At 34.9% G+C, this 142,300-nt stretch overlaps 13 protein-coding genes and 1 long non-coding RNA gene across 25 annotated transcripts; 6 read left to right on the top strand and 8 right to left on the bottom strand.

Moving 5' to 3' along the window:
• Window positions 1–1,182: 1,182 nt before the first annotated feature.
• Window positions 1,183–7,426, bottom strand: LOC147385173 (Late embryogenesis abundant (LEA) hydroxyproline-rich glycoprotein family). 2 transcript variants are annotated; one of them, XM_086425663.1, is made up of 3 exons: window positions 6,754–7,426; window positions 2,345–2,402; window positions 1,183–1,968 (listed from the first exon to the last, which is right to left on the bottom strand). In XM_086425663.1, the coding sequence occupies exons 1-3, from the start codon at window positions 7,208–7,210 to the stop codon at window positions 1,965–1,967; spliced, it is 519 nt and encodes a 172-aa protein (XP_086281789.1). In that variant the 5' UTR covers window positions 7,211–7,426; the 3' UTR covers window positions 1,183–1,964. The 2 variants fall into 2 exon arrangements, with proteins under 2 accessions (XP_086281789.1, XP_086281790.1); XM_086425664.1 differs by lacking the exon at window positions 2,345–2,402 and having other exon boundaries at window positions 6,754–7,418.
• LOC147385174 (Late embryogenesis abundant (LEA) hydroxyproline-rich glycoprotein family) lies at window positions 1,348–1,906 on the bottom strand. Its single transcript, XM_086425006.1, has 2 exons — window positions 1,851–1,906; window positions 1,348–1,645 (listed from the first exon to the last, which is right to left on the bottom strand). The coding sequence occupies exons 1-2, from the start codon at window positions 1,904–1,906 to the stop codon at window positions 1,348–1,350; spliced, it is 354 nt and encodes a 117-aa protein (XP_086281132.1).
• A 6,525-nt stretch (window positions 7,427–13,951) lies between the features above and the next one.
• LOC147385172 (uncharacterized) lies at window positions 13,952–19,626 on the top strand. The gene is made up of 8 exons (XM_086425991.1): window positions 13,952–14,541; window positions 15,019–15,166; window positions 15,304–15,454; window positions 15,559–15,684; window positions 15,777–15,857; window positions 18,032–18,224; window positions 18,318–18,585; window positions 18,962–19,626. The coding sequence occupies exons 1-8, from the start codon at window positions 14,350–14,352 to the stop codon at window positions 19,210–19,212; spliced, it is 1,410 nt and encodes a 469-aa protein (XP_086282117.1). The 5' UTR covers window positions 13,952–14,349; the 3' UTR covers window positions 19,213–19,626.
• A 6,285-nt stretch (window positions 19,627–25,911) lies between these two features.
• Window positions 25,912–33,427, top strand: LOC147385171 (uncharacterized). Of its 2 annotated transcripts, none has more exons than XM_086425632.1 (11): window positions 25,912–26,135; window positions 27,252–27,359; window positions 28,084–28,254; window positions 28,343–28,454; window positions 28,533–28,566; window positions 29,403–29,440; window positions 29,551–29,585; window positions 29,670–29,822; window positions 30,015–32,557; window positions 32,794–32,880; window positions 33,035–33,427. In XM_086425632.1, exons 2-11 carry the CDS (start codon window positions 27,289–27,291, stop codon window positions 33,100–33,102), a joined length of 3,312 nt encoding a protein of 1,103 aa, XP_086281758.1. In that variant the 5' UTR covers window positions 25,912–26,135; window positions 27,252–27,288; the 3' UTR covers window positions 33,103–33,427. The 2 variants fall into 2 exon arrangements, with proteins under 2 accessions (XP_086281758.1, XP_086281757.1); XM_086425631.1 differs by having other exon boundaries at window positions 27,161–27,359.
• A 135-nt stretch (window positions 33,428–33,562) lies between these two features.
• On the bottom strand, window positions 33,563–36,083 carry LOC147385170 (serine/threonine-protein phosphatase PP1 isozyme 1-like). Its single transcript, XM_086425635.1, has 4 exons — window positions 35,906–36,083; window positions 35,534–35,723; window positions 34,194–34,753; window positions 33,563–33,949 (listed from the first exon to the last, which is right to left on the bottom strand). Exons 1-4 carry the CDS (start codon window positions 35,921–35,923, stop codon window positions 33,773–33,775), a joined length of 945 nt encoding a protein of 314 aa, XP_086281761.1. The 5' UTR covers window positions 35,924–36,083; the 3' UTR covers window positions 33,563–33,772.
• Window positions 36,084–37,673: 1,590 nt separating this feature from the next.
• Window positions 37,674–41,927, bottom strand: LOC147385169 (cyclin-dependent kinase B1-1). The gene is made up of 8 exons (XM_086425005.1): window positions 41,904–41,927; window positions 40,583–40,948; window positions 40,423–40,484; window positions 40,231–40,342; window positions 40,034–40,127; window positions 38,822–38,891; window positions 38,144–38,282; window positions 37,674–37,993 (listed from the first exon to the last, which is right to left on the bottom strand). Exons 1-8 carry the CDS (start codon window positions 41,925–41,927, stop codon window positions 37,901–37,903), a joined length of 960 nt encoding a protein of 319 aa, XP_086281131.1. The 3' UTR covers window positions 37,674–37,900.
• A 179-nt stretch (window positions 41,928–42,106) lies between these two features.
• LOC147385168 (2,3-bisphosphoglycerate-independent phosphoglycerate mutase-like) lies at window positions 42,107–47,232 on the bottom strand. The gene is given in 10 exon segments (XM_086425634.1): window positions 42,107–42,524; window positions 43,087–43,242; window positions 43,339–43,434; window positions 43,530–43,722; window positions 43,979–44,403; window positions 44,600–44,803; window positions 45,057–45,207; window positions 46,269–46,396; window positions 46,875–46,978; window positions 46,981–47,232. Coding segments are annotated over 10 exon segments (1,677 nt in total). The 5' UTR covers window positions 47,036–47,232; the 3' UTR covers window positions 42,107–42,359.
• A 3,389-nt stretch (window positions 47,233–50,621) lies between these two features.
• Window positions 50,622–51,687, bottom strand: LOC147385167 (LURP-one-like protein (DUF567)). The gene is made up of 2 exons (XM_086426610.1): window positions 51,340–51,687; window positions 50,622–51,205 (listed from the first exon to the last, which is right to left on the bottom strand). The coding sequence occupies exons 1-2, from the start codon at window positions 51,574–51,576 to the stop codon at window positions 50,828–50,830; spliced, it is 615 nt and encodes a 204-aa protein (XP_086282736.1). The 5' UTR covers window positions 51,577–51,687; the 3' UTR covers window positions 50,622–50,827.
• A 17,096-nt stretch (window positions 51,688–68,783) lies between these two features.
• Window positions 68,784–81,936, top strand: LOC147385166 (Tetratricopeptide repeat (TPR)-like superfamily protein). The gene is made up of 13 exons (XM_086425364.1): window positions 68,784–69,117; window positions 69,267–69,418; window positions 69,508–69,649; window positions 69,882–69,998; window positions 72,998–73,493; window positions 74,183–74,221; window positions 74,478–74,599; window positions 75,710–75,856; window positions 78,493–78,582; window positions 78,686–78,810; window positions 79,634–79,839; window positions 80,741–80,865; window positions 81,473–81,936. Exons 1-13 carry the CDS (start codon window positions 68,905–68,907, stop codon window positions 81,662–81,664), a joined length of 2,166 nt encoding a protein of 721 aa, XP_086281490.1. The 5' UTR covers window positions 68,784–68,904; the 3' UTR covers window positions 81,665–81,936.
• A 10,835-nt stretch (window positions 81,937–92,771) lies between these two features.
• Window positions 92,772–101,794, top strand: LOC147385164 (Auxin efflux carrier family protein). 3 transcript variants are annotated; one of them, XM_086425606.1, is made up of 11 exons: window positions 92,772–92,908; window positions 93,681–94,179; window positions 94,737–94,816; window positions 95,689–95,813; window positions 96,459–96,580; window positions 96,737–96,925; window positions 98,952–99,026; window positions 99,674–99,774; window positions 100,444–100,496; window positions 100,955–101,143; window positions 101,526–101,794. In XM_086425606.1, exons 2-11 carry the CDS (start codon window positions 93,955–93,957, stop codon window positions 101,645–101,647), a joined length of 1,281 nt encoding a protein of 426 aa, XP_086281732.1. In that variant the 5' UTR covers window positions 92,772–92,908; window positions 93,681–93,954; the 3' UTR covers window positions 101,648–101,794. The 3 variants fall into 3 exon arrangements, with proteins under 3 accessions (XP_086281732.1, XP_086281730.1, XP_086281731.1); XM_086425604.1 differs by having other exon boundaries at window positions 92,812–92,969; XM_086425605.1 differs by having other exon boundaries at window positions 92,825–93,075.
• Window positions 99,690–100,226, bottom strand: LOC147385165 (uncharacterized). Its single transcript, XR_015172639.1, has 2 exons — window positions 99,974–100,226; window positions 99,690–99,899 (listed from the first exon to the last, which is right to left on the bottom strand). It is a non-coding gene; the product is annotated as an uncharacterized LOC147385165 (long non-coding RNA).
• A 1,527-nt stretch (window positions 101,795–103,321) lies between the features above and the next one.
• Window positions 103,322–118,127, top strand: ABCB25 (ABC transporter of the mitochondrion 3). The gene is made up of 20 exons (XM_086425603.1): window positions 103,322–103,970; window positions 104,090–104,299; window positions 104,391–104,577; window positions 105,536–105,597; window positions 106,631–106,674; window positions 107,364–107,466; window positions 107,640–107,747; window positions 107,968–108,051; window positions 108,192–108,252; window positions 108,555–108,700; window positions 108,791–108,907; window positions 109,636–109,721; window positions 111,751–111,839; window positions 112,584–112,639; window positions 115,608–115,688; window positions 115,825–115,890; window positions 115,981–116,073; window positions 116,680–116,744; window positions 117,296–117,431; window positions 117,688–118,127. Exons 1-20 carry the CDS (start codon window positions 103,647–103,649, stop codon window positions 117,823–117,825), a joined length of 2,256 nt encoding a protein of 751 aa, XP_086281729.1. The 5' UTR covers window positions 103,322–103,646; the 3' UTR covers window positions 117,826–118,127.
• Window positions 118,128–120,642: 2,515 nt separating this feature from the next.
• LOC147385162 (RING/U-box superfamily protein) lies at window positions 120,643–125,753 on the bottom strand. Of its 7 annotated transcripts, none has more exons than XM_086425567.1 (4): window positions 125,200–125,753; window positions 124,077–124,210; window positions 122,751–122,843; window positions 120,643–122,637 (listed from the first exon to the last, which is right to left on the bottom strand). In XM_086425567.1, the coding sequence occupies exon 4, from the start codon at window positions 122,450–122,452 to the stop codon at window positions 120,953–120,955; it is 1,500 nt and encodes a 499-aa protein (XP_086281693.1). In that variant the 5' UTR covers window positions 122,453–122,637; window positions 122,751–122,843; window positions 124,077–124,210; window positions 125,200–125,753; the 3' UTR covers window positions 120,643–120,952. The 7 variants fall into 7 exon arrangements, with proteins under 7 accessions (XP_086281693.1, XP_086281695.1, XP_086281697.1 ...); XM_086425569.1 differs by having other exon boundaries at window positions 124,077–124,171; XM_086425571.1 differs by having other exon boundaries at window positions 122,751–122,800; window positions 124,077–124,171.
• Window positions 125,754–132,412: 6,659 nt separating this feature from the next.
• Window positions 132,413–139,438, top strand: LOC147385161 (uncharacterized). 2 transcript variants are annotated; one of them, XM_086426130.1, is made up of 10 exons: window positions 132,413–132,684; window positions 133,882–134,149; window positions 135,441–135,483; window positions 135,564–135,624; window positions 135,812–135,857; window positions 135,951–136,049; window positions 136,143–136,211; window positions 136,338–136,587; window positions 137,038–137,168; window positions 137,667–139,438. In XM_086426130.1, the coding sequence occupies exons 2-10, from the start codon at window positions 133,901–133,903 to the stop codon at window positions 139,203–139,205; spliced, it is 2,487 nt and encodes an 828-aa protein (XP_086282256.1). In that variant the 5' UTR covers window positions 132,413–132,684; window positions 133,882–133,900; the 3' UTR covers window positions 139,206–139,438. The 2 variants fall into 2 exon arrangements, with proteins under 2 accessions (XP_086282256.1, XP_086282257.1); XM_086426131.1 differs by having other exon boundaries at window positions 133,864–134,149.
• The last annotated feature ends 2,862 nt before the right edge of the window (window positions 139,439–142,300 follow it).

The following is a 142,300-nucleotide window of genomic DNA, read 5'->3' as shown; positions in this document are numbered from 1 at the left end:
TTGAAACAGGCAGCCTGCTTCAAATTTTGAAGGAACCATCTCCAATGGATTATTCCAAGGAGGTGTTTCAAGTTTTGGTGGAAATGTAGGGGTGTGAAATAAATTCAAAACACCACGTGTCTTGTTTCCTTCAAAATTTGGAGTTGGCTACCCGCTTCAAAGTCAGACTTCAAGGAAGGAACTGCTCGTACAACATGAAGTTGAAGGATATCCCAAGATGAAATCATACATATCGAAAGCAGAGAGCATAATATAGTTCAGTATGTCGTGGTGTTGCGTTAAAGATGTGGGGGGTTTTCCAATAATATCTTCCTCATGTGTACCGCAAGCCCAATTTTGTTATTTGTTGCCAAATATTGACATGGATTCTATTAAAGAAGATCAGGTTCTTGTGCCAAATTCATACCACTTGTTTGGTTTCATGATCTGAATTGGATATAGCAAGCATTGCTCTCTCGGAGGCCCATTTTGATTGTTGAGTGATCAATGGAGTTTTGCACTTAAAGAGAGATGGTTTCGTCTTTCTCATTTTAAATTTAAAGAAAAAGATATTTTGGTTATATATCTTGATTTTGTTTCTTTGTTATAGATTGCAAGGTGACACATGTACGTCTCAAATTATTTCCTATGTTTCTTTGTTATAGATATTTTTGTTTATATATCTCGATTAGTTGCCCCCACAAATAAAATTTATACTCCTTGTTGCACCCACATGGGCAACAAACTTTCACCACTTATCAGTTATAAATTGCTATTGAGCCAACCCGTCGGGGTTATGAAGATGCTTTCTTAAACAGATTTTCCATAGAATTTGTATATGTAAATACCCTGAGATCTGTTGTGTATATAAACATGAACATGAAATCATCCTTTGTCCTTTGCAATTAGCATTAAGTTTCTTTCTCTGCTATGGAAACAGCTAAATAAAACCAATGAAATTTTCAGTCATAGGGCACTTTCTTCCATGGATTGTGTCTTCTTCGGTAACTGAAACCCCTTTTGGCACACAAATTTGAATCATATATATATATAAATAAGATTTGAAGGAATACATCGTAGTTTATTTAAACCAATCTATCTTCATATTTAGCAAACATCATTCATATACATCCTACTAACACATCTCTCTCTCTCATCTTATCCCTGTTTTAAAATAGTATTATTTATAAATAATAAAAAAAATGAAGAAAAAGAATAAACGGCCTAATAAAATAGAATTCCAAGTAATTTACAAACATATGGACGGACGTGTATCCGTAAATACCGTACAAAAAGCTTCACAAATCCCACATGTGTATCTCACGAACGAGCGTAAATCTCCGGGAAAAATAAAATATCTGACGTCAGTTACAACTTGGTCTTGTGATTGCAGTCTTGGCGACGGATCTTCAGATCTGGAAATCCGAACGCTATGTGACACACAGACAACGCTACAGCGTGTCTCTTGATCCCAAAAAAGGACACCTTTCCAGGGATCCTTGACCTCGTGTCGATCACCATTTCTCCACCCAACACGTCGCGAATCAAATGCTTCAGATCCGATGCAAACTCATCAGCCTCCAAAGTAAGTCTGCATTTCAACGTTTCAGATCCTCTCGCAGGAATCTTTCCAGGAGACAACTCCACCTCTCCCACCTGCTTTTCTCTGTACAGAACCAGACTCTTTCCAGGATAGTGCTTGAAGCTTGCGTGGTTTGGGTTGTGGACGAGTATCTCCAGGTTTACGGAAATATTAATATCTATTTTCACTACTGGTAATGAGACACGTGGAGAGATTCCATCTACTGTGGCTGAGACGATTTTTGTTTGGGGGTCTTTGGGCTTGAAGACGGTGAACGCCAGGATGATACAGATGATAAACAAGATCAGGACGAGGAACAGCACCACCGTTGTCACGATGCACCATCGCCGTTTCCGTACGTATCGCTGCTGTTTTCGACGTTCTTCTTCTTCTTCAGTTTCCGTCATCTTTTTGTACATGGTTTCGCAGAGATAAACAGAGAGAGCAAAAAATAAGGATTTGTGCTTCGGTTGAAGAGATTGGTTAGATTTATAAAGAGAGAGAGGGTGGGCTTAAATGCTTTGAACTGCCCAACCTACTATATTTATTATTCGAGTTTAGCAGGACTGACTTTAATAATTTCATCCGATTCACATTTTGCTAACGTGGAGTATACATTGAATCAGATTCTTCCACTCGTATCTGGATGAAAAGATCTATGTTTCGTACACATCTCCACGTCAGCTAAGTGTGAATATATGTCACTGTTAAAGTCACTCTAGCAATAATCTTATTGTTTATTACTTATATCATATATAAATTAAAAGGAAAGATTTGAAATACCGAAGTCGGTCAGCGCGTTTTATGCCGTGTGAGCCCAAAATTTTTAATGTCATTATTCCTAATACCAGAAAGAAAGAAAGAAAGAAAAACTTTTTAGGTTCAATATCATTTCATGGGTCTTGTTAATATGTGACCTAAGGGCCCAATGTTAAAGTTACAATAAATCCAAAAATAGACATAATAGACATTTGAGGGTATTTTGGTAAGAGTCGTTATCCAAAACGGTTTCTATGTGGTCCCATTGGACTGTTCTATATTGAAGAACGCCTTACTTAGGAATCAAATTTATCTTAAAACTCCTTCCAAAACACACTATCTAGACTCAAAAAAAATAAAAATAAAAATTATATATTTATTATTAAACGAGAAAAATCAATTTTTAAGATATATTTAATGCACTTTAACCATGTTAATAAAATCCATCGTTAATTTGAGTCCGACTTTGAACTGGGCAACACGCTTCTGTTTTAAAATTTCGATAGAACCCTTTTCACACATGTATTTATTTCTCATCTATATTTTTTTCATCAATATTTAGGATACCCAATTGGAAATACCACGTGTAGTTCAATCAATCTATTTGTATTGAATGGTACGCCTAATTTACAAAACTATCCTTATTAGTTACAAATCTAACTTTATTAGATGTGGCATGCACGGGTGAGTTTTTGAGCAAAAAAATCACACGAAATACTTGTTTGACACGTCACTTCCATGTAAAAAATTAGTTAAATCTACTAATTTACTATTCTTATTCTTACTTGATTAAATTAGAATGGCGGCAGCAACTTGTCCCAATCCAAAAAAAAAGATGATTTCAGACTTCCCCAACAATCAAGAGTATTAAACAATTACATCCAGAAACCTGATTCCTGACTCATCAAAGGGATGGTTGTTGCGTGTGTACTCAATAAGTCGAGTTCATGAGGGAACAAGCCACTCTTCCTACCCCTATCACACGCATCAGTTAGTTTCTTAGTTATTACATAGAGAACCATAGGATGCTTCCTATCCACTTTCATGTCAAGATTTGCGATAGTAGGTCCAATCTTGAAGTCGCCCCAGCGTTTTTCTATCACATATAATTCTCCTCCTTTCAACTTCAAAAAGAAAAAATTGTCTCTCCACACCAATGACACAACTCTTACGTTCTACAACTTTTATTTCTTTGGAAAAAGTCACAATGCCCCTCATTTATGACTAAAAAATGACAGTTAAAAATAACCCACACCGTCAAAATCCAACCTCCACCCACTACCAAATAACCAAAAAATACCAAGACTAAATCAATGGCACTTACGACCTTTACAAACCAAACCAGGAAAGGGAACTGCATCTTTAAGGTATAACTTGTGAGAGCTGTTTTTCCTTTTTCTTCTTCTTCTTTTGAGAGGAAAAGGTGGGGGGGGGGTGGTTCTATTCATGTAGGACTTTCTAAAGAGTGAATTTTCAGAAAAGCCGAAAGGGAGGAAAGCTAAACATGGTGAAGAGCTTTGACAAGTGTACAAAAAAAATGATTAATTTCTAATATGTGTAATTGTGTTTCTTTTCAAAATAGATTCAAAGGTTAAGTCAAAACCTAGGTGGGATTTCAAGTTTTGTTGTGTTAAACTGCAAATGTTTCCCGTCCACGCCTGTTTTTAAGGAGAGCAACCAAACAGAACTCTAATCAACGGTTCATAACCTCCTAAATGAACCCAAATAAGGGCGTGTTTTAAAAAAAAATAAAAAAGGACCCAAAGCTCAGCCCCAACAAGCCCAACCCAAACTCCACAGTATGGCCAAGTTCAGGTTTGGAAAAATAATATTGAGCCGGCCCAATAGAGCTAATATCATGATAGTTTGCATAAGACGTTAATTTGAATTCAAGATTCAAATCCTTAAATCATACAATGAAGAATTCAAACTCAGGGTGTCATATTTTGATTCTAAAAAGGTACCTTCCAGTTCATTAGGAAAAAAAAAAAGTAAACCATCCCTAAAACAATCCTTGCTTTATCCTCCCAAAAGTGCCAAGCACGAATTACATTTTCTCAAATTTCAACTAGATTGGAAAGATCTCTCCACTTTGCATGGCCTTCGACTGTTTTTGCTTAAACTAAAAAGTCATTTCCTTTGAGAGCTTCCTCAACTAAATTGGATGCTTGTTTGCCCTTGGCCAACCTCATGCCCTTGCAAACCTTCTTAAGAAAAATCCCAACGGCACGAGAAAATTTTTGTCACCCTAAAACTCAATGTCCATGACTGCAAAATTTTGTGAATTTGCACGAGCAAAGAATGGTGTTCTAATACAAAATCACATAAAGGAAGCAGAGCACATTTCGCCCAACCATTTCATCCACTGATTATTTAAAGTGCTTTAGAACTCCTTCGATCACATTAACCTAAATATTAACCTAATAAATTGAGATCTTCTAGGTGTTAGGTTTATAAACTCCGCCCATGTAGTGTTCCTTTTACACTACATTGCCAGTCCCGAGCACAGATAAAGGAGGAGGGTTGTGTCAAGTCGGCAGCCAGTGTAAAAGTCTCCCACCCCCTAATATGATTACATGAATCCGGATCGAAAATTTCATTCCATTCATGATTGACTTCGAAAAACAGACAACCATGTTGATGAGATCATAACCTGCAAATTCTCCTTCTCAAAAGCTAACTAATATAACCCTCCATATAAGTAAAGAAAAGAACATCTATCAGGTATACATGATGGGCATAAGTTGACACAAATTATGGAATCACAAATAACCTTAACTGGCTTCCAAGCTAACGAGATGCCCAAGAATATTCTGCTTCATAACAACTGGAAAACCCTATACTATGCTTGCATCAAGGCAACACTCTTGTTTTAGTGCCCCAAGAATTGGGTTGGTCCAGTCCAAAAACTAACTCTACCCAAACTGCCACTCATGCTATCCTTCAGCCAATTATAGAAATCGAACTCCAAACTTGACTTTTAGTATCTGGGTCTAAAGAAAAATTTTAAAAAGACAATTCCAAGTTTTGATTGAATTAATGAAATGTCACCAAAAGATCATCAATTATAGAAATCAAGCTCCAAACTTGACTTTTAGTATCTGGGTCTAAAGAAAAATTTTAAAAAGACAATTCCAAGTTTTGATTGAATTAATGAAATGTCACCAAAAGATTATCTAGCTCTTTAGTAGATTAATGTTGAGTAGAACTTCCAGTGAAATTTTCAAAGACACTTCCCTCTTATTCGTGTTCAAATGGGACTCTCTATATGGCTCTTAGTGTTGTTTGTTTGTTTTGTTGTTTTGTTGCTTTTTTGGTCTTTTTGTTTTTCTCGGGGGCCATTTCAGTCTCCTCCTTTTGTATTTCCTTTCTCTAATAAATTTTTTGCATTTATCAAAAAAAAAAATTTATTCCAAATATCAGCCAAAGAAATACATATGTAAATCCTCATGTATCTATTCATTAAATGGAACAAACACACCCAACATTGGAATTTATTAAAATAGTGTTAGTTGAATGTAAACTAGCAACATTGGCATAAAAATGGACAAATTCAAATGGAAATAATATATATTATATATTTTTTTTTTGATATATTATATTTCAATTATCTACATATATCTTCCAGGCGTCTAAGAGAACATCAAAATTTTTTTCGATGTAAGCCCAAGTCATAGTTCATAACATGCATAGCCAATCACAAATCCTCAAGAACAAACCCAATGATAATATAGCATTGTTTGCGTGAGACAATTCACAAACAATATGAGACAATAGATTTAAAAGGCACAAATTGCAATCAACTTTAAATTACAAAGTTATAAATACTGATTACCAAATTGAAAATATGCAACAATGAACACCGTTCTAGAACCTAACAATTCACACACTGAATGAAACACCGTGAATAATCTAAAAATCATAATTTACAACTTGGTCTCATATCTACAGTAGGAATTCCCAACCATTCAATCCAAAATATTGATAGAAAAACCACACAAAGTATAAAACACTAAATGATGATCAAAGATTTGTAGATTCAAAAAACAAGTGCAAACATGCCAGAAATCACATCGGAACAAACATCCGAATTCACCAAACAAGACCGCACTAAATGGATTGAAAAAACAACATTAAAATATTATTTTACAAATAACAATATCAAATTGATAGAAGTTACAAACATCTATGTCTAATTCTAGAACCTAATTATTCACAAACCAAACCAAACCTCACGAAAACTCTTCAAACCCTACAAATTCAAACTCTCATTTACAACTTTGTCTTATATTTACACCCCAAATTCTCAACAGTTTGATTCAAAGCATTTATTGACAGATCACATGAAGTATATGAGACCACATGATGCTTAAATATTTTTAGAAAAATAACTCTTCCAGACATCTTAGTATAAGTATTGAGTGGCAAATTACCAGAAATCACATCTGAATAAGCATCCGAATTAGAAAGCAATCGATCAGCCAATACCGTAACCGTCGTGTTCAAATGGATTTTCTCTCCAGCAGAGATCTTCCCAGCTGGAATTGCTGCTTCACCAACAACATCTCCTCTGTAATACAATATAGAGGAACCATTACCGTACTTGAATCCAGCTTTGTTAGGGTTTTTAACAGAGAGATTGATGTTAACTGTGACATTGAGATCGACTCTCACCCTTGGAACATCGAGTGATAGTTGGAATGACTTTAGGTCTACGGAATTAACCGTGGTAACGGCGTGTTTGGGTTTGAAGACAGTAAACCCTAGAATCACTAGGACTATAACAAAACAGAGTAATCCAATTACCACAGCCAAACAGATGTTTCTTCTCTTACGAAAAGGAGAAGATTTGGTAGAAGTTTTTCTATCCTTTGGAGAGACTAGATCCATCGAAATATAGATAAAATTAGGGTTTTAAAAACGCTAATAAAAGACCATTTTTTTTGTTGCAGAAGAAGAGTTGGAGGTTGTTGAATCTTAAATTGAGAAGAAGAAGAAGCTCTCAACCACCGATTTTGGTAATAAGAGAGGGTTTCGGATATATACATGACTTGCGATTTACGATTAGTGATAGATTGAGACTTGTGTGTGATTTCGTGTGGAGTTTCATCTTTTTGATCTTTCCCGCTCTCTACACTTTGCAACTCGTTACAGTTTTCGTTTCAAACGGCCGAGTCAAGTAAATTGAGTGACCGACGGCTTAGATGGGAAGATTTCCCATTAGATTACAATGATCACCTCGAGATACGTATTCACAATCTCACCCAATTGGAAGATGGTAGAGAATGTTAGGAGAGGCAAAACGTGAACCCATAGGGTTGAACCCGACCCTGACCTTGGGTCGTGTCTGGGCATAAGTTTAACTTGGGTCTGGCCTCAAGTTAAAGAAATAAAATAAAAAAAATTGCCCAACTCAAATCGGGTTGGATGCGGGCATAAGTATCGACCAACCCGATTTGTCCGAATCCAAACTTAATATGATTATAATTTAAAAATATTTCTTAACTTTTTTCTTTCACACTCATAATTCATATTTCAATATGTATGCTTTTGTTTATCAATCTCAAAAACTAACATGTAATTATTTTCATTAGATAAATAATTAATCTTTGTTATTAATATTTTGTTTTAAGGGACAAACAACCCTAAAGTTTGCCAAGTTTGGTGCCAAACATTTTTCAAAATATGGGTTAGAAGATTTGGAATGAGCTGATTTTTAGTGAGGATGATCTCTATGATGAGGAGATCATCCTCACCAAAAATCAGCCTATTCCAAAACTTCTAACCCCATCAAAAGTGATTTACAAAAATTGGGCGGTCCACAATTCTTCAACTTGTAAACTAGGGTTAAAATTTTCAAAATGAGCTGATTTTTTGTGAGGATGATCTTTTTACCGTAGAGATCATCCTCACAAAAAATCAGCCTATTCCAAAACTTCTAACCCCATCAAAAGTGATTTACAAAAAATGTTTGACACCAAACTTTAGGGCTACTGAACCGCTCCCTTTGTTTTAAGTGTAATTCTATATTGTTATACAATGATTATATTATAATTGTAAATATTTTTCTTTTCTTGAAAATTATGATTATTAGTATATAAAAAAAAAAAAGTGATTATTCGAGTCAATCTTATTATTTTCCTTCTTTCTTTAAATTTGCTTATAATTTTATATATATAAATTTTTGAAATATAATTGTAAATTTTAAGTTTTTTTTAACACGCTACTTATCTGTGCATAAATCCTTATTAATACTAAATTGACTAGTATTAATGAGGAATATATTAACTCAAACAACCTAACTTGGGTAGGGTTTGGGTTGAGCCTTTTATGCCCGAGGTTGGGTTGGGCAAAGGCGTGAGTTGTTGTTTGTCATATTTGGGTTGAGCACGGGTTGATCCCCAACCCATCCATGTTGCAATCTTAGAGAATGTTATCAAAGTTGAAGAAACCCTCTCCATTGGATTACACATGGCATTCTAAGGAGGTATTCCAAATTTTGATAGAAATGCAAGGGTGTGAAACAAATTCAAAACTCCACATGTCTTGTAACAAGGAGGGTTTTCAAAATTCAAATTTGTGCTCAAAGTTGAGATATAATCCACTTCAATGCAAAGTTTTCCAAGACAAACATTGTAAAAGATATAGATTATACTATAAGATGCATATTAAATTGTACACCTAACACAATGATCCTTTGAAGAAAGAAGGGTACACTTTACCTAATATACACAATAAAATGCTGACCAAACATCATGTTGCTTACACTTGCCAAACTACCAACGTAAACTTTCTCTTAGACACATTAAATATACACCTAATTATTAAATTCAATATGTTACTTCGGACTAATACGTGTAACAACCTATATGCATTTAAATGCAAAACTATTCAGGAGATTGCGTCCAAAGGTGAACAATCAAACATATCATAATCCAAATGAAAGAGATAGCATCCAAACAAAAAAGATAAATTTAGGAACCCTTACTTAATAAAAGGCAACTCATTTGAAAGTAAAAGTAGATAATTTTTAAGGCTAATGATTTTCTGACTCGATTTTTTTTATTTGATCTACACTCGGCTAACGTGGCAAGGGCACAAAACCATAGGTCTTTTTTCCTTGTGTATCCCAAAGAAAACGATCTATAATTCTATGCCCTTACTACATTAGCAAGTGAAAAAAAATCAAGCTAGAAAATCACGACTCAATTTTTAATGAGAAGACATACATTTTGTCAATATATATATATTGATTTGATCATGGTCGAACTTAAGGATTATAGTCCAAATTGAGTAGAGGTCAGATTAAAAGGAAGGTCACCCATAAATACTAATACTTAGAAAACTAATAATTATTTCAGTGATTGAGGACTTGGAAGGGAAGATATTGCCTTAAGATTACCTTGGGATGAAATAAAATTGATCTCATCTAAATCGTCCAAGTAACACCTTGAGATACATTTTATCAATATGATCTAATCGAAAAATAGTCGAGAATGTTCTCTAAACTAGAGATTAAATAGGATATAGAGTAAAGACCAAAATTGATGCACCCTTCTCTAATCCAAAATCAATGTACAGTCAAGGTGCAATCAATTTTTGTGCAAGGTTTCAAAAATAAATAAAAATTAACGATAGAAAGGTATGGATTGTAGTAGAAGATGCATGTTAAGTGCAACCTAACAACAAGATCTTTTGAAGAAAGATCAATGCACGTTGCGGAGGATATTTTTTACAGACACTAACACACGACAATTATGAGATGATTCTATCGAATTACATGTATAAGAGGCAAAGAAGATGTAACCAATCGGTAAGATCGAAATAAGGGAGACCAGGTGTTATGAGAAGAGAATCTTAAACCAAGATTCTGAAGATCGAGGATATAGCTTGATCACATCGTATCCTTGGAAATCAAGAATTTAACCATATTTGCGAGAATCAAAAGACGTCCCTAAAAGGGTGGGAACGGTTAAAATGGAAAGAATGGAAACTAAAGAGAAAATCAAGGATGAAGCCCTATAAATATATGGGCACAGGACACTATAAGGTATGTAATTTTCTTTGGAAAAAAATTATATTCTATTTTCTTGTACTAATATTCTGTCTTGGACGTTGGAGAGGTGTTGTTGCAGACACACCTAAGAGTACAAGAATGAAGGAATCTTAACTCAGTGGGAATCTCAATATAGTGGAAGTTTTTGTATCTACGGACGTTATATAATAGTATACACTTTAAAATGCCCATCAAATATCATGCAACTTAAAATTCAACTACTAACAAAGATTTCTCGCACAAGCATTAAATGTGCATCAACCTATTCAATTTCATTCTCATTACTACTAAAACATGCAACAACCTATGTGCATTAAAATGCAAACAATCAAACATATTATGGCCCAATGGAAAAGATGACAACATAACTAAATGTGATAAATCTAAAGATCATTGTCCTTATCTTATAAAAGACAAATCATTTAGATGTAAGAGATACATAATTTTTAATGAAAAAGCATAAATTTTGTTAAAATATATATTGACTTGATTAACATGGAATCTTCATAGGTACCACTTGAACGGTCAAACTTGAGGATTCTCATTCAATGTTAAAATTATTAAAGAATAAGGTGCATTGTATTAAGGTACATGAGACACTGTATCATTGCTGGTGTATCTCATCATAAATGGAAGATGATATATTTAGAATATATCAATGAGATATTCTAGTCAAATATAAATATTCTAAAATATTCAAATTGATATATTTTAAACATAAATAAATACTCTATAATATCTTAATTAATATATTCTAAATATATCATTTTCCATCACAACCTTTTGTTTGTGATGAAATGTGGTCGCAATGATCCAATGTATCTCATATGTAGACACTCGAATTTGGACGGACCCCCCATGCAAAATGCGGAATTCAAAAAAATTAGAATGGACCCTAATGCCCAAACCCTCAAAAAATTACTTATCTTTCTAATAAGTGGTCTAGAGGTTTTGTTTGCTTGGCTCATGGGCTAGAAACCCGAGTTTATTAAATTTAAAACTCAATCTTATACACACACAACCCACCACCAAGCCTATTAGATTCAAAGTCCAACCATTATTTCAAGTTCAAGTCTTAACCTAATAATCACAACTAATCACCAAGATCATAAAAATGGGACACATGTCACCACCACAACCTCCCTCCCTAATTCATCTACCAACCCCATCACCTTTCTCTAAAAAATTAATATACTCACATCTCACGCATACCTATGTCATAACTTACCCCTTTCAATCTCTTCAAATCCCTCATTACTAGCCACCCTCACACCATTTATTCCTAATCAACTCACTTAACATACACCCCAACACTTTTTGGACACGTCACCATATCCTCCACCTTCCCAAAAAAATCAACACCCACTTTCTTACAAATTCCTTCTTCTAATCAAATCAACTCCATTCAACTCACCTAACACTCAACTTAAATGAGTTGAAAGATACAATCTATTTGAATTATAAACAACCCATTTACATCCCCTTCCACCACCCTCTATTTACGCACACACTCTCTCACAAATCTCATATCATTCCACCTCTTTTCACCATTTCATCCCATTTTACCCCTAAAAGTTACTTCCAAAATCCAATAAAACTCATCTATTTCTCAACACAATCTCTTAAGACCTGAACTCCCTAACTAAGTTCAATTCCCTCAACTCTCAACTATTTTCCCTCTCACACAATCATCATACTCACATCTACCAACCATTAAAAAATTTACACCTCTAACACATCAAAACTAAAATCAAGACTCATCAAGTGGAAATTAAGAAAAAAAGTTAAATAATAAGAAGAATAAAGTAGGATGTGGACAAAGAGAAAGAAAAATTATTTTCCCTTTTTCTCTCCTTCAACATCCCTTCTTCTAATTCTACCATTTCTTTCTTTTACTTTTATTTTATCTTTTTTTACTATAACTACCTTAAGATGTAATGGATACTCTCCCCTACCTCTAGTAGATTGGGCTCCGACTCAATCAAAAGGGTAGGGGTTGAAAAACCATTTTCAAAATATTTATATAAAAAAATCCCTACATTAGTACATACTGAAAAAGATTTTGAAACTAAAACTTTGGGGCCTTTCCCTATGGAAATGGGCTCTTAACCAAAAAATCTATATTTTTCAAGATTTGTCAAAGATATGGACCATAGAAGGACCCATTCCTCAATAAGAAAGCCTTTAATGGTTCAAATCGAAATCAAAGTCCCTCGCACTGGAGGATACAAATCAGATTTTTTCTACTTATTATTTATTTCTAAAATTAACTAAATATGAGATTTTCACTAATGGTGGAGGGAGTAGAGTGCCTAACACATTCCCTATTCTTTAATATAGAACCTCTTACCTAGATCTAGAGTAAACCAATAGACTTTATCTGTACGAGAGTCACTACTAAATGATTTTTTATAAAATCACTTTCTGGATCCCCATTCACACCCTTTAAAAAAAAAATAGTGGCAACTTCAAATCCAAATATCAGAGATCTTCAGACTCGAAAATCTCATGTCTACATCATACACCCTAATATAATGCATTTTATCATTTTCTAATTATACTTTAAAAAGATAGAAAGAAAATTTTGAGTGCATAGAACAAAATAGAGAGCAAAGAAGACAAAAAAAGAAAAAAAAAAGGATTTAGATACATAGTAAAAGAGATTAAAATGAAAGGGTGTTAGATGGATGTTATGATACAAAGGGAGTGGTAGAGAGAGTGAAAGAAAATAATCTCTTGTGCGAACCCTCACTAAATTAACGGTAAGTTAAAACTCGAATATGAAAAGTGTCGAAGAGTGCTATGGGAGGAAAAAAAATAAAGATATATTGAAATTAAATCAATGTGGCATCAAATGCAATATTTTAATACGTAACTCAAACATACTTGATTAAGTACTTGTGAGTTTGACCTAAATGTTTAAATTTATTTGGCAAGCACCACACCAATGTTTTAGAAACCTGAGGTATCAGATTTCCCCTCACATCAAGGGGGCCTTTTTGGTCATTATATGTTAATCTCTCATGGAAAAGGAAGACGATAATTAAGGGGGACATGTGATCAGTTTGAAATCACAAGGACGTCTTAAGTACTTCAAAACATAGAGAGACTTGCCCCGTTGACCTCGGTTTTTTCTTATAAACTAACCAAAAATGATCTAAATGCTTTCATCTTCAGTCTCTAGCCCACTCCCCCTCCCTCTCACCCCACAAAAAAAAAAAAGTTTAATTTTTCCTTCCTAAATCAATCATCTTTAAGCTTTTCAATCTTTGTGGTAAATTTATTTTAATCAATTAAAATTCCATCATTTTCTACTTTCTCAAAAAACTTATTTTGCATTGGTTTAAAGGTTGAAGTCGATAAAATCTTAAGATTGAAGATGAAAAGCAAAGAGTTTAAAATGAATGTACTTGATAAGAAAAATCAAAGTTTTATGGCTAAAGATTGAAAACAACTGGTTTCAAAGGGGGTATCATTAGTTTGAAAACATACGAGGGTTTCTCAAATATTATCGAAAACGTGGAGGTCTAAGTTTAAAGAAATCACCCAATTTAAAACCATTCACTCAAACAACAGACAAACTAGTTTTAAATAATCTGCCCTTTCTGTTTTAGATTTTTTGATCGTAACTCTCCGACACCATTTCAGTGCGCGCGAGAGAGACTCCCTCTCTCACACAAACACTCTTCGCCTTCTGTTTTTTTTAGGGTTTCTTCGATTTCGTTCTTGGGTTGCTTTAAAATCGTTCTCGCCAAAAGAAAGCCCTAGACTTTTTATTTCCCCCCTTTTCTTCTTAGGGTTCTAGGGTTTATCTTTCAAACATCTGTTGTTGGTCTCGATTTTAAGGTTTATAAGCGGGATCTGAGCTTCAGATTGTGATTCTCTGGAGAAACACAGGATGGTTCATATCTCTTGTTTTGGTTTATGAGGTGCAATTTTACTGTTTTCGGGTATAAATTTTGGGATTTCTGAGATGGATGGAAAGAGAATTTGCGTCAGCCCTCGCCCCTGTTGCGGTCGTCGAATTTTGGCGAAGAAACGACCACGCATCGATGGATTTGTTAACAGTGTCAAGAAGCTTCAGAGACGAGAGATATGTTCAAGACGTGATCGTGCTTTTAGTATGAGCAATGCCCAGGAACGCTTCAGGAATATAGGGTTGCAGGTTAGTTTTTCTAATTTTTTGGATTCTTGATGTTCTGTTACGATAGAGTTTCAGTTTAGATTTTAGAATGATAACAGTAGCACTCGTTATATTTGATTGAAGACTACTTGTTTCACAATTGGCGATTCAAATTAAAAATAAAACAGAATCTTTTCTATATAAAGTTATTGTAGTTTGTCTATGAAAGATTGAATCTTTATCATAAAATTCACAATATTCATGAAACTGAAATAGTTTGTTTGTTTGTTGGCATGCAAGTACTTGATTTTTCTAAGAATAATAATTTTCTGACCCCTCCTTCACAGAACCGTAGATCATTTCCTTGAGATACCCACAACCAAAAATCATTTTCTTGTGTATCCCGAGCCAAATGATCTGTGGTTATGTGACAGGGGCATCAGATTATCACGACTTTTTTTCTAATTAGCCTAATTTCCAAGAATTCAATTACTTATCTGATTTTTTTTTTCTCATCAGGAGGAATATGATACCCATGATCCGAAGGGTCATTGTCCTCTGGTACTGCCATTTCTGAAGAAGAGATCAAAAATTATTGAGATAGTGGCAGCACGTGACATTGTATTTGCTCTTGCACAATCTGGTGTTTGTGCCGCATTTAGCAGAGGTGAGCACACATGATTTTAAGTCACCCACATTTGGAATACTATTTTGCGAAAGAATCTTATGTCATTGAGATGAACCACTAATTCCAAAGTTGATGTCAATGACATGCCTTCTATATTTGAATTTTTTTAAATTCAGAGACAAACCAGAGAATATGCTTTTTGAATGTGAGTCCTGATGAAGTCATTCGGAGTTTGTTCTATAATAAGAACAACGATTCACTTATCACAGTTTCAGTTTATGCTTCGGACAATTTCAGCTCTTTGAAATGCAGAACCACAAGAATCGAGTGTGTGAACCCTTTCTCGCCTTTTTTTCTTCTTTTAATATTATCTATATTCTATTTTATGTGTTTGCAACTTCTTAGTGGAAAAAATTCTATAACTGTGATAGGTACATACGAAGAGGAAAGCCAGATGCTGGTTTTGCCCTTTTTGAATCTGAGTCACTGAAGTGGCCCGGTTTTGTTGAGTTTGATGATGTAAATGGGAAGGTTCTCACTTATTCTGCACAAGATAGGTATCATGTTTACTTATATCAGTATGTTCTAGTTCATCCAATGCATGTTTTGGTTTTTGAATCTAAACTTCCTTTTGTTTTTCTTTTAATAGTATATACAAGGTGTTCGATCTCAAAAACTATGCGATGCTGTACTCTATATCTGATAAAAATGTACAAGAGATTAAGATTAGGTAAGTCATTATCTCTTACTCTCTCTCACCTTTGATTGTCGGGATCGGTATTATTTTTGTCCTTTTAATTCTTCTCTCTCTGTCCCCATTTAAGCATTTTCTGTATGTTTGACAACTTTCAGTGGTATATTTTCTTCTCATGAAATCGAGAACTACTTTCGTGATGCTTTAATTTTTTAATACATTCCAATTTGTTGATATGATGGACCAGGCCCTATTTAGTTCGTCATACTCTTCCATCTTTTATGATACTATTTTGTGGCATGTTCTCATTCATTGACATAATGGGCACTCTCGGCTTAATAAACTTTGATGCTATGCATTACAAATGTCTGGTTCCTGGCATAAAGCTAGTTTGCAATTAGTGTTAAATTTTACTAATGCCCCTCAGAAATACCAAGAGAGATGAGAGTTCCCTGTATGTCTCTTTTGGTCTTTTCTTTTGTTCTACTGTAACAACTCTAATAAAATCACCTTGAATTGGGAGTGCCGGGGGGATGGGGGGGATTCGTTTTCTTATTGAGTTATTTGTAAAGAGAATAATATATTCATATTAAAGGATAAGTCTTATTTCAAAGCGGTCTCTTTGAGTTAGAAGTAGCATCATTTGGACCACTTTTGTCATATAAGAGTTATGAGTTTGAAGATTTGGTGGTCTTTCAAGTTGTTGGAAGAAGGTAGTTCATGGTGGGCATTGGGAATATTTCGGTAGGGGAAAACTTTGGAAAGATTTGGCGAAGTGTTGAAAACATAGGAAAAAATTTAAAGTAAATATCACTATAGAAACATATAACAAGATTTATTTCATATATTTGATATAATAAATATAACATAATGAATTTTTTTTGTCAAAGTTCACGATTAGCTTATTTATCCATGATTTTAACAAAAAAGGTCCATTAAGAAAACCATGAATCTTTTTTTTTTTTTTTCCCTTAAAAAATTTGCTGATATTGTCACTTGGATGGTGGGGATAGCTATAAGTGCTTCATATTAAGGTTCCTTAAATGTTAACTTCAGTGTTAGGGTGGGGGACATGGGAGGTTATGCCATTTTGGTGGTCAGACTCTTACAAGTGAAGGTCTCGCAATTTGTTGAAGCAGACACTTCTAGCTCTACTATTGAGCCTAAAAGGAACTCAGCTATATATACTTCGGTGGTTGTAATGTTTTCCTGGATTCATCTTGGACTTGGAGATCTCCATGATCCTTACCACTGCAAGCGTGAAATGATGCAAATGGCTCGTTGGCTAATGGCAGTGTTAGGTATGCAATTGTGTATCAGGGATGTCATGATCTAGCTGCGTTTTGCCTTTTCTGCATAGCTATTTTTTGTAATATATGGTACAAAAGAAAAAAAAGGGGGAAATAAATGAAGACAGAAAAAAAAAAAGTGAAGGGATTTGCACAATGGATTCATTACAAAAGATATCATGGGTGTAGTCACTGAAAATATTGAGTTATTTTGTCTTCCTTTTCATACTTCTTCATTTAAGGAGTAATCAAAGTCGACTCTTCTTTGTTGGAAACCAGTTTTTTTGCTTGAGTTTCTTCAATATTCTTCATGGATATCTATTACTTTGTGGACATCAAAAGCAGATCAAACATCAAGACTGGCTAGATTTGATATCATTTCTTATTAAATTGTTATTTATTCTTCTTTATGTTTATAAATCAATACTCACAGAAAGTGATTATAGGAAAATGAAAATTAATTTATAAGGTTGGTTTTCTTAACTGCCTGATATTGTGGATTGATTAATTCCATGTAGCACCTTTGCATGAGTTTCGATTACTGCCTTTGTACATGTTTCATATGGTAGTTTGTTTGATGTTGTGCGATTCATCTACTTTTACTTGAGTTATTATTTTTGCATGCAGTGCTTTTTATTTTCAAGTATGTGCCATCTGTCTTAATGAGGGAATTCAAATGATTTTCTCTTTGATGTTATGCGATCCCTCTACTTTTGCTTGAGTTATTATTTTGTTATTGTTGTTGTTATTATTATGATCATTTTTTTTTTTTCATAAAGTAAATGCCATCTATTTTAATGAGGTGATTTGAATGATTTTCCTGTCTTGAGTTTGATCCAGGTTGATATTCTGTAAGTGGTGTTTGCGTATTATAGCATGCATGTTTATCCTCCCACATCTAATTTTCTTTTTTTACAACAGTCCAGGCATTATGTTGTTGATATTTACGAGAATGGGTAGCCATGTTCCGCTTAAGATTCTATCTATAGAGGATGGCACTGTTCTCAAAGCTTTCAATCATCTCCTTCATCGAAATAAGAAGGTGGATTTCATAGAACAGTTCAATGAGAAGCTACTGGTAAAGCAAGAAAATGAGAATCTTCAGATTCTTGATGTAAGGTTTTGCTATTTCCACATTAAAATAACACTTCAATTACTGGGTTTTTGTGTTTTTGCACCTATGGAGTTTGACTGACATTTCTTGTAGGTCCGAAATTCTGAGCTAACAGAAGTTAGTAGAACTGAATTCATGACTCCATCAGCATTTATATTTCTATATGAGAATCAGTTGTTCTTGACTTTTCGAGATCGAACAGTTGCTGTTTGGAATTTCCGGGGAGAGCTTGTAACTTCATTCGAGGATCACCTGTTATGGCATCCAGACTGCAACACAAACAACATTTATATTACGAGTGATCAAGATCTTATAATTTCTTACTGCAAGGCTGATTCAGAAGATCCATTAGAAGGAACTGGTATTTTTTTTAAATCTTAGTTTTAGGGCTGAAAATGTAAGCCAGGACTAGGACCCTAATCATTGAACTACTTCATGCACTCAACCATTTTATTGGTTTCTTCATGTACATGTTCGCACTTCCATGTATTGTCATAGAGGGTTTCCGTAGTTGGTTGTGTACGGTTCATAGCAGTCTATATTTTGGGCAATTAGTGCTGGAAACACCTTGGATTGGGAAGACCAATGTCTCTGCATGTTCTTGTTATTCAATTAATCTATGTAATGTGCATGGACACCGATGCTCTTGCATACTATTTGGGGCCCAATGGCTTCTTCATGTGTAAGCTGAGTATATATATCAAGCTTCTAATTGTATTTATGCATCTCATGCACAGCTGGGTCTATCAATATCAGCAATATCTTGACTGGAAAATGCCTGGCCAAAATACGTGCAAGCAACGGCAACCCAAGGGATGACGAGTGCAGCAGCAGTGGTGGCAAATGGAAGAAGCGGTCTTACGCTTCTCGGATCAGAAACTCAGTTGTGGAAGCCTTGGAAGACATCACGGCACTCTTCTATGACGAAGACCGCAATGAGATCTACACCGGTAATAGGCAGGGATTGGTACATGTATGGTCCAACTGAAGGTTATCTTGCCTTTCTGTTAAAGACCCCGATACCATTGCACCCAAAAATGGTTGAATCCATTGCAGACTGAGGTTTGCAGCTGTGTATCATCCTCAAGTGCTCTTGTGGTGCCATTTCTCTGTTGTTGCCTTTTTTTTTTTTTCCATCCATTGTTGGGAACTCCAAACTGGGCGCAATACAGTCAATGAGCTGGTACGTGCCTCTCGGATGGAGGAGATGAGGGGGGACAAGAAGATAATTAGAATGAACTGATGGCTGGTTGAGCTGCGTGTCACTTTGTGCTATATAAGCCCACCATGTTTCTGTTTACCTGTATACTGCATTGAACTTTTGCAATTACTTATAGATACAAGTATTGAGTGTGAATCTTATTAACTTGAGTTGGCTATATTGGTTGGTTTTCCTTTTCAATGCTACGAGTTGTTACCAAATTGTTGCCTTTCTTAGTTAAATTCTTTTAAAAGAGAGGAATACAAGACTGCTAGGAAGGAAAGAGATGGTTGATATAAAAGCTTTGTTATTTTGATAGTTAAACTAACAAAATTGCACTTTTATTTAAAATATCAGAAGGCTTGGATTTGGTGACTCATGAAAAACGACTGGTTGAAAAACATGTGATCTCAACAGTTAAAACATGAAATCCAAGAGTGGGGGTTTATTTGATTGTATTGGCTAGTGGAAACTTGGTCCTCTGAGTTGATTCCAATGCACCCGTGTTATGAAACATGTGTCCGATCCCATTTGAATGGATTAATGAATATGTGAATTGAATCTAATTCGTTTCATTTAATCCTAAATCTATCCGAACATGTCTATTTTTTTTTAATATATAAATAAAAAAATCATATAAAATATATTTTTCAACTACAAATATAGAGGGAAATCAAAAAAGAAAAAAATTAAAATGTTTTATCTATATGTATTTAAATGAAATTAAGAATGCTAAAAGAAAATATTAAAATATGTTCGGATTAAATTTTTTTAGAGTGAATTGGGGTAAATCCAAATGCAATTCGAAATTATTTCGAATCTAAGAATCTGATCTGAAAATCCAATTTTTCATATTTTCTTGGATCTGTCCGGTTCGTACATTGGGTATATTACGGATCATTGCCATACCTAAATGAAACCTTGAAGCATGGAAGCAACGAGATCCATGTAGTTGATGTGTCCCACTCGCACATGAGGAATATTTAGACAAAGTTGCAATGCAAGACAACATATGTGTTTATAGCTCTCTTGCGTGAGCGTGTAATGTGGATTGATAGATAGATAGATAATTAATGAAACCGTACCCACGGAAAGATAGGAGGTGATGTGGTTGGCTGTTATTAATATTTCGTAACATCACCATCGAATTTGAGGATCTACCCACAGCTTTACTTTACATAAGAATTTTAATTATTTATTACATAATACATAAGCACATGGGGTTGGCCAAAATGTACGAAGCCGAAAGTTGACACGTGTTACTTGAATGCTTATGTTACTATCAGTCATGCGACCCAACCCATAGTTTTTTTTCAATAGCCTTCTTTTAAAATGCTATATTGTGCGTTAACTCCGTTGTATAATGCCAACTTTAAGGTCTTCTCCCTCATTAAACATCTTCAAATAAAACAAAAAAATCGCCCATTTCCTTTTCATTCCACCTTAACTCTACCACCGAATTACAAAGCTAACTTAGATAACAATACTAACTTAACCCAAGTGGTGCCTTAATATTGGTACAACAAACCCTAGTCCACGTTGGCACCGTCAATTGATAGGTCCAAGTGGTGCCTTAATATTAGTACAACTCTTGTTTCGTTAGTCGTCACCTCAATCTTTCCACGTGCCGCTTGTTAATATGTTCTCTCTTAACCGTTGTTCATTGTGCTCGCATGTGTTAGTCATTCCTTTTGTTGTATCATCAATGACCTGAGAGTACTCTTGTAATGGTTTCACATGATTTGGGATGTAATCTTGGCGCTCAAGCCTTTGCCACCTCATTGTGCCACATTATGGTCCCTTGTATGCACTGCGTCGTGATCCCTTGTGTATTCCTTTCATCGACTAGCCACTTTGCGACGCTTCATATTGACTAGTCAACCAAGATTCCTCCACTAACAAGGTGTCATGTGGCTCTTGGTTAATTAGAAGTGGGTCAACTCTTTTTGGGTCTCCCACATTTTCAATGTCAAACATGGATTAATTTCTAATAGAGAACATTTTAGGAGAGGTGATGATGCTTGTTTATGTAGTTGTACTCTCCATTAGGGTATAAAATGGGTCATATTTATGTCAGATCTAATTATATTTATATTCATATTTGGATGTATTTTATTCGACCCGGTCCAAATCTTGCTAACTAAGACCATATTTTAACCATTTTGTATTCACCAATAAATCAAACAAGTCAATCCAAATTAGGATCGGACCAACTCATATTTTAGTGAGTCGTTTGAACTCTCTCTCTCTCTCTCTATTTTACCATGATAACCATTTCATTTTATAGGGATTTGTGATCTAGAAAACATATTTTGAAAAACTTAAAAATATAATTTTTTAAAAAATAATATATCATTCATATCGAGGCAGATCAAGGATGGATCATATTCGACCTGACTTTAAGTCAAGGGACATTAAATTGTGTTCAACTTTTTTTTATTCAGATCTATTCACCCAATGATCGAAACCAACTAAATTTGGTTTTTGGATCACTCCGTGTTGAGTTTAGTCCCACATCGAACACTCATTGCCTTGTCTCTCTCTTTGTAAGTTCCTGGGCTTCTCCACTCATTGTCAATTGATTTTGAGTTATCATGGTATCAGAACGGGCCTTTCTCTCCTCCACGTCACCTAGTTCATATCTCCACATGCTTTGTCCCAATCCGGCCTACTCGTACAAGGGTGTGTTGAGTTTAGTCCCACATTAGACACTCATTGCCTTGTCTCTCTCCTTATAAGCTCCTGACCTCTTCACTCATTGCCAATTGGTTTCAAGACTAACCCATTTTCTACCTTACCCTCAGTTACAAGAACAATTTTTATTGGATATCGATACCCATTGAGTTCAATTTAACTTGATTGATCCAATCAGACTCAAACTTCCCAAAACTAGTTTGCACTAATTTCTATAGTTATGAAAAAAATAGATGTATAAATTTAAAATATATATATTTTTTCTTTTTTCATAAGATGTATTAATCACAAAATCTAATATATTTATCACACTAATATTTCAAATTTAATCATGTAAAACTCAAGAAGAAGAAAAAAAAAAAAACATGATTCTTACCATGTAAACACAAAACGTAATAGTTGGCAGGATTAACATAAATAAAGTATATATTATTGGGATATCTATAAATCTTTGCGTGTAATATGTCTTGCATTCTTATTGGGTTTGGACTCCAAGAGGAAAGACAGTATCAAAAGGGACATTTCCCTCATGCTCTAGACCATGCTACTTGACTGGATCCATATAGGGTTTCAATAGTAGTGCTCCCAAGCCGAATTTTTTTTAAAGATATATATTGTATTTTCGAGTAGGGTTTTTTTATGTTTTTGCTCTATGAGGTTCTTTGCAGCTATGGATATAGATTGTAATATTTATTTGACGATAATGGATTTTCTCTCTCTCTCTCTCTCTCTCTCCTATGGATGTAGGCAATTTATCGAACTATATAAATCTTGTGTGTTTGTTTTATTTTTATCTTTACTCTTGTTACACTTCCATACAACAATCTCAATTGTTGAATTTTATGTTTATATAATTGGGATCACATACTTTCTTATGAGTCACCCATCACGACCCTTCGATTATTTCTATACACAAGCAAAAAAAAAAAATACTTAGCAAAAAACTATTTAATAAATCAAACTAATCGATCTTAATTTAAGACTAGTCAATGAGTGACTGATAAATAATGGATCGAAAACTTGTTTGATATCATCTGAATCCGTTTCGAGAAGAACTCTTCCAAACTTTTTAAATCATATGCTGTGGATAATTCCTTATAATTTCAATTCTTGATGGGAAGTCTCTGATGTTGATTACATGGTGGGCTCTATTTACACATACCATTAATAAATGAGTTTAGATCCCCAAAAATACTAATCGAATATAAATCCTCCAATGATGGTGGTGATGATTTTTTGATAAAGAGATGTTCTAAGTTCTAAAGTTCAAACAAACAAAATAAGAGTCACATAATAGGGAATGAGATTTGTTGACTTTTTTATGTGGACCCTTTTTTTTAGCTTAAGTGATGGATGAAATGATGGGTTTTTAAGTGATTTGGAAGACAAAGAAGTGGTATTTTTGGAATTAAACTTTAGTAACAGAAGAAGAAGGTTTCCTTGAAAGAAAAGCATGTTACAGTACAAACTTGTTGTAAGGGTAGGAAGAAAAGGAGTAACAGCCTTAGCTTTGACAACACTACTCCGTTTGCCAAACCATAAAGCTCGCACTCACATACTATTGTTATTATTATGCCGTTTCTAACGACCGTTAAAAATGTTGTTGAAGGACAAAATATAAAATAGAAAAGCAATATAGTGTTTTTGGGTCCATTTCTTTCTTCTTCCGTATGAGAATTGCTATCGAGGTCGGTCCCATAATATTAGTTAAGAGTGGTCCTCAATCCCAATTTCACCCCTCTTAGTGCGCATTGACACCTGTTGTTGTAAGTAAAGCTGCCATTCACCATGTGACCTTTACTCCTCACATTTGAGAAAATTGCAACAACTTGGGGTGGGTGTGTATCTAACACAACCTGGCCTGTCTGGATCAAATGTTGTATTGGACTTAAATCACTTTATTTTTATATATATGTTATGAGATTTTTGAATTAAACTTAAAATTTGAATTGGGTTTGGGCTATCTAATCAAATCCTGACTTCACCTTTATATTTTTAAGAAAATGCTTGATTGTTTGCGTTGGACAATGGATTCGTCACTAGACAGTGCATAGAGAATCGTTGATTTTCTAATTTTGATCTAATAAAAATAAATTTATGATTATCTGTGCATTATTATTAGGTCAACTCGGTGTCCAACGCAGATTGCGTAGCACGATTTTTATTTTTATTGATTAGTCAAATTGATTAATTATTATCTTTTCGTTATTATATAGATTTGAACTACTAACTAGAATACATCTTTATTTATAGAGGAAAAAAAAAAAAACAAGATGGAATGTCTTCTTAGCTACATGAAATCTTTAATTATGAGTTCAAATCTTATAGGTTATAAAGTTTTTGTTTAAATTTAATACTTAATTTAGACAAGTCTATCAAATTTGACTAAATTCTTTTAATTATAAACAAATTCAGTAAATTATATTTTACAACTGAACTCCTAGGATTAGAATATTATAGATAATTTAATCCTTAAAGGCCTTTATAAAATTAATTGTATTACTATCCATATGCCATGCCATGAGAGCCATCCACAGACAAGACAAACTCGTTATTCGTGGCCGAATTTCAACGAATCAACCAACTGATCCGACTCAACTGGGAGATCCATCTGTACATCAATTACTGATGCACCCGTGATAGACCTGCGTCTTCTGACACGTGTCTGAATCATCAGGCACATAAGTTGTATCGCTTCAAAATTTATTGCACCGAGTTTGTGCCCTCTAAAACACTGGCTCCAATTTCCATTGACCCATTTATTTCACCTCAAAAATTAACACATTTCTTCCCTATTATGTCCTCAAGTTTTATCAAAAATTACTAAAACAGTAATTATATTAAAAATGGCTCGTGTTAACGTGTACCCTAAGAGTACTCCTTAAAGTGCAATAAATACACTTTGAAAATTTGAAGACACGATAACAAAACCCATAAAAAGTTACTAAGCAAGCTCATTTAAATTAATTTTGATCTCTCTTGAGGAAACTCTCTAAGGAACAAGAATCATTGGAAAACTTGTTAACTCAGCTTGGTAAATGTCAGGAGATGCTGGTCCCCGCAAATAGACTCTACAATACTAAAGTCAAAAAGCAATTCTTATGAGAGACCTTAATAATGAAAAATCAAATGTACCTCTTGAATTCAATGCCGGGTAATTTATATTTTGTGTAGATGGTGATCGTGGGTTCTTTTCATGATTGTTGAAAATCAAATGTATCTTTAAAAATGGGATGGATTTTATTCGAAATTCAAGTAATTCGAATCTAAATTTAGTGGATTTGATTCTTTCAAGTATATCTAAATTAAAATATGGGTCGGATTTGGTTTGATGTCCTTTGACCTGAGTTAGATTCGGATAGGATATGAGTCCATTCTTATATTCATCAAGATCTAAATGATATTTTATTTTTTAAGTTATCTTTCATCAATTAACAACGATTGGATATAGTGATTATGACCTCTCTTCATGACAGTTTGTCATGTATTGAATTAGTCTTTGTCAATTTAATCCTCGTGATTCGATTTTTGATCAATGAGACTTGATTTTATGGATTGATATTTTTACCTAATGTGAACAGTAAGGCCCATGAGGCTTGACTATATCCCACAAATGGATCATAACGAGGTTTGGTCTAAAATTTTGGTGGAGTTAACTTAAATATTTGCACAAAGTGACAAACCATACTTCCATAGACATCCCAGGGGCATGTAAATAATTACTTTTGAAATCAAGGGTATTTTCGTACTCCAGTTATTCTAAATGCTACAGCCTACAGATCACTAGGAGGAGCAATTGCCCTGTGTGTCTCTCTCAGACTCTGTCTCTGTTGCGCTCTCAGCTTTCACTTGCTTTTATTTGTTTCTTTTTCTTTCACAGACAATAAATCTAAGTCTCTCTCTCTCTCTCTCTAGAGGACGCTTGTGAGACAGAGAGCTCTGATCTGGTAAATCTAGCTCAAACTTGTATTCGGGTGGAAGATTTGGTCTCATTTTCTGTATTTCGATTTGCATTGGTGAGTTCTGTTTGAAATCAAGCAATGCATGTTGGATTTCTGGTTCTTTCATCTTAGGGTTTTCCGTTTCAGTCCGTTTTTCCAAGCTGATTTGATAAAGATTTGAGCTCTGAGCTGTAGCTTTTGTGTCGGTGACCTCACTTTAATGGTTGATTTGTATAAAGTCTGACTTTTTTTGCTAGATTTAAATCTGATTTGATGTATTTAAGCTAGAATTTCGTTCTTATACTACATTTTTAGTTAAGATCCTTTTAAATGAAGTAAAATCAAGGTTTTATGTTTGATTTGATTTCTCATGTCGTTAGGGGCACTGGTTTCTGTAAGTTAGAGTTCGTAATTGTAGAAAACTGACCATAAAATCGTCAGAATCGAAATGCTATGCAACGAGGAAGACTTGAGATCTTTTGGGTCTTCATCTAAGCTGTTAAAAATGGTGATCTTGGTCTCGTGGAATATATTTTTTTTTTAATTCCTATTTTTGTGGCTAGATTTTCTCTTGAATCTTTGAATATAATTGAGAAAGTTCCCATCTTTTGGAGTTTTTTTAGGGTCTGTCTGGATTACAAGTTCGTTCCAAAAATTTAAAACTAAGAACTTTTTTAAGGGGAAAAAAGCTGAAACTGTAATGCAAAGTGCAAACAACCCTGTAATTTCTTACGGTCATTATGGTCAACATTCTTTCGAGTGAGACGGGTCTTGTGCTCTTGATTTTATTTATTTATTTATTATTTTTTTAAGGAAGTTTGAATCTCTAGAATTTTTTAGGTAGCTTGATAGACAGTTCTGGGTTTCGTTGTTTTCAAAAGTAATTCTATATTTTTATGCTTCAACCCAACTCCATTTATTATTTTATTTATGGAAGTACATGAGGATGTTGGTTGGTTTTGGATGATATATATTTACTGAACTTAATTCTCCTCAATGGTTGATTTAGTTTAATTTGAGGTCTTGAAAAGCTGATTTAGTTTTAAGAGACAACAATGCAGATTTGGCTTTGTTTGTTTAATGCCTGCTATTCATGACAGACTTGGAAAATTGAAAGCTTTGGAGTCATCTGTTTTGTCTTTCGAATTCACGCTTGCATTTACATGTGAGTTAATATCTCGAGTGTTGAAGGAAGTCGGAGCTTTTGCATAATCTGAGGCAAACCAATATGGAAGGAGGAATAAATGCTGATGCACCATTAGATTATACTGCATTTCAGATTTTGCCGTCTCAAAACAGGTTACAATTTTTTCCCTTAGTTTTGTTTTTTTTTTTTTAAATCTATCAATACTATTTTAATACCGTTCAAAGCAGATTGTATCAAAGCCTATAATATATGTACTCTGAAATCTGATGAAAATCTTGTCCACCATGTTCATTGCCACATACGAAAACAATAACCTCGAAAATTCCGTAATTGTTTTCAAAATATCGATAAACCCCTATTGTCTTTTCAAAGGGAGATGATGGATTGTAAGGGAGTTTGGAGATGTTTGAAGAACGAAAGGAGAGGAGAAAAAAAAATGCCAAAATGTCCCTAACCATTTAAATCAATCGCCACTTGAAGCCAATATACTCGTCCACCAATACTGTTTGAGAGATGTTCCTGTATTTTATATTTTAGATAACTTACCGAATAAAGTTAGTGATTCAGAGTTCCATTAAAATGATAAAACAGTTGCACCCCCTATTTTAGTTCTGGTGTACAATCACAACCATCAAATCTTGTGGCACTAAAAGAATAAAATCCAAAAACTATAAAATGATGATTCATATTATTATCCTATCCCTGCTTATGTTACTCAAACGAAATAATTTGTTTCATTACAACAATGCCCTTTCTCTACTTCTATAAGCATCCTTTACAGATTTTTTTATATCCTCTTGTATTTGTCTGGCCATTGTGAATAATTTCTCTCTGTTGTTATCACTAATCGGTTTTTTTATGTTTATTTTGATGCAGATACGAGGCATTTGTATGCTGTGATGGAAACATGGAGAAACTAGCTTCTGGTTTTCTGGAAAACCTCGTGTTACATTTACCAGAAGTGAAGGAATCGCATGATAACTTCAAACTCCAATTACCAGAAAATCTGAGAAGCTCAGAATGGTTCACCAAATCCACTCTTGCCAGGTTGGTGTTTTGAAATATTCGTTTTAGATGTTTTTGTTTGGCTTGGATTGGTGCTCTCTCCAAACACACATTCCATCTTTCTTCACAGATTCTTGCATATTATTGGTGCATCTGAATTGTTAAATATGGCAAATTCTATTGGAGATGAGATGTCTCAGCTGGAGGAAGCCAGAAGGTTTCATCTTTCTTTGTATACCCAGGTAAGAAATGATGCTTTTATTTGATAACCCAATCTTTGGATCTATCTATCAGAAATAAGATGTATTTTCCTTTCTCAGGGTCATCAGGATCATCCTGGAAGTGTGGAAACAGGTATGTTTATGTGAATTCTAACCTTTTTAAAAAATTTAGAATTCTAACCTTTTTACATTATCAACATCTTTGGAATGGTTATGCATTGAGTCACTGGGTGCTTTGCTGAAAATGTTTAAAAATTATATTTCAATCACAAAATATTTGACTGTAGAATTTTACTTTCTCACAAGTCAAAATCATATTCGTACAGTATCCACATCTTTGGAATGGTTATGTGATGAGTCACTGGGTGCTTTGCTGAAAATGTTTAAAAATTGTATTTCAAACACTAAATTTTCTTTTCTTTAATTTTCTTCTGAATGTTTTAATTCTAGAAATGCACAGAAATTACACACATGAATCTTACATGAGATGATCTAAGGAACAAGAAAAAATAGTCAAAGAATCCTTCAGGGCTTGTGTTCCTTCTCCATTTCAAATCTTGGGACCAATTCATTTGAAATACATTTTGGAGAAAAACTTTTAATTTTTTTGAAATCACACCAGCAATAAGTTCTTTGGTGGGGAAGGTGCCAACTTAGCTAAGTTGGTATGGTGTGTGGAGTGTTGATCCCATAATCTGTTGCTTGCATAGCCACAAAAAAAAAAAAAAAAAATCTCAGGTGGGTAATCAAAATTGATACACTGGAAGGTGCTTTGTTTGCATGTCCTATTGCTCTTGAGGTTAAAATATATTTTCAAGCCTGTTCCTGTGCATTATATTTTTTATCAGATGAGCAATGCAAGAGTCAGATTTGCTTTTGTCAACGTGTTCTCAAAGTGTGTTTCATTCTAGTAGTGTAAGATTACTTCTGAGCAGAAACTTACAATTCTATTTTCCCGTTTTTTAACAGAGAGCTGCAACTTGAAAGATACAGAACCAACACGGAATGTAAATGCTTTCCCCCTGCCATTCTAATGTGTTGTGTCCTTTGTACCATAGTTCATCAGTGTAACTTAGCATACATTAATGACCAAACATGATTTCATGTGTATTGACAGGCTGATCTCCAGACTGTGTCATCAGATGCTACAAAGTATGACCCATTGGCTGTTGTTTTTTTATACTAGTAAATTTTTCTTGGTACCGTCTTTCTGAATTACAAAATGAATACTGCCAGAAATGAATTGCTGCGAGCATTGGACTTGAGACTCACGGCATTGGAAGAGGAGTTTGCTGCTGCTTTCAAACGTGCTGCAGATGCCACGTGGTCCACTAAACAGATTTCTGATTTGGTAGCATTTTCTCAGCATTTCGGGGCAATAGATTTAAGGTATCTTATCTATCTAAAAGAGTTGGCGGGTTAGATTGAAATTTGAGTGTTAACTTTCTAGTTCCTTCATAAAAAATGCAAATGCAACTGTGGATATTTATGTTTTTGTTTTTCCACGATTAAAATCTTTGGTGAACTTCTGTTCTGGGGACTAGAAATACTAAGATGACTTTCTGTAATTGCTATTTCCAGCAATTCTTTGGTCAAGTATCTAACACTGTGCCGAAAGAATCAAGCTGCTGATCACCAAAATGAACTGACAAACTATTCACATGAGTCGAGAAATGACAATGGAAAAATGACATTGCCAGAAAGTAAAGTTTTGCCCATAAAGTATGGTGCCTCCCCTGCTAAGGCTGCACAAGTTGAGCGTCAGAGCTCGACGGAAAGTGAGGAATCTTCAAACTCAAGTGATGAAGATCAATCATTTAATGAAAGAAGCCGGCCTATGATAAGATCTGCGTCACCTAGAAGATCAGCATCTCCAATGCGAAGGGTCCAAATAGGAAGATCTGGATCACGCAGGGCTACTGCGCTAACCATTAAGAGCCTTAGTTTTATTCCTGCTAGAGAAAAGGTATCTTCCAACAGAGATTTTGTCGGTAGTGGGAGTGAGAATGAAGAATCTGATAAGCCACCAAAGAAAAGTGAGAGTAATATAAGAAGGATGAGTGTTCAAGATGCGATCAATCTCTTTGAGAGCAAACAGAGAGATCAAAATTTGGATATTAAGAAAAAGACATCTTCAGTGGATAGCTCTGTTGCCACTAATAAAACTGTCTTGAGAAGATGGAGTGCAGGTATGGGGGATTCTTCCATCCAGTCTCCATCGGAAAATGATTTTGAAGGTGCTGTTCAGATTGCTCCAAACAATCTAGACATCGGAGAACTTCAGAAGAATTCTGAGGAAGTGAAGCAAGAGTCTGATTTCATTGCTGGTAGTCCAAATCCTGTTAAAACTACTGAAGTAAGCATGTCATTCGTAGGAGAGGAGAAAAGAACATATTCTTCAATAAATAATCCCACAGATATTGTTGTAGCACAAGCAGAAGAAACTCAAGATAGAGTAACAACTTCTGTTGAATGGACCCGGCAAAAGGAAGCTGAGTTGAATCAAATGATGATGAAAATGATGGAGAGTAAGCCTGTCAGGTACCGGAACATGGCAACTGGAAATAACAAAATCCAAGAGTTTCCCAGTGAACAGAGAGGTGGTTTCTATGATCACTACAAGCAGAAAAGAGATGAGGAACTTCGAGGAGAGAAATCTGGGAAGCGAGCAGAGAAGGGAGAGCAGTTTAAAGCATTGCAGGAAATCCTTGATCAGAGGAAGGTTGAGATGGCTTCTAAAATTGCTGGTATTGCAGGAAAACAGGATTCTCTTGTTAAGACTCGAAAATCTCAAAAGAAATCATCTCCTGTTCAACCCAAAAAAGAATCCTCAAAACCTGTTGTTTCAAGGAAGGCTTCGCCTAAGGCATCTTCCCTACCTGCAACACGTAAGTCATGGCCAACCGCACCATCCCTGAAGACCACAAGTCCTTCACCAATTAGAACTCCTAATGTGATCTCTTCTGCTGGTACTACTCCGACTCGTCGGAAATCCCAGCCTACACCATTACCAACTCGATCTAGCCCAAAAACAGAAAGATCCCAACAGCAACAGAAAGGTGCGAAGGTTACCCAGGTTGAAACTAAACGGAACTTGAAAGGTCAGGAAGAGAAGAAACAACAAGCCGTGAAGAAAAGTGGTAATGTTACAAAAAGAAATGCACTGCCTGCTACTGGGGACAGTTCTGGTGTAGTTCCAGCCAAGCCCAGTTTTTACAACAAAGTTACCAAAAAGGGCAGTGTGGTGCCATTGGAGTCAAAGCCCTTTCTACGGAAGGGTTCCGGAATTGGGCCGGGTGTTGGCCCTGTAGTTGTCAAGATGAAGGCTTCTCAGTCGGATGAATCTTCAAAAAACTGTGGGAATCTGATCCAAGCTCAAGAAGAAGAGGTGGTTACTGAAACTTCCGAGGCAGTGATTATTCAGCAGCAAGAAGGGGATTTAGTGCCACTGGTAACTGATGTTACTGATTTAGAAGCGGAATCTTCATTAAATAACCAACAGGAAAAATGTGAAAATACGGAGAATTATGGTCAAGTTGTTTCTGAAGGTGATGATAGCTTTGAAAAGACGGAAGAATTTCCCGTAGAAATTCAGTCAGATGAGGTATCAGCCATCTCACCAAGCGCCTGGGTGGAAATAGAAGAGCATCAGGAACTGCCTGAGTCTTATGAGATTGACCCACCTCAGACTGCAAATCCAGCCAATATTGCACCAGTAATGTTATCATCAAGTCCACGTGTTCGCCATTCTTTGTCACAAATGCTACAAGAAGACAGTTGTGAACCTGAGATTATTGAGTGGGGAAATGCTGAAAATCCTCCGTCTATGGTCTATCAAAAGGATGCGCCCAAGGGATTGAAGAGGCTCTTGAAGTTTGCTCGGAAGAGTAAGGGGGAGGCTAACGTAACTGGTTGGTCTAGCCCTTCGGTCTTCTCTGAAGGAGAGGAGGATTCTGAGGAACCTAAGGCTGCTAGTAAGAGGAATGCAGATGTTCTACTGAGGAAGGCTGCCCTTCAAGCCAAGGGCTTTGGACAGCAGAAGACTTCATTTGGTGAAAGCTTCGATGGTGGAAATTCAAGCAAGAAGGCCTTAGACTACTCAGCGGCTCATGCTCTATCAGAAGGTATATTTGTTGATATTGCATGCTCATTCCTTTTTTCGCTGGTCAGCTATTTTATGTTGAACAGTATCTTTTATCCATTTCCTGGTATATTCTTTTAGAAAAACATGTGCACATGAATTGGGTTACCAGTAAATTGTCACATTATACCATTCTATTATGTAGTTGTAATATTACCATCAGAGAACATATTCAGTTTTCGAGCCTCGTTCTATTAATTATCCATGATATGTCTGCAGCTCAATCAAATACAAGCAAATTTGCTGGACAGAGTTCTCATAAGTTGCAGGAGGGACGTATCTCTGCTGCATCCACCTCAACTAAAGGTTAGTTTCTCTCTTTTGCATTTCAAGTTCGATTTTTCAGATTGTAGGTTTAATAGTAATATGACTTGCTTTATTTTCAAGATTTTCTTAGAATCCATCTTTACTTTATATTCCCCATATGTGGATTCCAATTTTTCTGTACAATGTGTTTCAGCAACGCGATCATTCTTCTCTCTTTCAACATTTAGGAGCAGCAAATCAACCGAGGCGAAGCTTCGATAATGCAGGAAAGCTTAGTACAGAGATGTATGCATTTGCCTCGTCTCCCTCTCACCACATGCAGTTGTGTTTCGGCTCAAGGCAAATGGTTTCCTTTTTCCCTTTTCTATTGTTTCATTGTTATGTTTGTCTTCTTCTAGTATGATTCTGCATATTGTGTCAGTGAGTAATTCTGTAAATGCAATGTGATTACAACAATAGAAATTACCTCCTGCCAAACATTTGGACTTTTCTCTGTTGCTGAGATGCTAGAAACAGATAAATGTGTGTAGAATGTAAAATGTTCTAAAAATGCTGAGCTTCTCTAGTCTATTAATTTTTAATTCAATTGGCCCTTCTTTATTTAATTTGGGTACATGGCATCTGCACAAAATTTCTTCCAATTTCAATTATTTTAGCTTCCCTTACCGTTAAGGATTTATGTACACTGCTTGGTGATACTTACATTACTACATGGATGATCTGCAGCAAAGAAAACAAAAAGGGCTCTTAATGCTTGTAGGTGACATACATTTTTGCCTCCAAATACATCAAGCTGCCTCTAAACGCAGCAATTAACATAAACTTTGATCATGGCAGAGAAGAAGAATGTGTTCTACCATGTTGGTTTTTGTTTTTCAATTGGTTTTCATTTCTTTTTTCTTTTCCTTTCTTTTTCCCGTTTGGTTGGAATTTACTCAAGCTGAACCATTTTTCCCCTCCATGGCTTGAGGATCTGAAATGAGCAGAGCAGACTCGCATCTACACTCATAAGTGCACCTGCATTGTTGAATTCTCCACAATAGTTGGGAGCCGAAAATATGGTAACCAGCTGCCTCTCTGCAAAGAACTCGTATCCATCTTCAACAACCTGATCACCATTTTTGTTAGAAATAGAGATTACAATATGATGTTCTACTACTCTTTAGACACAAAATAAGTTGCAGGTTTCGTTAATCGAGATCACAGGGACTAGGGTCAATTCTTTGTTTTCTTATCACCAGGAAGTTTTTTCTTATTGTAGTACTGTTGTCATCACATAGTGGTATGTTTGCCTTATTGTAGTAACGTCCCTAAACCCCAAAGTTAGAAAACAACATTTCAAAAAGAAATACCTGGTGAGCACGACATATGAGATCGAGGTCATGTTTTTTCAAGAACTCGCCCACCTTGTCAGGACCAAAAGTATAGGAGACACCCCTATCATTCTCCCCCCATCCTTTAATGTCCTTGTCAGGATCTGCCCAAAGGAGATCACACAAGAGACCTTGATCTGGCACGTCAACTGGCCTCTCAATAGCTCTTATTTGATCCAAGCTCTCCATCTCTGGTGAAAGCCCACCGTGCATGCATAATATCTTATCATCAATGATTGCTGCCACTGGCAAGCAGTTGAAGCAGTCAGTGAAGATCTTCCATAGACGGACAGTGAACCGACGCTTACACTCATCATAGAAACCATAGATTCTGTTTATAGAGGCACATTCATGGTTTCCTCGGAGGAGAAAGAAGTTATCTGGGAACTTAATCTTGTAGGCTAGTAGAAGGCATATGGTCTCTATGCTTTGCTTTCCTCTGTCCACATAGTCTCCGAGGAACAAGTAGTTGGAGTCTGGTGGGAAACCACCATACTCGAAGAGTCGCAGGAGGTCAGAGAATTGACCATGGATATCACCTGCTCACCAAGAAGTCCAGATGACCACACACAATGAAATATGATAGAGATAAGTAGGAAAGAAAACAATAGGAGGGAAAGCTGCGCTACTTTCAGATTTGTTTTTAATAGGTAAACCAACGAAGCCCAGGTTTGTGGTATTATTACGTAGAGACTATCAATTTATAGGTTGGCACCTTCACTATCATAATTTTGTGCACAACCACCATCTTAAATTGCACGGCTCATTGATCAGAAAACTTTGCATTTTAAGAGTTTTATTTAGATCTGGATAGGTTCACTGTTATATGTATTGTTCTGTATCATTTGGATAGGTTTATATTTTTGTTTATTTTTCTGATCATCTATCTATAAATGAATCAAATATCTCCACCGTTAATGGGTTAGATTTAGGTAATTCACACGTTTTTCCAGTTCCAGGAAAATTTATTCGTTACGATTTCTCTAGGAAATACAGATTTTTTTTGGGACCTTTTTTTTCCCCCATATTATTCTTTACCATTTGAATGGCTCTAAATTTCTAAGATATTCCTGAGATGTATTGATCTCATCGCTGTTCTTATAAACATTTGCGTTCAGGATCAATTTCTCTACCGTAAGTTGATACTTTTATGAAATTATGTTGAAATTAGTGCCCAAACATTCGATAATTAACAGACCCATTTCATTTCTCAAACAGATGCATTCGACAATCTTAAATAGAGCTTATTAGAGAGGGATACATAATAGATCTAATGTAGAATAAATCACAATTGACTGAAGAGAGGTTAAGAAACATACCACAAACATTGATGGGTGCTTCTAATTCCAAGAGATTAGGTTGTCGAAGGAAAATTTCCTTGGAAACGATGCAAACTTGACGAATCTCGGCCTCTGTCAGCTGTATTCTTTTGCCTTTGTTCTTCCTCCCTTCCAAGAGCCTCTCAATCAGATTATCCAACACGCTTCCTTCCATCACCTCCTGACAATTCTAGAGATGTTTTGTGTGTCAGATGGGCATAAACAAAACAAAAATACAGGTCGATCAGATCTCCAAAGTGAAGAAAAAACAGAAACTCCTTCCTGGTGTAGAAGATGAATTGATGGATGTTTTGGATTATTTGTTTTTTTTTTCTCTAACTAATGGAGGGGAATAATGGGAGAATCCCAAACCTTTCGTTTCATCCGCATTATTCGGGTTTACCATGTTTTTTGAACGCACGTCCTCCCTATAGTTGAGGACAAGCAACCCCATCTTGTTCTTCTTCTTGTTTTTGTATTTGATGAATAATTAAAAGAAGAGAAAAATATAAATGAAAAATTGAATGATACTGTCAGCCACGGTGGACTAAAGTCCTGGAGCCCATATCATTTACTGATCCTCAAATTGGTTGTTGTGGATCTAAATGACTGGCTGACTGCAACGATACCCTAATATAAGAAGAAAACTTTGGTTTGACTTTTGATTTTCACACCAAATATGTGATTTGTATGGATGATACTTAATTCCTAACCATAATTTGAGTAATTTTGAACTACCCCTCTGGATTTTGGTGAAAATTAGATATAACCCCTGGTTCTCAAAATGATAACATACCCATTGACCATATGGTCTTCTATGAGAGACTTAACGAAAAATGATCATCTATATCCACAAAGAACCCAAGCTTGACGCCTTGACCTGACTGATCCTAATATCTAACTGATCGACCAAGTCACTAAGTTGACCTAGTCAACCAAACACATTGAAATTCGTCCAATTCCCCTAAAACATGCTGCAAGGTTTTCCACTTTCTATTGACATTAATGATCCCCCTTGTGATCCTCCAGAGAAATTCGTCAATTTCTATTAACAAATGTATCCATGTTAAGTCCATTAAATACTATTTACTTCCAACTTTCCTGATTTGAGTAGTCCGTGCTTTGGGTGCAACTTTTTTGCACCAATAAATAATTGTTAGGTAATTATTTTCATAATTTGTGTTGGCAGAGTTTTGTTACCAAAAACTTAGTTAAATCTAGTCATCTATTGGTTCAAGAATCTTGCGTAAGCTCAAAGTTCAAGTCGAGGGAAGATTGAAGACCATTTGATTCCCATTAGGATGATAACTAATTTAGATATTATTGTCTGATTAGATTCCAAGGAGATTAGAAGGTTTTCAATAGATCGTGATAATCTAACTACCCCACATGGCACACTGAATTGACTCTCCCAACATGACAAGTTTGAAAACTGTAGATCTATATGCCTCAGGATACAAGGTTCCCTTGGGATACACATTTTTATGGGGAAGTGCAGTTTTTGTATTCACAGGTGTACAGATCTACAATTCCCGAATTTGTCGTGTCAGTTGAGTATGCAACATGGGGTAGTCAGATTATCACGATTCTTTTGAATAACAAAAGTTCATTGGTTTTATTTTTGCATGAAAAAAACAAAATTTCAGCTTTACTTACTACATACGGATTGATCAGTTGATCAACAAAACCAATCGATTGACTAAAATTTTCAATCAATCTGTTTGAGCAAAAAAAATCAATAGATCAGCCTGAATTTCTGATTAATTGGATGTAATGTTTTTGAGTAGTGCTGCATGATTGGACCTCATATCCCACATCTTGGCATGAAAGTAGATAGGAACCATAGATCATTATTCACTCATTTCTCAAGGAAAAGCATGTATATGATTCCCATAAACTTTCACGTCAAGGTGTGCAATGTGAGGTTTAATCTTGAAGTCATTTCGGCATTTTTCAATTTTCTATTTTTAAGGAACCCAATCGTGTCACAAATTCATGCTCCCTCCAATATGTGGGATGTACAAAACAAGCCTATATATACCCCACTCACAAGAGGATCCTAATAATATGTGAAGAAAATCAGAGAAATCTTAACACAGATTATGTGAATGAGTTTGAGAGGGTTGTTTAGTAAAGGCTTCTTCATACAATTGGTTCTGATATGATGGAAGAAGATTCAAATTTCTGGTTCCAACTCCCTTCGAATCAATATTCTAAAACCTTACAATAAGATCCAAAAACATAAAAGATAAAGAAAAAAAAAAAAGAGGATACCAAGTTCAAATCAACAAGATGATGAATTAACATCGAAACGGACGGTAACCAGAGTTACCAACAGCAAGCAAACTGAAACATTCAAGAAAATGGTTAGAATTGAGACTTGTCAAGGCTGTTGAAGTAAGGGTGATCAAGAGCCGCCTTTGCTGAGATCCTGTTTGCTGGGTCGTATTGGAGCATTTTCTGTTTGATTTACATATAGAAAATCAAATGTTAGCTCTGTCGAATTTCAGTGATTTGAAGGGCACATTCCCCAACTTGAGTTCCGATTGTTTGAACATTGTGTATAAATACAAATGTGTGGAAGTGAAATTTGAAATAACGTGTAGTTACCGATAAGAGATCGACACCCTCGGGTTCCAATGATGGAACCGCTCGTCCCAAGTTCTGAGGCTTCCACTGTGGATATTCATGCCAGTCCCTCAGAGAACTGACTCCTGGCCATTGCTCCTCAGATGGTGTTCCCAGCAACCTTTCATTGAAGAAAAACAAAATAGAATTACATGTTAAAAAAAAAAAATTGTCTAAATATGACATGTATACTTCACATCTTAAACATTTTGTTTTTTTGGAACCAAGGTATCCAGGCCATCTCACAAACCTCAGGGGTTAAACCTCTTAAACATTATTACAGTTTCAGTCATCTTTCAATGAGTTGCAGATTCAAATGTTCCTCTCTGATTCTTAAAAGCATGTACCATTCAACTTAAGTTGGGAAATTTTCATCCTTTTTTTTTCCTTTCTTTCTTTCTTTCAGACAATGTACACAGTTTAGCATAATCAAACACTTGGGATTAAATAATCACTACTTGACCTTTCCAAAACAAGGCCAGAACGATTGTAGTTGTGGCCTTGTCTCGGAGCTCCCGCTTGTCTCTTGCAAGGGAAAACTTAAGTTTATACCAAGTTCCAAAAAAAAAAAAAATTTGAATAATTATGTCAAGTCATTGAACATATGTTTCTTCTATTTAAAGAGTAACCATCATCAAGTGTAAAACAAAAGGAAAAAACCTGAAAATATGAAGCAGTTGCTGCAACTCCGAGTCACCAGGAAATAAAGCTTGCTTCCTTACCATTTCAGCTGAAAAAAGAAAAAAAAAAAAAATTTGAAAGTAAATCATATAGAAAAATGAAGAATACCTCTATTCCTCTAAACACTAAACTGGATGTGCCATTCTTAGCATAGAGAATCCACAAATCATCATCATCAAACACTTATCCAAAACTTTAGGGTTGGCTAACCAAATCTTGTCCCTCATCCCATTATGTTATATATAAACCAATACCTTCTGTTAATTTAAGTGCGTTCACATTTACCCTCAATACCACAATCCACATTCTTTTTGGTCTTTTTCTCACCCTTTTAGAACCTTCAACTTGCACATTCCTTTTAATTGAGCATGCAATTGGCCTTCATTGCACATCCCCAAACCAACTCAATTGACTTCAACTTGGTTTATCACACATTGGAGCTATTCTTACATTTTCACAAAATCCTTCACCCATGTCAGCATCTTTCTCTCTCCAACATTCAACTTCATAAAGCATTGTTGGTCTTACTTTCATCTCTTATAAAATTTTCCTTTTAGTTTGATTGGGATGTACGAGTCACATAGCACTCCAAAAGCATACCTCCACTTTAACCATCCAGCTCTAATTATATGGACTACATCCTATCACTCAACCTCTCCATCTTTATGGTTCTACTAACTTTAAATTCCTAGGAATCCATACAACTCTCAAGAATTCTAGTTTTGCACCGACTCCTTCCCTAGGGACTCTAAAGGAAACTAAAAACTATACCATCTACAAATAATATACACCAAGGAACTTGCTCTTATATTTGATGAGTAGTAGCAATTATTTAATCTATAACTAGAACAAACAAACATGGACACACCACAAAAATAAAAATTATCCAACATCGTCCACAAAATCACACTTGAAAAATGTCTTAGACACCATAATACAGAGGAAGTAATCATGACTAACGGGAAATTGCTAAGGACCCATTTGAGAGAATGCCCATAAAAAAGGGGGAAAACACATACTAGAAATCACTTACCATCCCACATCAACTAAAATTGAAAATTTCCAAACATGCAGGCTGATCTAGTTTTAAACCAGTTTTAGGAGGTAAAATGAGAAACTTTAAAATGGCAAAAAAAGCTTAAAATTGAAGAATAGGTAGACCAAAAAAAAAAAAAGATTCAACAGATATACCAAATATACATCCGACAGACCACATATCAACTCCAATTGAGTAATGTGTCGATCCTAGCAATACCTCGGGAGCTCTGTACCAGAGTGTAACAATCTGCAATCAAAGATTCAATAAATTGGATCATCCAAGTTGATCAAAATGATCTGCTATTGCAATTTCTCTAAATAAATATATATTTCTCATTAGTAAGACAAACCTCATGGGTGTAGCTCTTCAGAGGAACAGTGAACGCCCTTCCAAGCCCAAGATCTGCGATTTTCAATATACCCTTATCTTTGTCCACCAAAAGATTTTGTGGTTTCAGATCTCTGTCAAACAGAAGAACAATTCAGAGAACAAAACATCAGAATCAATAAGAAATGGGAGAGGGGAAGAAGAAATAATATACCTGTGGAGCACTCCATGGCTATGACAATGAGCAACCCCTTTGCACAACTGATACAGAAAGCTCTGCAATGTTGAAATTTAAAGAAATAAAATTAGGGCTTTTATCTCAGTTGTTCTTTAAAAATCAAGATTAGGTTTATTTTAGGAGAGGGGCGGAGGACCTGAATAACAGAGGAAGGAAGGGGCCTGGGATTGGGTCCTCTGCGATGAGAATCTATGAATTTCTTAAGATCTGTATCGAGATACTCGAAGACTAAGTATAGAAGAGGTTTGCCATTCTTGTCGACGTGCTCGACACATAGCAAGCGAACGATGTAGAGGGACTGAGAGAGCATTTGAAGGAGAGAGACCTCACGAAGGGCTGTGGGAGGAACACCTTCTTCGTCCATCTCAAGACGGGTCTTCTTCAGTGCCACCAATTGTCCAGTCGTCTTATCCCGAGCTTTGTAAACCTTCCCATACGTCCCTTCCCCTACTTTCTCTAGTTTCTCGTACTTTCCATCGATCAATCGATGATCTCTCAAACCCTAATTCCAACTAATTGGTTTTTCTTCTTCTTCTTCACTCTCTCTCTCTCTCTCTCTGGTTTTTGATTTCTTCTTTCTTTGTTTTAGTCAATTATGATTTAAAAATACAGAAAGAGAGGGAAAAGAGGCCAACGATCATCTCGTCCGTTTGAAATTTGAAACTCTCACTTGGATTACGTGGCACGCTCTCTATGGCCCATTGTACACCTAACTTTGATGCAATATCCACATTATAAAAGGAAAATAGATCTCAAACGAGGTTTGAGACTCCTTCAAACCAGTATTTACGATCTAGAAAAGTTATATATAGATCACTAGAAAATCTTTATTTATTTTTTGAAAAAATTATTAAAAGAGGGTTAAATATTTTAACATATTTATAAAAAAGAATCTATATTTTTTTAAATTACCAAAAAAGAATAAATCCTTGGACAATGAAGGCTAAATTGGTAGGGTGTTAAAACATTGGACGGTCTAAGGTTTTAAGCATTCAGATGGCATTTTTAAACACATTAAAATGCCAGAGATAGTCCAACGAGTTACTAAAATGTTAGATAGCCAATTACTTAATTCGTTATTGATATTTTTTGAAAAATTCGATTTTATTTTTTAAATATTAAAATATTGAACTCTTTTTTTTTTTTTTTTCTAGAAAAGTCTCGCTCACACAGGTTCAAAGCTCAAATCTAAAGATTTAAAAAGCATTTTACTGTGTAAATAAATTCCACTTAATTGGTCGGTGGAGCCACCAAATTTGTGCCATGTGCCGCCTTTTAAAAGTGGGTCCAACGATTTCATTTTAAATTTTACTTCGTCTCTCTTTTCCAATTAGGGCCGGACTTCACTTTTTTTAAATTCTTAATGGGCTTCGCCTGCTCCATACAGGACCCATTTACTATGACAAGGACGAACTCCTTCGTTAGGGCTTGAATAGTTAACCTTTTCAAAATATTACGTTAGGTATGGGTCCATTAGCCATCTTTAAACAGAATTTCTACTTAAAAGTATATTAATTAAGGGTTGGGATCCATCCTCTAATGAAGAATGAATCGTGGAAAAAAAAAGAACACGACCTCAACCGTTTAAATACAAAAATCCAACGATTGAGATAAATATCTACAAGATGTGTGCCATGGAGACATGCATAAATCTTGACCGTTGGATTTTGTGCTTATACAGTCAGGATCACGTCTTCTCTCACAAGTCGACGGATCCCAAACCATTAATTAATAGAAAAAGTTGAGAGCTAAATACCTACCATACTTACAAAAAAAAAAAAAACATAAACCATTCTTTTCTAATAAAATCTTATGATCACACCTATAACCTTATATATTTTCTCTGTACAATGGATACTCTCTCTTCATTCATCCAAACAGCATGATTAGATTAACTAGACCTAGAATCGATCCTAGTTCTCCACAACCTCGATGAGAGTTGGCTCATAGTCACTAGGAGCCTCAAATCCATGCAGATTCATCACGGTTGCAGCAACATTGGCAAGCCCACCATTTGGGACATCTATCCGAAACCTTACACCTGGAACCAGCCCAGGACCTCCGATTGCAATAGGAACCTGAACGAGAAAGACAATATATATATATGAAAGCGGATTCAGGAAACATTTCATGTTTCATGGCAACCCACACAAATGTATACTTAATCTCCTCAACTTTCAATCTAATTAGTGACCTCTCACCCCTCTCTGAGCCTATCTAATAAATTGATAGGCTCATTCCACGACACAACTCAAGAATCACAATCTATACAATATGTTTTACCTTAATAAATTGGTAGGCTCATTGATGGTCAAAAACTCTAAAACTCTTTCCTAAGAAACTTTTCTTTTAGAATAATTATTTTTGGACGCCCCGTCTAACACCGCTCCCTGACATGGCATGTTTCAGAAGCATAGATTCTTTTCTTCGGGATACAAAACTGCACATATTTATGGGGATGTACAATTGTGTATCCCGAGGGTAAAAGTGTTAACAAATCACAACTCTTTCTTTTAACCAACCAAAAGAAGTTGATTAGGGAAATATTAGGGCTGTTGCTGATCCAAGATAATTGAGCCATATATAATAATAGTGTCTGGATCCCCCTTATTAGAACTATAATACTTGGGGTTCACTTACCGGTTGAAGAGTGTGAGACGTGAGGACTTGAATGTTTCCATCCTTATCTAAAAGAGGTTCTCCTTTCTTGTTCCTCTTCACCATGTCCTCGGCATTGCCGTGATCTGCAGTAATGACATAAATTCCACCCACTTGTTCTACAGCATCAAGGATCATCTGCAGCATTGCAAGCAATGAAAAATTTGTATTTCTTGAAAACTAAATATTGATAAAATAAAATAAAGAATTTAAATTTAAATCTTGAAATATTACCTTGACAGCTTTGTCAGCCGCATTGCAAGCCACAATGGTAGCATCAATGTCACCCGTATGTCCTACCATGTCACCATTAGCCAAGTTGACACGTACCTACAAAACATAGAATAGAAAAAGAGAATTGAATTCCCATTCAAACTGTTTGAAGCTTATTCAAGATGATAGCATGTATTGAATTCATATACTACCTGATCAAACTTGCAACTGAGAATAGCGTCCCTTGCTTTCTCACCTATCTCCAAAGCCTTCATCTTTGGTTGGACATTGAATGGAATTCCATTATCACTTGGGATCTCCACATATTCTTCCAATTCTGGGTTAAAATATCCGGAACGATTTCCGTTCCAGAAAAAAGTGACGTGTCCAAACTTGACGGTCTCACTGTTGAACAAACCAGAAATGTGCATTAGATGCTGAATACCGAAAGTGACAGCTCTATTGAACAAATCCTAACCAAGTAATTGCACACATTTTTACAGCTCAATTTGACTAGAAATTGGGCCTCGTCAAGTCGAAGTTCAGATATATATCTTCAAACCACGGTTTCACACCTGAGAAAATAGAAGTTGGATCCTGGGAACCAAGAGACAATTTGCCTCAAGCAATACGATTCAATATACATGGGTTGCCACCTCACCTGCAGGCAAAAGTACGGATGCCATTGTGCACTAAATATTCACCAGACGTTCTATCCATCTCTGGAGGAGAAACGAGGTAATACTTTGGAAGTTTCAACTCGCCATCATATTGGAGCATTCCTGCATAGTGGATCTTTGGGAATCGAACACGATCAAATTTATCAAAGTCTTCATATTCAAGTGCCTTTGCAAGCATAACCATACGATCTGCTCGAAAGTTGAATGTTACAACAGCATCACCGTCCTCTATGGGACCGACTGGCTTCTCATTCTCGTCAACTGTAACAAATGGAGGCAAATACTGGTCATTGACGTTGAGTTCCTCCCTTAGCTTCTTTACAGCTTCCAAAGCACTCCTAAACTTGTATGGTGCTTCACCACGAACGTGAGCCTCCCATCCTCGTTTCACGACACTCCAGTCGTTCTACAAAAGAGAATTGGTCAAAATTGATTAAATCTATAACCAGATTAATTATGAGGGAGCCATTCAAGGGGCATATATAAAATCAAGTTCATGGAATGGAAACATAACTTCACAACAATTTCACGAGAAAAGGGAATTAAATAATGAAGAAACAGCTACGTAGTGAAAACAAATTAATAAATAAATAATCATGTACCTCGTAACGATCCATGGTGACATACATTCGACCCCCTCCAGATGCAATTTGTGCATCAACACCTTTCTCCCGTAACTTTGCAAGTTCATTCTCAAGCATCTCTACAAATTTTATGCTTGTACCATCCAAGACATCACGCCCATCAGTAAGGATATGAACACGAATTCTTTTGGCACCACGCTCACTAGCACCCTTTAGCAACAACTGCACATTAAATAAAGAAGAATTAGATGTTAATGCCCTTAGAAACAATGGACAAGCCAAGAAATAATGACATATTGATATTTTAATTACAAGGCCCGCCTATCTCTAAAGGGGAGTAAGCAGCCCACTCGTTGGTTTGCATTTGATCATAACTCATGACATAGTCTGTATTTTCAGGACCACCATCCACAGCGTGGAGTCTTTTTGCCTCCTACGTTGTGATTGAGTTCTAACATTCTATAAGAAAGCATACCAGTAATTGATCAATCCGGGCATGGACACCCCCATCACTCAGTAACCCAATTAGGTGCAAGGTGCCGGTATCAAAACATTCTTTAATGTACTTAAAACCTTCTCCTTCATATATGTTTCCGGAGGTAAGCGCAAGGTCCACAAGCTTGGCACTGTATTAAGAAACAAATAGAGATCATGACAACATGAACAGACTTGACATATGACATAGCAATCTAAAATTTGGAAGGAAAAGAGGATCAAAGATAAACAGCAATAGAAACTTATGGGCAAATAACAACAAAAGACTATGTCATCCTTAATCAATTTTCTCTCTTACAAGACTCTTAGGCGCTCAGGATAGCATTAAAATGATGAAACTGAAAAAAGGAAAACTTCATTGAAAGGGTGAGAACAATCGCAAATCCTAACTACTGAAGTGGGGTTTGAAGTATGAAGATGTGCACAGAGACCTGGGTAAGTTGCATTAGACATCTACGTTAGATCACCCTTGGAACAAGGGTGATTGAGCAAAGCAAAGGCTCTTGAGAGAGAGTCTGGATGTTAGAAGATTAATAAGTGGTAAGTCTATGGCATAAAATTATATTGAAAGAGAGAAAGAAAAAAACAATGGAACGAATGGGAGGCCAAGGTAGCAACCCAACAAGAAACTGTAAAAGGCAAAAAAGAAAAGTGGAGAAAAACAATGCTCCTCTCTGTCAAAACAAATTAAAGATTTTCCTCCATCAAAGAGACTACAGGGATCTTAGAAATACACTCGATCAAACTAGCAACCTCTTGAATCTCCCAATCATTAACTAATTTAGTTAATATTTGTTCTCGTGAACAAAAATAGGTACTTTTGAAAAGTTCAATTTTCTTAAACAAGGGGTATAATCATAAAACCTCTATATTGGAGATTTGAATAAAATTTATGTATACAAAAACTATGGAGCACTCTTTTCATCAATTAAAGTACAATAAATACAATTTGGAACTTGAATTTTGTATCAAAAATGCCCTTCAAAACTTCTTTTTACCGAGATACCCTCATATTCCAATTTCCAAAGTGTTAAAAAAATCCATAATTTATAATTAAATGTCAGTGACCAAAAACAGAAAGCGATGAGTACTCATCGAGTAATAGATTACATTTTCCCAATTATTTATTCATTTAACCTTAATGGACGAGTTTCCAAATATCTGATCATGTAAATTACAAAGAAAAATTTACCCTTGAGCAAAAATCCTTCCGGCACCAAGTGCATTATGGCCAACTTCACTATTACCCATATCATCGTCACTAGGAAGCCCAACTGCCATACCATGCGCCTTTAACAACCTCCATTTCTCTGGTGCACCCTTCAAATTATAGAGATCATATCACCATACATTACAAGAAAAATTCGAAATTCACGATTCCTGATGGATTTAGCATATAAAAAGATAAAAAACATTAATCTTTAACCGAAGTAGATATCAAAGTTGTTAGACCAACTTCTATATCAGGAAATCATGAGTACCATAATAACAAGACTTATAGGCATCTAATCCAATTGATTGCAAATATGCACACCCATTTGGCCAATTAAAAAATGAAACACAGATGAACATCTTAAGTAAATCAAGAATACAATTTTTTATTTATACATAAAAATCCAATAATAAAGATAAATCCTTCAACAATGTCAATATTATAACACTAATAACTATACCAAACTCCATGATCAAATATTCAAATTGAATAACATACGAATGTTAACTTAATCAAGTGAAATCAAACAGAATCATAAACTCGAAAACAAAAAAATTGGTGATTTATTTATTTTATATTTTTTACCTCCTTAAGGGAATCCATAGTGGGTGTTTCGGCAACATAGATGCAATTATACTTATCAGGCTTGGCTTCGCCCCATCCATCAAGAACCACCAAACCTATGGTTTACCTTTGGGAAGCTTCGAGTGATCCACCAATTTCCATGAAAATTCAGAGCTACCCATCTTCACTGAAGTAAAAAACTCAAACCAGCTAAAAAAGAAAGATTAGAGAGACGAGGCAGAAATAAGAAAACAGAGCACTATAGGAGCAGAGAGAACTGTGAGGATTTTAAGTTAGATTATGGCAGATTTCAGAATCACTCACTCATGCGTGATTCGTGATGCTTCGTTTAGACTTTAGAGAGTGAGAGAGAGAGAGAGAGAGAGAGAGCACGCGAAGTTTCGAGACGGATTACGTTTGTAGGTTAGGAACTATACCAAATACCAGCCTACTTTAGTAACTGCCCATAGAGATTTTAATGGAAAGCGATGTTGTCAGTTTTGTTGGCGTACACTGAACCATTGGATGGTTGTCAATCTTTGTTTATTGTGAATGTTTTTTTTTTTTTTGATAAGTAGCAATATATTCATAAGTAAAAAAAATAAAACTAGGACAGTCGAGATGACCAACCTAGCAAGACCTTACAAACAGACGCTACTCCCCAGAAATACAAAACATCCCATCCCAATTATATATAAAATCCTCGAAGAAGATCCCCCTAAATTTTCTAAAAACTTTAGACCAACAAAACAAAAGGCCCATAATGAAAATAATCGTTTCTGTGCCATCTTTTTTTTTTCCCTCAAAGATACGGCTATTTCTCTCTCGCCACACCCCCCAACATATTGCAAATGGTGTAATACTCCAAAGCAACCTCTTCATGCCACGAAACGAAAATCCACTCGATGACCAACACGTGAAAAGGCCCTTTATTGTTTTGGGCAGGCAAGTTAATAAACCAAATAACTTAAAGAAATGTGCCCAAATTCCATACATGAATTTGCAATGAAGGAGGAGGTGATCCGAAAATTCCCCATGGTCCATACATAGAATGCAACAGCTTGCCCCATACCACCCCTGCCGAGAACCATCCATTGATTTATATAATATAATAAACAAAATAAATAAGAGGTCTTGAGTTCAAGTCCCCTCGTTGACCATGCACAATGATTTATCTCTACTTACTTGATTTGTAGGGTTGGGGAAAGGGGGGCGGGGGGGTGGGGGCTGAGAGATTTGGTAGAGATACGGTGCTCTAAGAGACTAGTTACCTCACACCAATTGGTTCGAAACACCCTATTGGTCTTTATAATAGATGTGTGTTTGCACATGCCACCTACTAGTTATATTTAACATAATTAAAAAAAAAAATTTCTAATGTTTAAATATTAATAATATATTTATTTAAATAATCCAAATCTCTCGGGCATTACATGTACCTGAGAGATTTGGTAGAGATACAGTGCTTTAAGAGACCAGTTACCTCACACTAGCTGGTTGGGCCAACGGGTTCAAAACACCCTATTGGTCTTTATAATAGACGTGTGTTTGCACATGCCACCTAATAGTTATATTTAACATAATTTTTTGATTTTTTGTTTCTAATGTTTAAATATTAATAATATATTTATTTAAACAATCCAAATCTCTCAAGGATTGCTTGTACCTGAGAGATACGGTGCTCTAAGAGACTAGTTACCTCACACCAACTGGATGGGCCAACAGGTTCGAAACACCCAATTGGTCTTTATAATAGATGTGTGTTTACACATGCCACCTACTATTATATTTAGCATAATTTTTTAGAATTTTTTTTTTTTTAATTTTAAATATTAATAATATATTTATTTAAACAATCCAAATTGGTCTATGTAAATGGGCCACCTAAACATTAAAATTATCTTCGGATATGTGAAAATATATTTATTTAGGTAGTCCAAATTGGCAATGTAAATGGGCCATCATTTACCATTTCAGAATCGACCATTTTCTGTTATCACATACATCTATGGTTGTAAATAGGTCGGGCCGGATTAAATTAACTAAAAGCTAAGCCCGACCCTAAATATGAATTGGGTCTTCCTTAGCCCAACACGACTAGATAACTACATGGGCTACTTATACGTATCTTATCGGGCTATACATTTACAGCCAAAACCCGGATTCCCCACGTAGTTTTATGGCTCAAAAGATAGATTATGATTTTGAATAAGTATGGACCTAGGCCATGGTTTAGGAATCAAGTTACATGGAACTAGAAGGGATTATGCGTCTGCTTCGATCCAACTGAAGTTGGTTTCTATTATTGCTCATAAATCATATATAATAAAATTAGCCTATCATAAGAACAAATTTGATCATAAAAAAAGTATAATTAATGATTAAAAAATGCTTCTCCAGACATATATAATCTTGATATAAGAATAAAGTTAGACGAAAACATGCCCAAGTTATGTTGGAAAATGAAAGTTTTTCTATCAATGATTGAGCCGATTGGGAGGTTATGTGACGACAAATCGGTGGTGCAGTGTAGTTCCTCCGATCGGTGGGATGAGCAACTGGACACGGTCGTATCTCTTTGCCCGTCCATCCAATCGATTCATATCGTATATCCACTCGTCCATCTGAATGATAACTACATCCCGAGGAAAAAAGATCCATGGTTCCATGTTTGTGCTACATCAATCGAGTATTGGCCAAGTGAAGACTTTCTAATTAGAAAATCAACACTCAATATAGTACGATAAGAAGTTCTTTTGTCAATAAGCATCATAATTTGCATCCCTTCTTAGGAATCCACGGAATAAAACAATTTTGATGTATCGATAATCATTATCGCAGTGTCACGATAGTCTAAGTTTTAAAGAAAGACTTGTGAACTTGATCTTCTCTAGAATTGAGAATCTAAACTTAAGTTTAAGTATTGTTGATGGAGACCTTTGTAACAAATTTAGAGATTTTAGGGATTGTTTGGTATGCCGAACACATCATCTTAATTGTAAACCCAAAATAAAGCTATATGCTCATTTGATCAAAATCCATTTTTGTGGATGTTTGGTCTAAATCATTTGGAGCCATGGTTTTAAATCTCATTTGAGACCGAGATGATTTGTCCAAGTTGTCTCAGTATCATCCACCAACGAGACGCGTGAACAAATCATCTCAAAGACATGATTTATTCTAATTCTAATGCATTTTTTAAATCTAGTTCAAAACTACTTAATCTCATTCATGAACAAGACAACTCGATCTTGCTCATGAACAAGATGAGATGTCAAAACTTGTTTCAAAACCATGTTTGGGCCTATTTGAACTGACAATTTGTGCAATTTGTTCAATTTTTTATTTATTGTGTAATGATTTTATGATGCCGCATCATGGAACCGTAGATCATTTGCCTCGTGATATACATAATTATAAATTTTTTTCTTATGTAACTCAAGGCAACTGATCTACGGTTATGTGTGATGGGGTTCATTTTTATCAGGATTATTTTTTATTTTATAATAAAGGGTATTTCTTTAGTAAATAATTAATATTCGAAAACCAACCATAAAACAAAAAAAATTATAATACTAAAAAATAAAAAAGAGAATAAAAAGAGAACAAATTATCTGTGATAATCACAATTTATTCTGATTCTATTACACCTTTTTTTTTTTTTTAATATATATATATAACAAAAATATCTACACTCCTAAATAAACCTGGTTTTAATTAAAAGGGAAAAACCAAGTTCAACACAGAAGGATATAAATAAAAATAAAAGGGGAAAAAAAGAAGAAAATTATATGATATATATCAAAAATCCCACAAGAAGGTGGTACTGTTCCTTCCGTACGTGGCAATTCCAGGAGACATCAGAACCGTTCATCTGGCAAAGAAATGCTGATCTAGCTTTCTGGTTCACGATCTGGTGATCCACTAACCATGAACGGTTAGATTTCAACCGAGCAACAGAAGTTGGTCAAGCCCTAAGCGTATGACCATCTTGACCCAAACATCTGCTCAAGTAGGATCACTAGCGCCATCGCTACCGTTGGATCGAGTTCGGGCTGTACGATCAAACGGAATACATCAAGTCCAAAAGAAACGCCTCCAACGCTTTCCTTCCGCTTGATCTCCGCCACGCGTCTCTTCTTATCATCGAATACAGAGCAGCACCGTTGCGCGTACGACCCTTCGATCTCGTACATCACCTTCTTGTTGGACCCACTACCATTGCCGCTTCCTTGGATCACGTGAGCAAGTGACTTAGAATTCAAGAAGTTAACCTGCTTCTTAACGGAGAATCTAGGGCTAACGGCCGTCTCTCCATCAAACACCATCCAGTTATCGCCGAAGCTCAATTTCTGTTATTCAAGAAACGGCGTTAATAACAAAATTGACCGATTTACCCCTACTATGTTAACGTGAAAAAAAAAAAAAAAAAAATTCAAAGACGGGTATATATGTCTTTTAATGGTTATTGAAAAAAAAAAATTACCTTGCGACGAATGGTGAGAAGCGATTTTCCAGTGGCGTCCATAAGAACGATCTCACCCTTAGTACCAGAAGCATAGTTATCAACGCGAAAGACAAGATTACCCTTGGCATCGAAAACTGTGAAACCGTTACAGTTGAAGAGAAGCGATTTCTTCCAAACTGTTAATACTTCCACCTGTCGGTCGGATTCTTTTTTCAGTCCCTCTAAAGCGGTTGCGTTTGGGTACACCTTAGTCATCGTAAACTGTTACAGTCGGTGGCTACTTTCGTTTCAGTCTTGCGAGAGAGAGAGAGGATTTTGGCTTTTCGTTGTTTAGATCTATTGAGCTATGGTGGGTGAGCATACTCTCGTCCAAGACCTAATATATATATACACTGGGATGCCGAAAATGCCCATCGAATAAGGATGAAAAGTCTTGCACGTGCGAGCTTTAGAGGATGACGTGATGGCAACTGATGGGGGGCGGATAGTGAGACGTAAAGGGCATAGGGAGGTCATAATAAATAAATATAATATAATAAAAACTGGTGGCTGAGGACCGTTTCTTGGTAGAAAGCAGTGACACGTAACATGTAACACGCCCAAATATTTTTAAATATAATAATAGAGATAATTATCCGATTGGCTGTGGGCAGTGTACACAGCTCTCGCTGTTGCATTGAGCAGATGGTTTTCTATTTAAAACTCGACTCGGATGCCAAACGTGTCGAATTAACTCTATGACTCGTTATGCAGAGCGATTCAAAAAATTAAATTTCTCATAAATAACTTACTATTTCTTATCTTTTCTGATTTTCATTTTCAAAAGTTATAAGTAAAGTAGTTTAACTAAGGAAGTACGTTAAACGAGTTTTAGTTAAGAGACAACTCGAAATTCGGATGAGTTGAATAGATCTGCCGACTTTTTGAGTTAGACTCTACGAGTTTCAAACCTTGGGTTGCTATCCCTCGACATAAAAAGAAGATTCCCATTTTGTTGTTCTCTCCTTTCCGTTTTGTCGCTAGTTTGGTTGGGACGTTAGGTGAAGAGGGGATAGAATTCCTTGTTTTAAATTTTTCTATAAGACCACTTTGCCCTTTAATGTTTTGCAAATTACAAGAAGAATAAAACCACTTTATTTGATGTTGTCCCATGGAGTTGCCTTACATAATGGAAGAAATTTTTTATAATGCATTATATAATGGTTATTGTTGATGATGAGAGTTGTAAATTTTAACTAAGAAAGGAGTTAGGCAAGACTCTACAAACATGGTATCCAGATTAACCATGCAGCCTAGTTCTACTCAACTGCAGGACAAGACATGATTAGGTTTTTGCTCTAATATCATAACAGGGAAGAATAAGAAAGATTAGCGGATCTAATATCTGAATATCAAAAAGAAAACTCAATAATCAGGAAATTAGCAAAAATAATGATTCTACTTCGATTACGATTTTAGATATCATAAGATCTTCCATGATCTGATCCTGAATCAGGAGGAATGAGATTTGGATCTCAGATTCTAGGGAAAATCCCATAACAAAGAGAGAGAGAGATCGAGAAAGGAGGGGTTCTTCTCTTTTTGATCAATATGGAGCAATGAATACTCTTTTCTTCTTCTATAAAATCTAACTTGATCGTTGGAGAAGTTTTGACAAATACCACACCAGTGCTAACAAACGACAGGAGGAGTAATGAGCATTCTATCAAAACTGCAGGGCAGAACTGACAGAGACAACTCAAAATCACCTCTACAATTATAATAATAAAAATTCATCTTTTACTTGTTATTTATATATATAACATAATAAAAGATGAATTTTAGCAATCTTACGACAATCAACTTTTCAATGAAACTATATATGGGAACATCACATCCTTCAACTTAAAATCTCATACGATGTTATTTATCTTAATGTAATAATTAAATCATATTTTCCTTGTCATGTAAGAACCTCTCGTACCGATATTGATTGGAAAGAGATAAAACCAATCATGCCGCAATATCATGGCATAAGTGTATTTTCACATAATTATGATTTGAGTTGATCCTATGATCTTCCTCGAGTTTGGGAAATTCAACTTGTACATAATGAATAATTAAAATAATGGGAGACGATGATATCTAGATCTTCATGGTCATTGGATAGAATACATAAGACTTTCCAATTGAGGATTTTTTTTTTTTTGTTTTTTGTTTTTTCTTAACTTTGAATGGTTATACGAGAAGAGACTCTAAAACTGTGTATTATAAGAATTCCAAAGTCATCGATGTCAGCATAAGATATATTTTAATTAAGAAGAAAATTATATCCAATAGGTAGATGCCACCACATACAAACACCTTCCTTATCATGCAAAACTTATAAATAAAAAATCTTTCTCATGATATGATTTTAAAGTTAATATCATAGTCAGGGTAATATTGTAATAAAATAATAGGGACGGTTTTAGTTAGGAATATAATAAAGATTGTGGATAATTAATTTTATTTAGTAGTTATCCTATGATCTTCCATCCCTTCGTGGATCCTTGGTCTTAATTTTTTAGTTTTGTCGTTCATGTGATTACATTCTGACGATCAAATTAGTAAAATAAAAATAAAAAAAAACTTAGTCATTCTAGAGTGATTGCACAAAACACTGCGTTAGACACTGAGTTGACGTGAAATTGTGCACAAAATTGTTGATGCTTTTCACTTATATCTTGAGGAAAATCATTTATGATTTTGTGCACACCGCATGTCAGCTCAGTGTTGAATGCAGTGTCATCCGCAGTCAGCACTTTCCAAAATGAAGTGAATTGGAAGAAGAAAATAATTGAAAACACAAGAAAAGTATAGAATATATTGAATTCTGATGAAATATAATTCATGCAAACAACCATAATATTTAGTATAAAACACGATGATGTTGATTATGATGGGAATTTTTTTGTTTGTTAGCATCTCGTGAAATGTTCTATGAACTAGTGAGATCCCATCCACCATCGTAGTCTACTTGATCTCCACGGAAGTGGGTTCTTAATTATCAATACTTAAACTTGAATTGGTATACAAGTCTTCTTCACTTTCCAATGAAACTGAAATGTAGACTTCATGGAATTATTTTTCGTTATTAATGTTTTTAGATTATTGTAATGAATTTGAGCAATTTGAAAAAGAAAAAGAAACTTTCAACAATTTCATGCCATAATTTATCCATTTCTTTTATTTTTTTATTAATTCGAATTTACTATAGTTAGGTTTCAACCACATATTGAATCTTAATATTGTTAGGAAATTATGGCGAATCTCACTAGACTTTGAAGTTTAGGTAATATTTATCACGTTTTCCCCTATAATGACCAAATTTACAAGCAAAATCTACATAGATAAACAGCTTGGCCCCACATCTTTGATTAGCTTCTTCTTCTTTTTTATTTTAATGTCGTGCTTTAATTAGGTGGTAACCTTTACTCACGCAACAAATAATTTTGATGTAAGCACAAAGCAATCTTGTTCATACATCATTACATTTTGTGTAGTAATTAATAGAAGGCAATCTCATTAATTCATCAACTTAAATTCTATTAAGAGTCGTGATAATCTAACTTCCCCCTCTAACATACTCCCCCGTACTCTCATAATGTGGTATGTGCATAGAACCATGGATTTTTCATCGGGATACACAAGTGCATATCCCCATAAATATTTGCACTTGTGTATCCCGAAGAAACAAATCTATGGTGTTATGCACATGCCACGTCAGGAGAGTATGTCAGAGGAGGGAATCAGGAAATCATTATTCTTCTATTAATCTCTAAGCATTATAGCAATGGTTAAGGGAGAAGAATAAGCAAACTATCTTGTCTATTTTTCTTATTTAATCCAAAATTTGGTGGTAATTATAGAATCTTCAAGGTTTTGAAGTTGATGACGTACACCTTGAGTTGGTTTTCATAACTAAATAAATAAATAAAATATCAAAATTATATTCAACATTTCAACCACTTGCTAAAAATCTTCAATTGTTTTCAAATATTCATTATTTTCAACCTCTTCAACTCCTAGAATAATTTGTTAGAAAAGCTATAGCCTCACAATGTTAGAGAGATTAGCCCTACTTATTATTTTGACCTATTCAACCTCATCTTAAATTCATTACCTTGATCCTTGTATCAAAATCTATTATTAATTTTTCTTCTCTAAAATCCATGGTCTATATGAATCTCCTCAAATACATTATGTTGGAGTCGTGATAATCTGACTCCCCCTTTTGATATATGTCCTCATCATAGAACCGTAGATCATCTGTCTCAGAATACACAAATTTTTTGTATGGTATGTATCCCGAGGAGAAATAATCTACGGATTCTGTGATAGGGACGTATGTTAAAAGAGAGGAGGGAGGGAGGGAGGGAGGGCCGTTAGAAAATCATTATTCTTAAATCTCGAAAGATGACTATAATCTCAATCAGAAAAAATATATATATATATTTAAATTGAAGATCTTAAAAGAATAGGAGAATGATTCGAAAGATCATAAATAGAGACAATGTGAGAAAGAATATATGATTTCAAGCTCACAAAGAAAAAGACTTGGCTCTGGGGTTGAGTTGTAAAGAGGAATAAGATCTATATAGCTAACACATAATACCTTGTTGTTGTCAAGCTTGACATCCAAAGGTAAAGTTTTTATGGTAACTAGAGACTTTAGATAAAAGATTTTTTTTTGCAAAAGGTTGAAAATGGAGGCATTTTGGTCATTTTAGTTAGTCTCCTTAAAGAGACCGCAATCAAGAGGGAACCGCAAAATCTAAATGGTATCTCAGAGTACCAAAAAAATTACGCTATAAGACATGAAAAACTTAAAGTACGGATGGTAATCAAGTGGGACAAGAAAATAGAAAAAAAAAAATTGCTCATAGAAATCTATGATCCACCAGTCACATGTACCCACGTGTGTATTAAATGCCATTCCTAATTTACAAAAATACCCTTGCATGTTTGACGTGGGAAGCACTGTGAGCACAAAAAAAAAAAAAGACGATTCCAAGAAAGTACAAATATACTTCTTTATTCTCATGTTTAGGTTAACAACCAGGCTGGAATAACTTTAACATAACCAACTATATTAACTTTCTAAACAGCCGTACATAGAGATTCCCACCAATTTATCAAGGTCGTTAGTAAGATAAGTAGGGAAAATGGGGTGTAGGATATCAATAGGCGGTCTAATAGAAAGAAATTGATAAGGTTAAGATTTAAAATGATAATCTAAAAAAATCACTAAACAATCTCTTAATGCTTCCATCATCTCTATTAATAACATATCTGACTTCCTATGGGTTCTAGAAAATTTAAAATTTAAAATTTAAACTTAGAGAGGAGGAAACTCAAGTTGTTAATCATAAATACAGATCTTGTGTGTTTATTATGGTAAATATTATTATTTTTTTAAATAAGAATATTTACGAATAAGTGATCAACTTTTGACGAATTCACGATTACGACTCACTGTTCATTTTAATTATTAAAACATGAACAATAACAAAGTCAGAGGTTTTTAAAGTGACTATTTCGCAGGTTTAAAGTAACTAATTAGATTAAAATCCTAGTATTTGTTATTATTCTAAATTTTTATTTTTATTTACGAAAATGTAATCAATCATGTTTTGATAATTAAAATGAACAGTTAGCAAAAATCATAAATAATTCATTTTCAACTCACAAAATGGTAATTCACCCAAAAAAAATTAACATTCAGCACATAACTCTTTTGTCGACTTTAGGATGATCTAATCAACTCTGCCGAGTTTTGAGTCGACTCAAGGAGTTTATAATATAACATAGTTTCATCCCTTTCACTAATTAAGACACATTAGGTAATAAATGATCTAGTTGGCCGATGAACACTACTTCATATTATTAGTAAAAAAATTAAAAAGTCAATATATTTTAATAATTAAAAATATTATAATTTGGAATCTGTTTACAAGGAGCATTTGCAGCCTCAAGTTTAATTATATTCCAATCTTTGTTGCAGTTGGATTGTATTGGAATAAAAGAATCCATAAATGTTGGATCAGAATATTAGATAAGTTCGATTCCTAATGCAGGGTGAGCCACGAATGTATGACAAAGTTACAATAGTCCACATGGCATGATCCCATTGGTTAAAAGATAGTGGTATTAGTCGACATGGCACTTAGTCATTGGAGACAGAAACATAGGCGTAGGCATCATAAGCAGAAAGAATAATAGAAAAGCTTTGAAATTAAGTGGTTAGTGGTGGTGGTGGTGGCGGTGGTCACGTGACAGTGACACGCACAAGGACATAACGCATCAAATAAAAATAAAATAAAATAAAAAATCGAATTGATTCCCATTAAAAATCTTTTTGTTTTATCTAAAACAAAAATATTCCACATGGAAGGCCTACACTTCTCAATGATGGATAGATGGAAAAAGCATGCAGTGTCTACGTGGGCTACCAATTCATGCATCTATACCATTCTCGAAGAAAGTAGTAAGGCACTAAGGTCCAGAGAATGATAGAAATCCTCCAGAGGATTCAATCCCAAATTTAACTAATAAAACCTTATCTTAATTTTTTATAGTATAATTTAAATAAGTCAAAAATCTAAATGCAACTAACTAATCTTGGAATTTTGATAATATGATGCCGTTTTTGTTGCACCCCCGGACACCCTTTTTCTCTCAGAGTGAAAAAAAGAAGAAAAAAAATTATTCGATCACCTTATGATATTTAAAAACATGATCTAATGCAATGGACTTGTAGATGACAAAATTACATGAACTTTAAAAAGAAAATTAAAAATATAGTTATTTTTCACCGTTAAATTTTATTTTTAAATTTGAGTGTTCAGTGGCCATCCATTTTCAGCACCTTAGATCAAGCTCGAAAAATAATTTCTTTTTTTTTTAAATATAAATATTTTCATGAAATCTAAAAGGTTGTGTTGTTAGATTGTCAATGTGATAATCAATGTGAGTCCAACGACCCTTTTTAAGATTTGAAATCTTAAAAAATAAATGTGGGTACCGGACAAGAGAAAGAAACTCTCTCTATTATTGATGTCATTTGCACCACACATCAAACATTTGTTGGACTGTGAGCAAACATGTCAAGGGGTGTCAAGGGCATGCATAAAAAAATGGCGTCATATTATCAACACTCTTAATCTTTATCCTATTTTTTTTTATATATTATAATCTAATTATGTCAAGAAAATTGTTTGGGTTAATGAAATTTATTTAATAATTGTAGGCACAAATAAATTATCTCACCTCCAAACTCATATCTTGAAACTGATCTCCTTTTCGTTCCTACAAAAAGTCACAAATTCGGGAGGATTTCCCAGATTAAGACCTTCCAATGATCAAATTAGTTGAAAAATAAAAAGGACTGAATTAAGACATAAGAAAAAAGTCCTTTACTTGTGTATTGATGATAGTATGTATATATAGTTCCTCTCATATTGGTAACTTTCTTCTTTGAAGATCTTGCGTGTATCTCCCAAATTTCCTTAAATTTCATATTTTTCTTTTTAATTATATGATGAATCGTAATTCTTCATTTTGTTAATCTCCTTCAAAATTAATATAACCATCTCATTCTAATTAAGATCATGTAGGCCAAAGGAAACCTTCCACTTTAGGTCCACTCTTATTTACTTTATAATTCTGTGGTCTTACCTCCACATCTCGGTTCTTGACCATGTTAAGTCGAGATCTTCAAGTACTTACACATGTCGTTCTGGCTGAATCCTCTTAATGTGTTCGTTAAAGTGAATAATGGATGTCTCGACTAGACCTATCTCACGTTGAATAATCCCCCTTGCTCCAAGGATGAGACGCATGTCCTTCCCATTCAACTTTGTCTTAGAGGCCATGTAGAGGAGTCTTATTGATCCATGTTACTAATCAAAATTAACCTCCACAATGATAAAATATCATTTAATTTTAACATAAAACATAATCAACAGGCAATACACCAAAGTTTTAAAAAAAAAATCAATCGACAAATATTGGATCAAATATTTGTTAAATTAGTCAGATCATGGGAACCTTGATTTGATTCGTCAATGCATGTTTATTAAAAAAAAAAATTAATTAAGATACATGTTTCTTTAATATCTTTACTCATATTCATAAAATGACAATACTTACAAAAATCGACGATTCATTGGTAGGGTCAATTTAATTACAAAGCTAATTGAACCCAATCAAGCCTTTTGGTTCAATGGAGGTTGTAAACAATCTAAATTGAAAAATATGTATTCACATTGGAGATCCTAAAAGTGCAAGAAAAAGATCGAGAAGAATATGGATGGAGACAATGAAAATGAATACAAATTCCCTCTTGACGAGGGAAGGTGAGATATAAAAAGAATGGAATGGTGAAACATAAGACTTTGTTAATGTTGTTGTCTTTGAATACAAAGGATCTTGGTTACATTATGTATTTATTTTTTTCCATATCTAAGTGGTTAACCTAAAAATTGCTTAGCAAAATTGAAAATTACCAATTAAAAAATAAAAAAAAGTGGTTAATAAAAAAAAATTAGTAGTGAGTTGTGGGTCAAAAATGTCATTCCCAAAATTCATAAACACCCCTAATTATCCTTATTTTTTATTTTTAGATTATTTAGACATACCCTCCACACTTTTATAAATACCAGTGACACCCTTTGTATTTTTGATAAAACACAGAAACGTCAAACTAGTAGGCAAGAAAATCTTCCTTGCAAATCTTCCAATTTAGATATTTTCTGTATTTAGGTTTCTAGAATTTCTAAGGTAGGTTTGAATCTTGAGTGAGAACATTCCAAGAAAGGAACGTTATACAATAGAAGATGGAGAACTTTTGCTTAATCTTAAAGGTCAAATAAAAGAAACCATGGTTGAATCATAGTTAGCTCTGATCCCTAACGTCAACCTTCCCATTCTACCATTGGCCCATTTGAGTCAACCATAGTTGCCCACGCGTCAAGTTTTTATATGTAGAGTTGGCTCATTGGAGCACTACGGTGGGACCATTGGATGGGGGTGGGAGAGACATCAACGTCATTAAAGTTTGACATATTATTTCCTTCTTTTTATTTTATTTTAAAATTTTATCAATTGAGATGCTATTTATGGGGATGTACAGTTGTCTATCATGAGAAAAAATCTATGATTTTAGCTCATGCCACGTCAGAGAGCGTATGTTAGAGGAAGTGTCAGAAAATCACAACTCTTTTCTTAAACAATGCTAAAGTGACCACACACACACAAGACTGCGTTAGACACCGAATCGATATGTGGTATGCATAGAATCATATATACTTTTCACTCGTATCTCGAGGGAAAGTATTTATTATTCTGAGCAAACCTTCACGTCAATGCAATGTTGAACGCAGTATCATAGGAAGTCACTTTAACATTATTCTATTTTCTTACTATCATCACGAGGAGGATGTGAATAACAAAATTCTAGAGTAAAAGTCACCCTCACCACTTCTCGAATCATCTAAATATTTCCACCCACCCACCTTCCTCTTTTACGATCCTATTTTTCATTCTTACCATTTTGTCCCAATAAGCAAACGCCCTCAAAAAGGGATTGAAGCAAGTCAAGTTGTTTTGTTACTAGAGGGATTACTCTTCTTAATTAGATCGTCATGTGCGTCAACAAAAATCGTCACATGACTTAATATTTCATGACATAAGTGAAAACATCTTTATTGTGTGTCGAGTCAGGTTTGGATCGACTAAGTCATTTCAATCTTGACATTCATCAATCAAAACTTCAAAATCAATATAAATCATGATCTAATTTTACATATTAAAAAGGAGATACCATCGAAAATTGGATGTTACTATACGAGTTTTTAATGAATATCTTAAAAAATACAAGATTATAATAGAAGAAAAATATTTTTGACTAAATTTTTTCAAAGTTTAAAACATACTAATGGATATGAATCATGTTGGAGTGACTTTAGCGAGGACATCTTGATGTGGTGGCGCATCCATATCCGTAAATGCATTTTACTTGTATCTCAGAAATCGCATTTACAAGTATACGCTTGCCACCATGTCAAGATATCCCTTGTGTGTCTTTCACTGAGGTCACTCTTTCACTAATTAATCGATATTACTAAATTCCATTCTTAGTATCAATTACCTCCCAAAATTATGAATCTCAATGAGTTTGATAATACCTATAATGATCAAAATTAATTGTCTCCGAATTATAAGAAAACGTTGCGTTTGAAAAGCTGCTTGTGATCCATTAATTTATAGTTTTTGGGATAAAAATAAAACCACTTTTTATGTTAAATGTCATGATGTGACAGAAGCAAATGAAAAAGTTAAGAAGAAGACGTAAAGGAAAAGCAAAAGCTCACCTTAAGAGGTAGGAAAACTAGTCCCAACTGAAACAACGGTGATCTTTAAAAATGATATAGGCCTCGTCGGGTAGTTCCGACCATCATCAATTTAGACAAAAATCAAAGAATCGTGATAATTTGACATTCCTTTCAAAAAATCGTTCAAAATCATAAATATATGTTCTTGTGTATTCCAAAACAATGGATTTACGATAATGTGAAGGGAACATATAAAAATAGTGTCAGATTATTACGATTTAAAATAAAAAAAATTAATCTTCTTAAAACAAATCATGATAAATTGACGTTTTTTTGTACGTTTCTTGATGTGACAGTGCAATAAATCATAAATCTCTTTCTTTGAGATACGCAAGAAAAAGATTTATGATTCTATGCATTACCACGTCAGAAAACATACAAAGAGTATCAGGTTTTAGAACGCAAGTTTATCATTAGTCTTCTTAAAATCCAAATTATGATTTTAAATTAAGGAGGATATTATCGATCAAAATAGAATTATCTAATCTAAATTAATTAGACTTTAACCAATTAGGACCTAACTTTATTTTAATTCATGGAGATGAAAAGTGAGATATTGAAATAAAGGAGGGCCTCAAGCAACCATGTTGATGATAAATAATACGTGGGTTTTATATATAGAGTCGTGATAATCTGACACCCCCCTACACCCCTATCATATATTCGTAGATCATTTGCTTTCGGATACACAAAAAAAGATTTATGATTTTATGTATCCGAGGTAAGTTATCTACTATTCTGTGATGGGGGCGTTAGAACATCATTGATCTTTTATATACGATGTAACCGACACGGAAAGCAAAACACGTGTTTTAGGTGGTGACAACCGACCCATGATATTACGGGGCAGGCTTACAATCATGGGATAGACATGTTACATTTTCAATCCTGGATGATGTGACCCTTGATTAACTTGTAATACCGTCCATTTATCTTCACTGTAGCAATATAATGCCTACCTTGTTTGGTGGGATGGAATCACTTTGATTAGAATTGTGATTGTGTAATTAAGAAATTACCTTTCTTAAATAACTTTTGCAAGAAATATTAGGAAATAAAAATAAATTTTGTATATTAACATTTATACATATAATAAAATATTAGAATCGTGATTATCTGACACCCCTGGTTAGAATCATAGATTTTCTTTTTGGGATTCACAATTGTACATCTCCATAAATATGTGCAGTTATATATCTCGAGGAAAGAATTTATGATTCTAGTACATGCCATGTCAGGGGGCATATGGGGTGTGTGTTAGAGGGGGGGCATCAAAAAATCATTATTCATAATATTAATGCCCCTTTATGAGGGGAACCAAATTGCTAATTTGACATAAAACCCATTAAAGAGGGAGACATGATATATTTTAGTGAGAGAGAAATTGTTGTAGAGAGATGGGTGAGGATAAGCAAGGATGAGGGGGGAGTAGTTTTGTTATCTTCATATATTTTTTTTCTTTCAAAAAAAAAAAAAAAAAAAAAGAAATCAGTTACTTACTTGACTCGACGAACATAAGTGCTTCCTACAAACATGAAAATTGAAATTAGGTGTGTATGTTGCTTCTCAGTTCTACCCGCTTTTAGCTTCTAACTTCTCTATAGAGTGGGAATCGTAAAAGTTACCAAATAGTGACTTTAGTGTCATAATGCATATATATTATTTAGGGAAATTTACTAAAAAGTGATCAACTTTAGACAAATTTACAATTTCGGCTCACTGTTCATTTTAATTATCAAAACATGAACAAGAACAAATTCAGAGGTTTTTAAAAGTGACTATTTCGCAGGTTGAAAATGATTAATTGGAAATAGTCACTTTAAACCTGCAAAATTTTCCCTTCTTTAAAATTGCCGAATTTGTTATCATTTTGAATTTTTTTTTAACAAAAACATGATCATTCACGTTTTAATAATTAAAATTAACAGTTAGTCGGAATCGTAAATAACTCATTTTCAACTCACGAAATGGTATTTCACCCTATTATTTATTTGCCGAGACAACTACATATGAGAATATCATCGCAATAGATTGGTTGTAATTGATCATTTCACCTTTTTTAGTATCTTATATTCAAACTTAATTGTTGTTGCTTGTAAGTTGTAACCTCATATGCCATACATGATGTGTAGGGCAGCGTTCCACATGTTATATATGCTTTTAAAGTAGCCCAAATATTGATTTAACGAATATCATCATAGCAATAGTACATATGATTACGCTATTATAGCGGTTCCTACACTATTGATATCATGCCAACTTTGAAATCAATCAAGGCCTAACTTTTGATTTGCACGTTCCTTCGACTATTATTATATATTCTTTTGGAATAGCTTGCAAAAGAGACAAGTTAAATCATTAATAGTAGGGACCGATGTGTACTTGTAGCAATTGCTACAAATGTTGTAGTTATGACAATGTCTCAAACACTATTATAATGGGCTCAACTATAATAATTTGAAAACGACGTTGGACTCATTGTGCTAATCTTGCACTAGACCATTATCGATCTAGGCAAAAAAACGAAACTTCTAAGTCTAAAATACTTGACCAATAGGATTCCGATGTTCTTATAACTAAACAATGGATTTGATGAAAAAGAACAATTGGGGCTCATATGATGCAGCAAATTGGGGTACAACGCTCTTTTTTTTAGGTTAGTGTCAACCGACACATAAATTACGGTGCACGCGCTTACAATCATATGTCACATTTTCAATGCTGGATGATGTGATGCTTCCTTAATTTGTAAACTCTAGGTGGGGCATGGGTGCACAAAACAAATTTCATAAGAATTGTGATTGTTTTGTGAGGAAGTCCTTTTTAAGATTTATGTGTCAAAATGATCGTTACGTATTAAAAAAAATCAATTTTGTTCATTCAAATTCTAAATATAAAAAAATATTAACTCCCCTTAGGAAGGAAAAAAGGCAAGATTGCTGTCATAGAGAAAGAAGGACCACCGACAAATAATAACGAGGGAGATAGGAGATATTTTTGTCACAAATGCATGGAAAAAGAAAAAAGATGTCGATGATACATATAAGAGAGAGAGAGAGAGAGAGAGAGAGAGAGAGGAGCAAGAAGAAGAAGAATGATTTTCTGACTCCCCCTATACTCTCTTGACGTGGCATGTGCATAAAATCATAGATTTTTTTTTCTCAAGAAACACTAATATTTATGGGGATGTGCACTTGTGTATCCCAAGAAAAAAAATTATGGTTCTATGCACATACCACGTCAGGAGAGTATGTCAGGGTGGGGGGTTTAAAGAAGGGACAAAAGAAGAAATCTACCATTCACCTTATAAAGAAATTAAAAGAATTTACTAAAGATGTAGAAAATGATTCTCTGGTAATTAGAAGTGTTTCCTACAAACAAACATGGAACCTAGGAAAATATAAAGTTGTTTGGATTTAAGAAAATATCAGAAGGAGAGTTGATTTTGAAGATAGTTTTAATATTCGTGGAGTCGTTTTAAAACTTGGCCAAGTTACTTAATTCCACTCGGTCGGATTTTCAGGTGGCTCGGCCCCGATACTCAATGGGGGCCAATTCATTGAATTAACTTGGTGAAATCAACTAAAGCATGCACCGAGTCAGATAAAAAGTTCATCCAAGTCATTTGGAGATATAACATTTTGTGGATAAAAATGTAAATTTTTTTTATTTTATTTTAAATATTTATAAATTTAATATATTTTTATTTGACTTGATCAAGTTGATTCAGTACAAGTTGTCAACTTGATTCAACTCGATTGGCATCCGAGTTGAGTCAAGCTTTGAATTTTAAAATAATGATTTTTGGTTTGAGTCGTGATCCTGAACAGAGTCCTGTTTGAGTAAATCGCTTGTTATAAATCGTACATATCATCATTGAGATAAAATACAAAAATTAAAAGCAAATAACTCGGAATGGATGATGATTAAGAGCTACACATTCCATTCCAATTTCCTCAAAACGTATTTGTTATATATAAAAAAAATATTAGTGTAAGACTGAAAATTGCAGTGATGCAATGAAGGAAACCAAAGTTTTGAGTGATATTATTTTGCTAAATATTGAAGATGATGCTTTTAATGGTGTGGATTGAGGGGGGGTTGGCAATGAGTGTTGACTGACCGACCCATGAAATTGCGGAGCACACCACGCGCTTACAATTATGAAATGGTCACATGGTGCTTTCTCGATTCATATTTCGATGTTGGATGATGTGATGTTTGCCTAACTTGTACACTCTTGATGGGGCATCGGATCTTGAAATCACTTTTTATAAGAATTGTGATTGTGCAATTGAGGGAAAGCGCTTTTTGAAGTCTAGACTTATCATTAGTAAAAAAAAGGTGAATTTTGTACATTAAAATTAGGCAAATTTATCAAAACAGTAAGAATAATAATTTTCATATTTTTGCTATCAAAAATACTCTTTTTATTAGAAGAATCCTCCTTATATTGTATAAAATACATTATAATCTCATGTCAAAAGACTCCTTCTAACATTGTATAAAATATATTCTAATCTCATATTAGAAGGATTCTTCTGATAAAAAGGATATTTTCGATCGTAAAAATATGAAAATTATTGTTTTTACCACTTTGATAAAATAAAATATTTACCAAAACGATAAATTACCATTTTGATAATTAAGATGTATGGTGCTCCATTTTGATAAATAAGTTTGAAAAGTTGTCCATTTTGATAAATTTCTCTTAAAATTAATTATATATAAATTAAATGATATTAGTGTCCCTTACAAAATGGACTTGGGCTGCAGTCACATATAGGAAGGACCACCAACACATAAATGAGAGAGAGAGAATAATCAACAAGCCAAAATTAAATTTGTTGTCTTCTCTACTCCCTACATGCCACACATGATGTGTGGGTGGTATCTGGAAGAGCAAGACTAAAGCAACAAGTTCACATGCAGGTGGGGCTACCACCACTCAGCTATCCAACTTTTGGTGGCATTTTCTACAGACCACAAACTCTTAAATCATTCATTGAAAGCTAGAAGAGATCCTCAAATAACCATCTCTTAACATTAATGGAGAAAGACTTTAAAAATAAGAAGAAGAATAAGACTGGTTTATGTTATCAAACTTCTTTGTAACTCTCCAAACAATAAATTTGAAGAGCTTCTATTAACACACACACACACCTACACACCCACACCACAATATTGAGTGGGCCACGTAGACGTGCATCTAGTGAAATTTTCTTGACGTTGTTCGTGCCCCTATATATATATATTTATGATAAAAAAAAACACTTGTATTGTATATAAAGAAAATAGAATGCTACCACCACTCGATATTTTTTTGTCTTATATATTTATTAAGAATCGAAACCGATGGGCATCCTTGTTTTTGGTGGTTCTAATTTCACTAATTTGAGAACCATAACTGCGAATAACCATAATCGACAAGATATCATGGTTTTGGTTCTAGAAACCTTAGGATCCGAATGAGAACTAACCCATTGACACCCTAAAGTGCAATGACTTGCAAAGCAAAGTATAGCATAAAGTGACTTAGAACCTCATTTTCAATCTCTAGTCCAGTCAAAGAATCTTGATTTTTCTCACAAAAATCCTTCTCCAGCTTCTATATTGATTGTAGAGATCTTTTTCTATCCAAAATTCCATCGTCTTCTACTTTCCCAAAAATTCTGGTGGTGGCAATAAGGCGGGTTGAGTTCAGAAAATGGTGTTTTGAAAATTTACCCAACCTGAACCCAACTCATTTAGTAATCATGTCAAAACCTTAGACCAAAATCCGACTTGTTTATTAAACAGGTAAGGTGGCACAATACAACCTATGTAATAATCATGTTGGGTTGTGTTGTGTTCAGGTTGACACGCATAACTCCTAGACACGACATGATTATAACCTGAATAATTTGTTTGTAAACCTCTTAACATGGTTGGGTTGGTTGTCCTTTGTGTCAATACAATTATAACGTGTTTAACCCTATGTTTTATGATTTGCATTGGTTATACACGGGTTGGTTTGTATGCAGGTCAACATGATAATTAAAGGATCAAAATGGGTTGATATCCCTAACTTGGACAACACTCATTTAATAAGCAAGTTAGATGGATGAAAGATCAACACGATAACTACCCAAATGCATTTAGGCCCAACCCAAATCTGTTAATTTCGTATCATTTTCGAATCATGTTACAAATTGCCACACCTAGATTTGCCAATTTTTATTTTTTAGCAAAATTTTGCTTTAGAAAAAGTTTGAGAAATTAGACAGGAAAGTTTCGAGAATACTTGTTATGAGAATTCAAGATGAGCTACTAAAAATTTAAGATGATTTATGACATTGAATTTGAGGAACTACGGGTGTCAATGGACAGGTTGGACTGGACTTTTTTGAGCTTAAACTTAACCCTAAAAAGATGGACTCTACCTAGACTAGCCCCATACCTGCTCATCAACAGTCGGACAAGTTGGTAATGTTGGGGTGAACCAGAAAAGTTTGGGTAGTACCGGATCTAAGTGTGGGCTAGGTAAGCGCCCTATAGTAAGAGTAGTAGTTATGAACCCTGTAGACCATCCTCATGGGGGTGGTGAAGGGAGGGCCTCAATTGATAGAAAAAAAAAACCCCACAACCTCTCGAGCCAAAACAAAATGACTAAAACTAAATATTTTTAATGAAAAATGTATTTTTCAAATATTTTTTGTGTGTCTGAATATTATCCAACTGAAATTGAAATTAATATCTTATTAACCTATTAGACTATAGATGAGAGTTAAATTATAATTATACAGTATATTTTACTTTTATTAGAAAAATATTCATATATTAAATGTATTATGAACATTTCAATAAGATTTAGTAGCTATTTGGTCTGGGTTGGGCACCACTAGGCCGCTTTGCAGGCTCAATATGAAGGCTCTAACCCTTGTTTTATTGGGCGGGCCAGGATGGGCTAGCAGGCCCGTTGGATCGATTGGTAACCCCCAACGAAAATTTGCGGGCTTGTGGCAATTGTTTCCCATGGGCGGCTTTATGCTCTCTCCATCACACCATGGGTTACTGTATCAAATGAAAGCTCGCTTGAAGATTGAGATTTGAGAGAGAAACATACCAAAACTGTAAAACCCTAGTTTTGAGAAGTAAATGATGGAATGATTGCTAGTTCGAAATCCTAATGGAAGCCTTGGCGGAGGGATTATGGGGACTTGCAGATTTACACGAGAAGAAAGGAGAGATTGGGAAGGCTGTGAAGTGTTTGGAAGCAATCTGTCAAAGCCAAGTCTCCTTTTTACCGATCGTAGAAATCAAGACTCGCCTTCGAATTGCAACTCTTCTTTTGAAGCACACTCACAACATCAATCACGCCAAATCTCATCTCGAGAGATCTGTCAGTAAAAATCTCTTCTTTTCCTTCAATTTCTAGTGTTTTTGACCAAAAATTTCATTCTAAAATAAAAGTTAGATTGATTGCTTCAATTTCTACGGTTTTCAACTAGAATTTTGTACTAAAAAACAGATCTTTTGTAATTTCTACAGCAATTGCTACTGAAATCGATTCCTTCATGCTTTGAGCTCAAGTGCAGAGCTTATAGTTTACTTGGCCAGTGTTACCATATCGTGGGTGCAATTCCTCCTGAAAAACAGATCATCAACAAAGGTTTAGAGCTTACATCATCTTCAGGAGATGGGTACTGATCTTCACAATTGCTCAGTTATTTATTTATTTATCACAAACTCATTGTTGTTGTTGTTTTTTTCGGGTTTCTTCGAATCAAAGATTTTCAGTTAAATTATGGTCATGTAACTTCCATTCGCAACTTGCGCATGCTTTGGCGGTTGAAGGAGATTATCAGAGTTCGATTTCTGCTTTAGAACGCGGGTTTATTTGTGCCTCTGAGATATACTACCCAGAACTTCAGGTTTGTTGAGCTAATCATTTTCTCTAAAATTCATTTGCTGACATTTGATTTCACTTGGGAATTGATCGAAAATTGTCTCTAAGAATCATTTCCTAGCAATCCAATACACCGTAAGAGGTTTTTTGGAAAATAAAATACCTTTTATTGGCTCCAAAATGACAACCCAAACAGACCCTAAGAGTTACTCTTTATATCCCATCTCGTGACATCAATATGTTTCTAATGTGACCAGATGTTTTTTGCAACTTCAATTCTCCATGTGCACCTCATGCAATGGGATGATGTAAATTTGGTTGAGAGAGTGATTCAAAAATGCAATGAGGTCTGGGAGTTTATCCAACCAGATAAAGTAAGGTCTACTTTTCCTTTATTATCACATTTTACTAATTCTTAAGCTTTTTCATGGATGCCTGCCTGAACTAGTAACCTAGTTCTGTATTGGAATTGAAAGTGAAGTCCAGACAAATTTTACTAGCAAATTTCATGTAGAATTTCACTTATCATGATAAACTTTAACTTCCAAGTTGCCTACTTTTAAAGTTGGTGGCTTAGGTTAATTGTTCCACCGCCTTTTATTTTATACAAATGTGTGATATTATGAGTACAGAAATTAGTGAAGAAGTGAGAGAGTACATATTACATTATCTTCTTTCTCATCAAACTATCTCTTGTCATGGGTTCTTCAAATTGAATTAAAAAAAAAAAAAGTATTAGAGGTTATTTCATTAAGAGGGAGGTTGAGTTGACCAACCGAAGCCGAGAAAGCAAATACAGAGGAATAGAAGCCATGGAAGAGAAAAACAAAGAAACAACACAAACCCACCCACAACACCCAGAAATAAGAGATACTACAAACCCAATCTCATCTCCCCATCAGTTCCTAAAAAAACCTCCTAAATGCTTTGAAAATTTTGTACCGAAAGAAAATAAATTCTTTGAAAATGAGTTATCTTTATCTTTGAAGACACTCACATTCCTCTTTTTCTGAATGCCCCAACATATTGCAAATGATGCATTGTTTCAATGCAGAAAGCGCATTCACGAGTGTCTACCAACCCTTGAGCAAAACCTGGTGGACTTGGAGAAGCAACCAAATACCTCAACTAGAGATAAAAAATAAAAAAACCAAGACCAAACTGTGGATACTAGCTTATGGTGGATTAGTCTGTGCTCCACCAATTCTCCATCCTCCTTATACATAGAACAGAAATTTGGGGCACAAGACCCCTCCGAATGACAGTTTCCAAGGTAGGAATCTTGCTCAAAACAGCTAAGCAAATTAAAAAAAATGATATTTTAGATGGAACTATTGTGCCACACTGCAACTTATAGAAATGACGTGTGTGATAATACTTGATAGAATGACCTGACTGAAGATTCTTTGGCCATACAAACCTCCATACCCGACGATCCTCCTCCAGGAGATTGTGAGTCGAGGAGATGCAATCCACCAGACTAGCAAGACAATCCACATTCTACTCATTGAAAGCTGAAAGCTCTTCTAAAATTGAAATCCCAGGCCACATCCAATTTCAAAGATACTCTAAAAATCTGAAAATAGAATTGCTTTCTTCGTGGATATCACAAGTTCATGAATTGCTCCTTGAAAGGAGTTGAGCTATACAAATGATCTTCCCAGAAGCAAACTCTTGTTTCCCCTCCTACCTACCTAAAATTTCAAGCTCTTCTGGAAGGGTAGTTGAAATCCAAGAATTCTTTTCCACACCCCACACCCATATAAAAGTGAATGGATTTGCCTCCACTCTATCAAGTGGAACTTCTTCTTCCACTCCTTATTGTGTCAAAGGAAGTCTCTGTAAAGCTTGTCCAATTTTATTTTCACACATATAGGGATTGAGAACAATGACAAAAGGTAAACAAGGATGCTTGCCAAGGTTCTTTTGATGAGAGTCATCTGACCTCTTTTCGAGAGGTAGTGCTTATTCCATGCACTTAATCTCCTAACCATCCTTTCAATCATAGTGTGGCTTTACTGTTATATGGAACCCCTAATGGAAAACCAAGATACAATGATGGAAGAGTCGACATCAGATACCCTACTCTTATAGAGATTTGCCAGGATTCCTGATACTGCCTTAAGAAAACAAAGAAGGCCTGCTTAGGAGCCTCATCTGATCCATTGATGCATCAAGGAAAACAAGCATATCATCCACGAGAATCTGATAACATGGTTAAGTTCGTGGGTGTTGATGCCACTGACCTGGGTTTAAAACTGTTTTCAACTGCTGACAACTAATCACTATATGTACTTGTCTATCAGGGAAAAGGTAAAAAAGAAGAAGATTTATGTCTATGGTGAAGTATACAAATTCGAATTATTAGTCTGAAGCATCCTTGAGGTAGTTGCTAACATGGCATCTGTGCAAAAATCTTGCTTCATGTAGTGTTCGTGAACTACGCTGAAACCCAGATATTTGGTGTGGATGCACTATGCGTGCACCCACCTTAGTATGCTTCTGGCACGCACGTAGCTAATGTTCACTCAAGGTGGATGCACTATGTGTGCGCCCACCTTGGGTGTTTGATGACCCGGAAGTTGTACATCAAACAATTTTAGACTCTTAACCATAAAAAATATTGACTTGATTTTTTGTTTCATACAGGCAAGCTACTTATTTATTTATTTTTAAATTTTGATAATAGGAGAGCAAGGTCGGCCGAGGTGGCCAGCCAAGCAGACAGCAAATACGCAAAGTTAATCTCTCACACTGCTACACACACTCCTCCCAACTCCCTACAAAGTCCTGAAATAAAACCCCTTTGAACTCCTTATAAGTTTTAGACCACAAAAACAACAAACGTAGTACTGACAAAATAAAATCGACCCCAAAAACGATCTCAATTACATCGACCCTTGTTAGGTGCTTGCCACTCCTCGGCCAATGATTTAATTATCATTTAGAATAACCAATGGATAAGATTCTATGCTGTGTGTTGCCAATTGAATGGTCCTGTTTGATGACGCGGCAGACTCAAAATTGTGCCCAACACAAATAGTCAACCCTAAACTTTAATACAGCGAAAGTTTTTTAAACCTAACTATCTCGGTATTTTTGCAAGCTTCAGACAATAATGACATAGGTCTGATTTCTCACTGTACTGTACGGTTAGTCCATGTTCTTATATAAAATGTTGAAAAGTTGTGGTATTCAATCCAGATTATGCAACTGATGTACTGTATAATGCTGATTGGTTTTGCCTAACTTTCTAGTTTCAAATATTTCTACTGAGCTTTTATGTTTATACTATAATAGCGCATTGATCTATCGCTATCATTGTTCTCATTTCCTTTTTTCCATACCTTCTAATCTTCCCACACTCTACCAGAGACAGCAGTGCCTTGGTTTATTCTTTTACAATGAGCTACTGCAAACGTTCTTTCGACTCAGTATATGCGATTACAAGAATGCGAGTCTACATGTTGACAAGTTGGATGCTGCCATGAAGAGTGATTTGCAGCGGATGCGGCACATCCAGGAGTTGACTACTGAATTCAGTACCATAAATCAGAGACTCTCCCAATCTGACCTACAATACAAGGAGAGATCAGCATTGTTTGAAAGACAAACTCAACTGCAAGAACAACTACAAAGTGTGGCTAGCTCAACTGGGATGGAATCTATGGAACCAGCATACCTCGGAAATGTGAGGCGTACATGGGGTGATAAGCTAGAGCTGGCGCCACCCCCAATAGACGGGGAATGGCTGCCAAAGAGTGCTGTTTTTGCCCTAGTCGATCTCATGGTTGTCATATTTGGGCGCCCTAAAGGGCTATTTAAAGAATGCGCAAGAAGGATTCAATCTGGACTGCATCTGATGAAAGGTAGGCTGCAGAATGGTATTCTTATCCTGTTGACATGTGTTGTCAATGTGAATTTTGGCTATGTGTCTTGTTTAAGTTGAGTTGAATTAAGCTCCATCCAGGTTCAATTGAAGACTCATGCTTGCATATAATCCTAGGCATACGAGATGTTTTATTTTCTCTCCCCCCCCCCCCCCCCCCCTCCTCCTCCTCCTCCTCCTCCTCCTCCTTCTTCTCCTCTCTATTTAGCTTTTTGTGAAATCTAAACCAATTCACTTGGTACCTTTATTTTTTGTTAAGTAAAATCCGTTGGTACTTCATTGAGTCATTGATGTAATAAAGAGGAGATTGAGGGTGCCTGTTAGGTTCTACCACGAGGGTCTTCTACCAGCGGCATAGTGGTAGATGTGGTAAATGTACAGGTATCTCGGTCCCTTAATTTGACGGATGGAAACTAGGAAATATTCTTTGTAAAAATTGACTGACTTGATTTCAATCATCCACTTTGATGTATTTTTGGACCATTTCTGTGAAAAAATGGCTGCTTGGATGTTTGCATTATCCCATCATATTTATATTTTGGAGTAGGGGATCATTGAGGTAGAATTTATTTTTAAAAAAATGCTTTGTGCATGAGATGGCCTTTCTAACTATCTCGGTTTCTATCTTTTACAATTTACGATCTAAGTGAATTATTGTGTTATGCGCAGAGGAGCTCATGAAGTTTGGGATCACAGATGGTGTGAGAGGTGAGCTTTCATCTTTGCCATTTAGAGCTATCTTACCCCTGTTTATATGTGATGAGAATAGAGTATTTCTTTCCTTATGACAGGTTCATAGTTGATGCGCTTCTTCCAAAACCTAGATAGGATGACTTTAAAATATTCCTCTGCATCAATGCTTTCTTATGGGATTCGATCTTTTTTGCTTATCATTTCAATTCAGGATGAGCTTTACCTTGTCTAGTTAATTGACATTAGCTTAATGAAATCTTCTTTTGTGCAGAGGTGGATATGCAACACTCAGCCATATGGATGGCAGGTGTGTATTTGATGCTACTAATGCAATTCCTGGAAAACAAAGTAGCCGTGGAGCTCACACGGTCGGAATATGTTGAAGCACAAGAGGTAGGTAATACACCTCCAAATAAATATATGTTTATTGACTCCTACACAATATAGAATTTGTGTACCCACTTTGTCAATTTTCATTGTGGATAGATAGTGTGTTGGAATTCTTTATTAGACCTACTTTGGTAATGAACAAAAAATTATTTATATTGCTGAAAAAAGTATATTAGAGTTCTTTGTGTTTCTTTTCTCTTTTTTCGTTATTGTTATATGATTTTTCTTTTTTGACATCACATACCTGATTTACACCCATTGAAATGAACTTTCAAACCAACATGCAGTCTGTTGGATTACATGTGATCTAAAATTGCACTATGAAGTTACTTATTTTTCATGGTCAATAAAATTATTGTAGTTGGTTAACCGTTAATGTAAGACTAGGATTTCACGTCCCCGGCCCCAATTTTTGGAATAAGTACAGTGATGATAGCAAAAAAATATTAACTGGCTTTTAGGCTAAGATACCCAGATATGGATACTGGTACATGCACTGATTGAGAACGGGTATACAACTATTCATTTCCTAGAATCCGGCACATTGATGCAGTTGAGTGTTTTATCATCCAATAAGTTGACACTACACTTCAATTTTAGCTTTTGTGAGCTAAGTATCAATGTTTTGTATAATTGTATCTATGTCATACTGTATCTTCTGAAACATTCAATATTGCAACAACAAAAAAATAATATTAATAACATTCGTTATAATATACTATTTATATAATTTTGTCAACAATCAAACAAGAAAATACCCCTTATGGGCCACTTAAAACATAGCATCCCTTCATGAACTAAGGTTTCTAAAGCCAAGCCCTCCACTTTTTAGGGGAGCAAGTAGTCTTCACCAGCTTCAATTAATTGATATATCAGGAAATTAAGGAGTTGTTATAGAGTTATCTTGAGGTGCCCTATTCACTTGAGAGACTTGGAATGCAATGTGGTTTTCCTTGGCACTAGAGCACACGTTGCTCACGGGGCTTGCCTTATATTTCAACCTTTCAAAGCTGAGATGGACATCTCTAACCTGTCATCTCTTAGGCTTAAAAATTATATTTGTCTATAGTCCTTATAACTATGAAGATTAATAATGAGCTGTACATTCTACAGGCTTTGGTGCAGATGAAGGATTGGTTAGTTCGCTTTCCAACAATATTGCAGGGATGTGAGAGCATTTTTGAAATGCTTAGAGGACAATATGCTCATTCCCTCGGCTGTTTTAATGAAGCAGCTTTTCATTTTATTGAAGCAGCGAAGGTTTGTAGTGTTAGTATCCTAGGATTCATTGTTGTGTTGAACCAATCTGTTATTATCTCTATGGTTAGTTGTGCTAGTACTGGAAATAAGTAGTGTCCTCATTTATAATCTGGTATACCCCTTCATATTTCTTTTGAATGTTGTTTCTTTTATTTGGAAACATTGCTTTCCTATTCGTTGTCTTTGCCATCATGCTTGTAATATTCTTTTACACTTTTGAGAACTTTAATGTTCTTCAGAAGATTGAAAATCCTCTCTTACCAACCCTAATTTTTCTCAGTCATGAATCAAACCTAGTAAATGATTGTAACCATTAAATGTATTGCATTCCCTTGTAGTCAGAAAAGATGTGGATCGGGATTGACATGATGTCTATGGATTGGATGGTCATAACTCAAAACTTAAATGATCCTTACATGGATTCATCAAACTCTATGCCCGAATTACCTGGACATGCATTTTTTCCGGATTGACCATACATGCATGGTTTCAAGTTTTGGTTGAGACCATGAAGCGTCTCCCAAGACATCGATTTTGCAAGGACTGAGACATGATCTACATGCATCATGATTCATTGTATTGGTATACTTGAGTAGGCACGGGTATCCTCTTTGGGTTATGGGGTGAAGGAAATAAAAAGTTTGAGGGGTATTATTGGAGAAGGAGGGAGAAGAGGAAAAATAATAAAGTGCAGAGGTAGTATTGGAATATGGGGAGAAGACGAAAAATAATAAAGTTGGAGGGGTATTATTGGAAAAGGAGAGAAAAGGAAAGGCAATGTCATAAGCTGAAGGGTATCATTGGAAAGGGGGTAGAAGAGAAAAGATAATAAAGTTAGGGTATTCTTGATAAGGGGAGGAAGAGGAAAGGCAATCATGGTAAAATTCTTCCTCAAGATACTTTCTTTATGGGGTATAAATGTTGAGACAAAGAAATCCGATCCAGTATTGTGTTTTATTATATAGATGCATCCTTAGGTTAATATATGGCCACTCTCAAGGTCTAACAATGATTTGGGCTTGTTTCATCTGAGTTATCCAAGATGTCTTGTTGTCCTTTCTGATGATAGTAAGATCAAGACTTGAAACCATGTGTACATGTACCTTGTGACAGAGAACAAAGGACACGTAATATTATATTTCTATTAGAGAATTGGATGCGGCATATTATGATACATGAGATACATTGTATCATTATCAATACATCTAATCACAAAAGGAAGCTAGTGATGGAAAATAATATATGTAGCAATATCAATTAGAATATTCTACATTAGGAAGTGTTAAATTAGAATATTTATATTAGGTTAGTTTTCATACCTTGTTTGATGTAGTCTTTATAAATACCCTATTGGGGCTTTTGTAATATTCATCCAATAATTCACAATAAATTCAGTTTTCTACATCAGAGCTCAAGCTCCTCTGAGCACATCGATCTTGGTGCGCCATTCTTGGTGATTGTGCTACTGTTGCCATTGTCGAACGTAAATCCTTCTTTTATTTCCCTTCTTTACAAGTATTTTTTTTTTTTCTTCAATAAAAATCACACCTTCCTCTATAGTTCTACAAACCTCCCTAGTCCACTTTCATCTCTTATGATCTCTATTTTTAATTTAAATCTCTCCAATGAGAGTTTTTTTTTTTTCTTCTAATTCAAGCCACTTGATCCTACTTTTTATACTCTTGGAAGAATTATGACAGGCCTGATCTAGTGAGACATCGGCAGACTCAAAAATGAGCTGGATGCAACAATGATAGACTTCACAGATGGGCAATGATCACCAACAAGTACGATTGGATTATTGGCCATTTATCAGCATGTCACTTATGAGATCAAGAACAATGATTCAATGTAACTAATTGCACATTCCTTCTTCAAAGGACCATGCAATTGCAGGAGGATGTAAGAGAATTGGATGCAACATATTATGATACATGAGATGCATTGTATCATTATCAATATATCTAATTACAAAAGGAAGGTAGCGATGGAGAATAATATATTTAGCAATGTCAATTAGGATATTCTACATTAGGAAGTATTAAATTAGAATATTTATATTAGGTTAGTTTTCATCTCGTGGTTGATGTAATCCTTATAAATACGCTATTGGGGCTATTGTAATATTCATCCAAGAATACACAATAAATTCAGATTTCTACAATTTCATCCTTTTTCTTTCCAATTTCCCCTAATATCTCGAAAATAGCAACTGAATATGGTAATGGCTTTCACATGCTATGGTAGGAACTGTATTTTGTTTGTCGACTATTATCTTTTCTTTTTTTTATTATCTTTTTTATCTTTTTTTTTGTGTGTGGGTGGGTGGTATTTGCTCGCTCTATTTTGCTATTAGTAGGAAGAAGAGGAAAACAGTAAACAATGGATGGGACAGGAAGGAGAAAGTTTACAATGCTATCTGATCGATCGTTTTTTATCTATCATATTTATTGAATTCCCCTTTATTATTGGCCAAAATTTATTGTTGATGGTGATGGTAATTTGTTCTTATTGATCCTTCTCCTTTGATAAAATTGCAACTTTTGTGAAGTCAATTTAGCAGAGATTATAAATCACAATGAAATGCATGTGAACTTGAGTTCAAACTGAATGAATAACTGGAATTGTATTTTCAGCTAACAGATAGCAAATCAATGGAAGCCATGTGCCAAGTTTATGCAGCTGTCTCTTACATCTGCATTGGTGACGCAGAATCATCTTCACAGGTTAAATTGCTTCCTGTAATTACAAACTTGTTATTCTTATCAAGAATGATCCTTTTCTGAATCTCCAATATGATAGATTTGACTATAGAAGATAGTTTTGCAGGCAATGGATTTGATCGGACCAGTTTACAGAACCATGGATTCTTTTGTAGGCCTGCGAGAGAAAACCAGTGTCCTTTTTGCTTATGGCCTTCTGCTGATGAAGCAGCATAATCTGCAAGAAGCACGGTATGCAGTATCAATTTTCTTTTTGCCATGAAAAAATTGGTTAACCTATTGAAAATATTTAATCTGCTCTTCTTGAAAGTTTGAACCACATAAAATCCGGAGTTCATGGACATCCCTTTTTTTTTTATCATTTTGAAATCTTCTTTTGATAAGGCTAGAAATTTGGAATGAGCTGAGATTGTGTTGAGAAGATCAAATGTGGAGTTCACATTTTACGGTGTGAGATTGTGTTGAGAAGATCCAATGATGGAAAATTCTCCCCACTAACACCAAGAAAACTGTTAAAAACCACCCAAACTACCTCTAATCACCCCTCTCCTCTCCTCTCTCTCTCTCGCTCTCCTTGATTTCTGATTCTATTCCACAATCCCATGTCTCATTATTTTCCCCTTACAAATAGACAAATAACTGAAATTTTCACTTTCTGGAGGAAAACCTCCAAAGCCTCTTCTTCTCTCTTGCATTAGCTTTAGTTCATTTAAGTGCTCACACACTGACAAGTGCTTCTTGTGTTTCTTCGATTGCTGTAAGTTATGCTTAGATGCTCTCTCCTTTTTTCCCCTCCTTTTTCAGTGATTTTAGTAATCAAAATGATCTATTTTTACTGGTTTCAATAGTATTTCTCTTCCCTTTGATCTTCATCAGTGGATTATATTTTTTATTTGGTTTCTTGGATTCCTATAAGTTCCCTTTATTGGCCTTCCTCTTTTATCCCCTTAGGCCCACATGTGACACGGGCAAACTATAGCGTGTGTGTGTGTGTGTGTTTGTCTAGTCTTGTATCTTGTTTTTTGCACTTATACCAAATAGTGAAACCATGCAGCATTCGATTGGCCAGTGGCTTGAGGATAACACATCAACATTTGGGGAACATTCAACTTGTTTCACAGTATTTGACGATCCTTGGGAGTTTGGCTCTTGCACTACATGATACAGGACAAGCCAGAGAAATTCTGAAGTCTGCTTTGACATTAGCAAAGACACTTTATGATATGCCAACTCAGATCTGGGTGCTGTCTGTTTTGACCGGTATGCATTTTCCCTACGACCTTTCTCGGTTTTTTTTTTCATGAAAGCTCAATGTACTTGTTTTGAAGACCATAATGCATTAACGTGGCACTCACAGTTCCAGTTCGACAGGCAATTGTTAGTGAGTGGCCATTAATGCAACATATAGTGACAAGTGGCATATGTACTGTTGATTCAGTACAACAACAAAGCCTTATCCCAAAGATTTGGGGTCTGCTTAACAAATCCTGTGTCTCCATTCCACTTTTTCCAAAGCCAAGTCTCTGTTATTGAGAGGGATTCATATCTGCTTTCACTGTCTTCCTCCAAGTTCTTTCAGGTCTTCCTCTTACTCATTTAGGACCTTGTACTTGAATATTTCTTCTAACTGAGGTTGTAATCAGTTTTTGTTGAACATGCCCAAGCCTGTTGGCGCTACTTCATTTTCCCTGCATGTTGGCGCTACTTCATTTTCCCTGAACATATAAGAATGGTTTTTACCTTTTATTAAGCAAAGAATGTGTTACAGTTTACTTTTAGCAAATTAGTTCTCTATGGTGTGAGATAGGTTGTCTCAAATCATGTTTCATAAGATTTTTTTGTTCAATTTTTTTCTTTTATTTCTCTCCTGATCATGAAAGAGCAAATTGAAAACAGTAGATAGAAAAAACCAGAAAGAAGCCGAACAATGTGATGTTTAACAAACTGCTTGAACCAATCGTGGTGGTTATCTTAAAATATGGTCTACTCAACTGTGACTATTTCTAAAAGATGTACTTATTTGCATGGCCTATTGCCCTCTTTATCATAAATGGTTTTATGAATTTGATATTCAACATTATGACTTAATTGAGTTGGAAATGTGGTAAGTTGAAGCACTTGTCTGAGCAGATTTAACTGATACAACTTTTCTATGTTGCAGCTTTATATCAAAAACTAGGTGAGAGAGGAAATGAGATGGAGAACACTGAATATGAAAGGAAAAAAGTAGATGATCTACAGAAGAGACTGGCTGATGCTCGGTCATCCATTCATCATATTGAACTGGTAATAGCAAACTATTTTTTTCACTCGCTATACCAATTCTATTAACAAGAAGAGTCGTGATAATCTGACACCCCCCTGAGATATGCCCCCCTACACCCTCATCACAGAACCGTAGATCATTTGCCTCGGGATATACAAGAAAAAGATTTGTGGTTATGTGTATCCCGAGGCAATGGATCTATTGTTCTGTGATGGAGGCGTCAGAAAATCATTATTCTAACAAGAATTAGCTATAATTATTCTTGTTAGTCTATAAGAATAATTATAGCTGATTCTTGGTTAAAAATACCTGGATTCAGGGTTCATTATACTGGTTTGTTAGGTCCTAGATTGTCCAAGATTTATGGGATCATGGTTCTAGTCATGCTCTTATATTTAGGACTTACGTTGTATTTGAAAAGCTTTGAAGTTTTTATGGAATTTAAGAAGCAAAAACAAAATATTATAACAATGAACTAAATATCTATATATGCAAACCCCAAAGGGTTGGTGATGGCCAAGACCACACCTCATGTTTTGCTGCAATTGCATTTTATGCTTGTTTTTAAACTTTGCTTATCAGTTCTGCAGTAACTCTATTCATTTTTCTTGTGCACTCTTCACACAGATTGACAAAGTGAAAGTTGATGTTCGGCAACTTCACAACTTTGCCATTAGACGTGCTACTGCAGACCCATCAATGGGAATCAATCTCGACATTCCAGAATCAGTTGGTTTGTCAGCCCCATCTCCTGCTCCTTCATCGTCGAGGCTAGTGGATATAGTAGACACAGGAAGACGTGGTAAGAGGAAAATCTAGTCATCCTCTTGTAAATTGTAAAAAAAGAGGGGGTTGGGGGGTGAATTAACCCATATACACATGCTTTCTGTTTTGTACCATAGCATGCAGAAACATTCAATTCCAGCAAAACATGATGTAACACATCATGGTGTATAGGAATTTGACCTAGCTAATTGTGGATTATTAGGAAGGGTTGAAAACATCTTGATTTTGCTATTGGAATTTGTGTACAGAGGATTCTAGATTACTTGTCAGGAAAGAATTTTAATGTCACAGTTTCAATTCTTGTTTGTGGGCATGTGGTTAATAATAGATAGCCAGTGCTAATTACTTGGCATGCATATTCATTAATAATGTAGATCATGATTTTTTATTGAGTCGTGATAATATGACACACCCCCTCATCACATAACTGTAGATCATTTGCATTGGGATACACAAGAAAGAAATTTGTGATTGTGTATCCCGAGGCAAATGATCTATGGTTCTGTGATGGGGAGTATAGTGTGGCGTGTGTCAGCGGGGGCATTAGAAAATCATTGCACTTTTTAATTTTCAAAACAGTTTTTATATTTTTGCTAGAGCTGAGCATCGGGTTATCTTGGTCATCTTATGTTAATCTCTCCAAAACTTGCAGTTTGGGATTCTCTGCAATTTTGATTTTAAAAATCAATTTACAGATGACAAATCAACTGAGCTCTCCATATTAATCCTCTAGACCACAGTTTCAGAGTTTATAATTATGTTTAAAGTTTGGATTTTCACTGATTTGATTCAAATCATCTACTCTGAATCCACTCATAGCAAGTTGGAGAAATATATATCCAATATCGCGGGATTTGCTGACACTCTTTTGGACGGGACTAGTCCCTACGCACGTTCCAACCCCACAGAAGTTTTCTAAAATGCAGCAAGACAAGTCTGTAGGCTGCCTAGTTTTTGGCCACAATGTCTATAAGGAGCAAGCACTTGTCGTTAGTTTTACTGTTGATCCAACCCTTTGTGGGTGTAAAATTTTTGCAATAAGGGTAAGCCCCCCCTCTTTTTCAGTGTTATCCAATTGAGTAGGAAACTCATTTATTTTACACCCCTACATTTCTGCCAAAATTTGAAAAACCTCTTTGGAAATGCCATGTGTAATCCAATGGAGAGGTTCCTTCAAACTTTTGAAAACTCAAAGATTTTTTCCTATCCAATCTATCTATGATTTCCCTTTCTGTGGGCCCTAATTTCCTGTACTTAGGAATCATTGAAGTGAAGAATAACAAATCATTGATTCGACAAAATGATAAAATCCAAACAAATACACCAAAAATACTAATGTGTTATGGTGCAAAAAGTTCAATCCATGTCTCTTTGCGATCATATCACAATGAGACTAGGTTGAGTGGGCATTCCATCGATAGTGCTGTGCCACTGATGTCAATCAAAGCCCTTCGGTCAGCCTATACAAGCGTCTCACACATTTGAACACCCTTTTAGCAACGATGTTGTTGGGTGTGTTACATGTCATAGATATGCCAAGACACCTAATGGCCATAAGCACGGTAAGCGATTTGATGGGATTGATAAGTGCTGCTTGTAGAAAGGAATGACAAATCATTGATTTTGGTGTCCCGCGGCACGAGCGAATCCTTTGATAAACAAGGCAGTTCATTTTGAGCCACTCATAGTTGGAAAAAAAAAAGTTGTGATAATATGAGCCCCCCCCCCCCCCCCCCCCCCTTGCAATCCCCGCTATGCCCCATCACAGAATCGTAGATCAATTGCCTCGGGATACACAAAAACATATATGGTTTGTACACACCTCCACGCTAGGAAAGTGAGAAATGAGATCAATCTTTGAGGTTACTTCAACATTATTCTTTCTTCTATGTGAGATATTCTATCGACAACAAAAAATTGGTCTACAGAGAATCCACTTCCACTATGTGGGGTGGGCCTTGAATAACATAGTCACAGCTAATTTTTCAATGAAGGGTGTCATTTCGAGATCTTTGAAAAAGTGTAAATTTTATTATTAGAATACGAAGTTGTTGATTTTTGGATAAGGATCCTTGTAGATACATGATTTTCAATTTTCGAATATCACATCTACGAAGGTCTGAAGTCGTCACTATTCCTTTTTGTAATATAATGTGAATAGTCACCTAAGGTGTATTTTTAGAAAAAAAGAACGTCATTTTGGCGTTTCGTGACTCTTGTATGGATAAAGCATCAATCTACCTAAGATCTAGATAAGCGATTCAATTAGAAAAAAAAAAAAAAAAGGTGTTAAGCACCAATTTCTTTCCACCAATTAGTAATAACCTCAAAAAAGTAATTTGGTCATTTTCGGATAAAACGATAATTGGATTTTAGGTTATGGATATGAATGTGAGTTTTGATATGTTGAGTTTAGGATTTTAGGTTATTATGATTCGTTATGATTTATTTTAGGATGAGACTTTGAAAGTAAGTGAATTTTAGGATTTAGGTTGTATGGATTTAGGGTTAGGATAAATTGGATTAGGTGAAAATGATTTTTTAGGGAATTGAGGATTGATAGGCTTTAAGCGGGCTTGGGATAGTTTCGAATTTGAAGATGAAATGGTGAGAGATGGAGAAGGTGAGGGGTATGTAAAACCTCATTGTGGATTCATGAGATCTTTATAAGTCTTGGGAATTTTCGATTTGATTAAAATGTCAAATTTCGACGATTTGGACTTTTTAGGTTCGTTGACAAATTTTATTAAAGAAGTTTATATTTTTTAGATCCTTTCTAGTGGGGATTCATTCAAATTGAGGTGTCTACAATCCTGATATAATGAATTAAGATGTGGGTTCTACATAGAAATCATGTTGTCGTGGATTTAGAATGGGGGCACTTACCCCGTCAAGAATTTTTAAAGTCTATGAATTAGTGAGCTATTGCGACGGATTTTAGCGGTGGATGAAAAAAATGAACCCCTATTGCCCCCATTATTAGTATTTTTTTACAATCTTAATTGCCCCCACAATTATTTTTTTTCACTCTTAATTGTCCCTCATAAAAAAAATTCTACTCTTGGTTGCCCCCACATGGGCAAAATCCTAGCTCCACCCCTAATGTTATAGAATATCTCACAAGAGGAAAGAATAATGTTAAAGTAACCCCAAAGATTGACCTCATTTTGCACTTTCCTGACATGGAGGTGTGTACGAACCATACATGTTTTTCTTCGAGATATGCTAGTGAAAAGTATCTATGGTTCTATGTGCACCTCCACGTCAAAAAAGTGTGAAATGAGGTCAATCTTGACGTTACTCCAACACGACTCTAGAGGAGAACTAACAACTCAACTTGTACTCATGGTTATAAATCAGATTTGAATAAAAAAAACAAAATCAAAATATCAAATGGGGACCCCAATCTACTTTGACCCAATAATTTAGGGTGGTTTAGGTTGAGGATATTTTTCCAAAAAAAAAATCAATAATGACTCCATTTGAGAAAGGTCCAACTTGATTACTTGTTACATCGGACTTCAATTAATACCATCCCCATCAAATAGGGACCCGATGTAATAATATGTGAGAAAATATATAAATTATATTTATAATTTATCTATCAATTTGGATTTGATTTCATCTATATCGAAGTCAAATATTGTCCTATTTGATTTTGATTCAAATATTTATATCAAAAGAAAATTTTATTCTAACGTGGACCTACTTCGATAAACCATTATTGCATTACTAGGCAAAGTGACATTTCAAGAAGATTGAACAAATTATTAATAACCAAATAGACGAAACGAGGAACACCACAATATAATAGTTTAATCTCAAAATTTTGAATTAAACGATCAAAGACATCATCTTAAGATAACTAAAATACCTTGAGATGTGTGAGACATGAATTTTTTATCGATCTTGATCACTCTGGATCGAAAATTTCCTAAATCTAACGGCTACAAATCATGGATCAGTGGGCCAAAATAGGACAGGTGGGTTGATCATGTAAGACAACTCTGATTGAACAGAGAGAGAAAGAGAGTCCCACAAGCATTATTTATGCAAATATGTTAGTTGTTACATCATGCTAGGCCACCACCACACGAATCAATATATCTTGGCACATGTAACAGTGACAATGGGTGTAGGAAATCATTTTACTGTTTTGGGCCCACATTGACTCTAGGTATAGTTGCACATAGGATGATCTCAACAACTCTTAACGAATTTTAGTCAAGAAATTGACTGGTCGATCCAAAGCATCTTCGATGGACTTTGTCTTACAACAACGTCAAAAAAAAATGGTCAGGAGAAGAGCACGTGTCATGTCTTTTTAAAGTTGAATGTTAGTCACGGCTCTCTCACCAAGCCAATATCACGTGATTGGTAGATGGATAAGGCGACACGAATCTCCCATTCATATTTCTTTCTCTCTGTCCACATGAACCATGTAGTTTTTCTATACGACAGCCCATGGACCAGATATTATTATTATTCGTTGTTTTTTTTTTTTTTTTTTTTGAATTTATAGTTTTTGTACAACTGTTAATTGTCCTTTAATTGAGAATATTCCAATACAGTCCCTTGAGCCTACATAAAGTTTTTATGAGTAATTGAGTATGACCATGAGAAGTAATATCACATTTTCTATTTACTTATATGCCCTTCTTGTAAACGTACTTTTGATTCGAGGGTATAAAAGTAAATATATCAAATTGTCTATACAATTGTTTTGTAAACTAAATAAATATAAAATTAGGTATTTAACAATTTTTATAAATATTAAAAAAAATATATGATTCATTCATTAATTTCAGCAAAATACATAATTATTATAGTATAAAATCTTTGATAGATCCCGTGAATACGAATCGAAATAGACATGGTATCCTCTCTCACATTAAGAAGGTAAAAGTCAAAAAAAAAAAATGAAGTTGAAGAAGGTTGTGACAATTTTAACACGACTCGAAAACGACACACTAATATTCATACTAAAAATCAAATTCACAACCTACCTATCATGGAAAATATCTCTTCTATTGATCAAGATTGATAAATTAATAAGATAAAAATAGCAAAAACAAAAGAACATGAGAGTTACGTGATTCGACAAAATTACTTATATCCACGGGCGACGATGATAATTTTTTATTGACGAAAATTACGAAAATACAATACTTTTTAGAGTTTCTAAACTTGAAATATAAATGACATCATAGTGCAAAACACACATATTTAATTACAAAAATACCCCAAAAGTTGTACAGAGGCCCAAATTGAATCGTTCCCCTCAGGGGCCTGTCGAACCCCCAAACTCCTGACTACAAGATACCAAAAAAAAAAAAAAAAACTCAAGTTAGGACTATAAACAAAAACTAAAGGTATTAATCGCATATCGATATGAAATTGTCAACCCCTGAAGATTTGTCATCAATGTTCTAATTTGTCAAGGACTCACGTATGTGTCATCTAGCAAGAAAACTAACCCATCTTGATAATATGACTCGCCAGGTGGCATACTCAAATGTCTCCGAGACGTGGACAAGTTTGGAAATCAAAGGTACAGATTCCCTCAAGATACACTTTTTTTATATAGAAGTGCAATCGTGAATCTTGAGGCATATAGATCTACAGTACACTTGTCACATCATGGAGTCATTTGAGTATGCCACCGATCGAATCATTATCACGACTCAAAAATAATACATGTATAAGATGTATAGTTGGATGATGGACCCCACACGACTTCAATGATATTGATAAAGGACATCTTGATCAATCTAAATTATTAAACCTAATAATTGTAACTTGCCTGATTAGAGAGAAGAACAAATGCATGGTCAATATTTTAAATATTATTCAAATCAAAATTTTCTTGGAAAATACAATTTATAGGTGCAAGATGGCATTTCCCATTCCTCACTCCAAAACTAAAAACGAACTCTCCTTTTGATTATTTCTCTATTTTGTTCGAACTTCAGCAAATAATTTTTAAGAAAACTCATTTTCTTGGAATGATTTTTCTAACCTCAACCATATGTGAGACAAGGCCATAAACAAAGATTTCCATGAGACTAGTACTGACTTTTAGTGATTAGTGAATATTTTTTATTGAGATACAATTTTCTTGGAAATCCCAATCATCTAAATTGTATGTAAGCGATGATTTTTTTTAAGTAATATATATTTTAAAAAAAAATTTAAGGCAAAATTATTGTTCTTGGCAATTTTGCATGCCCTAGGGAGGAATCTGATTAAATTACAAATAAAGATTAAAAAAAAAATAGAGTTACTATTGCCACACCAATTTTACTAATGCCTCACCCCTCATTAAAGACAAGGAATTCAATTGAAAGATATTTTATTTTATTAGTTTTAATAATATTCTTTATCTTTTTGTCAAGATATTTCATAATCAATTAGGTATACTATTGAAATATAATAATTGTTTTCCAAATTAATTAATTAAGGTATTGATATGACCAGGCACGTTTTTGGTATGGTCGGACAACACATAAACGTGGCCATTACAATCCAGTCCTGGTTATATCAATTCTTCTATAGTCATTTTCCCAAAATTATATTAATTTATATATATGATTAAAAATTACTTGTAAATGGTCAGAACTTCTAGGGAGATTTTTTTAAATAAAATTGTAATAACGAGATGTTGATGGTAAATTTCTTTTAAAAGTTTTAGAAAAATACTTTTCTTACTAACTTAACAAGCAAAATTTCTTGTTCCCATCATCTTGTGACATCCAAAAGCATGATTTGATTCCTTGTGGTTGTAGAAGGTTGTGGTGTTGGATTTCCAATGTGGGTCAAACTATCCTTAGTAAGATTTGAAATCTTATTAAATTAGTACGACTAGTTTAATTCAAAGTCTTAATCATTGATTATCAATTGACAGCGTGTGATGTGGGCAATTATTAACTTTATATGACTTAAGGCATCCTAGAATTGACGCACATTAATAATTAATAAAATAAACAAAATTAAATTTTAAAAGAATAAATATATGAATAATTCAAAACTTTTCTGATCCCGATTTGGCTCGTCACATGAATGATTCTTTATTAGTGTCATATGAATTGGGATGTTATAAGAAAATATTGGTGTGACAATAAAAATTCTCCTCCATGAATCAGTGTTTTTTTACTTTGTTCCAACCACCTCTTAAATGGATAAAAGAAGTTTAATGTGACGTTCTAAGATGTATATTAAATAAAAGATCTATGGCCCCATCAACTTTTTCTTAGAGTATCATAAGAAATGCAATAATTCTCTATTAGGATTAATATCATAGATGGATTGTAAGAAAATATGTGTGAGGCATTAGAGGGCATAGAGGGGTAAACGACCTCTAAAATGATGAAAACGAGATTGGTGTGAGAGATTTTTCTTAAAATGTGCGCAACTTATGTTTAAATTAAGGATTTGATACTCTGTTCATTTTAATTCCCAAACCAAACATGCATTTTGACTGAATTCGTCACTTTTATAATTAATAAATTCATTGGTATACGTTGAGTTTAGTCTTACATTGAACATAAATTGTCTTATCTCTCTCCTTATAAATTCTTAGGTCTCTCTATTTATTGTCAATTGATTTTGAGTTAGATCCTCAAATTTGTCATGGTATCAGAGTATATATATATATATATATATTTTCTCCATATCACCCAGTTCATATCTCCATGTGCTTTGTCCAGTTCGGCCCACACGTGCAGGGGCGTGTTGAATTTAGTCCTACATAAGACGCAAATTACCTTATCTTTCTCCTTGTAAGTTCTTGGGTTTCTTCATTCATTGTTAATTGGCCCAAATTTATCAGTATGTTTATTAATTCGTAGATATTAAAAGTGACGAACTTACGAGTTCATAAATTATAAAAATGATCAGAATTTCGTCATATTCAAAGCACGAAATCAAAATTCACCCTTGATGTGAGGCTCTAACATGCGTGTTAAATAGAAAGAGAACTTCTATTGTGACACCAACATTTACTTGGAGCATGTCATTATTTATATTATTTTTTTATTAGCATCATATGAAATTATGAATTGAAGTGTTTGAAAAAAATATTGATGTTGCAATAGAAGTTCTTGTCTAGATCCATACATCTAGTGTCGAACCTTGAACATGTTAGAGGTTTAAAAAAGAGTCCCTATAATATGACCCACCAGGCGGCATACTAAAATGACTCCATGATGTGGATAAGTTTGAATATCGTAGATCTATACATCTCAAAATACACAATTGTACTTTCTCATAAAAAGTATATCTCAAGGAAATCGTGTGTCTTAAGCATACAGATCTACGACACTTGAACTTGTCCACATCATGAAGTCATTTGAGTAGGGGCGGAGCTAGTAAAGAGACATTGGAGGCAATTGCCCCCATTCAAGTTTTTTTTTAGCATTTTAGATACCCCTTGAATTTATAGTTAAATTTGATATACTTTTACATTTTCAACCACTGACATGCCCTGTTTGGCCCTATTGCCCCCACTCCATCGTCTTCCTCCAAATTTTTGCCTTCCTTCTCATCCAATTAATTATAAGCTTGCCCCCACTAAAAAAATCCTGACTCCACCCCTGAATTTGAGTATGCCACCTGGTGAGTCATATATCACGACTCATTAAAAATCCTAAACAGCCAAAAGTAAATCAATAATAAATACTAAAATGATAGAAAACTGGTTTGATGTGATGTTCCACATAAAACAATAAGGGTCTTATATTACGCATCTCAAGGTTTCTATGGTGAATGATGCTTAGTAACGCTTTTTTCCTTACTATCATAGTAAGAAAAGGGTTTCTGGAACAATTATACAAAGCGTACAAAAACAAAACACGCATTAGAGATGGAATCTCTTGTTCTATTTAACGTAGAAGACTTGATGTCATCCACTTGTGGGCCCAAAACTTTTGGTGGACCAATCTACAATGATATTGATAGTTCGTTGCGTCGTTCCTTGAAGCGAGAGCTTAAATATATCTTAAACTAAGGTTTAAACTTTAGAGGAGAATTTCATAAAACTCAAGAGGAATTACCGATAATACCCATATAATAATGGTAAACGAGGTTGAACAAGTGAGGTCGACAAAATGTAGCCCCGTGAAATTGCTAGAAGATTGTAAGTACGTAGGAAAATCAACTTTTGGGAATCCCAAAGGGTACAATAATAATAATACTAGTAAGGAAAAAATAAAAAGAGATTTATTAAACATTTCTATCCGTAGTAATTTTATTACAAAGAGAAACTTACTTATCAAATTTGTTACCTAACAAATCTTGAGGTGAAACTCATATTACTAATTTTTAAAAAGTATTAAATACATATAATACCTTTGATTTTTAAAATACTTACTATCTGACTTAAAATCATATGAAGTAAAATCTTGAGGTCACTTCAGCATTATTCTTTCATAAATTTATATTGTCTGAGAAATTACCATTAATACTCATATAATAATGGTAAAAGTTTTAATCAATATAAGTTTCATAACTAAACAAGTGAGATCCACAAAATGTAGGTCTGTGGAATTTACCTAAAGAGATTTAAGTACATGGCAAAACCAACTTTTGAGATTCCCAAAGGGCATAATAATGTGGTGAGAAAAAAATGGAGTGAGATTTATTTAACAGCCTGGCACTTATATTTTTATTATAACGTGAACCGTATTTATCAAGTTTGTTACTCAACAAACCTTAGAATGGACTCACATAACTAATTTTTTTTTTTTTTTTAATATTAAATACCTATAATGATCTCAATTTTGTAAATCAATACCTATACTATCTTTTCTCTTTTCTCAACACCTATTCTCTTTCCCAAAATCATAGATTAAACATGGGAGTTAGACAACATTATTGCAAATGATTAAAATCCTATAATACCATCAATTTTTTTAATGAAATACCCATTGTATCCTTTGCATGGTTTGGGAGAGAAATAAATGTTGAGAGGAAAATGATGTAACATACATTAATTTAAAGAACTTGGAATATTACAAATATCTAATCTTATTAAAAGATGTGGGTCTCATTCCAAAGTTTGTTGAGTAATAAATTAAAAAAATAAGAGAGTTTTGTATAAAAAATAAACAAATAGGTATGTTCGATAAATCTCTTGAATTATTTAATCTTTTAAACATATGTGGGTCCCACTTTAGTGTTTGTTACTTACATGTACATGTATAATTATTTTATATTTTAAATAGATATGGGTCCCACTTCAATACTTGTTACTTACATGTGTAGGTATAATTATTTAATCTTTAAATGAATATGGGTCCCCTTCAATGTTTGCTTAAATATGTTGGTAAGTAAATTACAAAATAAAAATTGAACATTAATCAAGTTGCCAACCTATTTTTATATGGAGGATAGATTAGGGGTGCCAATGGGATGTTCCACATACATCCAGAACCGAGACCTAAATAAAATCTTCGTTCTGGTTCTTATTAGTTTTGAGTCCCAGTATGAGATCCTTAGACTCAGAATCAACCCTACAAATATCTGATACCCACAAAGATAGGTAATATTTTTTTTATTAACGAATAAAATATACAAATATCCAATATAATAAATAATTATTATATATTTATAAATGTAGCAATTTAACTTGTAATTCCTCAATTGGAAGTTAAGATAGCTAATAAGTTCTCAAACAAATAAAATTTACTTCAACCACACTTACTTCAAAATATATTTTTCTAAGTATTTAATTAGACTATTAGTTTCATTATAAATATGATAAAATTACTAATCCAGCACCCAAAAGAGACCAAAGGCGTACGGATCTACGATTAAAATGGAAAAAATATTGTAATAACCCACCCAGGCCAATAATTGTACGCGGCCAGTATTTTGTCCAGCGGACAAACGCAACTTCGTTTTAGATTTTTTTTTTGTTTTTTGAATTTACACGTGTCCACTTCCGTCTAAGTACCGTAATAACAGTGGCAATGGTGGTGATATGAAATGGTTACTCCGTTATAACGGTAGTAGTTAAACTTGAACAAAACTAAAATAGTAGGGTATTTTCGTATTTTGAAAAAAATGCGGACGCGGCAACAAACTTTCCATTGGACAAGGACATCGAAGTGTCACGGAATGGCACGTTCGACATTTCTTATAAAAATGAGGGTAGTATAAAGATATTAAATTATATCGTATGTAATATACGAGAGAAATAAGGAAACAGATGAGTTCTCATTGGAGAGTTGGGAGTTTAATTCGGTTGGAAGCAAAAGCGGATGAAAATCGTCTTTGTTTGTGAGGACCTCTCCCAATTCCAACATGAATGATTTCTAGGTTTTCAAAGAGTTTGAAAGAGGTTAATTTATATTGATCTTCGAAGAATTTTGCGAGCTTTACGAGACCTTTTTTTTTTTTTTTTTTCAAATTTTTTGAAGGATCAATAGTGGAATGTTGTCGATCTGGTGATTCTCTCTCTTCTGTCTCCCCTTTTGTTTGATTTGGTTGGGATTTCTGGCGAGTTAGATAAGGTTCTGGAGAGTATTTTTTCGTGTTTTTGAAGAATTAATCTTCGTTTCAGATTGTTTCATGATGAGTTCTGCTTTTTGGTGTTATTGATGTTCTGGCTGATCTCTCTTCTGAAATCCGTTTTGGATAATTATGTTGGATTTCTGACAAACTAGAGAAATTTCTGCAGAAAATTTGTTGTTTATTTGAAGAACTCGTCCGCCGTATTTCTCGATGAGCTGTTTTTTTTGTCATCTCTCTCTGTATCTCTCTCAATAAAGTTGTCACATTTTATGTGCGTTTGATGAATTTCTAGAGACTTGTTTTTCGTGTATTTGAAGGATTTATTATTGTGATTTAATATTCTTTTTCTCGATGAACTTTTTTTTTGTTGGTCTCTCTCTCTCTCTCTCTCTCTCAAAGTTCTCACTTTTTATTTTTATTTTTATTATTTATAATGTTTTTGGTTTTTAAAATTTAGGTTTGAATTTGTGCTGATGTTTTTTCGATTATTTATTTTGGAATACTATCTGAGACAAATTTTTTTTTTTTAAATTTGAAGGAGAATGGCAGAGTAGAATCTTTGAAACAGAGGTCAGCAAGCGAGGATCTAGAACCAGATCTTTTTTTTTTCATGAATCCAACGGACAACCTTCTTGCAAGTTGAAGCTCGAATTTCACCCAAATATCCGAAAGCAGTTGGCTTTCTTCAATCTCAGACGGGTTTCTTCAGACATTTTGGACTAAACAGGATTTTATAGATCGATTAATTCCTTTCTCATGCCTCAGGGGGAGGAAGAAAAGCTTAATTGACAAATTGAAAAGGGTTTTGGTGGATGTGGGTTTCATCTGTCACGGAGTTACGTGTCATGGGAAACATGGAGAGGTTTCTATCGACTCTCTTGGTCGAAGCTCAAGCAGGAGGAGAATCAGTGTTTGCAACGATGAAATTTGCAGTTTTGCCCATTGCGAAGGTTTTCACTATGTGCTTTATGGGATTTCTAATGGCATCAAAGTATGTTAACATTCTACCTGCAAGTGGTCGAAAGCTTCTTAATGGGGTAAGTAAGCAAATTTAGTTCTTTTATTAGTTTGAATTCATATTAAGAGATGTCAAAGTTATTCTGCTTCTTTGTTAAAGAAGCAATACACAGTGGGGTTGGATTCCTTAGTAGTCGTAAAGTTCCATGCTTTCAATGACTTTTCAAAGGGTGGTCTTTCACTATTCCCATCCCCGACTTTTTCATTCTGTAATTGAAAAATTCTCTTGTTTCCTTTTACAATTGGAGCTATTAGTTGCTATAGAAAAGATTAATGACTATGAATCAGAACTCTTATGAATTGAAATAACAGAATCACTCTTAGGGATATTGAATTCTTATAAATTTAAATTACAGAGACACAATTCTGAGATAATTGTTCATAGGCTTGATAATAATAGCGACGAAAGAGCTTTTAGACCTTTGAGAACATTCTGGGTCACCGAAAAAAAGTTATAAACTTAAAATAAGTTGATTTGTGCCATTTAAGTAACTTTTTCTCTGCTTGGTTTTTTATTTTATCGGTATTCTGTTATTATATGGAATAAGTAACTGATTGTCTCTAATATGTGATGCAGTTGGTCTTTTCGCTTTTGCTCCCATGTTTGATATTCTCTCAGCTTGGACGAGCTGTCACTGTACAAAAAATGCTTGAGTGGTAAGAATCAGAACTTTAATTTTAGAAGTTGAGTCCTTATCAGGTTCTTATGTATAACAAGCTTGTTCTTCTCATTTATTTTATTTAAATTTAAAATTTATTTTCAATCGTGTTAGATTTCTTTTCCTTTGCTTAATTTTATGAATGTGGGTTTTTGCATCTTTTTGAATATTGGCTGGTTTATACCCTATTTAACTGATCTAGGACTGATTGCAGATGCATGGTAAAATTCTGTAAATTTGGTATGAAGTGAGCAAAATTGTGTTTTTGGATTTGAAGTTTCATTTAGTGGATCTTACTTTACTGCTGTAAACTAGCCAAAATTGTAATTCTTCATGGTCTCTTCCCCAATTAGTGAATTGTATTTACCTTTAAAATATGCAACCAGTTTCATTGGTAACATTTCGGAAGTGATTCTTGAGAATTGAATTCCCATATAATTCAAAGTTTTCATGTACTAATTGGATATTCTCATATAATAATATGGTAGTCATTTTTATACCTATCTTGCATATCAAACATGTACTGATATAAAGTTGACTGTGTCAAATAAGGAAAGACAATGGCTGGTCAAAAAACAAAGAGACAATGAGTTATCTAGTTTTTCTCACTGACACTTCCCCACTTGAGTGTTCCCAAGTTTCCTTGTTATACGGTGTTCAGAGAATGCACAGTATTAGACTGCTATTTTACTTGCTTGTAATAGTTGAAAAATACATGTATGTGGCAATACTTTAACAGGAACAAGATGGTGTTATTTTTTCATTCGAAGTGAGTCATAAGTTAATCATGTATTTTCCTTGATGTTACTTTTTAATGTGCTAATATTTAAAGGGTAAATGCAAGCATGTGACTTGTTATTACATCTACAGGTGGTTTATTCCGTTCAATGTAATTCTGGCTACCATATCAGGTTCAATAATTGGTTTAGTTGTCGCATCTATCGTTCGACCACCATATCCATACTTCAAGTTTACTATCATACACATTGGAATTGGTAAGTTACTTCATTTTGTTTAGGAAACCATCTTAGCAATCTCTGTTTTTTAAATTTTTTGTTTCTGAGAAAAAATATTGATTTTTTGCCTCAAGAACTTGTGTGTGGTGATATTCTTTGCATATTAACAGCAGAATGCATGGCATGTCAGATGGTATATATATATTTTTTAACTTCTTGGCTTTGCTAGAGGGATTAGTTCTATGTAAAAGATTTTATTCCCATCCCTCACTACTGTCTTTTTAAACCACCTTAACCATCCTATGTTGTAGATTGATTTCAAATGCAGATGTGTGAAAGTTGAAATTTGTGTCTCAAGATATATTTTATGATTTAGACTTCTATAATTGGGTACAGGTTGTTTTCTCCCATTATGTTGAAACAGAGATTTGTGTTTCACCTCTCCCATCTTAGTAGTAGTACCCATGCTTATCTTCTGTTCATTATAGGGAGTGGCATCTGTTCTGAATGTGATATATTCCGCTTTAAAACTTTTTCTGTTGTGGCAAGTTCAAGCAGAAAATTGCAGACCATTCTTAATTTTAACCTCTTTGTCGGTGCTTTATTGGTATTTGCCAGTAACCATTCAAATGTTTTTTTTATTTAAATTTTTTGAATGGATCTCTTGTTTAACTTTGAATACAGGCAACATTGGGAATGTGCCACTTGTCCTGATTGCAGCTTTATGTCGAGACAAATCCAACCCTTTTGGTGACTCAGAGAAATGTAGCGAAGATGGGACTGCATATATCTCATTTGGCCAATGGGTAGGTCCCAAATAGTTTCATGTGATAAGAGCAACTCATGCATTCTCACTCAATTTGCAATTTAGCTCGTGCTTTAAATAATAACTGCTTTATGTCGTGCACGCGCATCTCTATCTTTCATTTAGAGCTTCACCATTCTCTGTTTATGAATGTCAGGTTGGTGCGATTATTCTGTACACATATGTTTTTCAGATGCTTGCGCCTCCTCCAGAAGGTACCTTTGACATTGAAGACAAAAATCTTCCAATCAAGGACCCACCAAAGGATGCGACACCCGAGCAAGTTCCCTTGCTTCCTCAAGATGAGCCTGAACCAACAGTCTCAAATACTACCGAGAAAGGAAAAGTAAGAAACTAATTTTGCCTTTTTCTGTCCAAAGTAAGTTTTGTTCATTGTGACACTTTTTTTTCTCTCTCTAAGAGTAATTCTGCAGACTATCTTTTCGGGTAAGGCCAAAGTTTCCAAACCAAACTATTCATTCCTTGTAAATAAAGCTCAGTAAATTAAGAAATAGAACTCCCTGCTTTCCCGAATAAGATATTGTAAAAGGAAAACCCTATATTGAACTTAGTTTATTATAGTAAAATGCCAATCTTCTGGACTACTGAATTTTTTTTCATTTTTACTATCAGCTTATGAAATTCAAAATTGAACTTGTTAGCACAAGAACTTTTGATGTACTGATTCAACACTCAGAATAAGAGCACCTCTCCTGGGGAAGAAATTCAAAATTACTCTGTTGCAATTAGAATGTGTTTATTTTCCGTGGAACCTATTTTTGTCATCAATCTGTAGTTGATTAAATGATCAGATCCTTTTCAAGTTATTATTATTGTTATCATCATCGTCATCATCATTATCTAAACCCACTTGCTTATCAAAAAAGAAAAAGACAACACCAAAAATCATATGGTAGAAGTAGGGGTGTCAATGGATAGTCAAAAATTGGAATCCAATTCGAATTTGAAAAATCAGATATTATCCGAAAATTTCGGATCTTGGATTCGAATTCGGATAGTTTTATATATTCAAATCCTTATCGGATATGTATTCGGATATTAACATTTCGAATCCAATAATATCCAATTCGAAATAATATATAATATATATTATTTTATTCGATTTATTTATTATACAAATAAAATAATATAAATAGTATAATATATAATAAGTTTTTTTTCATAATGAAAAATCAGTTGGATAAGGAAAAATTATGTTTTTTTTTATATACAAATTATTTGAATTCTAATCAGATATTATCCGATATCCAATAGGATAATCGGATTCGAATTCAAATATTACTGTATTTGAACCAATAAGCATCCGTTGACAGCCCTAGGTAGAAGTGAAAGCCAATATGGATTATAGACACCCTCCTTAAACTCACAGCACTTATTTTCGCCTAAAAGCCACCATCTTCATTACTTTAAAAACTTTATTACTTCAGCAGTTGTTGGGCATCGAACAAAATCATAAAGAAAAAATTTCTTTGCATGTGACTAAATAAATGATGATTGCGAATGACAAATAAGATTTCATAGAGGATTAATTAGAACTAGAACTCACCGGAATGACAACCTGCTTCTTAGGAGAAGCGGAGGAAAGATGGTCTGGAACACCACACTTTAGCATGTCTGTCTTTTCGTTATCACCCTGGTCGAACTGAGACTTCCATTCTCACCCTCCCTATTGTGGAGCCTGATATTGTGTGGTTTTCTGCTTTTTTATTTTATTTTATTTATTTATTTATTTTTATATACTTTGGAATCTGTATATTTTATCCTAACTTGTCATCTGTACACAACCTTCTGATCTAACATTAAGGACATCGTCGGAGAGAGGCAGTCAAGTAAATCTAACTCTCCTGTTGCTTTGTCCTCCGCTGATTCTTCTTTTGCTTCTCTGTCTGGGTGTCACTGTTACTTCTTTCAGCAGACTTTGAATCTTGTAAAGAAATAATTTTTCATCTCTTAACTCCCAAGAACAATCTGGTTTTCTGCATTGCAAAGCCCAGAAGCTCTTTCAGAGTCTTAGACTGCGATTCCACTTACTGTATTCTGGATTTTTTTCTTACTAAAGATTCAGCAAGAACATCTCCTAGCCTTTGGTTGGATAAAACCTTCTTTGATTGTTTCTAGCATGAGAACAATGGCAAGAGATTTACAGAGGCCCTTGAAGAAAGGACCCTAGGGGAACTGAAAGACTGTACATCACTTACATCAGTGCATTGTTTGTCTAAAATTCATTAACAATATTTGGAAATTTTCTTGTTTTGGATTTTCTGAGTGTTCTGGGTAGGTTCTGTTTAGTTAAAAATTTATAGACAGGTTTTAGATTGACTTATTTATCCGTGTCATGCTTCTTGATGCAGATTAGAAGTTTCTTTGCTTACCTATATGAGAAGTTGAAGCTCAAACAAATACTGCAGCCCCCTATCATTGCTTCGGTAAGTTTAAGCACTTGGAGTTTGGTTACCTGGTTAATTTATTTCACTAACTTGGACTTCAGGGAACTCCATTCCATTTTTAAGCAATATACCTGACGTGACCATATGTCTTATTAGAAAATTCATACTTGGCACCAACTTTCCTGGCTGTAAAAGCTTAACCAAGCTTGTCGGCTCAATGATTCTTCTGTTAACTATACCAAAAAAGAGAGATTATTCTATGTTTATCCTTCTTTAGGATATGCATGACCTCATCCTCATGAATATGGAATTATGTGATTCACGGAGCTTACAACACATCTCTGGAAAACCTTCAGTGTCAAGATATTATTTTAAGCCAAGCCAATCCACTTGTCTCCTCAAAGTGTTTAGCCTAACAGTATGGCTCACACTGCCGAGTCGTCAGTTGAGTTGCCTAGTTTCCTAATGATTAAACAGACATGTAGGCACCCTACTGTTCCTACATGTGATTCTTCATAAAAATTTGGTTGTATCCTTGCCAAACTTGAGCATTTGTTCTTAATATCTGACTTAAAATAGGATTTCGTTCTTGATGAAGACTTGTTTTAGTACACTTGCATGAATGGCCTCTCGATTTTAATTATTGCCAATTCACCTCTTAAGTTGGTCTGCATGTTCTTCTGCAGATCCTGGCAATGGTAATTGGTGCTGTACCATTTTTGAAGCGATTAATCCTTACAGATGATGCTCCACTCTTCTTCTTCACCGACAGCTGCATTATTCTTGGGTATGTTTTTTCAATTTATACCTTGGTGTTCATCAGAATTATCTCTATGTATCAATTTTGTTTTATTGTTAGAGAAGTGGGATTTTTTAACCTTATAGCATTGTGTGAAGTTGACTTATGGATGACTAAAGGGTCCCTGCACAATAAAATACAAAAAATAGTGTACAAACTCTCTCCAGGACATAGCTAACACAACCACATTAAGATAACGTGCGACCTTGCTTACAACCCACAAGAAACTCTTTCAATGACCATGTTCCGGGCCATCTTGGAAATCAGATTATTCAATATGCTTGTCACCCAACAATTATGTAACTGTGGTGGGAGATACTACTATTAGCTGATAAACCACATTTTAGTATAAAACAGTTAATAATGTTTCTAGGTCGACAAAACTACATAAGAACTACATGTAAACAGTATGAAGGAGAAAAATCTCTAATTTCCACCAAAACCTGAAGGGATACATTTCTCGTTTTTCTCTTTACTTAAATCCTTTGCTAATTACTTACTGTTACCTAGACCCATTTACACATATGTAAAGACAAGAATTGTGTTTGGAAGCTCCCTGTTTTAATCCATGAATTAATAGTGAATTTTGCATTTGAAGCTTATTTGCTGTATCTTATAACTTTCAATGATAATCTAACAATCCTGTGTAACCATCAGGGAGGCCATGATTCCTTGCATTTTACTGGCATTGGGGGGCAATCTTGTAGATGGTAAGTTCATTTCCATTCTTGTATGTCTTTTTATGTATAAATATCAACAAAAATAGCTGTTCAAGAAAAAAAAACTAAAGTTGCACGCATATTTTTATTGACTAATGATGAATGCATGTGGTAAATCATGCGCAGTCTGTATGTGGCTGATGTGGCAAGGGCACAGAACCGCAGATCTTTTTCCTTGGGTATCCCGAAGAAAAAGATCTATGGTTCTGTGCCCTTGCCACGTCAACTGTGTACAGACTGCGTATGATTTACCGCATGCATTCATTATGACTCATATTTATTTGATGAACCTGAGGTTCATTTATCCCAACTCACTGGATTCCCATACCATACACGGTCCACGGGCTTATTGATCCTGGCCGTTAAATCATTGAAACCTCTCTTGGATAAGGTGATGCTCAGAAGTTTTGACTGCTGATAGCTTTTTTTTTTTTTTTGGTTGGTTGCAGGACCAGGGAGTTCAAAGCTTGGACTACGAACAACTGCTGCAATTATTTTTGCACGGTTGGTTTTGGTTCCCCCAACAGGGCTTGGTATAGTTACATTAGCTGATAGACTTGGCTTCCTCCCACCCAACGATAAGATGTTTCGATTCGTCCTCCTTCTCCAGCATACGATGCCCACATCTGTCCTTTCTGGTAATTCTGGATTCCTCATTTCCAATTTTACCTCTTTATTACTATAGTAAAAGAAACTATAGATTTAAAAAAAAAAAAAAGCTGGAGAGAAGAATAGAAGAAACCGAATTCTACTTTTCCCTCATTATCTGAACACCTCTTAGGCAATTCTTTTTCTATTCAACTCTAGATAGTAATTTCTACAGTCAAGTTTTGCCGATTATTACAGCGTGGTCATTTCAATAACGTAGGAGAACCTCAAGTTCAACTAGCTAATTTACCCTACCTCTCATCACATTTTGGTCTATAAGCAGAATCACATTCTACAGATACATTGTTCAAATATTTTCTGTTGAGTGGTATTGTGAGAAGGAACTCAATTGTATTATCTCTATTGTAATAGGTGCTGTCGCCAGTTTAAGAGGATGTGGAAGGGAGGCCGCTGCTGTGTTATTCTGGGTTCATATCTTTGCAATCTTTTCCATGGCTGGGTGGATCATTCTTTACTTCCGCATACTATTCTGATGGTATATCATGTGGTTGAGCATCTTTTTTCGTGTTAAATAATATTTATTGTACCTAATAAAGAATTCAGCCATCGTCATTATTTACACCTTTTACAGGTCGTTGGAGTCTCGGCAACATTAGTTATATTTTTTCATTTTTAACTTTTACCATGAACCAAACCTTCGAGGGAAGGCATGTTTCTTTGTATCCTTTCTTATTACCTTCATACATACATGTCAGTTAGTTTCGTATTCTTAGTCAACTAAAATTCAAGTCCCATATAAAAAGATATTTATTAGGACCATCAAGAGAATTTTAATTTACTCAAAAACCCAAGATAAAATAAAAGTTTTATTAAAATTTCAACACAGGACACCTTACTTACCTGATCCTCAAAATTATTGGGGTTACAAAATTTATCTGAAAATTTGAAGGTATTTTAATTGTTAAAAATATAATAAATATTTATTAGCAATAAATGATAATAGTGTTATAGATATTTTAAATCTAAGCTGTAAAATAAAAGATTTTATTATTTTAGCTTAGAGAAAAGAAATCCAAGGCATCATGATGCTTTGAACGTGCTCAGCTCAAGAACACTCTAAGATGTTCTACGTTCTTTGATTACGAAGGCCCACAATTGGTCGAACAAAATATGTCTAGATTCAATGTACCTACCACTTAGTTTCCCATACACTCCCAACATTTTATTTATCAAACTTCATATCTCCTCTTTTGATACGTCACACATGGTAGAATCATCACTGGTGATTTATTTCCTTAAGACTCACCCGTACCAATCCCTAAATAAAGATGACCTAGGAGAAGGAACATTTTTGGCAAGATGACCGTACATTTTAACGCGTCAATTTATTAGTAGTCTTTTTTAAAACAGATTTAATGAATGAGATTGAGTCGATAAGATTTTTAAAAATGCCTTACGATTTAGAACAAACCAAGTCTTAGAGACGACTTGTCAATTTATCTCATTGGTGGACAATATCGAGACAATTTGGACAAGTCATCTCGGACTCGAATGAGATTTAAAATCATGATGGAGATGGAACAAGTCTAGTAGATCAAAGTATTCATCGTCACAATAACCTTGAAGGGGTGATTCAACGGTAATTTCAGATCCAATAAGCGATGAGAATCCTTAAGTTGTGAGTTTGATATCCAATATGAGCAATATTTCCTCGAGTCACCTGCAAAGGTGCATCCCTCATTTACCCGGTGCATGTGATTTCATGCGGTGCATGTGCCTAGGGGAGGGACCCATATGCCTTGGCTCCGGTCATGGCTCTTCTGGTTCCCCTAGTAGGACATAAGTTCGGACATCTTTGTCATAAAAAAAATTCATAGTCACAATAATTATTTGAACAAATCCGTAATTTAACAGATTATCAGCCAATGTGATAACATTTTTATAGATTATGGATTTTATTAAAAACTTCAAAATCATTATTTATATATTCCTAAAGATTTTCTTATACGAAAAATTCTTGAATTTTATACAAATTAATAAAGTGAACCAGCCAAATAATGAAAATCATAATGGGAATTAGTGAAAATTATGCTTAGGTTTATCAAAGTGGGCCAGAAGGATGTGCTACGTGGCAAAAAACTAGACATGGAAATGAGTAGTGTAACTCAGTCCAGGAGTACAGAATCCAACACGCAGCTTTCCCGTTATTTCGCGTTTTTGTCGTGGAGAATAAATAGTGCCTGATACCGCGTCGCACCTCTCTCTTTTGTTTGAAGCTGATCAAGTTTCTGAAATGCGAATTAGGGTTTCGTTTCACTTGGATTTCTACTCAATTTCCTCCAAGTTCAAATCTGCATCGAAGGAACCTCGTTAGTGGAAATGGTTACTACGATCAAAGTCTCCTCCTTAACAACTAATCACACTACCTCCGCCGCTTGTTTCAGCTCGAACTGAACACTCGTTTCGATTGTATCCACCATGTTTTGTTCTTATTAAACCCTGTACATCGATATATATTGATAGAATCCGAGTATGATATCTGCTGCGAGGTGCTTTGGGGTTTATAAGTTTTTCCAATCCAGAGCAGAGATGAACTCTCACCGCGCTTGGAAAAACGCCATGATTTTACGTAAATTGGATCCTAAGTTGAGTGCACCTCTTGCTTTCTCTCATGAGCACGCTCTTCGCAGTTCCATTGAAGGGTTGAGTAATGGGAAAAATCGATTTTTTGGAGAATTTACTTATAGGCGCAACTCAATTGATATTGGGCGAAAAGGAGGGATTTTTACACATATAAATGGGTTTTTATCGGATTCTCCTCCATCGGGAGGCAGCAGCAGACCTCACAAAGAATCGGTAAGTCAACAATTCATCCCATATTCCCATTTTATGAACAATTTTCACGTAATGAGGTTTAATTATTAGTACTGTATTGTTGTTTAAGAAAACTTTTAATTCAAAAGAGTTCATTGCAGAAGGGGTACGCATCTATGTTCTCAACTTCAACCGGTGATTTAACAAACAAAAAGCAAATTGAGACTAACACAGTCAAGAAAAAAACTTCAGAAGAACAAATCCCTGATGCGAGGATCCTCCGTACTCTCGCAAAGTACTTATGGTTGGAAGATAACTTCGAATTCCGCATGAGGGTTGTAATGGCTCTGGGTCTTTTGGTTGGGTCGAAGGCGAGTATCATTTCTGAGAAACACATTTATTTTATGGGATTATAAATGTTGGTTTACTTTGCTAACAAGTATCTGTCCAGTATTGTTTCAGGTTCTGAATGTTCAAGTACCTTTCTTGTTCAAGCTTGCGGTGGACTGGTTAACAACTATAACTGGTACTGGTAGTGAGCTTGCCTCATTTACAGCTACTAATTCCACTCTTTTGGCACTTTTCGTGAGTCCTGCAGCTGTTCTTGTTGGATATGGAATAGCAAGAGCGGGGGCATCTGCTTGCAACGGTATTGCATTTGAAGTAATTTTTAATACTTGTTTGCATTTTGATTTAGTGAATTCTAACCCCAAGGGGTTGGCCTAGTCGCAAGCTGAGCCTTGACAAGCTCCTCAGGAAGGGTAGGTCAAGTGTTTGAAACCCCACAAAGCAATGAATTCCTAGGGGCCACCTCCAAGGTCCAGTTAACCCTCGGCTCAACCAGTTGCATGTAGGACTTTCCGAGGGGCAGTGCGTGTGACTGTGGGATTAGTCTCACCCGAAGGGTGGGGATACCTGTGATAAGGAAAAAAAAAAAGATAAAGTGAATTCTGATTTTTTATTTGAAAATTTTGAAGAGCAACTTCTTTTGTCGCAGGCTAAGATAGCTTCTTTAAATTATTGTGTGTGTGTTTGGAAAGAAGCCGGGGGGGGGGGGGTTGGGAAATCCACATGACTTGAGATCTGTGCCTCAAGGTATTTGTTTCCAGATCTTCTTCTTCGATTCCTCAAGCTTGCTTCTGTCCCTTTTCCGATTGGACTCATGCCATTCCAAATTAGATTTGGCATATCTCCATGAAATTTAGGATCATAAGTGCTCTATGTATATCTCTGGTGGGCTTACATCCTTCAAATAGTCTCTTGGACTTGTCTATTCACTGACCAGTTATATCTTTTGGGGTGACCCAAATGATGGATCCCTACTCCCGACCAAGGTGCCGGGAGAAGATCCTGGCTTTGATGAGTTGGTGCATCATTTGTTTCGTCATCCATACAGGGTCTTTGGCAATAATGGCTAACCACTAGCTCTTGTCAATTACATTGATCTTGAGGTGACATGTATGGCTGAATATAGAACTGTTTCTTAGCCTCTAAATTCTTATGTTACCTGTGTGTTATTATAGTGACATTTAAAAAATAAATAAATTTAGTTCTCTCATTTTTTTATCTTCGTTCTCATGGTTGCACGTGGTTTTTTCCTTCGGCAGAAGTGCGGAATGCTCTGTTTTCTAAGGTAGCATTGCGAACAATACGAACAGTTTCTAGGAAGGTATCCAATTGGCTTTCTAGTTCTATTTCAAGTTTTATTTTAGGCAAAGTTTGTCTTCTTTTTTTTAATGTAAATTACGATTCAAATAAAGTGTATGCAATGCAAGACACCATTACACCTTATCTTAGTGTTATCCATTTGTTAGCTTATATATCGTCTATGACAACTTTATAGTGTTAAAACCTGATTTGATGCTTACATATTCATAGGTCAGAATGCTTACTAGAGTGTGTAACACTTCCTTGCACTTGAGATTAGGTTTCTATTCATATTTGCCAAAATCAACATGTAAGGTGAAAGAGTTCCAGCTTGTGCTAAACACATGGTGAAAGAGTATCACCACCCATTGACTAACAACTAAGCTAGCTGGCACATTCACTGTTACATATAATTTTATACTTTCACAACTGGAAACATACCCGTGGGCATTGTCAACCATGCTAATTCCCAGTCCGAACAAGTGTTAGAACCAAAGCATATGTTTCTCTTGCTTGGATGCTTAGACTTCTCATTCGATTACTGATCTTCTAGCACATGTGCAATCATTCAACAGTTTAACTTTCTAATCAATCCACCACTAAAGTATTTCCTGTTTATTTTAGCCACCCATATATTATTTCTCTTGAACAGGTACTCAAGTTATGTTTGATCCCATTTTTAAGCTTCTCATCTGAATCTGACCAAAAGAATGCAGTGGAAATTTTTTTGGTTCTCTTAATAGTCGCTTTAGGTAGTAAAAGGTGCCACTCTAGGAGACTTGAGTATTACAGAGCCTAGATCTTCTGTCATAGGTTGAAGCTTAGTACAAAATATATCATCCAATGAATGTAATGACTGATACTCATCACTAACCATATCTATTATGATTAACATTTTGTTTTAATTTCGGCTCCTACAGTATTATGTTTAATTTCATCATTTTCCAAATAAGCCCAATGATCTCATGGTTTATTAATGTAATTGTATGGCATTTACTTGATTTTTATATCCTTTTCTTTAATTCAACTTAGATAAATGCTATTATCTTGTGCAGGTGTTTTCACATTTGCACAACCTTGACCTTCAATATCATCTAAGGTATTTTCTGATGACCATCTTCAGCTGACAATGAATCTGTTCTGCTTGACCTGCTTTCATCACCTACTCACCACACTCACATAGAAGAGTAGGTTCAAATTTATATGAGCATGTGGTTACTTGTTCTAACTCTTAATTTCTTATTTTTGTTTTGTGGAATGTGTCTCTCTTCATCATCTCAGACCTGAAATGCTTAGTATTTTAATGAAGCTACTTTAGAACATATGTGCTTTCAATATTTTAAGTTCCCAATAAAGTGTATTGGAGAAATTCAATAAGTGTATTGAGTAAAACTTAAAAACTTGGATAAAGCTCAAGAATATGAAATGCTACCATTTTCTAAATTAAATAACAATTATCTTCGACACCTAAAGTTAAGTTGAAACTTTTCACAAAGATCGACCAAGCATCCATCAGTGGTTCCTCCCCCCTCCCCTCTTTTCCTTTTGTACAGTTTATTGTTCTGATATGGCAGAATAGATAGTGTATCAACCGATATGGTCGAAGTCACTGAAGTGTATCAAATGCTTAGATGCCTATACTATATTCATTGTTGACTAATATCCTTAAGTAGGGAGGGCTTTTTCTCTGTTATGTTGGCTATCTACCAGAGTGGTCATTAATTTTTTTTAATGATATTGTATTTTCTATGTGTCTACTATCTTCTGACTTGGTTTGTATATTTCTAGCCGGCAAACTGGTGCACTAAATCGCATAATTGATCGTGGTAGCCGTGCAATAAATTTTATTCTCTCAGCTATGATATTCAATGTTGTACCCACCATCTTAGAGGTATGATTTTATGGGCTTGCTTATTGTTAAGCAACTCTGGTTGCTTAGTATAAGTTTTTCCTTGGTCAATACTAAGTATCCTCCTTGTGTTGGGGCATCTTTTGTTGACCTTCCATGCTGCTCCATACTTTTTTAGTCATTTTTCCCATATATGAGTCTTTTTTTTTCTCCAGATTTCTATGGTATCAGGTATATTGGCTTATAAGTTTGGGGCATCTTTTGCATGGATAACTTCCTTATCAGTTGCTGCATATGTTGCTTTCACGTTGGCTGTCACACAGGTAAGAGCTTTATTAATGTGTTATACCATTTTTCAAGTTCATTTGTAATTCTGCTTTCTCTTTGGGAATGAAATTACGTTCTGTGTTTATTATCTTATAGTCATATCGGCTGTTAATCTTAAAATCTTAATTCAACCTGTTTTGAATGTTTCCTTTTCTGAAAAAAGTAGAGCAGTATTTGGGTTATCATTTTTCTAAAGGTGTTCCTTGTTCCTTCTAGTGGCGAACTAAGTTTAGGCAGGCCATGAATAAAGCTGATAATGATGCAAGTACAAGGGCGATTGATTCACTTCTCAATTATGAGGTAAGGTTGTAATTTTTTATTTATTTAGAGTTTCTTCAAGTTTTTATTATTTTTTAAATCAAATTAGTGCTTTATTTTTTTTCCTTGCTAGAGCCAGTATTCTTCATTCATTACTCTTGTATTGTTCCTTATATTTTCAGACTGTCAAGTTTTTCAACAATGAGGCCTATGAAGCTGAGAAATATGATGAGTACTTAAAGAGTAAGTTGTTAAGATGTTAGAATTCTTCTTATGTTGTATGATGTAGATATGCTACTCAATTTTTCCACTTAAGTTTGGGAGCACATGAGTTTCCTTGTCATAATATGTAATCCTTGGGGTGCAATGCGATCATATTATGATATCAACATTACCGAATCTAATTACCATGGCCTAATTTCAGTGCCTAATTTCAGTACATTTCTGGCAATCAACTGGAAAAATGATCAATTTTAGTCATTATTTCATCCATATTTCTTTTATGGTTATATTAACTGACTTATGATAGTGATGCTATTTCTCAGAATACGAAGATGCTGCTTTGAAAACACAAACCAGTCTTGCTTATTTGAACTTTGGTCAAAATGTGATATTTAGCATTGCTCTATCAACAGCAATGGTGTTGTGTTCAAATGGAATTATGAGTGGCAATATGACTGTTGGTGATTTGGTAAATGCTCACTTATTCATGTGAATTGTCTTGTAAATTTTATCTCATACCATCGTCCAATTCACTGTTAAAGTTATGATTTTGGAGCAGGTTATGGTAAATGGGCTTCTGTTCCAGCTATCTCTTCCTCTCAACTTCCTTGGCAGTGTGTATCGTGAAACTAGACAGAGTCTTGTTGATATGATGTCCTTGTTTCAGTTACTTGAGGTATCTCTCGTGGATCTTCTGTGCTCTTGCTGTTGTGAACTGGTTAGCCTGGTGGAATTTTTATCCATGTTTGTTAGATTTACATGATTCAGCTCAGCACACCTGTAGTTTATCTGGTAGTATGTTATGCTGGTTTGATATTTTCTGCTTCCTTCAATTGAAGGAATCATTTCAGTGTTCTGCAAAATGATAGGAATCCAAATTTGCTATTTTTGTTGGCTGAATGTCAAATTTTCTTCACTTGTAGAATCATAAAGGCTATTCAATTTTTTGTGAAGGATTCGAGTCATGGCCTTTTTTACTCAATTTTAAGAATATGCATGGTTCTTGGGCTTTGTGGCAATATTGGGAGTTCAGATGAATCAGAAGATGACTGATAGCCACCAGCACTTGTAGTCACTAGTCCAACTTGGGTGTTGTCAAAAATGATATCTGAGTATGATTGGGGAGGGGTTTCCCCTCATTTTCTTGAATTCCTGAGATACAGCAAAGCAGACAACTGCATTCATTTTTTTTTATGGCTATTCTTTCAGTTTCAGTTTCTTTTGCATTCTAGATATTTTCTAATGGTCTGAACAGACTTTACCACTTCACCAAGGGGGCACCTTTTTCTCATTTATTAAATTATTGTTTGTTCCGTCTGAGTACCCTATATTGTGCTCTAATATTTTAGCTTTTAATTTTATTTGTTTGTTCTATTGCTTTGTAATTTTCTCTGATGACTTTAGGAGAGGCCTCAAATTAGTGATCGACCTGATGCGAAGCCTCTAAAGTTGAGTGGTGGAAACATTCAATTTGACAATGTACACTTCGGGTACTTACTCTTTAGCTGGTTTAGTATGTATATAGTTTTTCTTTACTTAGTCTTCGTTGCCTTTGCTTTATTGCAAAAACTTGTAGTACCTAAGACTCACCTTTTCCATTCTAATCTTTTACATGTTTAATTTGAGATTTTCTGTGAACTTCCCTTTACACTAAGACCTTTCATATCTGAACTGAATTACCTTGTGAATGGCATGTTATCATTTTGTATCAACTTTTGCATAGTATACTAAGGCTGAAAAATATCAAATGATGCTTCATTCTCCATACAAGGGCATTTGGATCGTTTTGACATAATTCAGTGGTTGTAAGCTATTTTTGCCAAACAATTATCTCAACTTCTGCACACAACACAATACTCCTTCAACATGGTTACTAAATGATAGTATACCCAAACACGCTTCTCAGCTTTTGTTTTCAGAGTTTCATTGTGAGATTAAAATGAGTAGATCTTCTTCCGAAGAAAGGCCTTCTTCATCCTTCTTGTCTATTTCTTCCAAGGTAAGAGTTCTACGCAGTGACTCTGCCAAAGGTCTCCTTATTCCACACTTTTAATTTCTCCTTTAAAAGTTTGTGTTTGCATATGAACCTATATCCTGACCTTCTTGAAACCTCAAAAGGAATTCAACCAATTTGACAGCAGATCTGGAAAGTTCTGATATTGCAATCACATATTTTCAAAGCGTAATGGAGTTGCGTTCCATGTTCCCCCAACATTAAGACAACGGGGCAATGATAGACATGGGGTTGGGGACACAAAAGTGAACAATAAAACCAAAATGAAGCTCCCATTCACTAGACACCAAATATCTATCCAACGTAAACATGATGGGATTGGTGATTAATGAATTCCACAAAAATTCTTGGCCCTCTCGATAACTTAGAATTCTTTCTCACTTCATATGAGAGCTTGATGATGTTAAAATCCCCACCCAATCACCAAGGCCCTTCCCAGTAATATGCCACATCATCTAACTCGTACCAAATTTGGTTCTTCTCCCTCCCTATGTTTTGACTATAGATCCACAAAAAAAAAAAAAAAAACCTAGAAAAATATTCATTAGCACAATTACATAAGATTGAAACAAAGAATGCTCCCATCAAATTATCCAATACCTGATTAAACCTTTTGTTCCACATTACAATTATCCCATATGAGGCTCCAATTGTCGGTAGGCCAGACCATCCTTTATTCCTTGAGCACAAATACACAATGTCCTTTTCGTTGAGCCCTTACATTTGGTTTCTTGGATATTAATATGCAGAATTTTAGATCTAACTAGACCCTTCAGAACTTCCCTCTTGTCTCTTATCTCCCAACCCAACATAAAGGTTCCCCTCACCATCATCATCCCTAACTCAAACCCCCGAGCTTTGCTCGATTGGGAAATTGGAGGAGATTTTATGAGAAAGACCAGGTGGCTTATCAACAAACATGACCCCTAATCCCTTTTTCTCCCCCAAGATTATTTTAAGCAAAACTTTTGAGTCACCTGAATTTATGGACCGAAATGATCATTGGGGCCCCTATATCTATGATATGGTCAAGCTGTCAATCCTCTGTTTCCATGATCATCTCACTCCTTGTGGAAGACTAGATAGGATAACCCTCCTCCAGCTTATGACTCGACATCCCTGCACCTGATGGAGGGACTGATGCTGAAACAAAACCTCACCCACTGAGAAATCAGAAGTACCTAAATCACCGTCACGATCTAAATGGGGGACAAGATAACTGCAGACTCAGATGAATCTCCCAACGACAGAGAGGATTAGCCCCTTCTAACCCCATCAATAAATCTCAACAAGGCTCTGTATTCTTGATCTGAGACAAATCATTTGGAGAGAAAAACCTGCAGTTCCTCAAATTAGTTCAAATTATGTTTAAAATGTGCCCTCGCCAAGTTTTTCCAATTTTAATTCCGATTATTTTGTTCTTGTACTGTTCTTTATTGATTATATTATTGACTTTGTCAAAGATTGATGGCTGATATAGTTTTCCTTTGTTTTACGTATTTCAGATACTTGAGAGATCGAAAGATTCTTGATGGGGTATCTTTTGTTGTACCTGCAGGAGAAAGTGTGGCTATTGTTGGAACTAGCGGCAGTGGTAAGTTTAAAGTGTGGCTATTGTTGGAACTAGTGGCAGTGGTAAATTTAGATGTGCCACAATTTATTATACTCCCTCGTTCATATCATTGAGCACTGTTTCCAAATCTAGGTCTTATTCTGGGGGATCGTTGGGTCTCAAGGCTGAGACCTCATGGAGGATATAAGTATGAGTCAACATGAATCATTAAGAGATGTGTTTAAGTATTAAAATAATGAAAAGTTTTAGGATGGTATAGATGGTATGAACGAGATTTGTGAATCATGACTCAGCTGACTTGAATGGGACAAGTCAAGTTCAAACACCCTTATAGATAGGGTACATTGTGCATTGTGAATCATGAAACACGTGTCACGTTGCGGATTCAAGATTTAGAATGTCATAACACATTTTAAAAATATTCTTAAATTCTAAAAAATGTCACAATAAAGTTGAATAAAAAAGTTCATCATGGGAAGTAGATGAAATGAATTAAGTGTTAGTTCTTTTCTTATTATTTACTTTAACAAGGGGTATTTTCGAGCGAAATATCTGATATTTAGTGCCATCAATGGATCATAAATACGATTCAGATAATTAAAAAACATAAATCATAAACCGAATCTTAATTTATACACTCTAATAGTAATAGGTAACAAATTAATGAATGATAACAAGTTATTGAGATGCTTGCTTCACATTATAATTTCTTCCGTTAATCACTTGCAGCACCATTAGTACATTCACCATGAGATGTATGTGCAGGTAAGTCGACCGTACTTAGATTGCTGTACAGATTTTTCGACCCACTTTCTGGAGCTGTAAGAATCAATACTTTTCCACTATAGATATCTTATGGGATAATATAGATCCAACATTTTCACTTGTGATTATGTAGTGCTGTTTGAATCGTGTAGTAATAACTTAACTTATACCCGATTGGCAAAATTTGATATTCTGATTCTTAGAAGTAGCGAATACTACAATAATCAATCTCTTTTCTGGTTTCTGTGTTAATAATCTTACGGTTTTTGACTGAGGAACACATCGGAATCTTTTCTTTAGTTTAGATGGTATAATTCATAAAAAAAAAAAAGAAAGGGGAAATTGCTTTAATGGATATCTTTACTGCCAGATGGTTCTTGGTTCCTTTGAAAAGCAATGATAGTATTTACAAATACTACCATTTTTTTAACTCTCACCTTCACTCCATCAATAGCCAAAATCTTTCTCTTGATTATTTTGCCTTTCTATCCACTTTTGAGAACATACTTAAACATACTAAGTGATGAAATTACTGTCTATGATTTATTTGGCATGATCATTGGGAATGGGATTCATGTGGTTGGTTGAAATTGTTCAATTATGTTGAAAAGGGCATAATTAACTTTTACCAGGGAATAAGGGTAAAATGGACACTAAAATTTTCTGAGTTGGGTTCAAGTAATTTATTTTGGAAGTGGATAGAACGGAAAAACTGTTCACAAAATTTACTGAAGGAGTGGAGAGGTAAATTACAGGAGGGACTTGGACAATGCTATTTGTATAGTGATTATTGTTGCTTGTCAAATGAATCAAGGACTATACTGCAGTCTGATAAATTCTATCGAGTTATCCTTCAAATTTATTTTCCCAAAAGAAAATGGAAGACATGTGTATAAAGATGGTGATTAGTTACATTCTCGCTAAATATATTTGATTTTTTTTTTAAATAATTAGAATATTTGATTAAACATGAAGGTTAAACGTAATGTATTACACCAGAGGAAAGTTTTATATATATATATATATATATATAGGTAAAGATGAAAGTATTATTAAACAAAGGTAAAGATTATGGGAATGTTCAAACAAAGGTCATTTACATTCCTTGTTGGAAGGAACTTGCTAGTTGAAGGTTCTAAAAGAATGAGAGGAAGACTCAAAAGAGTGTGAATTGGGGGAGTGAAAGCTGATCTGATCTGAACACAATTAAAAGTTACAAAAACAAAAGATGTTGCTATAGATAGAATTGAATGGAGGAATAACGTTTGTGTAGCTGACTTGAAATATTTGAGATAAGGCTTTGATGATGACTATGATGAGAAGGTTGGAAATCTTTTGGTTGGTGTAAGATGACATAATGTGGATTTCTAATTGAAAATTAAGAGATCTATCTAATGTTTAATCTTAAGCTCTTTTTATTTTTAATTTTATTTTATTAGAGCTTGTTTGGTGTCTAGTTGTCTCCGGTAAGTGAGAGACCTGCTCATGCCGAGTCTTAAGCTTATCTTTTATGGAATTCTTAGGATGATATATGCGTGGAATTTATTTTGGATCTCACATATATGATAGGGATTGGGATTCTAGTTTGGTTAAGGAAGTTGGTTTTTTGGGCTTTTTATGGTTCTTTATCTACATCCCTTGGTTATACTCTATTCCTTCTTTCCTTTTCTTTTAGCTTACATACTTGTATTCAACTTAGTTATTTATCAACCCAAAACAGAAGAAGAAGAAAAATCTACCTTGGTAACTACGTGTTTTATATCTATTTTTTGAAATCAGGTATTTGAATTAGTTGTGATTTCTTTCCTTTGCTTGACTGTAAATTAGTGATATGTTACAAACTATTTTTCTTTTTTTTCAACAGCTTATATACAAAGATTCTCATTCCATTCTTGGATGGACTATGCTGAAATTCAATAGTTTTGCACGTTCTGTAGGATTCATTACGGTTTCTGTTTCTCCAATAATCTTACCTTTCTTGATTTTATGATCTTTAAAAATGAGATTTAATCCTTGCATTTCAAGGATTTAGGGGACTAACGACTTTGAACCAGAAGAAAGTCTTAGACCAAGTTCCAACCTTCATAGAATCACAATTATGAGGAACGCACAAGTTGATGGTTCTAAAAGAGCTAAATGAAAAGGCAAATACGTGGATTGAGGTAGTGAGAGCAGATTTGAGGACATTTGAATTGACAGAAGACGTGGCTTTGTATACCATTATGATTATTTCGATAAAATTGAATGGAGGAACATGATTAGTTAGCTGACCCTAGATATTTCGGACAACAGTTTTATGATGATGATCTCAATTTGTGTCTATTCTGGTTTTCATTCATTAAAAAACAATTTGTACAACTGGTTTTAAAGGTGCATATACAATACATGAACTTCTCGGATGCCCTGCTTTGTCTAGTTTTAGATTTTGCAGTTCTTCTCAGTCTGAATTTTCTCAGCTTACAATAATTGTTGGTCAATCTTGTTTTTCTTTTCAAATTTTAATTGTTTTTATCTATGAATTCACTGAAATTCATTTTGTCATTTCGTTCAGTCAGATAGGCTAAACACACAATTATCTATCTTTTTTTTCCCGATAAGTGAAAATTTTATTGAAAGAGGACAAGGAGTCCTCAAGAAAGATAACAAAAGAAACAAGAGTTGCTCTCCCTCAGTACAAAAAGATTCCCACCTAAACAAAAAAAATCCTCAAAGATCAAACCCCTAAACGCCCTAAACTGTGTGCACCAGAAAAACAACAAACCAAGAATTATCTATCTTCATATTGCTTTTAGGATATATCGAACTCCATTTTTGGTTTCTGTCTCAACTTTCAAGCTAGTAAACTTGACTCTCAGTGGTTTTATAAAATTTTATCCATGAGTTTTTAGGGTAAGTGATCTATAAAAGTTGTTATTTTTATTTTTTTTATGATGGTTCATGACATTTCACCTCAGAGGTTTACTGTTGAATAAACTACTAGTATCTCTTGCTATATGAAATCGCTAATAGTGTACTTTTTGACAGATAAGAATTGATGGCCAGCAGATACAGGACGTGAAAATTGATAGCCTCCGGAAATCCATTGGTGTTGTACCACAGGATACTGTAGGTTTACTATTTTAAATGCATTAACATTTTTCATGCACCAAGTTTGTACATATAAATGTTATGTTTTTATCCCTTCATGTTATATGATTCATGCGTAATAGACTCTTTCCTTTCTTCGATTATTGATGGGAAGGTACTTTTCAATGATACAATATTCCACAACATTCATTATGGTCGTCTATCCGCAACAAAAGAGGAGGTTAGGGATTAAAATCTGGTCTTAATTTTATTGTTTTACTTACAATTTGTTGCCTCAAGTTATTTATTTATTTATTTTTTCAATATTCAGGTGTATGATGCTGCTCGACGTGCAGCAATCCATGATACCATCATGAGCTTTCCAGGGAAATATTCAACTGTGGTCGGAGAACGTGGACTTAAGGTCAGTATCACTATCGTATCCACAAATTGCTGTCCATTTTACTCGAGGTTTTCCACCTTGGCCTGGACATGTGACATATGCCCCTGTGTTCGATCTATGGATGGCAGTTTCCACCTCTAAATTCCCTATACAAAACTAATTTATTTTCAGTCAAATCTTTAATTGTGGTGATTTTGTGGATATAGGGTATCTTGCAGTAATTGTGATGACATTAATGATAGAAAGAAGTTCTTTTTTTGATAGGTAAGATCAAGATATTTCATTAAAAAAATAAGGGGTGGGGGTCGAGGTGACTGCCCAAAAGAGGTTCTTGGGAAATGCACCATATATTTTGGTAGTTCTTAAAAATTGCAAATAAGATTCAAGCTACTTGCATGCTTTAGAATTACATTACTATATCTAGCAGGGAGAATTCGATTGTAACAGAGTTTGGAAAGCTGTTCTTGAACAACATTATGTCCAAATTACTCTTTTTGTTGGAGGCTAGAATTAGTTTTTTTAAGAGACAAGAAGCAGAAATTTTAGGAAATGAAGAGTCCATTTTTCCTGGCTGTTGTTGAATAGGCTATTGACAACATAATGATAAGATAATTTGTTATCTTACAGTTAAGCGGTGGTGAAAAGCAGCGGGTGGCACTCGCTCGGGCATTCTTGAAAGCTCCTGCAATTCTGTAAGTAATTTCCATCGTTATGGCCACCCTTTCTGCACTTCATGGCCCTTCTCTCCGCACCCTTGAAAAGTTTCTTTTTATTAGTTAAGAACTTCCCAGGTAGACCCAAGGGAGGAATATGGATCATGGCTCACATGTAGTGAGAAATTCATTGTGATAGTTCCTTGTAGGAAATCTTGTACACCATGAATCCATCTGATCTGATGATTGTATGGTATAGAATTTACTACATATCTGACATCTCTGAATAAGAACTTGATCAAATACTCAAATGAACTCAATGTGGCCAATCTTGACTCATGTTTGAACAGGAAAATAGTCGGACCATGTCATTTATTTCATACCAAAGAGGAAAATACAAGTGAGGGTTGAGTTTCTAAATGTAAACTTTATTTTTTTCTGTATTCATCTCATAAAAAACTTGTCAACTTTAACCTGGTGTTTTGAGTACTTTACTGAGGTTCATATTTACTTAATTTTTTAGATGACAAGAAACAATTTTCTTTTCATGAGCAATTTATAAATTTTCTGTTTCTTTCATTTTCAACTAGTCTTTGTGATGAAGCTACAAGCGCTCTTGACAGTACAACAGAAGCCGAGATACTAAGTTCATTGAAATCTATAGCAAATAACAGGACATCAATCTTCATAGCACATCGGCTTACTACGGCAATGCAGTGTGATGAGGTAAGTAGTTCCTTCTGGGAATATCCATGAAAGTGCACATGCAGTATCTACATCATCTTATTTTAGAATATCATGTACCATTTCCCCAAGCAGAATCCACCATTGGTGCTCTTTATTTGTTTATTCATAACTTCCTCTGTCCATAAGAGTGAGAAATTGAGAATATATTTGAATTTTCTCGGCTAGTGTTTTGCTGCATTGTGCTCGTTTTTACAGATTTCTGTATCTTCTTTATTTGTTGTATTGTGATTTACAGATTATTGTTCTGGAGAATGGGAAGGTGGTGGAACAGGGATCCCATGACGTTCTCTTGTCAAGGGCAGGAAGATATGCTCAGCTCTGGGGACAGCAAAACACGGTTACCGATGAAATTGCTTCAATTGTTAAAGTATAGTCTTATAGAGAAATGATGTTCTCTTGTCAAGGGCAGGAAGATGTGTTCAGCTCTGGGGACAGCAAAACACGGTTACCGATGAAATTGCTTCGATTGTCAAAGTAAAGTCTTAGAAAGAAATGATGTTCTCTTGTCAAGGGCAGGAAGATATGGTTGCCGATGAAATTGCTTCAATTGTCGAAGTAGAGTCTTCAAGAGCCTTTTTATTTAATTTCTCAACGTATTCTTTGTAGTCTCCTTAGTATCCGTATATTTCCCCTTTAACATATAAGCCTCATTTTTATCTGTTGAGAAACAAAGTATTAGAGTATAGCCATTGCCCAATTTGTGTCCAAAAAAAAAATGTTTGATTTATAGACAATTGCATAGAGGAAATAAGATTCATCGAGACTGACCCTCAATTTCTAGGGATAAGGCCTTTGATGATGATATAGAAAATGTAGATTATTTTCTTTTTAAATCCTTTTATTAGTTAGCTCCTATGTGAGCTTCACACTTCAGGCTGTTTGCAAGGGTACAACGTGTTTGGAAGATGGAATCCCTTTAGACTATGGTTTTAAAACTCGTTTTGACGTTGTCCATGAACGAGACCAAGTTGTCTTGGATGAGCTTTCCAATGCATTTGAGTTGTCTCATTCAACAATAAGAAAAATACACTGCTTTTAAATCTCGTCCGATACGTTGGACTTGTCTATCAATCTTGTTGGTGGATGATATGAGACGTTCTCATATCAGATGAGTCATCTCGGTCTCGGACAAGATTTAAAACCATGCTTTAAACTGGAATCCATCTAGGTGTGGTTGAATGATTCTGATCCACCCAAAGAACCTGATGGAGTAGATGAGGTTAACTTGGAAGTTAACATTTCGGGATGGCAAAAATTGGATGAGGGAATGGTTCAGTTATAGTTGGACATCAAGACAGAAATTTGGCCAAAAATATAATAGCAAATGTACACAATTGGTTTGGAGTATTTCAACTATAACTGGCCCCTACAATAGCAAATGTACAGATTGGACAATGGCCCCTATTTGGCGAAATCCACAATGACCCCTATGACCTCTACCTTCAACAGGAGGATGATTCTGTAACCACTAAACAAGAACAAGGCTTCTACCTTCACCTACTACACATGTTCGAACCAGAGTTTGAAACCAAACTTCTCCTTAGAACGATGGATGGGGCGATTCTATTTGCTTGTGTACTGACATTTGGAACAACAACAGCAAGGAAATACCACCTTCCTCTAGCACCATCTCTCCTCCATTAGAGCTACATAGGGAACAATCCCCATTGACCAAGTCTCCTTGTCCTTATGTTGATTCAACAACCTCATTCACCTTGGCAAAATCACAGACGTCCTCTGTAATGTCCTCAATTGGATCTTCTGTGGTGGATCTCCATTCTACAAACAACATTCCTCTGCTTCTCTTAGTAATCCTTATCATCAGTTGGAAGCTCATGCCAATAAAGTGGGCACAAGTTTCTTGCTCTCAACCAAAAACCGCGCTTCCCTCACCAAAGATCGATCGTGTAAGGCAAACTATATATCCACGAAAGATGCAGTTGGTGGTGCTCCTCTTCACAACTACCTCAAGTCCGACGTTAAATGTCTTAAAAAATAATTGACATAGAATCCACCGCTATAGACATTAAATTTTTTTTTTTTAAATAATATTTATAGCAGCCACCGTTTCAGGCACTCAACCAAACAACCGTGCTTTCCGATGATTGTACAAGGAAAACTGTCCACGAAAGATGCAAGTGTTGGTGTTGGTGGTGCTCGATCTCCTCTTCAAAGTCGATGTAGAGTTTGAGGCAGATAAGTTCGACGTTAGATGTCTTACAAAAATAAAAATAATCGACAAATAACAGCAGATTCATCTCATGCGCTATAAAACTTGATATTTTAAAATCAATTTTTTTAAGGTAGATAATGCGAAGACCAGTGGATAAATCTGCCGTCAAAAGTGCGTTTTAAAAGCCATCAAATTCTTGTAGTGGCGGATTTATCTGCCGCTATACACATAAATTTTTTTTTTTTTTTTAATGAATAAGACTTTTAGCGGCGGATAAAAGTATTCTAAAAATCAAAATATTCATTTATTATATAGCGTGGGATTTATCCGCCACTGTAGACCATCATATTTTCTGACACTATAGACATTGATTTTTTTTTTTAATAAATATAACATCGCAATTTATCCGCAGCTATAGACATGTAGATTTGTCAAAACATATGCCTATAGTAATGGATAAATCCGCCGCTATAAATATTTATATGTTTTTCTAACAATAAGGTCCCAACTACCTCCCAGCTCATAGGCTTAAGCTTACGCACAATTTTTGGGGGAAAGTTTCAAATACCTGATTGTCATTTTCATTGCAAATCTACTTTTTCGCCTAATTATCCTTTTTTATTTTGTTTATGAACATATTCTTAATAGTCTCCTAATTGGTAATTATCCCCTTTAACATATAAGCCTCATTTTTATATGTTGAGAAACAAATAACATTTGATATTTTTAGCTCGTGGTCATTATCGAATTTATGTTAAAAAAATGTTCAATTTATAGAAAATGTACACAAGGTTTTGCTGATGATATAAAAAATGTAGACTACTTTCTTTTTAAATCCTTTTATTTATTAGTTAGCTCTACCGTGAGCTTCACATTTAAGGCTGTTGTAGGAGTACAATCTCTGTATTTGGAAGATAGAATCCCATAAACTATACAAGTACATCGAAATAGTTGAAATGCACTTTGACTCGACTGTCTAAAAACGAGATTGTATGAATAAAGCTCCACTTAAACATATATTTAATGATATATATAATATGGTAATATAGCAAAAAATAAAATAAAATTAAATGACAATATTCCAAATGCAAATCCACGCCCTCAAATAACACATTATTACAATGGAGTACTAAGCTCAAAATAGAGTCGCACATCCTAATGTGAATGTGTAGGAACTATATAAGCTTTTGATTCGTATCTCAACGAAAAGCATCTATGATTCCTACACACTTTCACGTCATGATGTGTGATATGAGGTACAATCTTGAGGTCACTTCAGCATTATTCCTCAAAATATCATACCTTGTATTATTATGTACATCACTTCTTAGAAGAGAGACCACCATCTCCTGGTGGTCCTGTTCTCCCTCTGCTCGTGTCCAGAGGAAGAAGATACATTAACTTGCTGCTGGTGAACCCCCTGTTGGCGAAAACCACAATGGCCCCTAGGACCTCTACCTTCCACAAGTGGGTTTCGGAACCAAAAAACAAGAACAATACCGACAAGACTCACAATTGGAGCAGCGGCAGAAAGGAAAAACCACCGTCCTCTTGCACCCTCTCCTCCATCAGAGTTACCTAGGGAACACTCCCCATTGACCAACTCTCCCTGCCCTTGTGTTGATTCAACCACCTCATTTGCCTCGGCAACATCAGAGACATCCTCGGTAATGTCCTCAATCGGGTCTTCTTCCTGCTGGATCTCTGGAATCTCCATTCTCCTAACAGTGTTCCTCTTCCTCTCTTCATAATCCTTGTCATCAGTTGGAAGCTCATACCGACAAAGTGGGCACGAGTTTCTTGCCCTCAACCATGGCAAGATACACGGAGGGTGATAGAGATGAGTGCAGGGGAGCTTATTTACTTCAGTCCCAATAGATAAACAGTCCTTGCAGACAGCACAAACCAAACCACCGTGCTTCTCGTGTTCCTCACTGATGACCATGCAAGGCAGACTATCCACGAAAGATGCAGATGCGGGTGGTGCTCCTCTTCTAATGCTGTCTGCCTCTGCAAGTTGCTCGAGCAGTTGTTCGATACCTTCTTCTCCATCAAGATAGTCACCCGAGTTCCCAATGTAAGGTGGTGCCTCTGATTCCTCAAAGTCATCGAAGATGTCAGGGATATGCTCGTGTCTAACTCTCCAACGAATCGTAACCCCATTTTCAGAAGATTGTAACCCTCTTAACCAATCTGAAGGACCATTATTTTCACTAAGACTAGCTTCGGCTGTGTTGTCCTCGGCAATGTCTTCTTCCCATTCACCATCGTCTTCATCTTCATCTGAGTTCCATTGATTAACACCAGCATGCATTGGGTCGATATCGGTATAGCTGTCATTCTCACTTCCATCTTCTTGTGGGACGAACATTTCTCTGTCCAGAAAACTATGCCCATCCATAGAAGCATCCGACTCTCCACCATAAGCACTAAAAGAAATGGCATCACTCTCACCATGAAAAACCCCATACCCACCAAAGCTCATATTGGATTCACTCCCCCCAAAAACAGAATCCAAATTATCAAAGCCTTCACTTTCATTATCAGATAGCAACCTCCATCTTCTAGACCCACTAGGAGTGGTACGTGAACTAGTACGCTGCAGCATCCTTGCAGCCGTATCTCCATCAATTAGTGGGGGCTCGTGCTCAGTGGCTGAGAAAGGGGCAGTTTGTTGATTTTGCCTAACAAGATTAATAAGATGCGAAAACTGATGTGAGAAAAGATCCTCAATTGACTCAGAACTGCTGTACCTTGCTCTTCTTCCTCTGAAAGGTCTTCTTTGATGAGAGTCTCGTATTGTTGTCTCAAGATCTTCAAGAAACATAACTTTGCAGTCCCCACATATATTAAGGGTTTCAAGACCATTAACATCATTATCCGGTGAAAATAATCTATGACATAGGGAACAATGTGCCTCTGGATGGTCAATTTGCTGGGCTACCACACCACTATTGAGCTGTGAAGTTTCTACAGATTCAGAAGATTCCTGAAACTCTGCATCCGTATGGACTGGTTGGAAGAAAACAAAAGGAAGATTGATTGGTATGAGTGGCTGTCAAATTACAATTGGAGATATGGATACAAAGCACTTTAGAATAATCGGTAATGAAACATCAGGATACCTTCCAATGGATCAACCAGTCAGTAGACTCAATACTTCGGAAAGAATGGCCTGTTGAAGATTGTTACACAATAGTAGAAACTCAGAACCAAATCTGTATGCCATTTGGATTAGTTAGAATTTATGAAGGATACAACTGAAATCTGCTGGTTCACGTGAAAGCTTTTTTAACATGCAATAAACAGGGAGGTGATGAGATGAAAAGGTAAATTTACGTTAGTATAACATCATAATGCATGAAAACCATTAATCAGTAATCAGTATTTTATTTCGTGGTCAGAAGCTCATTTCCCATACCATTGCTATAATAAATAAAACATTACAAGTTGAATAATATCCTGACTTCCATTCAGTGCTTCTCTCAACCATTTCTTCACTTGATCTTCCTACAACCAATCGTATTTTCAATTGTCTAATTGTTGGATTTGCTGCAATTAAGCAGGATCACTCCGTGTTCTCTTCAACCAATTGTTTTTTATCAGTAAATCAGTAAATTAGAAAAAGAAAAACAACTTTGAAGCTTTTACAATCTCCATTGTTTTACAAAGTTTTAAAAAAATGCCTCAACGCATACAAAAGATGACTCAACGTTTGAAGGAGATTAAAGAAAAAAAAACAACCTATTCATCAACCCAAATGATAATATCTCCACAGGAAATTTCTTTGCCCTTCCAGTTATTTCAAAATCAGATTTCCATGCTTGTCAACATATCTAAAGGTATTTTAGATGTCATTGGCTCAACCTCCTTATAGCCAGGCCGATCTTTGAGGCACCCTCAGTTATTCTTTCTTGATTAGTGTAAAATTTTATAAATAAAGGAAGAATGGGAGGCTGAGATGGCCCTCCATATATGTAATTTCTTTTTTCTTTTTTGAAAGGTATAAGATGAATTATGCATATATGATTTAAAAAAATAAAAAAAGTCTGAATACAGCGTGAAATGTGTTTAGCCCAGCAGCTTGCACAGCATATCCCCTCTAAATAGTAACTCTTCAAAAAAGATACCCCTGAGTTCCTCAAAAAACTTATACTAGAAAATAGTGAAACAAAAATACTTGTTATGACTTCCTTAGACCGATTGTGCAATCCATTAAAAAACTTCAGCAGTTCCTCTCCTTCCAAATCCCTCAATAAACTACAAAAGATAATATCATAGAATCCTTTATCTCCCTAGAAAGATTTGAGATTTGCCAACTCTCAAACATGGAACTCAGAAAACACCTAGAATTACGAAATAAGGACAAGAAATGAGCCCACACATCCCATGCAAAGTTGCAATGACCAATGAATTAAAACATCATTAACCAACTCACAATTGGACTGTACCTGCACTATAATCTTGTGCACAAGCTAAAGAGATGCCACATATCCACATCAGGACTATGACTTTCCACTCTAATGCCCACAAATAGATCTTTGACCTTGTGATTTGAAACAAGCTCAGAGCACATAATGATAATCTACAAATACATCATTAGACACTCAAACAGATCACAAAAACACGGGTATCAATGAAAACTAAAAGCATTTACAATTCATAGAAATATTCATTCTGAAACTATAGATACCCCCTTTTTCCCTTTTTGTGTGTGTGTGTTTCTGAAAAGTAATCTGTGAGCCATTTTTCACACGGTACTAGTCTTTTTGAACCACATTTTTTTTATAGGTAAAGATAATTTCATTAAGGAAGAACGGGGGTCGAGGTGACCACTCAAAAGGGTACAAACAGACACGACCTATCAAAAAAGAAACCCAAAAGAAAACACTACTCCATTACTAAATTACAAACCCTATCTTTTTTTCTTCTTTTTTTATCAGCAACCAAAGTACAAACCCTATCACACCTTTATGTACTAAAATTCACAATTCATACTAGTGAGCCGGTAACAAAATACACCATCACAAGAGGCAGGAAGCATAATCCTATAAATACAGTTCAACTAAAACAAGCAGAATGGATATGGACATAAAATGTTTATTGGAAAACCAAAGTGATAGTAGCTCAACGTATGTAGCTAATACTGCAGTTCTATCCCATAAGGAGGTTAACATACATGTAGGTTCCTAATGATGCTAATAAGCTAGGTGATCATAGGAGTCATACCTGTCGCTATTAGTAGCATGGAAGATTGAAACTATGAGCACGACTCAATGAAACGGGAATTTGTTGCTAAACTCCTTATTTTACAAAAATATTTGGGTGGACAATATTAATCATTCATTGAAAATAATGTACCAAAAACCCATTTTTAACTGTTTATCAGACACTATTTGGGGATGGAATTAAAAGACAAGCACAAAATGACATAATTTAAACAATCCATAGCTACAAACTCGACAAATAATACAAGAAAGCTCAAATCAATTATATGGAAACAAATGCAAAATGAGAATTTTAACCGAAAAAAGCAAATTTATGAGATAAAAGTTTAAGATTCCGAAACATTACAGAAAGATAGGATCTTGACGTCCAATCGCGCTGATCTTTGAGGTTTCAACGAATCCAATGTTTCCCCTCCATTAGGTTGCTTTTGAACGTCCGAATTAAATGAAATAGGCAACTGAAATGTAGAATTACAAAAATTCGCAAAAGAAACAGAAAAAAGAGGAGATTTTAACATGAAAACAATAAAAACGAGTGTAGGTTTCGAGTTTGAAATTGTGAATTCGAAACCGTGGGGAACCCTAATGTTAGGGTTCCATGGATCGTTGGTGTTGCAGTAGATTTAGTGAAGATTAAGATTAATTGATCGAAAACAAAGAAATTGAGATCACGGAAGTACAAGTAAATTACAGCGATGGAGATTTTAGGGTTTGAAAACACGAAATTTGGTATCGAATAAAGGAAATAAATGGGACAAGTCGAATATTGGGGATTTTGAGGATCAAAAATCTTTAACGAAAATGTGAATATTTGGGGAATTCAAGGATGCGTATCTGGTCTGGAGTTGGGCCTTAGAGCTTATGAGAAAGGACTAAACAAGTCTTCGCCCTTTTATGAAACGAGATTCGTCTTTTTTCTCCTTTTATCTTCAGAGAAATTCTATTGCCACACCAATTTTTACTTATAATAATGATATCGGACTCTCCCACGTGGCATACTCAAATACTCTCCTGACGTGGCATGTGATAGAACCATGGATTTTTTTTTTCCTCAGTCCACAGCACACATCCTCGTAAATATTTGCAGTTGTGCATCTTGAGGCAAAAAGATCAATAATTGTAACACATGCCACATCAAGAGAGTTTCTTGAGTATGTCACGTGGGGGAGTCCAAAAATCAGTACTCTTTACTTATAGCATACTTTTTTGGAATTAAACAATTTACATATAAATTGGTGTGTTATAAGTCAAAGTTGGTGTGTTAATAATTGGTCTCTATTTTTAAGGTTACTAGAGTGCAAGACAAACTCCAACGCAAATAGGCATTTTATTGTGGAGAGTAATTTTTGCTAGTAGAAGGGATCTTCACTACAACCTACTGAGCCAAAATGACTCTCCCCAAATTTGACAATAATAAAATCTTTCACAATTGTCATTATTTTTTTTACCGTCAACAAGTAGAGGGAAAGAAACTCACTCTCTTCTTTTGTCTCTTCCCATTATCTCTCTCCTCAAAATATTTTAAACTAAGAGAGTCAGAACCCGAGTATGTTGGAGTGCTTCCGGAAAGCTCTAACTCTGTAAAATGGCATGTGGGAGAGGATACCAAGCCCTAGTGCATTGGAGTTACTCTAAGCCCCCCACTAAAATGTTTGAGATCCTCGATAAAATGCAAGATTAGGTTTTCATTAATTGACCAAAAGTCAATATCTTTAATTTTTATTGACTTAAAAGAGAGTGATTAGTAGCACATCACCCATTTCTAGTTGCACCCCCACCACTTTAAAAATACCCTTCGACACTCCATTTGTATGATTTCATTCAAAAAAGGATTATATTTATTTTTCTCGTCTTCTTCCTCAAATATGCCCACAAGCAAGTTAGTCTTTCTACCTGCGTGCTCTAATATTTTAATTCAAATATATTTGTAAGTCAAGCAATTGCAAGAAAGATTGAAAACTTTATTTATGATTGTGGTATTGAAGAGTGCTTTATCTCAAAAACTTTGAAGAAGATCATTTGTAACTAATTACTTTTAAGAGTATAAACCTAAACATTTTGGCATTCGTGTTCGAATTAATAATAGAAATGCACTTGCACACAATCATAAGATGGGGGAACAAATTTCTTCCATTCAAGTTGGGCAAGAAAGGTTCAAAGAAGTACGTGCAAATAGAAGAAGTGCGACTAGTAGGTTAAGATACAATAATAAGGGACTGACTAGTTGCACACCACCCTTTACCAATTGCATTCATCAACTTAAAACATCCCCCTTATACTCCATTTGTATGATTGCAATCCAAAAAAATGTTGCATTTCATCTTCAATCATGCCTACAAAAATTATTGCTCATTCAAAAATGTGTGCAATAAAGATTTGGTTGGGTTTCGATTAGGTTCCTCAAGGGATCGAGACAAGTTTCCATTAAAGAATACTATTTTAACTCAATCAATTAATCAATAAATAATTAAATATCTTAAAACAAAGAGAACACGGGTAGAATCAGGAACATGAAAAAAATAGGTTAACTAGGTTAAAAGAGATAAAAGAAAATTTAAATGTATTGTTTTTAAGATTGGAGTGCAACTAGCCATTGGTAGTATGAAACTAGTTGATCCCTAAAAAAATTAAAGGGGTTATGTCACTACTAAGATAAAATCATATTCAAATCATAAATTTTGTTATGATGGGTGTGTTCAAAATCGTAAGCCCAACTAGCATGGGTGAGGCAATTGGTCTCTTAGAACACCATATCTCACCTGAATCTCTTAAGTACATGCAAATGATGCAAGACCCCACCAATCACAAATATCAGACAAGATGGGATAAATCCCTATGGGTGGCCAATGAGAGAGTTTTAACAAAAGCCCTCTCCCTTTTTGGAGGGAAGCTCTCGCTACTATGCCCAATACTAGTTGGTTATGTCAATCATTTTGCTTTCACTTGATCCGACCAAATTATTGATTCGGGTCGGGATGAATAATATCGAATTGTATAACATTTTTTTTCTACTACACTTCTTTGTTAATTGCTATACTATTTTTTTTACCATTATAATCTTTTTATTTTATATGAACTCATATTATATTAAATAAGTAGAAAAAGGTATTTTGGAATCCTAGAAACATTATTTTCAAAACAATATATCATTCGGATATAGGCGGATAAACCCACTAATTTCCAATAAAATTCGGCCTATTTTATACCCTAACCACGATGCCAATGGTAGAACAATAAGGCATTGCCCCATATTTAATTATTTTCCAGTTGTGAACAATGGTTAATCATCATACACGTGTTTGGGCTGGTGCACATTTTTTAATGCAAAGTTCACTCATATATCATATAAAAATGAAAAATACCAACATGGAAAATAAATATAAAAAAATGTGTGATTTGTGTGGAAGGGTGGAGCTGCAATTTGTCTACATAGGGACAATTAAGAGCATCACAAATTTTAAAAATTTTATGGGAGTAATGGCACCAGATTTTATTTTCCGTCATTGTTATCTGTCGCAATAGTCTATAAATCCTCTTAATTTTTAAAAAATTATTGTGGGTCATTGCCCCTACTATAAATTTACCCCTGCATGTGTGGATCCAACACACAACCTTTGACAATAAATCACTAATATAGACTAAGCATATTAGTACCTGAATCAAATTCATTTTATGATCAATTTTAATTTACACACACACACACACACACACACACACATATATATATATATATATTGGGACGGTTCAAGGGATAACAATTTTTTGTAAACCACTTTTGATGGGGTTAGAAGTTTCAGAATAGGCTGATGTTATATATATATATGGGGACGGTTCGAGGGACGTGTTAGAAACCGTCTGAGAAACCCATGTTTCTCAGACGTTGGATTAAGAGAAACTGACGGCTGAGAGCGTGTTAGACGTCAATTCCAAAGAGTTTATGTATTTTTATAAAAGTCCCTCATTTTTTATTTTTTTTTAAACTAAATCCAAAACAAAGAAGTTGTTTAAGGAAATAACTCTGTTTCCCTTTCACTCTCAACGAATCCTTCATTTCCTTCGAACATTCCAGCTCTCTCTTCCATCTTTCTCGATCTGTAGAAGACTCAAGGAACCCAAACTCTCTCTCAATCTATCTCTTGATCGATCGACCTTGATCGAACAAATATCAAGCTCTCTTTCTCAACCACCCACTCAAATCAATGAGCAGTAGATTTATATAGGATTCAAAAGAAAAAATCAGAGACAGAGAGAACAAAACAGGGCACCATGTAATTATATATCTAAGAAGGAGAACATAACAACACCAACCCACCACCACCACTACCCAAAAAAATATATATATATCTATCTTTTACCGTATATGTGCCACTGTCCCCACCTCATTTTCACTAGCTTCTATAGAAACTCCAAACTGATTGTAACTTACAAGGTTGAAGATGAAAAGTTGATGATAAATACAACAAGGTCCGCTAGATCCTTACAGACCCATTGATCGCTCCAACTGGAGAGATGTAATCCTATATTTGAATATGAGAATTATGTATACTTACAACGATAAATTAAATAATGGATTGTTTGAGTATTTGATCTATATTTTATCTTGGTATGGATGCTTCAACGAACTATTTGATGCTGAACTAAAAAAACTGTAAGACTTGGTGGAGGTGTCTATAGGTTTGTTTGATGCTGATGAAGCCGTAACAAAAGACATGGTGCTAGTATTTGGGTCCATTACACTAGCATTTAGAAATGGAGGTTGCATTGGCAAAGGAATCTTGCAATCTTTATCGGTTAACATTTGCAGCACTTCAACCATATATGGCCTTAATGAAACCGATGCCTGTATGCATAAAAACCCAATTTGGAGGACGTTCGATACCTCCGTAATTGGAAAATTTTCCATTAAGGATGGGTCAACAGATAGAGAGAGAGAAGAGAGAGCTGGAGTGTTCAAAGGAAACGACGGGTTTGTTGAGAGTAAGAGGGAAACAGAGTTATTTCCTTAAACAACTTCTCTCTATTGGATTTAGTTTAAAAAAAAAAAAAAACGAGGGACTTTTATAAAATTACATAAATTCTTTGGAATTGATGTGTGACGCGTTCTCAGCCGTCGGTTTCCTTTAATCCAACGTCTGAGAAACATGGGTTTCTCAGACGGTTTCTAACACGTCCCTCGAACCGCCCCCTATATATATATATATATATATTGGGACAATTCAAGGGATAACAATTTTTTGTAAATCACTTTTGATGGGGTTAGAAGTTTCAGAATGGGTTGATTTTTTGTGAGGATGATCTCTATGGTGAAGAGATCATCCTCACCAAAAACTCAGCTCTTTCAAAAACTTCTAACCACATTTTACAAGTTGAAGAATCGTTGGCGTTAATTTTTTTTGTAAACCACTTTTGATGGGATTAGAAATTTCGGAATGGGCTGATTTTTTGTTATGAAGATCTCTATGGTGAGGAGATTATCCTCGCCAAAAATCAGCTCTTCTAAAAATTTTAACCCATACAAGACAAAAACCGTTGTCACCATCATTGTTACTTGAACCATCTCGTGTGTACACACACTAGAATATGTTTAAGTCATCCTATGATAGGACAAGATTGAGTTTAAGGAGGTCAAAAAAGGAAAGACAATAAAATTATTTGGTTATTATTGAAAAAATGTAGGAGAAAAAGGAAAGATAATAAAGTTGGAAGGGTATTGTTAAAAATAGTGGATAACAAAATAGGCAATAAAATAAGGGGTATTATTGACAGGGTTAGGATTGGTAGAAACATGGAAAGGGAACTCATATATTCACTCACAATCCTGATCGTGTATATGCAAAATCCAAGGGTCAAAATAAAATAGGTATCCCAAGAATATAGCATGAATCTCGAAGATAAATCCTAACAGTTGGATTTAGTATTTACACAGTTGAGATTGTGTATGAACTTCATATGAGTTCACTTTCATGGGTTTACGGATCCCAACCCTTCTTGAAAAGGAGGGTAAAAGAGGAAAGACAACAAAGTTAAAATTATCCTCTAGATTCGCAATGAAATTAAATCTCAACTACCCTTTATGTGGGCAATATAGTGGGGTCCACCATTGCATTTTATTTTATAGATTTTAACATAAGAAAATTACTCAATATGCCATGTGGGAGGGGTTTCTTTTTAAATAGTCCCTAACTTTTGGTCAATAGCTTGGTAGTCCATATAGTAGACTTTTTATATCTAAATGATCCCTCAACATCATCTCCTCTTATAAAATTTCGGACAAACTACCATTTTTTCATCTTTTTCGCACACTTGGGTTTTTCAATGATGAATACAATTATTTTCGAAAATTTTTAAAGGTGAATAACGAATGGAGAATGATATATTCCTAACTTCAAATATTTAGATGTATTTTTTCCATCTATTTAAAATGATTTGTAACAAAAAATGACGAACACAGTTGAGATTCTAAATCTTTTTGAAGATTTCATTGAATGTTTAATTCAAGTATTCGTTTCACAACTGTAACATATGAATTTTTTGTATTTCGAGAATATCTATCCAGTGTCAAGGTCAAGAAAATGAATAAAAAAAATCTAAATCACATTTACAATGTTTAGTTCAACATTTTTATTGTTTGATTTGGATTATACAAATGTTGTACTTGATAATAAAAAGTGTTGAGCTTGGCACTGCAAATGTGATTCAATTTTTTCGATTTTGACACTAGATAGATCTTCTCAAAATTCCCAAAATACAAATATTATATTTGCGAAAACAGACACTCAAATCAAATGATATAATGAAGTATTTAAAAGTTTTAAAATCTCAATTTAGTTTGCCATTTTTGTTACCAATCGTTGAAATATATATAGGGCATCTTCGACGCCCTACTATTTACCCTACGTTTTGCCCTACGTGTTTTGTCCTACATGAGTTTGTAGTTTTGAAATGGGCTGATTTTTGGTGAGAATGATTTTCTCACCATAGAGATCATCCTCATCAAAAATTGGCTCGTTCCAAAACTTCTAACCCATGCAGGACAAAACACGTAGGGTAAAATGTAGGGCAAATAAAAGGGTGTCGAACATTTTCCATATATATATATATATATATATATATGTGCAATTCATCATTCACTATAAAAAATCAGCAGAAATGATTGTTATCCCTATTGAAAAACCTAAGTATGTGAAGAAAATGAGAAAAGGTAGTTTGGGTACTTCAAAAAATATTATAAGGAGAGAATGAGGTTTAGGGGCCATTTAGATATAAAAAGTTCACCAAATGGACTATCAAGTTACCGTACAAAAATATTTAGAAAAAAACCCCTTCCACAGGGTCTATTAAGAAATTTTCCCTTTACCATAACGCTCCAATTCAAATTTTTACAGCTATAGTTTGCCAAGTGCCTTAGTGCTTATGACCTAGTATTGCAACGTTGAGGTTACCCTCTTCGTTGTATCGAATCTTACCAGAACGTGCCCTGCCATTTGTCACCATACACGTCAGCACCGACAGTAGGACAACGAAGGAGATATGTTTGTATTTAATTTTATTTTCCATTTCTGGTCGAAGACTAAGCACATTCAATTGTTTCGGTTGGTGCACATTTTCCAATGTAAATCTACGGTTTCAATACCACCGAAATCTTGTGCGTATTTCTATAAATCTCACTGTATAGTCCAAGAACATCTTAAAAGGATGAATTCATTGAAGTGGTATGTAAACGGCTAGACCTGACTAGGCTATTTAACTGGAGGAAACACAGAGGTTTTGGTACATTTCAGAGGAGTTCAGAATGGGGAGCGATGTTCCATGTTTCTTTAGCTAAGTGTTGGTAAGAAAAAAAAATGTGGTATTTTGTTATTCTTTTATGTTGTGGTTGAAGATATAGATCTATGTAGAGTTGAATGGCAAAATAGATTTATATCGTTCTTCTCAATATTTATTAATCGGCCTAAATGGTAATCATGTCATTCTTTAAGTTTCTTCGATCAATTGTGTTTTTTTCCTTTTTTTTATTGTGATTTTTTATGGGATTTTTATTGTGATTTCTTGAATTATTTATGAATCTTCATCTTCTTTCTCTCTCACACTCTTTTTATTTTATTAATATATTTTCCTTCTATACCCCACCACACTATTGATCTTGATCTAATGTAGAAAGCTAGTCAAAAATAATTCTTTTGTAGTATTATTTTCTTGCTTTCTCTTACCAGTTTAAAAGGCCCCAAAAAGGGAATAATAGAAAGAAATAAAAAAAAAATCATTTCTACCTTCTTGACCAATTTATTTTTCAGCCTAAAATTGATCAGCTTCAAAAGAAAGTTATATTTTATTTTCCAACAAATTCAAGAAAAATAGAAAAAAAAAAATTAGAAGGTAATAAAAGAGGAAAAAAGAAAAGGAAAGGAATCCACCTATTTTTCTTCTCTTTCCTATTATTTTTTATTAAAAAATTTTAAAAAACAAAAAAGACAGAGAGACATAAAAACCCCTATTTTTACTCTCTCAGTCTCTCCATTTCTTTGTTTTTTCCGTCTGCAAATCCGATAAAGAAGTAAAACCTATTTGATTGACCCCTGAGGGTCACATCATCCACTTAAACCCCACCCTTGGAGTTTTCGAACGTTGCATGTCTCAAAGACACAAAACTTCTCTCACTCTCTATCTTTTGTAACTGTGATTCCATTTCATTTCAACTTTTTTTAAAAATAAAAATAAAGATAAAATCTGGGTTTTGTTGCTCATGCATTTTTCTTGTCTGGGTCTTTGATAAATTTTTTTTGTAAAAAAAAAAAAAAAAATTAATTCAAGCTGCATTTTTCTGATGTGACTTCTCATTTTATTTTATTTTTTCCAAAAATTAAAGCATGGGTTTTCATTAAAAAAAAAAACCCTTTTAAACTAGATTTTATTTTATTTTTATTTTTTTAAAGAGAAATAATAAATTAGAAATAAATAAATAAATAAGGGGTAATTTGATTTTCTTAATTTTTTTAATGCATTTTTCAAGGTGGATTTTGTTTTTTAGTTCTTAAATAGTGCGAGAGATGATGTATGGACATGAGGGCCATAGGAGAAGCGCGCGTCTCTCCGCGCTGGAAGCTTCAAGGGCCCATCAAACATCTTCGTCCAGAGGGGGCCCAGAAGAATCAATAAAACGGGCAGAAGAAGAATCAGACGATGACAGTGAATATAGTCTGCCCGAACTGCCCGAGAAGAAAAGGGGCAGAAGGAAGAGAAAATTGAGGCCAATTGAGGAAGTTGTAGTTAATTCTGTTGAAACAGAACTTCAACAGGTAAATCTCTATTTTTTTTTTCTTTTTTAATTTAAATATTATTCATCTTCACAGTCAAACCTGAAAATATCTATATATATATATATATATATGTTAGAGTTAAATTGTGTTTCTTTCTCTTTTAAAATATTTATATTTATTTATTGTTATTATTATATGTTTTTGTATTTTTCGGATTTTGATGGGGAAAAAAAAGTTATATTCTCTTGTTGAGTTCTGGGTCAGTTATTTAAGTTATAAAAAATAAATACAAGGTTGCCAAATTTATGGAAAAATCATTTTTCATTTTTTTTTTCAAAAAAAATAAAAATTTACAACTAACTTTATTTATTTATTTTTTGTCTGTGTGTGTGGATGTGCTTGGGATTTGGTGGACCCTTATACAGAAATACTTGAATGCTATAGTATATATGTGAACCCATTTTCTCTTCCTTGGATTCTTAAATTCAGTAAAAATATTATGTTTTATTTATTTGTTATTTTGCTTTATTTGATGTGGGCTTCTAAGGCCCTAATATGAAGAACTGAATTTCTAGTCTAACAAGTTATTTTGATTTTACTTGGTGAACTTATTCTGTTTATTATTTGTTTTATTTTTATTTATTTATTTATTTATTTTTTTATTAGTATTTGATTTTGACATACTAATAATCAAATCCACACTCTGAAAACTCTGTATTTATTTATTTATTTTTACTGTAAAAGGATGCTGGTTTAAATCACCGTGAAAATTGAACCCAAGACACTTTTATTGGACTCTTAGTTTTCGAATTTATCTTACTATTTGGATCTTCCTTTGATCTGTAAAGGCAGAGTAACCAAGTGTCACTAAGTTGGGTTGAATAGTTCTAAGCGCGTATTGTTAGCATCGTATAATTTCTAAATATATTATTCAATGTTCCTCATCAGTACTAGTTCTGTCTTACCATTTTATTGATCCATGTCGATGAAATTTAGTCACCAATGTCACTTCTATTCCTAGAAAAAATGGCATAATAGAATCAATCAAAGATCCTTAGGGCTACCCTCCAGGGTCGTGTAGACCCTTGACTCAACCAGTTGCACGTAGGACTTGCTGAGGGGGCAGTGCATGTGACCATGGGACTAGTCTCACCCGAAGAGTGGGGATACCCACGATAAGCAAAAAAAAGAATCAATCAAGATATTATGGTTCAAAAATGAGACTAAAAAAGATTGGGTTGTAGAGGTTTGTGGGATTATTATATTCTCATAATTCCCAGTACCCTTTTTTGAGTTTTGATTTCATGATTGCATTCTAAATCATGTACAGATAAGCGACATCCCAAACAATGTGGATCATACAAGCAATAATGGTAAGCATCTTCGTCACAAGAGATTTAAATTGTATAGGTTCTACCAAAGATTATGACGACAATTGGCTTTTTTGTATCAGGTCAACCATTGAATCTGCCACCAAAACGAATACTTCGACTATTCCTTGACGTACTGAAAAAGTACGTAGTCATTTACGTTCATTTCTATTTTGTTTATATACGGTAAGTCAGGGTCTTGTAGAATTGAAAACAACGTAAATATCAATTGTAAACAGCTTCAAAAGGTCTAAAAAGAAAAGGAGTACAATCTTGAAATGAAATTTCTTTGAGTAGATGTTTAAAACTTAATGAGTGTGTTTTATTTCAGGAGAGATTCACATGGAATATTTGCTGAGCCAGTTGACATTGATGAGGTTTGTATTTGGCACTTAGTTTCTCCATTTCACTCTGAATGAATTCGTTTTAACCTTGTTTTTTTTACGGTACTTTTTTTTTCGCTTTGGAAGGTTGTGGGTTACGATAAGGTTATTAAAGAGCCAATGGATTTTGCGACCATGACAGCCAAACTTGAAGAAGGAATGTATACTACTCTTGAACAATTCGAGGTTTGCTAGTGATCAACTTTCATTATCTTTTTTTTGGTTTTGAAGGCCTTTTGATTTTTCAGAATGACTTAGCCTTGCTCTTTTGACTCACAGAACGATGTATTTCTGATAGCTAGTAATGCGATGCATTTTAATTGCTCAAATACCATTTTCTTCAGACAGGTATGTAAGCTTTACAATTCTTTATTCATCATCATCATTGAAGCCTTATCCTAAAGATTTGTGGTCAGTTAACAAGATCTTACTTCCTTCATTTATTGAATATGAAGAATTTTGTGATTGTTCCAGGCTCGTGCTATCCATGAATTGGCTAAGAAAATGTTCCATTTTCTAAGAAATGATCCTCAAAACTTTGAATTGGAATATGCAGCCGGTAGACGAAGACCTGGTAGGAAGCCGGGTGATGGACTGGGCTCACGGAGTAAGGTTTCTATTGATGTGAAACCCAATGGTAAAGCCATTGATTACACGTCAAATGATAGGCCATATCCTCCCTCAATTCTCAGGAGAAACTCAAGAAAATGTGAAATTCCTTCTGGTAAGAAGTGAAAACTGATCTCTTATTTAGTTATTTCATTTATTTATTTTGAACATCAATGCCAACTCGTAAACATGCATGGGTACATGTTTCAATGCGCAAGACTCCCTTATCTGTGAAAATGTACGGACTTGTGATCTCGATAATGCACTTGACAGGTCACTTTGTGCATGCTGATGATCCTAATCATTAGATCACTGACCTGATTTTGGAAGGATAACAACATATACAGAACTTCTACAAAGAACGTCATTGGTTTAATAGTTTGGATCATTATGCCACATTTGGATTATCAGCTTTGTATTAAAAGGTTTAGTTCATGTATGCCTTAGGCAAGCGTTCATGGTTTTCTTTGCCATGGAGTGCAATAATATTACCAACTTTTACTTGCCCTCCCATCTTAAGGAATCTATGAAGATACTAAACTCCTTTCCCTTCTTCTCCCATCAGGTTTTGGAGGTGATAGGACTGATCCGTCTGAAGCAGACCAGCGTGGGGGAAACAAGCCTTGGAAATCTTTCCTGAATGAGAATGAGTCTCTAGCTTCAAAATTCATTGATAGATCAGAACCGCTTCTGATTGTAAGTCCTTTCTATAGCAACAAAGATTATATATATCTATTTATATTCCATCATAGGTTCGCTACTTGGTGAGTCCAAGTTGGATCATATTAGCTAGTTTGCATTGTGTGAGGTGAAGGGAATCTGCCCTCTTCTCCAACTACATGAATTTCCTCCCATTGTCTTTTATTGTTTCACTCTGTTGGATTCCTCTCCATGGTTCTTGATGGATGCTCTAAGATAGTGGAGGGAGTCTACTTGTCTTTTCTAAACTTTTTAGGTAGCCATGCATCTATTTTATCACTAAATTTCCAATTGGTGTGGCTTATTGGTTCAACTCTTGAATCTTGTTGGTGTTATAAGATAAAACAATATGCAATCTCTAAGTCATTCATCCTTTTCGTATCATATATGAAACAATATCATGTTAAGAGTCATGAATTCATTTTATAGCATCCCTGTTCTAAAAACTTTGGCTTTTTTAGCCATGTGTTGATTATATCCTCTGTGGGTCTTCAGATGAATCAGAGAGATATCGGATATGAAGAAAGTTTGACGAAGTTTGCTAAAGATTTGGGTCCAACAGCTCAAATGGTTGTGAGCCGAAAATTAAAAAAGTTGAAGGTCATGTCTCAACAAACTCATCAGATTCCCCCAACTTCTGTCCAACAGAGACCCATACCCACTCCTCCAAACAACATCAATATTCCTCCATCGCGCAATTTCCTTGACAAAAACTCTTCTGGTTCTGGTACTTCCTTCAACCATAATGGTACTTATGGTGGAGAAATGGTTCGTCAAAATCCAAGCTCAGAGATTCAATTGGGTTCACATATTCCCATTGCCCGTGTTGGGAATATGAATGTTCCTGCTATTGGGATGGGAAATTCCAGCAATGGGTACTCAGCAATGAATCAGACCCGACGTGTTGAATTGCCTTCTGAATTTCCTCAGTCAGGGATGCTTCAATATCTTGTTAGAGGCGATAATAGTTCGAGATTAAGTCCGTCGCCTTACCAAGGCATGCGAGCACTGATTTCAAGCCAAGCGCATGCTACATCAGGCCCAAGCTACAATGTCAACTCTGGTCAGTCTAGTCGAGTCTCAGAATGGAGCCAACACCCCAGCTTGGGTTCACATTCTTTGGAAGGACAGAATCAAGCCATGGCTGCGCCGGCTCCAAGTTATGGGTCTAGCTCAAATGTGTTAGCTCAAGCCGTGGGGTGGAGCCAATCCAACTTGAACTCATTACCTGCGGGTTCACATGCTTTGGAAGGACAGAATCAAGCCATGGCTGTGCCAGCTCCAAGTTATGGGTCTGGCTCAAATGTGTTAGCTCAAGTCGTGGGGTGGAACCAATCCAACTTGAACTCATTATCTGTGGGTTCACATTCTTTGGAAGGACAGAATCAGGCCATGGCTGCGCGTGCTCCAAGTTATGGGTCTGGCTCAAATGTGTTAGCTCAAGTCGTGGGGTGGAGCCCATCCAACTTGAATTCATTATCTGTGGGTTCACATTCTTTGGAAGGACAGAATCAAGCCATGGCTGCGCCGGCTCCAAGTTATGGGTCTGGCTCAAATCTGTTAGCTCAAGTCATGGGGTGGGGCCAATCCAACTTGAACTCATTATCTGTGGGTGGACAGAATAACGCGATCAATGCACCAGGCCCCAGCTATGTCGTCAACTCAACTCAGACGGGTCTTGTCCCGGAACGAAGCACAACCAACTTCACCTCACTGTTTTTCAATGAAGATCAAACCATGGGTGCACCAAGCCAAAGCTATGGAGTTGGTTCGGCTCAGATGAGGGGCCAGCTCAGGCCATGCAACACACAGAATGTTTACAACATGGCTTTCCTGGAAATGCGGCTCCATGAGATGAATTCAGTGCGTCCAGATGTGCAGCGAAGTTTGGCTCCAGCGGAAGCCCCGCGTTTTGAACCAATGGGGTTCTATGACTCTGAGAGGGATACAATGCATAGCCACCACCAGCAAGGCGAGCGGAGTACTCAAGCTTTATTGGATAATCAGCATCCTGATTTGTCTCTTCAGCTATAATCAATCAAACCATCCATCCAGAACTTAAATTTTGAGATTGAAACTATTTCCTTTATTTTGAACAAACTTCCCTTTATTATTGGTTGTTGTCGTTGTTGTTGTTGTTGGTGTTGTTTATGTTGTTTATGCTGTTCTTGTTGTGATTTGGTTGTTGTTGTTGTTATTGGTGGTGGTGAGTATTACAACTTTTCCTAGATTTTATATATATATATATATATATATTTGCTGTTTAATTATGATGGGTATTTTATTTAATAGTTTTCTTTATTTTTATGATTGTTGGATTTTATATGATATCTCTAATCATTCAGTTGGATTTGGCAGGACATTTAAGTCAGTTTTCAGTTCAACATAGTATTGACTTCAGTGAGAAGAAATTTTATTATGTATTAATTTTTTTAAATATTAAAATATATATATATTATATATATATATATATATATATATATATATATATATATAATATTTGAAACTATAGATATTGAGTTTAACCACATGACTAGGTGATTTTCTAATCTGACTTGGTGTGCTTCCGAGTTGACTTGGTCAAGAATTGAGTTAATTCAATGACTTGGTTCAAATTCAAAATCAGATTGATTTGAATTATGTAAGTTTTGAGTCAACTCAACAAGTTTGCATATCAGAATCATTAGAGATGCAACATCACGATCTAGGGTGCTTTTCATGTATTCGAATACTCGTCAAGTCAGATTAGAAACTCAATCAAGTCATGTGTTAGATATAATTATTTTTTCTAGAATATAGAAACTAAATATTTTCTAAATTGTAAACACTAAAACTATTGATACAAGTCGACTCAACTCAATGGATATTCGAGTCGAAAACTTGATTCAAGTTTTAAAACTATTGTTTAGATTAAGGAGCTTTGATAAGGATACAATAATGTGTGTTAAAATGTATCATGTGTATTATCAAATAGGACTTGATCTTATCAAATGACTAGGTCTGATAAGTTATCAGATTCCACTAGATAATATACATAAATGTTATATATTTAGATACATATTATGATGATAAATGTTATATTATATTATATTATATTAGATAAACATATTATCATATTAAATATAAGTATTTTAATACATATTAGCGAATATTTTAAAATAGATAGTGTTGTGGTTATTGGAGCCAGATAGTACTAGTCAACAAGGAGGTACTGTAAATCCAATCATGTGTAATCTGTAACTACGAGTTTTCTCTTCATATTGGAATCGGTGTGATTCGTGAATGTATTTCACTTTTGAGGGAATCACGTAAAATCTCTATGTTTCTTTATGTGATTGCATCTTGTCTTGTGTTTATTTTTCGATTTGTTTTCTTATTTCAATTGCACCTGTATTCTTAATAGATAGAACATGTATTTTTGTTCACCTTAAAATATTATATATAGCAGAAAAATCAATTGAATTTTTTACATGAAGCAGTGCAATTTTGAGCGAATCGACTTGATGACTTGCCCCGTTGATTTCGTTGAGTTTTGAAGCTGAGACACTATGAAATCCAAGCGAATTGAGTCGATTGAGTTTTGTGCCGACTCGATGAGTTATAAAACTATGTTCCAAACCCTAGTTATGGATCGGTACAGATCGTATTTCGGGTATGATCCAATCCATTGAGAGCCCAAATCAAGAAGTGGCCAAAATATAATTCTTCTCCAAGAAATTTGTGATTATTAATAAATCCAAACAAAGGCATAAGTTTTGCTTTGTCACACCAAATTCTCTTATTATTCCTAAATAAATAATAAATCTTAGACACTTTATTTTGTACTTATTCTACTCTTAGGATCTTTTTCCTACTCAATATAAAGCATACATGCATATAAAATCCATCACTCCCCTCACTCTCCCTCACACACTATTTTTCCAAGACACAAACATAAACATAAAATTGTAACAATGGGGGGCTCACTATGCTTATGTTCATCTTCATCCAAGGAAGGAGTCCTTGTGATGAAACAAAATGGTGATTTAATCAAATTCAAGAAAGGAGTCTTTGTAAAAGAGATTCTAGCAATCCATGTAGGTTACAACATTATTCGATGTGGATCAGATCGATCAATATTGCCAAATTGCATTGTTCTTGAAAGCAATCGGCTATACTTCTTGATACCCGAAGAATTAGTTTCGCGTAATGACGTTATCGATAAGTTTTGGGAAGTTGCAATGTCGAAAGGGTACGTAGCCATGGCGTCGAAGACTGGAAACAAAGAGAATAATTTAATTAAAGTGTCTGATTCAACTGCCATTAATGGATTGGTGGGTCAACTTTTATTGTTTGAGGCTTCACAGTTGAAGAAACATTCATGGAAGCCTGGTTTGCAAACTATACCCGAAATCTCTAATGCTAACAAGATTGAGTCTTCCCCTGGCACAACTGATTTGAATTAATCTTTTTCTTTTCTCTTTTTTTTTTTTTTTTTTTTTTGGCAATAGATCATTTGTAATTTTATGAAAATTTCAATGAGAAAATCGATCGTTTGCCTACTTTTAACCATAGTAACCAAGTTTGGGTTCGGATATTATTTGGCCTTAATTCGGATAGATCCATGAAAGTTTCAAAAAGAAAAAAAAATTGAGAAAATTTGGAGAATTATAAATATAAAAAAAAAAAATTGGATGATAGAGAGTGGAGATCAAACTTGGGAGGGGCATTTCAGAAAAATTAAAAGAACAGAGGCAATCAACATGAAATGGTAGACCTCAAATTTTATTAGGTGCAAGAAAATGAAAACTCGCGGAAAATAGTAAAACAAATGTGCAAAACACATTTTACTGAAAAATAGATTTTCCTAGCAATCAAACACACCCTATAGTAAAATGGAAACTTATTGATGTTTCTTGTTTGATTCAAAAAAGGAAGAAAAAGAAAAAGTATTTAATCAAAAGATTTGACAAGTTGTAAAAATATTTCAGAATTAATGTAGCAAATATTTGTTGCTCATATATTTAATTACAAAATTTTCTATGTAAACTCCATTCCAAGACGCTATTTGTAGCATCAAGCGTTATGTGATCCTGATAGTTCTTGATGGGTTCTGTTTGGGCCTGAAAAGGGCAACCTCAACGGTTGAT

This window comes from Akebia trifoliata, chromosome 15, assembly GCF_017979445.1.
Source record: "Akebia trifoliata isolate Shusen 1 chromosome 15, ASM1797944v1, whole genome shotgun sequence".
In the NCBI taxonomy this organism is placed as follows: Eukaryota; Viridiplantae; Streptophyta; class Magnoliopsida; order Ranunculales; family Lardizabalaceae; genus Akebia; species Akebia trifoliata.
This window is presented reverse-complemented; position numbering and strand designations above follow the sequence as displayed.

What these genes read in the sequence shown, in the direction of transcription:
- LOC147385174 (XM_086425006.1), bottom strand. Translation starts at nt 1,906, where the DNA reads ATGGTGCATCGTGACAACGGTGGTGCTGTTCCTCGTCCTGATCTTGTT. An exon ending in CCTGATCTTGTTTATCATCT is followed by an intron (nt 1,646 to 1,850) that starts GTATCATCCTGG and finishes GGTTCTGTACAG; the next exon opens with AGAAAAGCAGGTGGGAGAGG.
- LOC147385173 (XM_086425663.1), bottom strand. Translation starts at nt 7,210, where the DNA reads ATGGATCTAGTCTCTCCAAAGGATAGAAAAACTTCTACCAAATCTTCT. An exon ending in TTATTCAGATGTGATTTCTG is followed by an intron (nt 2,403 to 6,753) that starts GTAATTTGCCAC and finishes TTCTGGTATTAG; the next exon opens with GAATAATGACATTAAAAATT.
- LOC147385172 (XM_086425991.1), top strand. Translation starts at nt 14,350, where the DNA reads ATGGATGGAAAGAGAATTTGCGTCAGCCCTCGCCCCTGTTGCGGTCGT. An exon ending in ACTTATTCTGCACAAGATAG is followed by an intron (nt 15,685 to 15,776) that starts GTATCATGTTTA and finishes TTCTTTTAATAG; the next exon opens with TATATACAAGGTGTTCGATC. An exon ending in GTACAAGAGATTAAGATTAG is followed by an intron (nt 15,858 to 18,031) that starts GTAAGTCATTAT and finishes TTTTTACAACAG; the next exon opens with TCCAGGCATTATGTTGTTGA.
- LOC147385171 (XM_086425632.1), top strand. Translation starts at nt 27,289, where the DNA reads ATGGAAGGAGGAATAAATGCTGATGCACCATTAGATTATACTGCATTT. An exon ending in ATTTTGCCGTCTCAAAACAG is followed by an intron (nt 27,360 to 28,083) that starts GTTACAATTTTT and finishes ATTTTGATGCAG; the next exon opens with ATACGAGGCATTTGTATGCT. An exon ending in ATCTTTCTTTGTATACCCAG is followed by an intron (nt 28,455 to 28,532) that starts GTAAGAAATGAT and finishes TTCCTTTCTCAG; the next exon opens with GGTCATCAGGATCATCCTGG.
- LOC147385170 (XM_086425635.1), bottom strand. An exon ending in AGCACCCATCAATGTTTGTG is followed by an intron (nt 34,754 to 35,533) that starts GTATGTTTCTTA and finishes CTTGGTGAGCAG; the next exon opens with GTGATATCCATGGTCAATTC. An exon ending in TCATATGTCGTGCTCACCAG is followed by an intron (nt 33,950 to 34,193) that starts GTATTTCTTTTT and finishes AATGGTGATCAG; the next exon opens with GTTGTTGAAGATGGATACGA.
- LOC147385169 (XM_086425005.1), bottom strand. Translation starts at nt 41,927, where the DNA reads ATGGCTAATGGACCCATACCTAAC. An exon ending in CTAATGGACCCATACCTAAC is followed by an intron (nt 40,949 to 41,903) that starts GTAATATTTTGA and finishes AGTTGGAATTAG; the next exon opens with GGTTTGAGAGATCATCGATT. An exon ending in TGAAGAGCTACACCCATGAG is followed by an intron (nt 40,128 to 40,230) that starts GTTTGTCTTACT and finishes CTTTGATTGCAG; the next exon opens with ATTGTTACACTCTGGTACAG.
- LOC147385167 (XM_086426610.1), bottom strand. Translation starts at nt 51,576, where the DNA reads ATGACTAAGGTGTACCCAAACGCAACCGCTTTAGAGGGACTGAAAAAA. An exon ending in TTCTCACCATTCGTCGCAAG is followed by an intron (nt 51,206 to 51,339) that starts GTAATTTTTTTT and finishes CTTGAATAACAG; the next exon opens with AAATTGAGCTTCGGCGATAA.
- LOC147385166 (XM_086425364.1), top strand. Translation starts at nt 68,905, where the DNA reads ATGGAAGCCTTGGCGGAGGGATTATGGGGACTTGCAGATTTACACGAG. An exon ending in TATACTACCCAGAACTTCAG is followed by an intron (nt 69,650 to 69,881) that starts GTTTGTTGAGCT and finishes TAATGTGACCAG; the next exon opens with ATGTTTTTTGCAACTTCAAT. An exon ending in GGTGCTGTCTGTTTTGACCG is followed by an intron (nt 79,840 to 80,740) that starts GTATGCATTTTC and finishes TCTATGTTGCAG; the next exon opens with CTTTATATCAAAAACTAGGT.
- LOC147385164 (XM_086425606.1), top strand. Translation starts at nt 93,955, where the DNA reads ATGTGGGTTTCATCTGTCACGGAGTTACGTGTCATGGGAAACATGGAG. An exon ending in TATCATACACATTGGAATTG is followed by an intron (nt 95,814 to 96,458) that starts GTAAGTTACTTC and finishes CTTTGAATACAG; the next exon opens with GCAACATTGGGAATGTGCCA. An exon ending in GGGGGGCAATCTTGTAGATG is followed by an intron (nt 100,497 to 100,954) that starts GTAAGTTCATTT and finishes GGTTGGTTGCAG; the next exon opens with GACCAGGGAGTTCAAAGCTT.
- ABCB25 (XM_086425603.1), top strand. Translation starts at nt 103,647, where the DNA reads ATGATATCTGCTGCGAGGTGCTTTGGGGTTTATAAGTTTTTCCAATCC. An exon ending in TTGTACCCACCATCTTAGAG is followed by an intron (nt 107,467 to 107,639) that starts GTATGATTTTAT and finishes TTTTTTCTCCAG; the next exon opens with ATTTCTATGGTATCAGGTAT. An exon ending in TATCCGCAACAAAAGAGGAG is followed by an intron (nt 115,891 to 115,980) that starts GTTAGGGATTAA and finishes TTCAATATTCAG; the next exon opens with GTGTATGATGCTGCTCGACG.
- LOC147385162 (XM_086425567.1), bottom strand. Translation starts at nt 122,452, where the DNA reads ATGTTTCTTGAAGATCTTGAGACAACAATACGAGACTCTCATCAAAGA.
- LOC147385161 (XM_086426130.1), top strand. Translation starts at nt 133,901, where the DNA reads ATGATGTATGGACATGAGGGCCATAGGAGAAGCGCGCGTCTCTCCGCG. An exon ending in AGCCAGTTGACATTGATGAG is followed by an intron (nt 135,858 to 135,950) that starts GTTTGTATTTGG and finishes TCGCTTTGGAAG; the next exon opens with GTTGTGGGTTACGATAAGGT. An exon ending in CTACTCTTGAACAATTCGAG is followed by an intron (nt 136,050 to 136,142) that starts GTTTGCTAGTGA and finishes TTTGACTCACAG; the next exon opens with AACGATGTATTTCTGATAGC.